This window comes from Amia ocellicauda, chromosome 12, assembly GCF_036373705.1.
Source record: "Amia ocellicauda isolate fAmiCal2 chromosome 12, fAmiCal2.hap1, whole genome shotgun sequence".
Taxonomy (NCBI): Eukaryota; Metazoa; Chordata; class Actinopteri; order Amiiformes; family Amiidae; genus Amia; species Amia ocellicauda.
Genome location: NC_089861.1, coordinates 32,208,497 through 32,318,785, shown reverse-complemented (window position 1 = coordinate 32,318,785; position 110,289 = coordinate 32,208,497). Strand labels below are relative to the sequence as shown.

General features: G+C 44.2%; 6 protein-coding genes across 11 annotated transcripts; 3 read left to right on the top strand and 3 right to left on the bottom strand.

Moving 5' to 3' along the window:
- Positions 1–6,957: 6,957 nt before the first annotated feature.
- cd79a (CD79a molecule, immunoglobulin-associated alpha) lies at positions 6,958–15,692 on the top strand. Its single transcript, XM_066719350.1, has 5 exons — positions 6,958–7,098; positions 12,745–13,164; positions 13,258–13,373; positions 13,639–13,704; positions 13,886–15,692. The coding sequence occupies exons 1-5, from the start codon at positions 7,059–7,061 to the stop codon at positions 14,000–14,002; spliced, it is 759 nt and encodes a 252-aa protein (XP_066575447.1). The 5' UTR covers positions 6,958–7,058; the 3' UTR covers positions 14,003–15,692.
- Positions 15,693–16,480: 788 nt separating this feature from the next.
- On the top strand, positions 16,481–30,998 carry lipeb (lipase, hormone-sensitive b). Of its 3 annotated transcripts, none has more exons than XM_066719346.1 (14): positions 16,481–16,584; positions 21,333–21,586; positions 21,763–22,065; positions 22,279–22,369; positions 22,520–22,546; positions 22,830–22,975; positions 23,087–23,272; positions 24,584–24,730; positions 24,978–25,122; positions 25,248–25,475; positions 25,583–25,726; positions 28,263–28,438; positions 28,554–28,865; positions 28,966–30,998. In XM_066719346.1, the coding sequence occupies exons 1-14, from the start codon at positions 16,494–16,496 to the stop codon at positions 29,335–29,337; spliced, it is 2,622 nt and encodes an 873-aa protein (XP_066575443.1). In that variant the 5' UTR covers positions 16,481–16,493; the 3' UTR covers positions 29,338–30,998. The 3 variants fall into 3 exon arrangements, with proteins under 3 accessions (XP_066575443.1, XP_066575444.1, XP_066575445.1); XM_066719348.1 differs by lacking the exon at positions 16,481–16,584 and adding an exon at positions 19,335–19,425; XM_066719347.1 differs by lacking the exon at positions 22,520–22,546.
- Positions 30,999–31,252: 254 nt separating this feature from the next.
- Positions 31,253–44,117, top strand: tmem145 (transmembrane protein 145). The gene is made up of 15 exons (XM_066719349.1): positions 31,253–31,657; positions 33,522–33,596; positions 33,719–33,796; positions 33,930–34,016; positions 34,123–34,218; positions 34,412–34,496; positions 34,589–34,660; positions 38,452–38,520; positions 38,630–38,710; positions 38,812–38,890; positions 39,070–39,163; positions 39,312–39,484; positions 39,686–39,806; positions 43,098–43,268; positions 43,392–44,117. The coding sequence occupies exons 1-15, from the start codon at positions 31,538–31,540 to the stop codon at positions 43,776–43,778; spliced, it is 1,788 nt and encodes a 595-aa protein (XP_066575446.1). The 5' UTR covers positions 31,253–31,537; the 3' UTR covers positions 43,779–44,117.
- Positions 44,118–73,691: 29,574 nt separating this feature from the next.
- Positions 73,692–78,941, bottom strand: tomm40 (translocase of outer mitochondrial membrane 40 homolog (yeast)). Of its 4 annotated transcripts, none has more exons than XM_066719341.1 (10): positions 78,784–78,941; positions 77,414–77,784; positions 77,189–77,256; positions 76,893–76,985; positions 76,551–76,652; positions 76,340–76,445; positions 76,103–76,225; positions 75,844–75,920; positions 75,583–75,685; positions 73,692–75,329 (listed from the first exon to the last, which is right to left on the bottom strand). In XM_066719341.1, the coding sequence occupies exons 2-10, from the start codon at positions 77,643–77,645 to the stop codon at positions 75,190–75,192; spliced, it is 1,044 nt and encodes a 347-aa protein (XP_066575438.1). In that variant the 5' UTR covers positions 77,646–77,784; positions 78,784–78,941; the 3' UTR covers positions 73,692–75,189. The 4 variants fall into 4 exon arrangements, with proteins under 4 accessions (XP_066575438.1, XP_066575439.1, XP_066575440.1 ...); XM_066719342.1 differs by having other exon boundaries at positions 77,414–77,781; positions 78,784–78,869; XM_066719343.1 differs by having other exon boundaries at positions 78,800–78,854.
- A 2,403-nt stretch (positions 78,942–81,344) lies between these two features.
- ddx61 (DEAD (Asp-Glu-Ala-Asp) box helicase 61) lies at positions 81,345–89,285 on the bottom strand. The gene is made up of 14 exons (XM_066719340.1): positions 89,089–89,285; positions 86,672–87,953; positions 86,356–86,419; positions 86,145–86,249; positions 85,872–86,001; positions 85,523–85,669; positions 85,317–85,411; positions 85,105–85,227; positions 84,822–84,950; positions 84,528–84,644; positions 84,301–84,364; positions 84,093–84,194; positions 83,708–83,963; positions 81,345–83,617 (listed from the first exon to the last, which is right to left on the bottom strand). The coding sequence occupies exons 2-13, from the start codon at positions 86,863–86,865 to the stop codon at positions 83,710–83,712; spliced, it is 1,524 nt and encodes a 507-aa protein (XP_066575437.1). The 5' UTR covers positions 86,866–87,953; positions 89,089–89,285; the 3' UTR covers positions 81,345–83,617; positions 83,708–83,709.
- An 878-nt stretch (positions 89,286–90,163) lies between these two features.
- On the bottom strand, positions 90,164–107,625 carry bcl3 (BCL3 transcription coactivator). The gene is made up of 9 exons (XM_066719339.1): positions 106,064–107,625; positions 104,122–104,263; positions 98,464–98,572; positions 94,229–94,430; positions 93,689–93,777; positions 93,444–93,521; positions 93,187–93,354; positions 92,831–92,951; positions 90,164–91,256 (listed from the first exon to the last, which is right to left on the bottom strand). Exons 1-9 carry the CDS (start codon positions 106,800–106,802, stop codon positions 90,670–90,672), a joined length of 2,235 nt encoding a protein of 744 aa, XP_066575436.1. The 5' UTR covers positions 106,803–107,625; the 3' UTR covers positions 90,164–90,669.
- Positions 107,626–110,289: the final 2,664 nt, after the last annotated feature.

Here is a 110,289-nt window from a genome sequence, read left to right as displayed (position 1 = left end):
AATTTAATTTGTCTCCACCCGTGAGATGGACACAATAGGTCTCCATCTTGACACATATACTGGGAAAGGATGGATGTTTCGAACTCTTACTGGCACTCATCCTTGTTGAGTTATGGCTAGGGTTCTGCCAACTTCAAACTGTAGATCTTCAGCCACTGGTTCTGGCAATACACAACAAGACTGACCAGTTCTTTCCCGGGGACTCTTACCCAGATGATCTGTTCACTATGGTGGGTGATAAGTACTGGTTGACGACTGGTCAAGCAACTAAGGCCCAAATTCCCATCTTTTAGAGTCGTTTCAGCAATCCGGTGACACACGGAGACCACCTGCTCCCACTCAGCCTTCTCTTCTGGGCTATCCACTGGTGCTGAGGCACATCCTCCTAGAAAGACTTAATTCCAACATGCAGACAACACATTAATCCCCAAAAGTCCTATTCCAGCCCCCAAACACTCATCCTTAACTATGAGTGCTCCCTTCCTTGGCACTCACACTCCCCCCACTACAAAGTCAAGGACTAAGTACCCCACGCAAGGAATCTTTAGACCATTTGCTGCATGTAGGGTTAGCCATTGTATATCTGTAGTGTCTCCCAAACAAGGTCACTTGAGATCCTGTGTCCACCACACATGGCACTTTCCGTCCATTAACCTCTATCTTTACACTAGGACAGACTCCAATAATCAAGGGCCTCCTCCACTCTGAGTGGGCTCCCCAGTCACTTGCCCTACAGTGGCCGGGGCTCGTTATTTAAAGCCTACTGTGGTCTTGGTGTCCTGGCGCAATATCTTCCAATGTGGCCACTGGTGTTACACAAGGCTGTCCTTGAGTATCCCATTGCCATCTTGGTGCCGTCAGTGGTGGGGGTGGGGCCCTTACCTGACTTAATGCAGGAGGAGGTGGTCTAAAGTGACTAATTGTGTCTGTGTCTGCGAGTGTGGGTGTGTGTGTGTGTCAGTGTGTTTGTGTGTGTATCAGTTTCAGTTTCAGTTATCAGTTTCTGCTCCAGTGATGCTCTAAGCTGCACTGACACTGTGTTTGACAACAACCACATTCTGCTTTTCTTGCATAACTGTTGTTATTATTATTATTATTATTATTATTATTATTTGGTATTATTCAGTTGAGATATCCACTGACTCCTGCCTGCTTCCCTACCAGATATGATCAATAATTGTTGATTCATAATCCACACAGCACTCAATCATACATTTGATAGCCAATCAACCAAATAGTAAAAACATAATAAGTGTAGTGTGGTATAAACAGTAAAGCATAGTGTGGTGTACTGTAGTATAAACACATTAAGGTGTAGTGTGGTATAAATACAGTAAAGTGTAGTGTGATGTACTTCAGACTCTCTCTCTCTGCTTCAGATCCACAGTAACAGCAGAGTCTGTACTAACATTAAACTGCAACAACACAAAGTGACTGGTGGCAAATGCCTTTATTATGAACTGTGATGGTATAAGAGTGATGTGACACAGTGGACACACAGCACCTCTGTAATGAGCAGCTCATCCTCCCCTGCATCTCCTGATATAGCACGGCTTCCAGCACCTCACACAGAGACATGGGGTCAGGGCAGCAACAGCAATGCCCTACACCCTTCCCTATGACACGCCCCTGTCCCCCTTGACATGCCCTTATCCCCTACGACATGCCAGGTCCCCTTTGACACACTCTGGTCCACTTTGACATGTCCCTGTCTCCTACAACACACCTCTGTCTCTTCAGACATTTCAATGACTGAATGCTTGATACACTCTCAGACTAACCTACACACACTGCTGGTACTTAACGACACATTGTAGTATGACTGCTTCTGAATCCATACGCACTGATGTCTGAGTATCACCGACACCAGCCTGCATTCCAGCACACACACTAACACATGTCCAGTAATATATTGTGCTGTACTGTATTGTGACCTGCAGATAAAGTATGTTTGGGGTCTTCTCTAATTCTGTCATGTTTCTCCATTAATACTGTATTAATGCACTGCAATGTCCAGTCAGTCAGTGTATATTATAGATACTGCACTATATTTACCAGACCAAATAATTGTTTTGCAAGTCAGACTCAAGTCTCAAGTCTTAACCTAAACCTTAGAGTCTTGAGTCAAGTCCCAAGTAGTGATGTCAAGTCCAAGGTACATCAAGTCAAGTCCTGAATTGAGTCTTCGAGTATTACTAATAAAGTATAAATATATCATTTTTAAGTTTAATTTTTATAGATTTATATACTCGAATATAAAACAATTATTTAGTTGATTTTCAATATGTGTGCATACGAATTCTCCCTGAGTCAAAGTGGGTATTGACCTAAGAGCACGGAGTACATCTTGAACTTTGAACGTGAATTAGAAAGCCTGCACAGCTCCAGGTAAAGCTATATGACCTTATTCTATCTCTCTTTTTATCAATGTAACTGTAATTAAATGTTTATTTTGTCTGCATTTTGTTTACAGTGATCAATACAGAAGCACAATTTTATACCTCCATATGCAGTGTAACTCAGCACTTGCAAAACAACACAGAAGCCCCCCCCAAAAACAAAGCACAGATACAAATCTTACCTCAATTGCCTTTCCTTTCCTCATGCATTATAACCTGTATGAGCCATGTTTGAAGGTTGTTTCACAATGACTTGTGTCTAAATCAGATGACAGCTGATACTAACGCTAAATGTTCAACAAGCATCTTATTATAATATTCTACACTTATATATGCATGTAGATACACTGTACACTGAATTTCTGCAATATTAATGATAATAATACATTTCGCCTTGCCTTCATTGCCCTGATCTGCCAGCACCCGAACCACGCCTGTCCGACCACCCTTTCCACGCACCGCAATTGGGTCCCCTGTTCCCGTGTCCCCTGACCCGTGACAGCAACACATTCCAAAAAAGTTGGGACAGGGACAATTTAGGACTAATAGCGATGTGACAAGTTGAAATAAGAAGGTGATGTGAAACAGGTGAGACAATCGTGTAATCATAGTATAAAAGGAGCCTCCAAAAAAGGCCTAGTCCTTCAAGAGCAAGGATGTGTCGAGGCTCACCAATCTGCCAACAGATGCATCAGCAACTAATGCAACACTTTGAGAACAACATTCCCCAAAGACAAATCGGTAGGATTTTGGGCATTTCACCTTCTACAGTGCACAATATAATTAAAAGATTCATGGAATCCGGTCAAATCTCGGTGCGTAAAGGGCAAGGCCGAAAACCACTTCTGAATGCATGTGATCTCCGATCCCTCAGACGTCACTGTCTTAAAAACCGGCATGAGTCTGTAATGGATATCCTGACATGGGTTCGGGAATACTTTGGTAAACCTTGTCAGTCAAAACCATTCACTGCTGCATCCACAGATGCAAGTTAAAGCTTTACTATGCAAAGCAGATACAGCCATACATCAACACTGTCCAGAAGCGCCGCCGACTTCTCTGGGCTCAGTCTCATCTGAGATGGACAGTAGCACAGTGGAATCGTGTTTTGTAGTCCGACGAGTCAACATTTCAAATAGTTTGTGCACAAAACAGCCATCGTGTTACCCGGGCAAAAGAGGAAAAGGACCATCCAAGCTGTTATCAGCGTCAGGTTCAAAAGCCACTGTATGTCATGGTATGGGGGTGTGTCAGTCCCCATGGCATGTGTAACTTGCACATCTGTGAGGGCACCATTAATGTAGAAAGATATGTACACATTTTGGAGCAAAATATACTGCCATCTAGACGTTGTCTTTTCTAGGGACGTCCCTGCATTATGCAGCAGGACAACGCCAAACCACATTCTGCCTGGATTACAAGCGCATGGTTGCTAGCATGGCCTGCCTGCAGTCCTGACCTGTCTCCGATTGAGAATGTGTGGCCGATTATGAAGCTCAAAATAAGGCAACATATAGGTGGGCACGCAAGTCGAGCTACTATCTGCGGTTTCTTTTTTTAGTTTTTTGCCAGCCCGCCCCTCAATTGTCTAAACTGATTGGCACTTCAAAAAAACATAACTGCGAATATCTGCACTTCACGGTCGAGATGTCAGTGTTATGATGTTTATGCTACGGGCGGCGCTGTGGCAGCAGGAGGAAGATGACAGAACCTGTAAGTCTGTCCTGGTGTGATTCATTGTGTCAGCAATGGACGTGTGTCTTGAACATGCGGGCGGAAATCATTGTGTTTACCGTTATCTCCTGTATCAAATGACCACAATCATTCATATTTAATACTTCGACAATTTAAAAACTTCATAAAGTTGGCAAAAGAAAACTGTAAATTCTCAAAAATTAATAAATTATGCCTTTGATTTGTAGAATACATTTGTGCATACTCATACTCACGGTAGATTGATACCATTATTTTTGTCTTAAAACATAAGTGCCACACAATGGATATTAATCTACCCGTTTTAGTTACTTTACAAAATTTAAAAGCAGGATATATTACGTAAATATACATAGAAAAAAATGAAGGCACATTATTAATAATTAATTAGTGCAAATATAACACAAAACAATATGGGAGGGTTACTAATGCAGCCAAATGAACAAACCTCTACTTCTTGTGTGTAACGGCAGGGCAACCGTGGAATCTGTGGGACTTTGTTTTGGGGGTAGATTGTGATTTTAATGGGGTTTTTAAATGTACTTTACCATTATAATCCTCAAACGTAATGCGTGATTAAATGTGATTCATGCATTTTACTGCACTGTAGCAATACTGCAACATTGAAATGATGTATTCATTGTATGATGCACTTATTCTTTATTCTTTAATGTTGTGACATGCTTTGGCATGGTGTTCCACTATGCACAATTAAGATTGATTTAATTTGAATGAGGATTAAAGATTCTCATTGTGCAAAATGAAAAGGGACACATTCCAAAAATGATTGAGCTAGTGAAGTGATATTACTATTGCTTTTTATATTTGTAAATTGACAATAATCTGTAAAAAATGGAACCTGCATATTTATAATATTTTTTGGGAAGAATATGTGCCTCGCTTCATTCAGCTTCATACTCTGCAGCAGACTCCCATTAGCAGACTGGAGCTGCACTTGTTCTCCAGACTACAGAGGGATAAGGGGGTGGGGAGGTTGGCAGTAGATGCAGGTGGCGGGAGGGTGGGATTGTCCTCTCTGTCGATATTTTTTAGATTTTTCTGTATTGTGGTTTGTTTTGTTAGCATGTTTGCTTAATAACTTAATTACAACAAAAAAAAAAAAAAAAAATATATATATATATATATATATATATATATATATTGGTAAAAAAAAAAAGCCGTTTAGCCCCTGTATAAACTTTTATATCCCTATTTTATTATTGGCACACTTTGGCACTTGGCAATGTATACAAACCAGACTTTGGGCACTCCAGCCAACAATGGTTCACCATCTATTTACTTGCTAGTTGGGATGTTACATGAGGATAACTTAGTACATAATAGATGGCGCATGAGTTGTTTTCACAGAATGATAGGATATTTTCCCCCACATGTTTGAGGCTTGCCAAACAAATCGGCAACAGAAAGCAGCTAGGCAGAAACTCTGTCTGTGAATGAATTACTCATCTAAAGTCATCAGCTCAAGTCCAAGTCAGTAAGCTGGAAAGATGTCTGTGGGTTGGGTTTGGGGATTTTTTGGGGATTGGTTGTTGGGGATCAAAACAACTGGTTTTGATGTTTCAAATACAACTAGAATGATACTGATACACAGACACACACTGACAAATGCACACACACTGACATTCATATACATGGACACCACACACACTGACACTAACACACACTGAAACATTCACACACTGACACACTGGGACATTGACAGAAATTAAGTTATGGTTGATATGGTTGCACTATTTGATATTCACATTGCGTGTGTGTGTGTGTGTGTGTGTGTGTGTGTATATATACACACTTCACATACTCACACTCAAATGCACTCTGAGTGGGGAGGTCTGTCTCTCAAGGAGGAGGAAACTACCTGCTACTACCTGTTGCAGCAGTAGGTAGAGAAAGATATAGTACTAGTGATATTAGAGATTATAGTAGGAGTTGGGAGTATGAGGAACTGGGCCCTGAACTCCTCCCCATTGTTAGCTAACAAGCCTATAAGTCATGAAAGGATGGTAGAAAACAGCGCTCCCCTAGTGTCCAACTTTGGGACAGCGTATTAGGTTTTAACTTGTATTTTATTTCCTTAATTTTTAAATAATTTAGATTAAAAGAAGAAATAATCTATGCATTTTCACTCTGGCTTTTATGTATATATACACACACCACATTTAACTATACTGTGTATTTTGAGATGGGCTAGTTATAGCTGTGTTTTTCTGGGGTGATTTTTCCTGTACAAAAGTTTTTCCACCTGGTTGTGTTACAAATTTCTGACTCTTTAGTTTTTTTACTCTAAATAAACAAATAAAAGATTTTTGGAGTTTCGGCTGATCTTTCACATCCCTGCAAGGGAGAGGGAGAAGGGAGGGAGACAGAAGGAGGAAGGAGGAGAAGTAGAGAGAGAGGAGGGAGGGAGAAAGCAGGACAGAGGAGGAGAAGGAGATAGGGAGATATGAGGAAAGGAGAAATATGGAGGAAAGGAAGAAGGGGAAAGAGAAGAGATGGAGAGAGAATGAGGGGCAGAAGGGAGAAGGAGGGAGGGAAAGAAAAGTGATAGACGAGAGATGATGATGCTCCAAAAAGAACCACTCGGCAAGGAGGAGAGCATAAAAAGGGAGAGGGATGACAGAGAGAGACAAGAACCCCAACAGAGGACAGAGTGAAAGAGAGAGGGGAGGAGTAACACAAAACAACTGAAGGGAAGATGGAGAGGAATGACAAGATGAAGGAAAGTTTCTCTGCAGAAGTGAGAGACAGAGGAAGGGAGGGAGGGAGAAAGTGAGAGAGAGGGAGGGGAGGATTTGCATATGCTACAGATGTCTCAAAACCTGTTGTTGCCTTGTACTTGTCTTTTTGAGGTTCTGTTTTCTCGCTGTCGGTATCACGCCAGTTTGAAACCCCACTGACGGAGAGAGAGAAAGAGAGAGGGAGAAGATGGAGGGAAGACTGATTTTGTTCCTGAGTCTTTGGATGGGTGAGGAGAGTGGGGGATGTGGGGAGGGAGGTAGTGAAAAAGGAGGGAGTGAGAGGTGGAGGAAGGGAAGGAGTTATGTGTTCAAATTCTTTAAAAAAGTATTTGCTCTCTTCTGTATTGTTAGTTTAATGTGTGTCTGTTTGTGTGAGAGAGAGTTTATTTGGTTGTCTCCCTGTTTTTGTGACTCCTTGGGTTTTAAAGTGTATAGCAGGATGTCTGCTTAGGTGTGTGTGTGTTGTGTGTGTGTGTGTGTGTTGTGTGTGTCTGTGTGGGCGTGCGGGTGTCAGTGTGTCAGTGTGTGTCAGTTTCAGTAAGTCAGTATTTTTAGCTGCTCACTGTTCTGCTCCAGTGATGCTCACTTCCACACAGCTGCACTGACACTGAGCACCTCACACCATCTGCGTGTCTACACTTGCTTTTCTTGCAGGACTACTACTACTATTATTAATATGATTATTATTATTATTAATTTGAGACATCCACAGACTCCTGCCTGCATCCCTACCAGGTATGATCAATAATTGTTGATATATAATCTGCACAGTACTCAATCAAACACTTGATAGCAAATCAACCGAACAGTAAAAACAGGTGTTGTGTGGTGTAATGTGGTATAAACACAGTAAAGTGTAGTGTGGTGTAGTGTGGTATAAATACAGTAAAGCGTAGTGTGGTGTAGTGTGGTATAAACACAATAAAGTGTAGTGTGGTATAAACAGTAAAGTAGTGAGGTATAAACACAGTAAGTGTAATGTGGTGTAGTGTGGTATAAACAGTAAAATGTATTGAGGTATAAACACAGTAAAGTGTAGTGTGGTGTAGTGCGGTGTAAACACAATAATGTGTAGTGTGGTATAAACACAGTAAAGTGTAATGTGGGGTACTGTAGTATAAACACAATAATGTGTAGTGTGGTGTAGTCTGGTATAAATACAGTAAAGCGTAGTGTGGTATAAACACAATAAAGTGTAGTGTGTTATAAACAGTAAAGTGTAATGCGGTATAGTGTGGTATAAGCAGTAAAGTGTTTTGAGGTATAAACACAGTAAAGTGTAGTGTGGTGTAGTGCGGTATAAACACAGTAAAGTGTAGTGTGGTGTACCTCAAACTCTCTCCCTGTTTGACTGAGTGACACATATACACACCTCTCTCTCTCCCAGAGGTCTCCTACTGAGGTCTGATAGCCTAGCCTCAATAGAACCTTCCCCTGTCTAAACCATTCATTAAGACAAGGGCTCTAGAAATATAATATTGATCAAATTCAAACATTCAAAGTCCATAAATAACCTTACCTACCCAGAACCCCAGAACACGGCAGGCAGTAATTTATTAACATGTATTATAGTCCCCTGTTTGACAGTTTAGTGTGTCTCTGCTAAATAGAATACATTAGCGACAGGTCATACATGTGCGCCCCTCCTCTCAGTTAAAACAAAGACCTGCTCCTGAGAAGCCGCCTCCTAGTTCAGTAAATATTATTCCATCACAAAACGTTTGTACTGTTATTGGCAGAGTCTAATACTTTTAAATTAAAGATAAAACAGGTAGTCGAAGTATTTCCCAGCAAGATAATTGTCACCTTCATTAAACTATCCAAATATCAATTCTATTATTCAGTTCAATAAGGCTAGTTAATAGTATTTTTTGGACATTCATTTATAAACCTCTGAAACAACACACCCACTAAAGTGCACATTCCCCACGATACGTTTAATAATTTATTTAAACTTAAAAAGTCTGTGATCTCCCCTCAACTCCTGTGGCAGCCATTCTACATGCATATCATGTTCTGTACAGGTGAGGGAGAAATTATACATAACTTTATCGGAGATCGGAAACGTTTCTCCCTCACACACACACACAAACTGACTGACAAACAAACACACACACAGACAAGCGCGCACATACTGACTGACACTCACACACTGACTATTCGTTCAGTTTTCTCAGAGTGTATAATTGATCATTCATGTATTGCACTTTTGCCCACAACAGGTGTGCTATAGTATTCCTTTGCTTTCTTACAAAATCACCACAGCAAAACTTCAACCAATATAGCATAAAACAGCTCTCTTATGTTTTATGTAAACAAACCGTCTGGAACTACTATAGACATATTCATTAACCCTACAATGCATTGCACTTCAACACCCCATAGGAAATAATTAATATACTGTTTCATATGCAAAATATGCATTGTGCATAAGGAGGCAAGCGAAAAATATACAATGGCATGTATTATAATGTGCAAATAAAGCAATGTGCAAAATGATCCAACAGCTATTACAGTTTCTCAATGGCTTTGGCTTATTTTGTGAAACAGTATTAACATTCTCTAAACTGTAAGTACAATCGTCACAACTGTTTTATGGGACATCACAACTCTATTGCATGTCTGCAAAATTTAGTAACTCACCCAAAACATTTAATTCATGCTTCAAAACCTAGTTATTGTATCAGTAAATTGGCCAATGCCACCAAAATGTCATTGTATCTTTGTGTGAGCTGTACTGGTCAAAATGTTTAGATGTTTTTTCACCATGGCAGTCAACCCTGCAAATGTTTGTTATATACAAATTTCAGTTTTGTTCTACTTTTTTGTTGATGCTGACTGCTTACTGTACTATACAAGAATGTCATTTTTGTCTAGCTGAATGCTATTGTGTATCACACTGAGCTTTTTAGATACCAATTTCAACAGTAGGTAAACGTTTACTGGGAAAAGTCAATACTTTAGTACACAGAAAAAGGATATGCACATTTGTATACAGTAAATTTATTTTTGTAGCAATGTGTTACATGTAAACAGAAAATTCACATTTGTGTGTCCATTTTTACATATTTCTTAAAGTCATATATAGTGAATAGAAAATTTGACACAAAATGACATCCATGGGAAAACCTGCTCTAGTTCTGTAACAAACAATAAATTGTACCTCCTCACAGTACATAACACTACAAGTTATTGGTCTGGCCAGAGATTTTCGTCAACATCACATCTGATGTTTTCCCATTCGATGCACCGGGCGTGGCGCAACTATCCCCTGCAATGATTGCCTGTGATGTCCTCACAAGCAGCATTCATGGCTGTTATTTTTTAATAGCCTATTCTAGAATTAGACAGTTTAGTAAAGTAGAAATGTTTTCTGTTCTTATGGGTATCTACAACTTCAAGAAGTATATACAGGCATCATTGCAGTACAGTAAAACTCCCTGTACAATATACCGTGTGCCCACCAATGTTTTACCTGGACATACTGGTACCGCAGCTCCTTCACTTTGTCACTATTCCTCTCAAATGGCACTTTGTCGAGTTGTTTTGTTGTCATTTGATTTTTTTTTCAAAAGTGTCTATAGTGGTAATGCTGATATTTGCGAAGATATTGTCGTCATTTATGATTGCACTTTGGATCTCTCTTAGCCTGATGGAATTGTTGGCTATGAGCACGTTGCAGATGTCTTGTTCTTGCTGATGGCTGAATAATGCTTTGCTCACCAGCATGAGGTTGCTGTGAACTCCTATATATGACGTGTAGAATTCACAAATAGATCATGTTACAGATAGTATATTGTATTCAAATTGTGCTGTATTATTGTATAAAGTTAAGAACGAGTACATATTTACTGGTTTGCCCTACGGAATGTTTGCACAATTGATGACACAGTGGACCTGTTTACATTAGGCTGTACTCTCCGACAAGCCTCTTCCATTGTAAGACCATGGTTTATGACATGGTCCACAATTGTGGCTCTGATTTAATCAGGGACTCTTATTCTTTGCCTTCTACCTCTTCCTCTATTATGTCTTCCCCTAACACCATCACCACGCATTCTTACACATCTTCTTATTTCTCTTTCACAAGCATGTAGCTGCTGTTCAGGATTGTGATGTCCCTCCATGTTCAAAAATGGTAGTGATTGTGCTGTGGGCAAGTTCCATATATAGGCTTCCAGACTTGATTGGTTGATTGGTATGATTGTGATTCCTATTTCATTACTATGTATTACTGGCAGGTAATTTGCCAATTTAGCAGACATCACAAACATTCCATGTCATAGATATATATTGAATATACATGTATGTCTTACAGATTTTGATAATTGAATGGATAATTTTGCATGTGATGGCTCACACGATGAAAGAATATTTAGAAGTTGTGAAGAGTATGACGATTTCACTAAGAATCAACTCATCAGTTTTGATCAGCAAGCCATGTGCATGTAGTTATTGTGCAAATTCTCTGTACTCTTGCACACATGTGCCAAAACATGTGCAATCTGCTGAAATGAATAAGAAATTCAAATCTGGTGTAAACAAGAAACAAATTGTTCAGAGATTTTAACTTACTGTTTTCAAAAAAATAATTCTCATTCAAGAATTGAGCCAAAGTGATTGAGAAAAACTGTAATACCTTTCGAATAGAGACTTAACACACACATACAGGCAAAAAGACAACCTCACGGGTAAATGTGTAAAGTCCCAAAATCTTTTAATGAAATGTCCACCTGTCTCGCAAATACAAAGTTTTTAAACTTTTCAGACGAACGATTCTTCCTGGTTAACAATAACGACATCCTAAATACCATCCCAGTATACCAGTATAATAATCTCAGTCCCATACAAAAAAAAATATGAGAGGCCATTTAAATCAAAATTACAACTTTTTGGATATGCTGAAATGGCTATGATATATCATTAAACGGGTATGGTATATGCTGAAATTGGCATGGTATATGCTGAAATGGATGTTAGCTTTTTCTATGAGTATATAAGCTTTTTCTGTGTATATGAAATATTTGAAGAAGCACGTGACATTATTAGCCAATCAAAGCGAACCCATGAAGGCCACTGTGTGAGAGTTATTTCCGCTATAAGCATGGCAATGAAAACACTGAAGTAGTGTAGACAAAAATATCTGTTTATACTTTGGTAGCCTTTCAGTATATACCATATCCATTTCAGCATATCATATCAATTTCACCATATACCATAGCCATTTCACCATATGTCATATCCAAAAAGCTATAATTTGGACTTCAACAGCCTCTCATAAAACAACTTCGCAATTGAGCAAACGCCAACTCAATAACAGCTAAAAGAAGCCATATGAAGTCACTGATATAATTCTCTGTAAAGTAATCAAATGTTCATCAAACCCATTCGATGACCCGTTACTTCTTGACCCCCACCTTTTAAAGGCTCCAAGGTGGCTAGCTGGCATAAGTGATGGGCACACACACACTGAACAGGTATACTATATGGGTCAAAGATAATGCCCCTGTCCCCATCTTCCTTACGGCCCACCCTGTACCTTGACACTTCAGTGACTGAATGCCTGATACACTCTCAGACTGTAACCTACGCACACTGCTGGTACTTAATGACACACTGTCATATGACTGCTTCTGAACCCACACGCACTGATGTCTGAGTATTACTGACGTCAGCCTGCATTCCGACACACACACTAACACATGTCCAGTAACACATTGTGCTGTACTGTACTGTGCCTGCAGATATAGTATCTGTTTCTGTCATGTTTCTCCATTCATACTGTATTAATGCACTGCAATGTCCAATCAGTCAAAGTATATTATATATACTGCACTATATTTACCTGTCCCTCTCTCTTCTCTCCCTCTCAGCTGTGGATTCAAACAAATTACATTATGAATGCACCACGGCTATATGGAAGGATGTGGTCAAATTGGAGAGGGATGCCCCCAGTGTCCGGGTTGTCCTGGGCCAGACGGCCATTTTGTCATGCTGTTACAGCCCCCTAATACCAGAGTGTAACAAAACCTCTACTACCACCCCCACCTCCAACCCTTGCCCTTCAGTCCAATGGACCTGGATACGGAGGGAGACGCACAACTCTTCGTCCTGCGGGAACATGACTAACGACAACCGTTTCACCATGTGGGTGGAGTGGTTGGGGCCCAGACAGATTTGCGGAAAACTCACCATCAGACAGAGCCACTACAATGACAGCCAGCTGTACCGCTGCAAGCTAGAGGACAACAACAGCATCATTTTCAGCCACGGCACCTACCTCAGGGTGTATGGTGAGAGAGGGAGGAGAGGGAGAGGGTCGAGGTGCACAATGACATAGTGAGAGGTTTGATCATGATTTCCTCTCCTTCCTCACTCTCTCTCAGTGCCCATTCCCAGGCTGCTGTCCCTCAATGAGGACACTAAGAACAGTCTCTTGAAGGCCCAGGGGATCCTGCTGATGCTCTGTGTGTTACTGCCCGGGGCAGCACTGCTCTGCAAGGTATTGCGCTGTGCTGCGCTGCGCTACCCATGTCCCCCACCCCCCTCTTTCTCTCTGTGTCTCTCTGCTTCTCTCCATCTGAATCGCTTTCTCGCTCAAATTCAAATTCAAAGGTGCACACAAATATAAAGTCAAATATAAACCATAAACCTCCCTCTCTTTAGCTCTGTACTGCCCACCCCCTCCCTCTCTGTGCATCTCTGTAGCTCTCTTTCTCTCTCTCTCTCTCACTCTCTCTATCTGTCTCTCTCTTTCTCTCTCTCAGGCGAAGGTGCTGAATGAGCAGAGCATAGACCTGAAGAAGAGGAGAGAGGAGGAGAACATCTACGAGGTGAGGGAGCTGCAAACTCGTTCACTCATTCTTTTCACCAGTCTCAGGCAATCAGTCAGTCCGTCAGTCAGTCAATGTGTCATTCAGTGTGTCATTCATTGTGTCAGTCAGACAGACTTTTAACTTTTTCCTTCCTTCATTCCCCTCTCCCTTCCTCATCCCTCTCTCCCTCCCTCCACAGGGCCTGAATCTGGATGAGTGCTCCATGTACCATGACATCTCGCGCTCAGGGGTCAGGGGGCCGTACGAAGACGTGGGCAACCTGAGAGACTGTGACATCCAGCTGGAGAAACCCTGAGAGGGAGAGGGAGAGGGAGGGAGGGGAGATAGGTAAGGGGGGAGAATATTTTAAAACGATTCTCTCTCCCTTTTCCAGTTGCAATGTTTTCCCTTTAATTGACTTAACTGCTTTTCTGGCTGCCTGCCTACATTAATTACTAAGTGTATAGATGAACTTGAATTAATATGAACTAATTAATTTGACCAATTTTCCACAAGACATTCAGCTGACAGTAGGGTGAGGGAGATGGAGGGAGGGAGAGGGAGATGGAGGGAGGGAGAGGGAGAAATAGAGAGGTGAGGGAGTGAGTGAGAGACTCACTAGATGGAGTGGGAGTGTAGTGGCTTCTAAGTCAGATTTACTGGAAAAGTTTCAAAGCACCTTTGTCCTGTCCTGTTGTTCTTCTGTTCTTTATTCAGGATTCCATTCTTTCAGTATATCTGTGTCTTTCGTCCATTTAACATCACTTCCGTGACCAATCTGATGTGTCTAATAGTAGAAAAGTAAATAAAGAGAGCAGGAAGAGGAGTAGGAGTAGGAGGTTGAAAACTGTGTAGCTTCCAATACTGCTAGGACTGCCATTATCTACTTCTCCCAATTACTTCCTGATATGGGCTTGGCTTCCAAAAATAGTGGGCATGGGCAAGCTGTGACCCACCTCCAATAGTGAGTGTCCAGATAATAAATCAAAAGATGGGAAGTAAATTAATCTAAACTAATTAATAAATCATAATTCTTCTTAAACATAACCCTAATTACTTTTGGCTCCTACAGGGAGGGAGAGAGAAAAAAAGTACACACTCCCTTTGACACTTTAAAATTAAACTTCTCCAGTCAAATCCATCCCTACACCAGCATCAATAAAGAAAAACAATGAAAAGGCAGCATTTTAATCGTTGTGACTGTTCCCAGTGAGCCCTCCCAATCACTAACTTGATTAAACGGCAAATTCACACCACATGCCCATTAGAGAGAGGAGTTGGATCTGTCTTGACAATGTGATCGATGGACTAATAGGTTTTTTATATATTATTTTTGTTTTGTAAATGCAGTTATATAGATTGTCTGCACATTTACAATTTGGCGAATATTCAGTGGTTGTTGAACTTGTGGACAGTGGGGTTAAAAATAAATGCCCCTTTACCCATTATCAAAAAGCCTAGGTTTTAGCTAGCTTTACCTTTTCTCATGCTGATCACAGTCAATATAAAAGCAGGATTAACTTTCACGCAGATTTGATTTGATCTGATCTGTGTCTGTCATTTATTTTTGCTAATTTTCTGTTGCAGAGCAGAGCTTAAAGAGGAGAAAGGGAGAATGGAGGAAACATTAGAAAAGAGAGATGCAGGAGAGATAGGATAGGGGAGGAAAGGGAGAAAACATAAGGAGTCCCATTCAAACTTCCATCACTAATGCCACTAATCTCTTCTCCATCACTGTGCCCCCTCCCCCTTTCAGGAATCTGGAGTTACCACTGCAAGAGATGCAGGGAGAGAGAAAGGGGAGAAGGTAGAGAAATAGGCAGGGAGGAAGAGAGGAGGGAAGAGACATAGGGAGAGAGGAAGAGAAAGATGGAGAGCGAGGCATAGGGGGAGAGAGAGAGGATTGGGGTCTGTGACAAGCAGCTGATGTATTTCTGAAGGGTTTTCTTTGATGTGTTTGGTTTGTGTGTGAAATAACATGAATAAAATCAAAACCTAACTAACCACCACTGGCCTCCAAGCAGAGTGCTGTGTGACACCTGGCAGCCCCAACACTCACTGACACACTGACACCGACACAGCCAATGACTGATACACTGACTGTCTGACAGACACACTGACTGACTGATACCCTGACACTGAGTCACTGACTACACTTAATGTCTGACTGACTGATATACTGACTGTCTGACTGACTGACACACTTACTGATACATAATGCATAATTCCTGTATTTACTGTTACCATTGCCCTATTCTTGAGCACTGGACATGCCTGTCAATGCTATGGCAACACTGATGTCAATTAATCCATGCCAATAAAGCCTTTATAAATTGAATTGCATCTGTCAGTGAGGGAGTGCGTACGTGAGTAACTGAAACGGGCCGGATGCATTACACGCTTGTTCTGTACACGGCTGCGATCGCCCGAGCCAAGTCGGATACAATTAGCGTTATGAAAAGAAATTTCTATTACACCCATTGCTTTTCCAAATCAATTTGTACGCCTGTTGTGAGTTTAACGGTAAGTTGCGCTTCTACACCCAACAACACGTTTACAACTCCCTCCGGTGACGTCAGACTGTTTATGTGCGACGGAGGAAGCGGAGGAAGCGAGGCCGGGTGGTGTCCCTGGCGACGCGGCGCTGTGGGCGGGGCCGAGGCCGCTGCGGGCGTGGATTGGCGGAGGTCGACTTTGATCACCGGTGGAGGGGCGGGGATGGGTACTTCGGGGGCGGGGTTATCATTGGTGGGCGGTGACGTTGACGCCTGTGCCGGGCTGTGATTGACAGACACAAGGAGGGAAAGATGGCGACGGGGAAGGAGGCAGAGATAGTGGAGAACGGGGAGAGACCCGGCGTTTCGGGGAATCGTCGAGACAGCAGCCAGTCCCCGGCAGGTAAGAGCCGTCGTGTCTGGGCAGCCTCCTCTCGCCGGCCTGGAGCGATGTGGTCCGCTCTCTGGGCATACATTAGTCCGGTGTACTGCGACGAATCTGAACTTACTGTGACTGCTACTGCACTGTAGTGTAGTAGTGTGCTGAACTGTCGTGTATTGTAGTGTAGTGCATTATGTTGTGCACTGTGGTGCATTGTAGTGTAGTGTTCTTTGTACCGACTGGACTGTCATTTAGTGTAACGTGCTGTGTTTTGCTGTATTGTAGCTTCATGTCATGTCTACTTAATTGCAGTTCATTGTACTGGTGCACTTTACCGTGTTGTGAATTGCACTGTGTGATCATATGCTGTGTTTTTGTGTGCGGTGTGGTAATGTGCTGTTGTGTGTTAGTCAGTGATTGATCAGTATGTTTATTGATAAGGAAGCAGGTGATCAGCACAGTGGAGCTCAGAGAGGAGCTGACTGAGCATGCTGACACAAGAGAGAGGGAGAGGGAGAGAGCTCTAGGGTGCAATGTGGTGGACTATGCCAGCACTGACCTCGACCCTCACAGCATCAAAACCTATGCAATCAGCACAATAAGACCACAACCACACAGTCCACACAGTCCTCTATCTACGCACAGGCGGCGCGCCCTGCTGCAGATGGACAGCAGACAGCGGACGGCAGTACCAGAGCACCCTTAACAGTGCAGAATGAAACTGGCTACAGACCCAGTTCCTGCACAACACCTATCGCAATGACAGGACTGGAGACCTCAACCACATCTTCAAAACCCTGGCAGAATCATCAGACCACTGTTCCAAGAAACACAGTAGAATAAACCATAAAGAAAACCTGACAGAGAAAATGGTTCGACAATGACTGTAACCAATTGATAAGAAACGTCAAGCTCTTTCAAGCCAAAAACAACACAACCCTGACAATACAGCACTGTGTCAGACACACTGCCAAACCCTGGGATAACACAAGCACACTTTGGTCCAGAAAAAAGTGTGATAAAAACAAACTGAGGACTCTATTGACAAAAACAGTTTTTAGGAACTTTGGCACAACCTGAAACCCGACAAACAACTGGGTGTCCAAAGTGGAAACATCTGCAAAAACTACATCGAATCACTGTACCAGCCAATCCCAGAGGAAGACCCAAATCGCACACTTGCTCCCACATTCTCTACCCTTGCGGGGCGGAAGCACCGTGGTCGCCATCTTAAGGGGTGTCCCAGTACCTTAGGGAACGAGTGAAGGAGCCCAATTGAGCTATTATTTAAAACATTAAAAAATGTAGTGGGCTATATTGTTATGTACGTTCGTAAGATGAGGTAAAGTTTGCATTTTATTAACCAGTATCAAAGTCTTTTAAATGATCTCAAAGTGTGTGTCTCACTGAAGTGTGTCTCATTTAACGCTTTTAACTTCGACCTACACCCTACACCCTCGCTCACTCAAGTACAGACTCTGAGACGTCAGCACAATGTCGCATGAAGTAAAAACTTGTCGAAGGGTGTAGGGAGCAAGTGTGCAATTTGGGACGCAGACCTAAACTTGGAGCCAACTGAAATTCTACAGGAACTAAAAACCCTGTAGAGAGTGACTGAAGAGGCCCAAACGCCCCTGGACTCGGCCTTCATGCTACAGGAGGTCGGAGACAAACTCTGGGTCCTCCAGCCCAGGAATGCCTGCGGTCAGGACAGAGGCAGCTCCCCTGACACATGGGACACAAAGACTGAGTGAGGGGGGTGATAAGAAGAGGTGTACACCCAGAGGTTAAAGGTCAGAGACAGCCTTCAGTTCAGAGTCTGTTGTCAGCGCAGAGAGACGGTACGGTTGCTAGAGAGAGACAGCTGGACAGACTGAGAGAGAGAGAGGGACACACAGACACACACACACACAGCTGGACAGACTGGCAGAGAGAGACACAAGAGAGTCCAAGACAGAGACAGATATAGAGACACAGAGACATGCACAGACAAAAATATATAGAGAGTTAGATACAGAGACAGATTTGGGGGGAGGGCAGTGTGTCAGTGAGAGGCAGTACTGTGAGAGGTCATGTTTGTTTTTCTCTGCTCTGGGTGAGAACAGCCAATTAGGGTCAAGGTCATTGACACGCGCCACCTGGTGACACCCCTGCCTGCCAATCACAGCCAAGGTTATTGGAACACTGACAGAGAGAGAGAGAGATAAAGAAGGAAGGAAGGTCATAGAGAGAGAGAGAAAGAGAGAGAGAGAGAGAGATAGATAGATAGAGATTATTGTTATGATTATTAATAATAATAATAATAATAATAATAATCTATACTTTTTCTTCCAATACACTGTACTACTATTTTATACAACACTCCACTACAAAACAGTGCACTGGTCCTCTAGTACTTGTGTTGATGTACTGTGTTACTTAAGTGTACTGTACTGTACTGTATATGGTGTGTGGTACAGTAAAATACAATACAACAAACTGTGTTTACGTGTGTGTGTGTGTGTGTTGTGTGTGTGTGTGTGTGAGAGAGAGAGAGAGAGAGAGACAGGGAGTTGTGTTGTTTTCTTCTCTGATTGAGGAGTTAAGTGAACTCAGTGCCGAGGGAGCAATGGAATGTGTACAAAGAGGTGAGAGGGAGAGAGGGGAGGAGGGAAGGAGAGAAGAGGAAGGGAAAGGAAGGGGGTGAAGGGTTAGAGATGAAGAGGGAGAAAAGAGTGGAAGGGGGAAGAGAGAGAGAGAGAGAGTGTGATTGGACTCTCTCACTCCCTCCCTCCCTCCCACCCTGTCTTTCTCACTCTCTCTCTCCATTTAGTTCAGACTGAGAGAGAATTACAGAGGACTTAACCATGAGCTCAGAAGCAGGTACTGCCTGTTATTATTATTATTATTGTTGTTGATAATTGTTGTTGCAATTATTATTGTAGCTGTTGTAAGGTGCTGTTGAAGAGAGTTGATTGTGAAACCTTATGAGAGAGAGAGAGAGAGAGAGAGAGGTGTTATTCTTGTTGTCTCCCTCCCTCTCTCTGCTGTTGTCTACAGCCTCTTGTTTTTCAGTCTCATTTTACCAGTATGTGTGTATGTGAGAGTGTATGTGTCTCCCTTTCTCCTTCAGGGTTTCAGTCTGTCTGTGTCTGTGTCTGTGCCTGTGTCTGTGTCTGTGTCTGTGTCTGTGTCTCTCCCCCTCAGAGTTTCAGTGTGTTCTGCAGTTAGTGTTAGAAAACATTAAGAGAGAGAGAGAGAGACAGAGACATAGATGCACTGTGTACAGAGTTTAATGTGGCGAGATAGACAGACAGTCAGGGGTTAATGTGGTCAGACAGGCGGACGGACAGCACAGTGCTTGCTTGACCGGCAGTACAATGGGGAGCAGCAGCTGTGTTGGACACTGGTACTAACCCGCACCACTGTCCACACGGCACTGCCCTCATGACTGACAGGGGGGTGGGTGGGATCGGGGGAGAGTGATGAAGTAGGTAGACAGTGTATTACAGCACAGTACAGCATTGTAAAATACAGTGTAATGCAGCACAGTGTAGTACATTTGTATTACAGTACAGTGTATTATAGTGTGTTACAATTCAGTGCATTCATGTGTTACAGTGCAGTGTATTACAGTACAGTGTCTTGCTGAGTGCTATAGTGTTGTGCTGTCAGTTCAGGTTGCTGTGTGGTTCACAGTCAGACACAGGATACTGTGCAGCAGTGTAGAGTTACACTGAAGACACCAGTCAGGCCATACATTCCTGCCCCCCCCCCTCTTCCTCTCTGTCTCTCTTTCTCTCCCTCTCCCTCTTCCTCTCCCTCTTTCAATTCAAATTCCGAAAGCTTTATTGGCAGGACTAGGTGACATCAGTATTGCCAAAGCATTGACAGACAGGCCCAGTGCTCAGGAACAGAGCAACCGGGGGAAAAACCACACAGATTGTACATTTTAGACTTTACATGTATTTACAGAAATGTTTACTATCCATTACTGGCACACCTGGTCATCTGCAGATACCACCGTGTCAGGCAGTGCTGTACAGAGCCGCTCTCTCTGCTGTCTGCTGTCTGTGCTCCTCCCCCAGCAGCATGGCCGCTCTGTTGTCCCTGCTTGGTGATCTGAGGTCAGGGGTCAGGCCTGCCAGTCTGTGGGAGCAGGCGGCCCTGACGGCAGTGTGTTTGGGGCAGTGCAGCCGGAAGTGGGCCTCGTCCTCCACTTCCACCCCACACACTCTCTCCTCTCTGAGCTTCCCTGTCTGCTGGTGTCGGCCTGTCTCTCCCTCCAGACTGTGGCAGCTTAGTCTTTACTGGCTCAAGACTTGTCTCTGTTTGGGGTCCTTTACTGTGGTCCGGTCCTGAGGTGGGCTGTAGTCCCTCTGCAGGCTGATGTTGCTGTAGCGTGTTTTTGTGCTGTTTCCTGATGTATTCAGTGTTCATCTCCCGGGCAACAGTGCTGATGCTGGAGCCCAGTGTCTGTGCCCTCGGGCTGGTGTGGCTGTAGTTGCTGAGATGCTGTGCCAGGCTGCTGAGGGCGTCTCTTGGCTCTGCAGCGCTGTGTGGCAGTGTGAGTGCAGGCTGCTCTGTCTGAGGGGGGCCCAGGACCTCAGGGCTCTCTAACCTGTCTCACCTGTCTGAAGCTTATTTATTTATTATAAGAGTACATTTAAAATGCAGTGGGTCATACTCTCTTTGTTTGTGACTGACCAATACAACAATCTCATTAAATTAATTTTTACACTAAGATTTATATATACAGTATTTAACCCCTCTCTCTCTCTCTCTCTCAGTGCCTGGGGGAGGATGTACGGACAGAGCTGTGTTCTCTGCTGTGTATGAGGTCTGCGACGACAACATCACCTTCTTCTCCAGCCCCGAGGGGGGGGCCGGGATGGGCGCGGCTGGGCGGCTTGTGCATGCGTTGACACAGATACAGAGCCATGCCCACAGCCTGGAGCCGGTGGTTGGGGGGTTCTCCGCGCTGTGCCATGTCTTTGACTTCGACCCCCAGACACCCGCCAATGGGTACCGCTCCCTCCTTAAGGTGTGTGTGTGCGTGTGCGTGTGCGGCTAAATCTCTCTCTCTGCCTCCCTCCATCTCTCAGCATCCTCTCCCTCTCCCTCCCTCTCTTTCTCTATCCCACCAGCCCTCTCTCTGGGAGAGAGTGAATGATATACACAGTCATTATACATCTCTTTCTCTCTCTCTCTCTCTCTCAGGTGGTGCGCTCCTGCCTTCTCCACATTGTCCACAAGGGGCGCTACATCACCACCAACCGCCGCAGCATCTTCTACCGCGCCCAGCACAATGCGGCCGAGCTGGAGGCATACTGCACCGCGCTGTGCCAGCTGAGGGCCCTCCTGTACCTGGCGCAGCGCCTGCTGGCCGACAACACCCGGGGAAGCCTTTTCCTTGGGGGGGGCGTGGGAGGGGGGCAGGGCGGGGGTCTCAGTGAGCAGTTCATCAGGGAGTACGCCAGCATGCACAAGGGTTGCTTCTACGGGCGCTGTCTGGGCTTCCAGGTGAGGGGGAGAAAGGGGGAAGGGGTGATTTGACTGACTGACACACTTACTGACTGACTGACACATGGACTAACTGACAGACATTTTGTATAGAGTTGTTTTATACACAGTATACATGGTGTCATGGACCCAGAGTGCTGTTTGTTAGAGTGTGGCAGGCAGTGATGTATCGTGCTGCTATCTCTTCTCCCTGACCCCTCTCTCTCTCCTCAGTTCACTCCAGCGATCCGCCCATTCCTGCAAACTATCGCCATTGGCCTCGTCTCCTTTGGGGAAAATTACAGAAAACATCAGTCAGGCCTCGGTGAGACAGACAGACACTCAGACACAGCACTGACTGGCACACTGACTGTCTGTCTGACTGACTGACTGACACGCACACTGACTGATACACCGACACACTGACTGTCACTAACGGTTATTTATGTATCTTCTGCTCTCTGCTGCCCCTTAGTGGAGGGAGGTGGGATAGCGCAGTACGGTGAGTCTACTCAGGAAGACTGAGAAAAGCTTAGTGACCCCAAATTCCACTCCTCTTCTCCCTGTTCTCCTCTCTCTCTCGTTCTCTTTCTTTGTGTCTCAGTGCAGTGTTAATGTCACTCTCCCTCCCTCTCTTTTCTCACCCTCTCTCCTGCATCCTCTGCTCCCACTACCCCTGTCTCTGTCTCTCTCTCTCTCTCTCTCTCTCAGTACAGTTAATGTACTGTAGTGTCCAGTCAGTCAGTTGGCATCTCTCACCCTCTCACCCTCTCTCTCTCTCTCAGGAGTGGCAGCCAGCTCTTTCTTCACCAGTGGGAAGTACGCCATCGACCCGGAGCTGCGTGGCTCGGAGTTTGAGCGCATCACACAGAACCTGGATGTGCGATTCTGGAAAACCTTCTGGAACATCACTGAGACTGAGGTCCTTTCGGTGAGGGAGGGTAGAGAGGGTTGGGGCACACTGACTGACTGTCTGACTGAGTAGACAAACAATACATTAATGCTCCATCTCTCCCTCTCTCCCCCTCCCTCTCTTCCTCAGAGTTTGGCTAGCATTACATCAACAACAGTCAAGGTGAACCGCGCCCTAGCTGTGCCCCCTGTGACTTTTGACCTCCCGCTGGCCTCTGACCCCCGTCTGTCCGTCACCGTGACGCCACCCGTCGCCCACTCTGGCCCCGCCCCCGTCATGATGCGATTGTTGTCGTACGAATTGAGAGATGGACAGGTGAGTCTGTGTGTGTGTGTGTGTGTGTGTGTCTGGCTGGCTGGCTGGCTGGCTGGGGAGAGGGGGACCGGTATGTGAAGAGCGCCATAGGCAAAGTCACAGCAATGAAGAGAGTTGATTTCATGCACAGTCCTCCCCCGAAGTTACGTCCTAATTTGGTTCTGAGACCGGCGACATGAGTCGATGCCACACAAACCGAAACGCATATTGAAGCAGAAGCGTCTCTACTTGAAACTATGGTGACAATTCGAGTAAACCACAAACAGCTGAGGGATGATTTTGTTACAAGCACCTGTTAAATTGACAAGAGATCACTATAGTTTAACACAATTTATTTTCACCATATATTACGTGTTCTCAACACAGTAACCGCTTTGTCTCTCCCTCAATACAACAACCACAATGCGCAAGATCCTAGGAAACAGAACATACTGTAATTACACGTATACATGTATACATTAGAATACTGAACATTGAACATACCATAATTACTTGTGTAATAGCAGTATTGCAAATACTGAAAATAAAAGCACCAACCGCAGAATGAAGCTCTGGGACTGATTTTTTTATTAGGTTCACTGCTTATTTTATATAATTCTAATGCCAGATACACTCATGAAATAGACAGAAATGCCTGGCAAAGCCCCTTTGGAACCCCCACCAGGGCTTCGCCGGTGGACTCCAAAGGGGGCCTTGGCAGCCCCCATACCCCTGGCCTAGGTTGTAGCACCTTTGGTGCTCCTCTTCAGACCTTCTGATTTTCTACTCTCATGTCTGAGTGTTTAAAACAAAACTAACACGTGTGATGCCTTCTTGCAGGCATGCACGGGATAGCAAGGTTAGCTAGAACAAAAAGGCACTATTATTTTAGGTATTATTCGTTGATTGTGCTGCTGTTCACCTTATTTAATCATTAAATCTTGTCTTTTTGTATTGGGAGCTAAAGTAAATGGCAGTTGGCTACATATATGTATGTTTTCATTTAGCTACAGAGGCTCTATTTTTTATTTATTAATAATTTACTTGCACTTTATATTGAGAACGTCTATCTTGGAGCGCTGTCCCGATACCAGGACACCAGGTTAACGTAAAAACAAAGTAATGAAGGAGTTATTTGAAGTATATTCATATTGTATTGTTTTCTGGTGGACAGGTTGAGGAATGTTGCACATACACACACACAACAATTTTAAGTGTCTTTAGCTTACGCCGCTGATGTGCTACTCCATAAAAATGTCCAGGGTTGGCAGGTCTGATAGACTGACACAACAGTACAATAACCCCCCCCCCCCCCCTCTCTCTCTCTCTCAGGACAGTGAGGAGCTGCTCTCTCTCTGTCGCTCCGAGGGCCCCTCGCTTTCCCTGGGGTTCAAAGGTCGCCACAGCCCCCCTTCTTCCTGCCTCATCGTCCACTTCCACGGTGGGGGCTTCGTTGCGCAGACCTCCAAATCACACGAGGTAGAGAGGGAGAGATGGTGGGATTTTAAGACTTTAACCTGTCAATGCTCTGGTTACACTGATGTCGCTTAGTCTTGCCAATATGAATTTAAATTGAAGTGAAGTGAACTGAGCTGAGCTGAGACAAGCCAGGGTTGCATGAAGGAAAGAGGGGAGAGTCAGTTTTGTCAGTGTAGCACTCTAATCTCCATTTTCCCCCTCTCTCCTCTGTTCCCCTTCCCTCCCTATCTCCCTCTTTCTTCCTCAGCCCTACCTGAAGTCCTGGTCCCAGTGCCTCTCAGTGCCTGTGCTGTCAGTGGATTACTCGCTGGCCCCCGAGGCGCCCTTCCCCAGGGCCCTGGAGGAGTGCTTCTTCGCCTACTGCTGGGCCCTCCGACACTGCCACCTGCTGGGTACGCCTTGCCACTGCACCCTCCGCCACTCTGTGTGAATGTTTCTCTGTGCCATCTCTGGTGTTAACATCTCTCTTTTCCTCCTCTCTCTCCTCTTTCTCTCCTCTTCCCCACTGTCTCTCCAGGCTGGACCGGAGAGCGGGTGTGCCTGGCAGGGGACAGCGCGGGGGGGAACCTGTGCATCACTGTGGCGATGCGGGCAGCCTCCCTGGGGGTGCGTCCCCCCGACGGGATCATGGCGGCATACCCAGCCACTCTGCTGACCGCCACAGCCTCGCCCTCCCGCCTGCTCTCCCTGATTGACCCGCTGCTGCCTCTCAGTGTGCTGTCCAAGTGTCTCAGCGCCTACGCAGGTACACCCTGACATGGACACACACTGACACGGCTGCACACTGACGCCGCCACACACTATCTGACTGACACACTGATTGACCTATCTCACCCCGCCTTTCTCTATCAGGCACGGAGCCGCTCTCGGAGGCCTTGGTGCAGAAGGTCAGCACTCTGGCCATGGTGCGCCGGGACACCGCCCTCCTGCTCAGGGACCTGACTCAGGGTGCCAGCAACTGGATCCACTCCTTCCTGGACCCCAGCAGAACCACTGGTACCTACCCCACTGGACTGGACTCTTAAGTGGTAGAGTGTAGGAGAGTGTCTGTTGGTGTGTGAGTGTGTGTAAGAGTGAGTTCTGGACTGGACATTACTGGACTGTGTCTGTCGATCTTATATAAGTGTCCATTTCTCAAGAATGGACTGGACTAGGCTGTATGTGTCCATTTGTGTATCTCTTGACTAGATGTCCATGTCTCACAGGTAATAATCTATCTGTCTCTGTCTATCTATCTATCTCTCTCTCTCTCTCTCTCTCTCTCTCTCTCTATATATATATATATATATATATATACACTCACCTAAAGGATTATTAGGAACACCATACTAATACTGTGTTTGACCCCCTTTCGCCTTCAGAACTGCCTTAATTCTACGTGGCATTGATTCAACAAGGTGCTGAAAGCATTCTTTAGAAATGTTGGCCCATATTGATAGGATAGCATCTTGCAGTTGATGGAGATTTGTGGGATGCACATCCAGGGCACGAAGCTCCCGTTCCACCACATCCCAAAGATGCTCTATTGGGTTGAGATCTGGTGACTGTGGGGGCCAGTTTAGTACAGTGAACTCATTGTCATGTTCAAGAAACCAATTTGAAATGATTCGACCTTTGTGACATGGTGCATTATCCTGCTGGAAGTAGCCATCAGAGGATGAGTACATGGTGGTCATAAAGGGATGGACATGGTCAGAAACAATGCTCAGGTAGGCCGTGGCATTTAAACGATGCCCAATTGGCACTAAGGGGCCTAAAGTGTGCCAAGAAAACATCCCCCACACCATTACACCACCACCACCAGCCTGCACAGTGGTAACAAGGCATGATGGATCCATGTTCTCATTCTGTTTACGCCAAATTCTGACTCTACCATCTGAATTTCTCAACAGAAATCGAGACTCATCAGACCAGGCAACATTTTTCCAGTCTTCAACTGTCCAATTTTGGTGAGCTTGTGCAAATTGTAGCCTCTTTTTCCTATTTGTAGTGGAGATGAGTGGTACCCGGTGGGGTCTTCTGCTGTTGTAGCCCATCCGCCTCAAGGTTGTACGTGTTGTGGCTTCACAAATGCTTTGCTGCATACCTCGGTTGAAACGAGTGGTTATTTCAGTCAAAGTTGCTCTTCTATCAGCTTGAATCAGTCGGCCCATTCTCCTCTGACCTCTAGCATCAACAAGGCATTTTCGCCCACAGGACTGCCGCATACTGGATGTTTTTCCCTTTTCACACCATTCTTTGTAAACCCTAGAAATGGTTGTGCGTGAAAATCCCAGTAACTGAGCAGATTGTGAAATACTCAGACCGGCCCATCTGGCACCAACAACTATGCCACACTCAAAATTGCTTAAATCACCTTTCTTTCCCATTCAGACATTCAGTTTGGAGTTCAGGAGATTGTCTTGACCAGGACCACACCCCTAAATGCATTGAAGCAACTGCCATGTGATTGGTTGGTTAGATAATTGCATTAATGAGAAATTGAACAGGTGTTCCTAATAATCCTTTAGGTGAGTGTGTGTGTGTGTGTATATATATATATATATATATATATATAATACTGTAATTTCTTGCAGCAACTAAAATCTGTTGGACAATGTCAGTCAGTGTGTCAGTCAGTGTGTCGGACAGTCAGTCAGTACAGTCAGTATGTCAGTCAGTCCATCAATCAATCAGTCAGTGTATCTATATCAGACCCCCCTCTATCCCAGCGTCCCTTGCTCCTGTCTTAGCCTCTCTTGTCTCTGCAGTTTGTTGGCGCCTGTGGGCATGCCTCAGGCAACCTTTGACCTTTCTGATGCGTTTCCTCCGTCTCCCAAGCCCCACCTCTTCCTCCCAGGAGGCCTCTGGTAGGAGGGTCTCTTTAATGTCGCCTAGCAACCATCATCCACAGCCCCTCCCACTTCCCACCATCTCTCAAAAGGAATTGGCAATCGAGCTGTCAGTCAAAGTAAAATTATTGTATTTTGTGTATGTAATTTAATACTTTTTAAATATTTATATTTTTCATTCCACATTTTTCAGGTGTTAGTGAGACTGAAAGAATGAGAGGATTTGACTGACTGATACACTTACTGACGGACTAACTGATATTTTTATCCTTTTTGAAGACTTGACAAAAATTACTAAATTCATATTTTAACTGACTAATAAATGGATAAATAGATATTTTCAAATTTCCTTGATGGCAGCTGGATTCTCAGACACTCTTGTGATGTCATACAGCATGGTTACTTCCCTCGTTCATTCACAATCCTCACCCTGACCCCTTCCGCCTCCCTATGCACCGTAGCATAGCAACAGTCTCCCTGGCAACAGGTTCAAATAGCGGGTTTCTTCAATGACCCCTCTCTCTCTCTCTCCCACCCTCCCTCTCTCTCTCTTCCTCTCCCTCTCATCCTCCCTCTAGCTCTGTTTCTCTCTCTCTCTCCCTTTTGCTCTTTCTCATCCCTTCCTCCCTCCCTCTCTCTCTCTCTCTCTCTCTCTCTCTGTGGTGTTAATGTCCAGTAACTCACCAGTAACTCTCTCTCAGATTCTGTGAGGAAGAGTGTGTCAGAGGCGGCTCTGAGCTCTCTGCACTGTGACCCCCCCGCACCCCCGCCCTCCCTGGTTCGGGGGCGGGACTCCCTGAAGAGCCAGACCTGCCAGGAATTAGGGGCCCTGAGGAACCCAGCGCCCGCCCCAGCACCAACAGAGGGCCAACGCTCGGTACTGCAGCCCACCCACCCACACTGTCACTGTGTCTTGTGTGTCACTGTGTCTGTCTTTGAGTGCATGTGTGTGTGTCTATAGGCAGTATAGTAACTCTCTCTCTCTCTCTCAGTGTGAGGACGTCAGCTTCTTCCTAACTGAGGATGACTCCTCTGACAGGGCCCCTTCAGGGGGGCTCCTTGTCTCCCCCTCGCATCCTCCTCCCTCCTTTCACACCGCTGTCAACGCCACAGGCACCCACCCCCCCAGCCCCTCCTCCTCTCCGCCCTTCTTCCCAGAATTCCCTGAGGGCTTTGAGCCCCTGCGCACGGAGCAGCTAGCAGAGATGACAGTGCAGACATCACCAATTGTCAGGAACCCCTACATGTCGCCCCTGTTGGCGCCTGACAGCATGCTGAGAGGACTGCCCCCTTTACACATAGTGGTGAGAGACACTGACGCACTGACCCACCAACTGACTGATTGACTTGACATACTGACTGACTGACTGACACAATAGTACATTATGCTTCTCTCTCTCTCAGGCCTGTGCTCTGGACCCCATGCTCGATGACTCAGTGATGTTCGCCAAGAGGCTGCGTGCCGTCGACCAACCGGTGAGCCTCTGCGTGGTGGAGGACCTCCCTCACGGCTTCCTCAGCCTATCGCAGCTCTCCAGGGAGACCCGGGAGGCGGCCAATATCTGCGTGGATCGAATCAGGGACATCTTCAACCAGAAGGTCCTGCCCCCTATCCGCAAGCACAGGAAGCTGGAGAGGACGCAGGCCAATCTCCCAGATTCTGGGGGAGGGGCCCAGGGCGGGGACATCAGGGGAGATAGGACCAATAGTGGGGCGGAGCCAGAGGAAGGAGTGGAGTCTCACAGCAATGCAGCCAGCAGAGAGATAGGAGCCTGAGAGAGAGAGAGAGTGGGAGAGAGAAAGAGGAGCCAATAGAGAGGGGGAAAACAAGACCATGAGAGAGGTTGTAGGTGGAGAGAGAGGGGGCCCATAGAGAGTGGGTAAGAGGGTATAGAGAGAGTGAGAGAATGCGTAATGGAGAGGGGAGAGACTGAAATGGCAGAGGGGAACGAGAAAGAGGGGCAGAGAAGAGAGGCTGGGAGGAAGTGAGGACAGAAGAGAGGGAGCCAGAGAGATAGAGCAAAAGAGTGATAGGAAGTGTTGTTGAGAGTGTAGGGGGGACTTGATTATATCGCACAATTTTGCCTTCTACCTGTTAATGGAGGGGTTTGTTGAGGAGGTGGGAGCTGCAATACTGTAATAAGCTACTGCTTTAAAGTGACCAGAGAGCTCTCACCAGCACTGACACAAATACACAACACTCACTAAGACTAATACACACACTCACAAACATGCTGACATATATACACACTCACACTAATTGAGCCTCATTGCCTTTCTCTTACACTGTACTAATCACTGCAGCCAATTGCTATTAAACAGCTATGAACTATAGTTTAATTAGTTTAACTATATGATTTATACTTAAACCATTATATTGTGTATAACCATATATATATAAAACAATATATAACAGTATAATTACATTCTTATAAACATGTAGTTACATCACGATAATTAGACTATTAACTTAAGTTACTGTTATTAATTAACTTGTATTATCTGGAGCTGCATTATTGTTATTAGACTGTTTAATTTACTTTACTAATCAGTGCAATTATTAACCATAGCTACATGGGGTAGTGTTTCTATTCTCACATTACTGATATTACCAGGTGCTGCATCATTAGTCAGTGTAATTACACATCTATTAACACTCTACAGCAGACTGTGTAATTATTATGTTATTACATGATTTTATGGTGTACAGAGTAACATCACTAACTGCAGATTATGTGTAATAACATCAGATTTTATTTAATTGTTTGTACTGTAACTGTAATGACTGTAATGAAGCTGTGTGTCTGTGTGTTCTCCACACTATGATGTTTACAACAAAATTAACCTTATTGATTGGAGCTTACAGACGCACTGTGACTCTGGGAGGGCACTGTCTGTCTGTGTTTGTCTATCTGTTTATCTGTCTTTTTATCATACTCTCTTCTCTCCTCTCTCTGTCTTCCTGTCACTCTGCCAGTCTGTCCCTGTCTCACTATCTGTGTATCTTACTTTTTGCTCTCTCCCCCCCCACCGTCTCCATCCCTGGCACATGTGTGAGCGTGTGCTGTGTTGTCATTTTGTGCTGTGCTGTGTTGAGTGCTGACCTCAAAGCACATTATCCCATGAGCCTCTACTGCAGCCACTTAATTGTGTATTTGACCATTAATTGCATAATTGGCCAAGTTTTTAATTACTAAATTAGCACTGGAACCTTATTCTCTCTATTTGATTTTTTAGTATTTATTCTATTTTTTTCCTTCCTTCTTCTTTGGTCCCCGTTTTTCAGTTTCTTCTCCTCCTCCCAGGACATGTAAAACAAGCACATTTAAAAAATTGATTTTTTTTTAAGCCTAAAGTGCAACCAACCACTCCTTAACTCATTCTGTAGAGAATATTTTTACTATCATTCATAATTATAAATATTGTTATTATTGCTATTTTCATTGGTTGTTGTTTTGCATAAAACTACAATGGTCTTGGTGTTTATCTATGAAATATATATATATATATATATATATATATATGTATGAATTTATATATAGATAACTCTCTGAAGTGAAACCGCCTGGTTTTTGATTTTTAAAGGAATAAATATGAAAATGATATTAATACATCTGTGTGTTGTTCAACCTGCTATTCCACATAAAGAAAGTGTGTGTGAGAGATTGTGTGTATGTGTGTGTGTGTCTGTGTATATAATTAATACGGGGAATTGAGGTCGCTGTGTCCGTGTGTCGCAATCCGGAACACGGGGACGCGCCGAGCACGGGTAGAAGGGGCGGCGGGCATGCGGATCGTCGCGGGGGCGCGCATGTGTAACAGAATACAGAGTGGGGAGAGGCGGGCGCGCGCATTTCCTCTCTCGGTGAAGCATCCTCGCTCCCGACACTTTGCATTCTGAACTCTTGGGAGAGAAGAAGGGAAGACAATTATTGCCAGAAACGACAGGGATAAGTAACGAGAGGGGGAGCGGAGAATGGACCTGGCCGGGCTGAAGCGGGCCCAGGAGCGGTTCTGGCTGGTGGTGCTGTCGTATATTCTTTGCGCCGACCCGGTTCGGTCGAAGTACGTCAAAGGTACCGTGAACACGAAAGAGGTGAGGCTCTGTGTGCGTCTCTCTGTCTGTCTGCCTTTAGCGTGTAGTGCAGCGCCTATGTGCGTTTGTCTGCGTTGGCGTGTGTGTGTGTGTGTGTGTGTGCGTGCGTGCATGATTTATTTTTAAAAAAACGTCAATAATAAAGCATGTTATGGAGCATCGAGTTGTAAAACGTATGCAGTTCGTGTGTGTGTGTCTGCGTGTCGATGGTTCCCTCCCGTTGTCTCGTAGCAACGCTGCAAGCTGGGTTCGAATTTCAGACGCGTCCCCAGCCGCGCGCTGCCCGAGCCACACGCCGCGCTGCGACCCGTGTGTCAGTGTGTGTACATACATGCGGTACACGACACGATTCCGTCTGTTTTCACAATGGCACATACAACAACCACAACAACAACATCAATCACGTGTGTTTTCCTCGCCGTCACGTTTAACCCAGCTCGGCGGCGTGCTTCTCTCACGCTGTGGAATAGGCGAGAGTGTCCGCATGGCCACAGCACCTGTTCAATGCGCTATTGCTGCTCCCGCGGGCTCGCAGTGTGCTGGTGCTGTGTCGTGTACTGCATGGTGGTGCAGTGCATTGTATTGTACTGTAGGGCAGTGTGATATACTGCATTGTTGTGTTTTAGTGTTGTATGCTATTTCATAATGAAAGGCTCCTTTGCAATTGTGAGTGTAGTGTATCCGTGAAATAACACTGGTATGTAGTGTATGTATATAGTGTGTGTAGTCTGTAGTTTATCAGTGTTGGTTTGTGTATGGCAGCTGGCTGATTAATTACGCTGTGGAGCCCCCAACAGCTAATTATAGGGTTAATTAATTCTTAACATTCTTTACAAGAGCTCAAGAATTCAGGAGAAAGGATGTGAGTCAGGGTCTGTCCATCCATCCATTCTCCCAGGGTTTAAAGAGATTGATACCAGGGATCTTGTAAAGAGGGGGAGAGAGAGAGAGATGAAGGTAGAGTGAGAGGGATTTGGAAGGAGAGGAAGCTTTAATGAACTTTACTCCAGTTGGCTGTACTGTAAAAGTCAGTAACTCTACAGCAGTCCAGTCCAGTCAGTGACTGCAGCAGTCCAGACCAGTCCAGTCAGTGACTCTTCAGCAGTCCAGTCCAGTCAGTGACTCTGCAGCAGTCCAGTACAGTCACTCTCTTATTATTATATCATTGAGTGCCTTTGGATAAAAGCTATAATGAGAAATTATTATTTTTAGGTAATTCTTATTTTTGGTAACTGGGCTAGTATATTAGCAGTGCACTAAGACAGAGGAGCTCTATCTCGCTCACTCGCTTTCTCACTCTCGCTCCCCCCCCCCCTCTATACATTTCCCAGATTTCCACCCACCCCTCTGTTCCAGTGCCACTACTCTTAATTACAGTGTTAATAATTTAGGACCCCTTCTACCTGCCCCTTTCCACTGCCTGAATAAATAACTACCTGGGTCACTGAGCACATCCTGCTACCTCCTCTCCCTCTCAGAACCATTTTAATGTAATGTCAGTCAGTGTTACTGTACTGTAGTGTCCAGTCAGTCAGTCAGTCATTAGCAGAGAGGTTAATACAGATACACTCACTGACTGGACCCTAACTGATACTTTAACACTGACAGAGAGTGAGAGGGGAAGAAGGGGCCTCTCAGTTTCCATGACAACTATAAAGCTGGGCACGCATGGGGTTGCCGTGACAACTGGGACTTACTGCCACTTACTTCTTGTCGGAGTGTTTGTGTGCATGAGTGTATTGCTTGTTTGTGCATTGTGGTATGTTAGTTTTGCTGTGTGCTTGAATCAAAACAAAATGCAGTATGACACAGTACACTACCCAGTACATCTCTCTCTCTCTCTCTCTCTTTCTCTCTCTCTCAGGACTGGGTTTTTCTCACTAGGTTTTGTTTCCTGACGGATTTTGGACGTCTGGACTTCAAGTTTCGCTACCCTAAGGTGACTGACTGATGCATTGACTGACACACTGACTGACTGACTCTCTGACTGTGACATTCACTGACTGACTGACTGACACACTGACTGACTGAATTCTGTATTAACCTCTCCCTGTCTCTCAGGCTCGCTGCTGTCAGAATATCCTGTTGTATTTTGATGACAGCTCCCAATGGCCAGCAGTCTACAAGAACCAAGACAAGGTCTGCCCATCTGTCTGTCTATTAGTGACAGTGTCTCCCCTTGTGTGTATTATTGTCTCTGTGTATGTCCATTAGTGTGTGTCAGTAACAATGTGTAGTGACAGTGTATTATTGTGTTGTTGCTGTTGTGCAGGACTGTTACCAGAAGGAGGCGGTGTTGCGCCCAGAGAACAACCAGGTCATCAACCTCACAACACACTACAGCTGGTCAGGCTGTGTGGTGAGACCCCCGCTTTCTCTCTTGTGTTACTGCACTGTAGTGTCTAGTCAGTACTGTATTAACCCTTCTCTCTCTCTCTCTTTCTCTCTCTCTCTCTCTCTTGTAGGTGGAGGAGGGCGGGGCGGTGCTGAGCTGTGTGGGGGGGCGCAGTTTCCGCTCGGTCAGAGAGAGGTGGTGGTACATCGCCCTGAGCAAGTGTGGGGTGAGGGAGTCGCCATGGCTACTGCATCCCAGACAGAGAGACGGACACAGACCAATAGAGAGATGCAGAGCGCACTCATTTACACAGACAGACACAGTCCCAGACTGTCTGTACTGACTCTCTCCCCTCTCTTTCCCCCACTCTCTCTCTCTCTCTCTCTCCCTCCCTCCCTCCCTTCCTTCCTCTCCCTCAGGGTGATGGCCTCGAACTGCAGTATGAGATGAGGCTGACCAATGGACAGTCCTTCTGGACACGGCACTTCTCTGCTGACGAGTTTGGTGAGAGAGAGATAGGGAGAGGAGTGAGGAGAGGGGGAGGAAAGGAGCGAGCGGAGAGGGATGGAGGACTTAATTGTTCTTTTTCTCCACAGGAATCCTGGAGACGGACATCACCTTTCTCTTCATTTTCACACTAGTCTTCCTCCTCTCCTGCTACTTTGCACGTGAGTCCCTTCATCAGTCCATTCCTTTCTCCATCTGCGCAATGCTAGTGTCCAGTCAGTCAGTCAGTTGTGACTGATGTGACGGAGCTGACAGAAATCCGCATCCGTCAAATGTGGATTTTAAAGCATTACATCCGTGCGGATGCATATGCGGATGTAGTTGTAGGTTGAGAAGTGTTTTGTATGTGCCAGTATTACTGTTAAATCAGTTTGCTACAGTTTTTACTTTAAAAAACATTTAAATATTTCACTGAAAATGTGAAATAGATCTGAAATAAACATCCACTCATTGTCCTAAAATTGAATGTAATGGAGTACTTTTATTACTTTTATTTCACTTTTCAAACTATAACAATTGCATAAGTCTTCAGACAGTTTGAATTAAATGTCCAGAGATGCGAAAGGTATTATCACGTCTCTATCATGGTACTATGATAGACATCATGGTTTCTTAAGTTCTTAACAAGCATCTAATTCCACTATTACTAGTCACTGTATTACACAGTACATGTAATTTAGTAGTTGTACATTTGTATTTCAAAAACACAACCTGCTCTGCTTTGTTAGACAGTAGCTGCTGCAATGATCACCAGGGGGAGTTTACATGCAGTGGCTTTAACTACTGTAGTGATGATGTGCGGGCACATGGCACATGTGGCATCAGTTTTGCAGACAAGAAAACGGTCCCAGAGAAGGACAGGGTCAATGCCAAATACTCTAGTAAATTAGGAAAAACCTAAAAAGCACACCCATTCCACATGTAAACAGCATTAAGTCATATATATATAAACTTTAATGACCGAATTATAGAGGTGCAAGATTTCAAGATAAAGTTGCTGATAGACGTTTCATGGTTAGCAATGGTGCATTTTGTATTTTTTAAGGATAAACTAGAACGTACCTTTTTGTAGCTTGGATTTCTGCAGATCTGGGTGGCTCCACCAATGGGATCGGTGAAATTCTGCAGATCTGCGCATATCTGCAGAAATCTGCGCTATAAGAAAGCGACCAATGGCTTCCTCACAAAGAAGTTCTGCATGGAAATACTTTGACGAAGTAAATAGAAACACTGTTCAGTGTATAATATGTGCAGTGCAATTACCTCAAATGTACAGGTGGTATGTTAACCCACCTAAAAGCCAAACACCCTTCTGTGAAACTAGCTATGACGGAAAAGGAAAGAGGAGCAACAAACTAATATTATTAAGCTACACACACAGCCAGTTATCGCTAATTATTTTGTATTCACTGAACCCAAACACACCGGTATGTTTCCGAATGCAGACCGATAGTCTGTATGTTGAGTGTGGTTTGGAAACGTGGAAAGGTAAATCATTAAATAGATTGTATAAATTAGCTAGACAGATAGTCTAATACATTTTGTATTTCGCTGTTATGACCGGAACATATTGCCACAAGGACGCTAATGTTAAGGCATTTTCGTTGCTGCTTACATTGCTAAACTATTAGTGAATGAAAATTTAATAAATAAAATGAAAGGAAAACAGTTTGGTTGGTCAGTTACAGCTGTAATTGTAAAATATTCCTTTTTAAACAAATAGTCACAACCTTTATAGTTAATTCGAAATTGTGATAAAAAGTCGTGACAATAACAGAAAACAATAATACAAGAGTCTGACACGAGATACGTGAGAGTTGGCAGGTTTGCTTATTGCTGCTGTTATTATGCCATTTCCATACGTCTTCTAATAGGAAGGTATTTTTACATAGGCTAATGTTTATGTAACAAAGTTGTTGTATTAGATAAGTATTTTAAAATAAAATTCAGAACTTTTTGCAATTGCAAAAATTGTCACATTGCATTAGTTTGGATTTAATATACGCTCACCTAAAGGATTATTAGGAACACCTGTTCAATTTCTCATTAATGCAATTATCTAACCAACCAATCACATGGCAGTTGCTTCAATGCATTTAGGGGTGTGGTCCTGGTCAAGACAATCTCCTGAACTCCAAACTGAATGTCTGAATGGGAAAGAAAGGTGATTTAAGCAATTTTGAGCATGGCATGGTTGTTGGTGCCAGACGGGCCGGTCTGAGTATTTCACAATCTGCTCAGTTACTGGGATTTACACGCACAACCATTTCTAGGGTTTACAAAGAATGGTGTGAAAAGGGAAGAACATCCAATATGCGGCAGTCCTGTGGGCGAAAATGCCTTGTTGATGCTAGAGGTCAGAGGGGAATGGGCCGACTGATTCAAGCTGATAGAAGAGCAACTTTGACTGAAATAACCACTCGTTTCAACCGAGGTATGCAGCAAAGCATTTGTGAAGCCACAACACGTACAACCTTGAGGCGGATGGGCTACAACAGCAGAAGACCCCACCGGGTACCACACATCTCCACTACAAATAGGAAAAAGAGGCTACAATTTGCACAAGCTCACCAAAATTGGACAGTTGAAGACTGGAAAAATGTTGCCTGGTCTGATGAGTCTCGATTTCTGTTGAGAAATTCAGATGGTAGAGTCAGAATTTGGCGTAAACAGAATGAGAACATGGATCCATCATGCCTTGTTACCACTGTGCAGGCTGGTGGTGGTGGTGTAATGGTGTGGGGGATGTTTTCTTGGCACACTTTAGGCCCCTTAGTGCCAATTGGGCATCGTTTAAATGCCACGGCCTACCTGAGCATTGTTTCTGACCATGTCCATCCCTTTATGACCACCATGTACCCATCCTCTGATGGCTACTTCCAGCAGGATAATGCACCATGTCACAAAGGTCGAATCATTTCAAATTGGTTTCTTGACCATGACAATGAGTTCACTCTACTAAACTGGCCCCCACAGTCACCAGATCTCAACCCAATAGAGCATCTTTGGGATGTGGTGGAACGGGAGCTTCGTGCCCTGGATGTGCATCCCACAAATCTCCATCAACTGCAAGATGCTATCCTATCAATATGGGCCAACATTTCTAAAGAATGCTTTCAGCACCTTGTTGAATCAATGCCACGTAGAATTAAGGCAGTTCTGAAGGCGAAAGGGGGTCAAACACAGTATTAGTATGGTGTTCCTAATAATCCTTTAGGTGAGTGTATGTCGCATTATGAATGGGTGGGTGGCGACTATTTGAATAGTCGTGGACAACGATGTCTCCTCAAACCGGACCGATGCATTGCAGGCGTTGCATTGCAAAGCAGATCTTTTATGTTTATTATGAGAATAAACAAATATTTGAGTTTGTTGAATACTAAACCAGAGTTCAGAACTACTAAACATGTGCAAAGTTTGACATCTGTTAATGCGGATTCAAACTTTGTCACAACCCTCAGTCAATGTGTCAATTTAGATGGTGCTTTATTAGTATTAGTCTGCATCATATGCCTAATTTATGTGTGGGGAGCATATTTTCAATTGTTCTCAGATCCATTCATTGATTTTTCTGTCTCTTCCTGTTGTTGTTCACACTTCTTTAGAAAGTGCGAAAGGCACTCGAGTTGTTTTCAGGACAATATTGCTGTTTGCCCCCCCCCATCAGAATCGCTCTTTCTCAGCACTTATAGCTGCAAATACCCGACGCAGGAATATTTGCGGATCAAGGGAGGGTTTTATAATTATATTTGTGAATGTTCTGACATCAGTCATGGTGTTTTGCATTCATTTAAAATAAAAATTAACAAAATTAACTTATTTTATTTTTATTTGAACCCCCTGTTGTATATCCTAATTTAATTGAATGCTGTGCCCGTTTTTTAAACATACATCCTGCCCCTAGTCTGCATTAACCCCTCTCCCTCTCTCTCTCTCTCTCTCTCCCTCTCAGACACTCTGAAGGGACGACAGCTCCTCCACACCACCTACAAGATGTTCATGACGGCAGCCGGAGTGGAGGGTGAGGGAGAGGGACAGAGAGAGGGGAAGGGATGTGTCAGTCAATCAGTGTATCAGTGAGTGTGTATTAACCACACCTCTCTCTCTCTCTCTCTCTCTCTCTCACACAGTTCTCAGTCTGCTGTTCTTCTGTATATACTGGGGTCACTATGCTACTGATGGAGTGGGGAACCCCAGCCTTAAAATGATGGGTACTGTCTGTCTGTCTGTCTGTCTGTCTTTGAGTCAGTCAGTCTGTGAGTATGTATTAACCATCTGTCTCTCTCTCTCTCTCTCTCTCTCTCTCTCTCAGGGAAGTTGCTGTTTTCTGTAAGTTTCTTGGTTTTCCTGCTCATGCTGATCCTGCTGGGGAAGGGCTTCACTGTGACCAGGTGAGCAATTACACTCACAATGTAATTATGTTAATTTACTGACTCTTGGAGCCCTTCCACTTTCCCACATTGTGTAAACTCAGATTCTGACTAAGACCAACTGAGTGACTATGTGTCTGTATTAATCTCTCTCTCTCTCTCTCTCTCTCTCTCTCTCTCTCTCTCTCTCTCACTCTCAGGGGCAGGATCAGTCACAGTGGCTCAGTGAAGTTGTCAGTCTATATGACTCTGTACACCATCACCTACATAATACTGTTCATCTACGAGGCTGAGGTACGGCACTGACTCACACACAATCCCTCTCTCATACACACTCACTCTCACTCACTGGCGCCCATACTCACTGACACACATTCACTCACTGACACACACACTCACAACCCAAGCACTAAAGCTGTACTCTGCCTCTCTCCCCTCCCAGTTCTTTGACCCAGGACTGGTTCTGTACGGGTACGACTCCCCAGCCGGCTACGGGCTGATGGCGTTGCAGGCGCTGGCCTATGTGTGGTTTTGCTACGCGGTGCTGATCTCCCTGAAGCAGCACCCCCACACTCAGGCCTTCTACCTGCCCTTCTTCACTGCCTACACACTGTGGTGAGCAAGCAGGCCAGTCGCAGGGAAGCGAGATTCAAAAAGATCCAGAAGAATCCAGAAGACCTCCCCACCTCCTCTCATGCTGCGCAGCTTACAGGCTCATATCGGTCCAAATCAATGGCATCCACTACTGCATTCGTATAGTTCTGGTTTCTCACTCTTCTCTCCATCCATCAGCCTCTCTCTCTCTCTCCCCCTCAGGTTTTTTGCGGTGCCAGTCACCGCCCTGATTGCGAATTTTGGGATCCCACGTTGGGCGAGAGAGAAGATAGTCAATGGCATCCAGCTGGGCATTCACCTGTACGCCCACACCGTGTTCCTGGTAAGAGAGAGGAAGGGTGAGAGGGAGGGGGGAGAGAGATTATTTATTTAGACATTTACTTAATCTTACTCATTGCTTGACTATTTATGTTAATTATTATTACTTATCCATTATTATTGTATATTTATGATTTATTTATTTAATTGCCTGTATCACACATGTTTGGTTAATACAAAAGACAGGTCAAGCCAATAAAGCAAAATTTTGAATTTACATTTGAGAGAGAGGAGGGGGAGAGGAGAGCCCTGATATAATGATTATCATGTTGCTGCTCTCTATTAGACAGTCATACCCCGTTACCATTAGGTGCACCTCCACATGGCTGTACAGATAAACTTTGCTGCCAGTGTTTTAATTCATCGTCATGAGGTACAGCTGCCCTAGGAAGTGACTGTGAGACACCAAAGGTCAAAACCCATTCTGGGACACTCGGAATTCTGGGATTTGGCATTCAAAAACTGGATGCTGAAATACTTTAAACATTAAAGTGCAATGAAGTTTGGACTGAAATGTTTTTGCGATATCTAACGCATAGTCTTATAGCGTGACCAGATATTCAAAAGTAGAAACTGGGACATATTGAAAACCTATTTTTCAAACAAATTATGTCAATTAAAAATATGATATTTGTTAGAAGAGTAAAAGAAGTGTTAATTTCCACGTATCTGCTCTTGGTTAATCATTCAATTGTTTTGAGCAGTGTATTCACACAAAAAAAATAATAGGGTGTATGACTTCTGCCTGTATCATGATCTGATTAACACTGACAATATAACTTCATATACCCCAGATGTTTTCTTTTATTATTTCTCTGCGGGGGAGTTAAACTGCATTGCATTATTCATTAAAGTGCACGTTTGTGTTGTTTAAATCTGTGCCACTTAGCATATCAATATAAAATATAGTCGCAGCCTTGACGGAACTGATTCATAAGAACAATACATTTATATAAGAATATGGCTACCACACTTACTCAAAATGTTTTTCACAAATTCAGTGTAGTTTTTTTTTCCTGGATAACCTCCACATAAGCTTAATCAATTACAATAAGTTTCGCTAAATGAATGAATCACACATTTAACATTGTGTGCGGCAGTGTTGTAGTACTCGAGACTGGTCTCAAGACCACTTTTTGAATCAACCGCATTTTTACTCGGTCTTGTCTTGGTCTCGGACAAAGAGGACTCTTCAATTTTATTTCAAGACCGGTCAAGACCGCAACTGCAGGAATATCACTAAATTGCCTGTGCATTGTTTAATTTATTTGTTAATATAATTTCTGTGATTGGATGTAAAACATCACGCTTCAAATGCAACCAATGACTTCACTCATTTCTAATTTGAAATTTCCCATCACCCCTCCCCACACCCCAAAAGTGAATGAGGGAGATAGGGTGAAGCAGTGGCTGTCTGGAAGATGTCGGCCAAATCAGCTATAAATAGATTTGGTTACCTGAACCACAAAGAGTTTACAATAGCGTCCAAAAGAAAACACACAGCAGTGTGTAAATTCTGCAATGAGACGTTCACTGAGACGGCTGGGACTACATCGAACTTTTACCGGCATTTAGAAAGAAAATATATAAAAAAGGTAAGCTAAGTGTAAGTGACGCTAGCAAAGCTAGCTACCCAACTTTTGTAATCTGCCTCTGTACCAAAACTCTTCAGAAATCTCGTTCCCCTTTACCCAAAGAGATTTAGCGAGTATTAGCTACCTATGTAACATTATATACTGTATGTTTCACGGCGCTAGTTTCAGTTGCTTGCCAGCTTTTGTTTGTGATAAACAATGATGAGCCAGGCCACATAAAGCTATGTAGCTAATTATGAATATAAGTTACGTTACATCAACGTTAACTAATGCCAGCTGCATACCTCTCCCGACTTAAGTTAAACGCTGTGGTACCACACTCCTTTGCTTGGGTCAGAGAGCTAGAGATGTGAAAGCAGAGACAGAGAACCATGACAGATTCCCACAACTCCACAGTTTGGCACTGAAGGTGCTGTCAGTCCCTGCCTCCTCGGCACCAGTGCAGAGGGTTTTTAGTAGAGGGGGCATTATAATGAGACCCCATCGTTCACGTTTAGGTCACAGAATGTTGCAATCTCTCATGTTTCTAAAATGCAACCAAACTCTACTTTAAACTTAGCAACTACCCCTTCATTACCTTTGGTGGTGAGCTTGGATTTATGAAGTGTTTTGCCACTGCAGTTGTTCAGGTTTGGCATATGATGTCATCATTTTTTAAACTGCTCCCAATGACATTTCTTTTCTAATTTTATGACTGAAACACCTGCAATTAGGCCACTGAAACTTTGACCTCTTTGGAACTCTATTATGTATCTTATATGTTGCTTTGAAAACATATAAAAGTGGAGATCGTCATATCTCTTTTGAAGCTGACACATTCATTTAAAAGCAAACTTAAATCTGTAAAACAGAGAACTCTTGATGATTGTTCCTGAGCATCAATATTTCACATATAATTACTATATTACTTCTATTAATATTTCTATTAATATTCATAGAAAACGGAAAATCACACACATAAAATTCATCTTTGCAATGCCTTTTGATTATTTTATCATAACATTTCTCATGGTACACGTATGTATACACACACATATACATTATATATATATGTATGTGTGGCAATAAAAGAGGTGAATGCTTTTTGTGGGTGTTTTTATAGGAATGTGGATCTTTCCGCTCAATTTGAGATGTGCCTATGTTTGCATGTTCCACGTTTTATCTTAAGTGTGTCATGCAGTGTGGGACTTGGGCACTGGTCTGGTCTTGACCCGGTCTCGCCCTGCCTTGGTCTTGGGCTTGACTCGGTCTCGACCCCTCAAAATCTTTGTCTTGTCTTGGTCTCAATACACTCTGGTCTTGGTCATGACTTGGTCTCGGTTTAGGTGGTCTTGACTACAACACTGGTGTGCGGCATCAACTTTTATTTTGTGTGGGATTCCTTTAAAAAATACCTTGTTCTGAAGTTGTCAATGGATCAGGTAGTGGTTGTATTAATCGCTAATTTTTCATGGTAGTGATTTTTTTTTAGTTTTACTCTGTAAATGTATACAAATAGTTTCTGGTAATGGGGGTTTACCAATATTATTAAAATGTTCGCTTCTTCATATGACCGATCACACAAAAACATTCCTCTGAACTTCAATGTGGCTAGTAGAAACGGGGCATCAGCATCTGTAATATTCTATTTTATCCTCCTGTCGTTCTCTGTTCTCCTCTCTCTCTCTTTTTCTCTCTCTCTCTCTCTCTCTCTCCTTTAGATCCTTACTCGTCCCTCTGCAGCCAATAAAAATTTCCCATACCACGTCCGGACATCTCAGATCGGCATCATGGGTAGCCCTGTCCCCTCCTCACCCCCCCATGGCTACGGCAATGCCAGCTATATCAGCCACTCTGTCCCCAACTTCACTGAGCTCTTCTCCATCAACAAAGTGAGGATCTGACTGACACACTGATACACTGACATACTGACACACTGACACAATGACTGACTGGACACTACACTACATTTTCTGATTCTTTCCCTCTTTCTCCCTTCCTCTCTCCTTCTGCAGGGCACGAAGCCCACAGAGGAGACGGTGGCCTCAAAGGGACAGTTCTCCCAAAGTGAGCGAGATGGGAAGGGCAAACTCATCACCACTACCAGCTCCTCCTCCCTCGGCCCCGCCCCCACCGCCCCCACTCTGCCAACCTATGATGACCTCTTGCCCCCACCCCTTCCCCCCCGGCCCCCTCTCACCCTGGCCCCGCCTCCTCCACCTCCCCGCCACCCCTCTGCCACCCCGCCCTCCTACACAGAATATTTTAGTATGCAGGGGGGGGGCAGCAATAGCAGTAACAGCCACAACAACAACAACAATGGACTGAGAGAGAAGGGGAGGGGTGGAGAGTTTGAAATGGAGGGTTGGAGAGGGAAAGGGGAAGGAGATCTAGAGGTATAGAGGGGGTGGTGGGGAGAGAGGGAGAAGGGAGGAAGTGGGGGGGGCAGTCAGGTAGCACTTTAGAGGAGGAGACAGGGAGGGACTGAGGCAGTCAATTGAAGGGAGAGTGGAGGGAGTGGGGTGTAACACATCTGTACAGGCATTGTAAATAGGCACACATTAGAGAGAGAATATAGACATATAGACATGTTCCTATGAGAGAGGAGAAGAGGAGGGACAGGGTGGGCATTTTAAAGCACACCTGTGGTGTTCACTCTGGGAACAAACTGGACACACTGGACACTGGACACACAGGTCCGGCTGTAACAGGACTTCTACCTTAATAAAGAGGATCAGAGTATTGATAAAAAAACGTGAAGACTGTTTCCTTCTTCACCCTAATCATCATCATCATCATCATCATTATTATAATTAATATTATCATTATTATTATTATTAATAGTTGTAGTAGTCGAGGTAAGTTGGAAATGTGTCATATTTGTAGTGTTATTGGTAGAATATGGAAGCATATACAGGACTTAATTCAAATGTTAATGCAAATTTGAACATCATTATGCTATCCCACAATTGCATAATCATGTTCCATTTAATGCACACATTATTTGGGACAAAATGAAAATGAAAATTGCATTTGCATATACTAGTACACACTTTCGCAGACAATATTAAAATGTTAATGCAAAAGCCAATTGCAAATGCATTTTTAAAGAATTCCCCCGCTTTATGTTGGTGATAAAGCAATTGTGAAATGAGAGAACGGCACCCCTCTTCGCAAATGCATGTCCTAGCTCTTATGCCGTTTTCCGGACAAAATTAAAATGTAAATGTCAAATGCTATTGTAAAGGCATGTTCATGGTCTACCGACCTCTAACCTTCAACCTCCTAACTTTTACACATCAACTGGAACTAGACCAACAGACAGCCGCCCATCCCTTGTTTAAAAATGCTGTTCATGTATTACAAGGTCCTTTACATATCAGTTATAGTGGCTTTATCAATCTTACATCTCGTACAGATATTGCTGTCAAAAGTTTTAGAACACCCCCATTTTTCCAGTTTCTATTTAAATTTAAGCACAGTTTTTAAGTACAGTTTCCTACACCATCAAATGGCACTTGGAAACTCTAACAGGGAGAGGTCTAGCAGACTAAAGCCACAATAGAATCAGAAGACAAGTCTCTGAGAGTCAACAGCTTGCATGATACATAATAAAGTTTACAAACGAGAGGAGGACATTCGACCCATTGTGCTCGTTTGGTGTCCATTAATAACTGAGTGATCCAAGGATCCTATTCAGTCTGATTTTAAATGTTCAGCTTTAACCACATCGCTGGGGAGTTTGTTCCAGATTGTGACAACTCTCTGTGTGAAGAAGTGTCTCCTGTTTTCCGTCTTGAATGTTTTGAAGCCCAAGACGGCTCAACAGCTTCAAGCAAAGCTTAACACTGGTCAAAGTATGCAAGTCTTAGTTTCAACTGTGAAGAGAAGACTTTGAGCTGCAGGTTTGACAGGTCGAGTGGCAGTAAGAAAGCCATTGCTAAGATTGCAAAATAAGAAAAAGAGGCTTGCTTGAGTAGTGATATAGGGCCCTTTTGGGAAAGTGGGGCTGCAGAGGATTTGACCTTTGACCCTGAACTTGAGTTATGAAATTATAATATTAGAGGGTGGAGTTGACAGGGCACCGAAGGAATGTACAAGTGGTGGGGGGTCTTCAACTGTTTTTCAAACCCCCCAAAAGAGTTCTATTTAAGCCAGACTTTAGTAAAATAGCTATTTTTCTCTATACGAGTGAAGCGCCAAAAGAGTTATATTTATGCCCTCCTGATTATTTAGTGAAATTGATATTTTTCCCTATGCAAGTGCTGTGAGGCTGTCTCTTCAACATGGCCAAAGGGGTTACCGCTTTCAAATGGATAAGGGCTATGTCAGTGTCATGCTTTTTGAGCTAGGGGGATGGTGAGGAGATGTCTACACCTTTTGTAACATCAGGTCACTGAAGAATTAGTATATTTGTGGGTGGAGTTGACAGGGCACTGAAGAAGTAGCATACCAGGGTAGAGTTTGGGATGTCTACACCTTTTGTAACTTCGGGTCACTGAACAATTAGTATATTAGTAGTATATTAGTATATTAGTATAATAATAAATAAAGAAACAAAGAAAAGAGAAACTCTATTAAATAAGTGTTTTCTTCACACGGAGCTACTTAGTAATAATGAGAAATGAGAGATCTCAACTGTTTTAGAAGTGGTCTTCTCACCAAGAGGCTGTATAAATCATATGTGCCCACATACGCAAACATAGATGAAATTAAAATAGATGGAAAGCCAAATAAACAATATAATCTACTACTACACAGTAAAATTTATTTCCAGAGTTAGGCGATATCAAAACGTCTTATTTAAAGAAATGGTTAATGTAAAGCTTGAATAAATACAATGATCAAGTACATGTGTGTGTGTGCGTATACACCGATCAGCCATAACATTATGACCACTGACAGGTGAAGTGAATAACACTGATAATCTCATTATCATGGCACCTGTCAGTGGGTGGGATATATTAGGCAGCAAGTGAACATTTTGTCTTCAAAGTTGATGTGTTAGAAGCATTTAAAATGGGCAAGCATAAGGATCTGAGCGACTTTGACAAGGGCCAAATTGTGATGGCTAGACGACTGGGTCAGAGCATCTCCAAAACTGCAGCTCTTGTGGGGTATTCCCAGTCTGTAGTGGTCAGTACCTATCAAAAGTGGTCCAAGGAAGGAAAAGTGGTGAACCGGTAACAGGTTCATGGGCAGCCAAGGCTCATTGATGCACGTGAGGAGCGAAGGCTGGCCCGTGTGGTCCGATCCAACAGACGAGCTACTGTAGCTCAAATTGCTGAAAAAGTTAATGCTGGTTCTGATAGAAAGGTGTCAGAACACACAGTTCATTGCAGTTTGTTGCGTATGGGGCTACATAGCCACAGACCAGTCAGGGTGCCCATGCTGACCCCTGTCCACTGCCGAAAGCACCTACAATGGGCACGTGAGCATCAGAACTGGACCACGGAGCAATGGAAGAAGGTGGCCTGGTCTGATGAATCAAGGTTCAAGGTGTTGACTTGGCCTCCAAGTTCCCCAGATCGAGCATCTGTGGGATGTGCTGGACAAACAAGTCCAATCCATGGAGGCCCCACCTTGCAACTTACAGGACTTAAAGGATCTGCTGCTAATGTCTTGGTGCCAGATACCACAGCACACCTTCAGAGGTCTAGTGGAGTCCATGCCTCGACGGGTCAGGGCTGTTAGGGTGGCAAAAGGGGACCTACACAATATTAGGCAGGTGGTCAAAATGTTATGGCTAATCGGTGTATACTGGGTGCAGGCTGGAGATCACTACCCCAGGTTTCTTTTTTTTTTCTTTTTTTTTCCTTTTCAGGTCCTAGTAAGTTTCAGCGCTTCCTCCACATTGCACATATTTGTATTAGATTGCAACTTTTACTTACAGAGCTAAAGAATGATAAGTCAGTCTAAATCTTAGGTCTTAACTTTAGAAAATCCTGAAAATGCACAAAATTAAAATAAATGTAATGCAGTAAATGTAATTGAAACTTTCAGCATTCAACAATATCAGTAAATACTACTCCTACCCAAGACCAATATTTCCTGCATTGCAGAAACGTATATATATATCAAATGTATTATTTAAAGAAAAGGTAAATGTAAAGATTGAATAAATACAGTTATTAAGTTTTAAAGGTATGTGTGTGTGTGTGTAAATGAAATGTAACGTTACTAAGTTAACTTAAGAAATCCTTAAATATAGAAGAACCACAGAATATATATGTTATATAAGAAGCATAGAATATATGTGTAGAAACTGGTAAATTTCAATAAAAGCAGCATTTGTAATAATATTAGTAACAAAACATCAAATTATTTTAAATAAATATCTAATGTAATCCATTCATGCAATAAGATTAAGTAAATACACTCAATACGATTTAAGCACAGACCTATGTGTGTATGTATATTTACATACTTTACACATTACAATAGCTTTGGGGTGCAGTCTGAAGATTTTAATGGTCTTGGTTGTATTGACAGTAAGACGTTTGAACAGACTTCAGTACAACTAACTAGTAACATTCTTACAGACATAAAGAATGAAAACACAATTTTAATCATTTTTCCCCCTGACAGTAAGTAAATGAAACTAAACCATACTTATTTAACTTATTAACTTTAATAAGACATTTAAATGAGCATAGCTGTCTTTGTTAGTTAGATAACTCTCCAAGGTCAAACAAAAGCCTTATAGTAGTAACTTTCTTATAGAAATAAAGAATGAACCATGATGTTAAGAAAAAATAAAATTTAAAAATACTAAAGTAACTTTAGAAATATTAAATATGTATAAATAATTAACTATATGTCTATTAAACCAGTAGATTTAGACTCTTTCTAGATAAATAATCTCCAGTCTCAGCATCTCGGGGAGTGAGACCTACCCAGCAGCACACATAAACAGAGCACAGACAGAGGCAAGAAGGAGCAGCAACCATAGAGGCAACAGCGAAAGAAAATAGATAATGACTGAAATTTTATCACCAGAAATCCTGTACAAATCCAGAGGTCAAGCACTTCTACCCTGTCTGAGTAACGCAATTCAGTAACATCTCTAAATTATATTCTGTATAAGTTCTATGAAGTTCTTAACTGGGTGTCTGACTTGAAGTCTTCCATTTTACGGTTTTACACTTTTGCAAATAAGTGACTCTTGTAGTACAAGTGTGAGAAACACTTCTAATTTTCCAATTCTTCAAAAGACCCTTTTCAATCCTTCAAATAAAGAGTTAAAAATGTCTCTGTTAATCATGCACAGTAAACAGAAGCAGGGGTGAAATTGCACAGATATGCGAGACACCAGCTGTATTTCACTTCAAATGTTTAGTTTTGCAAACTGCTTTATAAGTCTATATCTAAGTAATTTACAGTTTTGTTGAAACATTCACAGTGCACTGAAATACATGACATTATATCGATGTCACATTATATAGATATGACTATTTCACTACAAATGTAAAAATTTGGGAAATGCTTTATAAAATGTATTTTCTATATCCAAGACAATTCCAGTTGTAACAAAACATACACAGCAAACAGAAATGGGGCCTACGTTATATTAATATTTCACAATCCTTCATGAATTGTGTAAAATACTTTGTGGGCTTATTGCGTATATCAGAGTCATTTTATTACTCATCGGTCTCCTCAAGAGGAGTTTAAGTGGCTCTATATGGGTTGAGCTCAGGCATCTCCAGAAGCCTCTTAATGCCCTTCTCTGTTTCAAGTTTAGCCATTTGTTCTACCTTTTTAACAGTTTGCAGTCTGTTGATAACATAAAGCTGTTTTTTTTTTAAACAAATAGTGAAGGTGCTGACAGACACAGCTTCACCCTGAACAAATCTGTCAAATCAACAGTTAGGACATAACAGCATATAGCAGGTCTTAGTCATCTATGGTTTAAAACTGCATCACAGATTCTCATTCACCCTTTCAATAGTTTACTGATTATCTTTGAAACATGATCATAAACAGGATAAGCGCAGTTCAGATTTTCTATACAGTGGGCTGATATAGCATACTTTTCCTTTCTTTCCACCTTGTGCATGTTATTAACAATAAAAAGAAGCAGTTAATAAAATAGATAGATCATTCAAATAAGTAAACTGAATAGCAGGTGACCAAAGCCCGGGTGGAAGTGATCTAACAGTGTTAAAAAGTCACGAAACATGATTACGAAAACTCGGACTCATTACATAAGCCTGAATTACTATTTATTTATTTGTTTGTTTGTTTATTTGTTTGTTTGTTTGTTTGTTTGTTTTCTTTACAGTTTTCTTTTTGGTTTAGCATCCTGAAAAAGAACTGTACATACATATCAGATCAGGGGTTTGATATGAGAGAGCTCTGAACACAGCGATCGGTAATAAGCATCAGTCACAGGCTAGGGGCCCCATCCCGGGGTGTAGGTGCTTATCAAAACCCCTTCAGGGGCAGAGCAGGACGCCTCTAAGAGCACTTCTGGTTTGTAGCACAGACCACTGCCCTAGGTAGTAGGGGTGCTTTTTGTTTAGTTGCATTATTTACTATATACGTAATTTAAAATATTGTTACACTCACATCCATAAAATAAAAAGAGAAATAGTTATAATAGAGGAAAGTCAGACAGTAGAATTAATTGTAACATTTAGAATTGCACTATAGGCGGTATGTATGAGATGGATTATAGCCTTAAATACATCAAATGAAAACAACATATATATGTTTATATTCCCATGTATTGTATATGTAAAAATGTCCCATTCTTAAACTTGACCTTTTTATTGCCATATTTTATACATGGAGTGTCTTTAAACATTTGGCATATCTTACTGGCTTTGTATTTAAATGGAATTAGTATTTTGTACATTATTATTTCACAGGGATCTGGTGTGATGTGAGTCTACAAGGCTGTTTGTGTTGTCTTTCTACCTCTATACAAAGAAAACATGTATTTAGTTATTTCACCAACAGGTGGTCTAGCTTCAAACACCTGAAATATGTTTATGTATTTCAACAATCATGTTTATATCGAGGTATCCACAGAGAGATCTAGCCTAGGCACTTTTATTTTTGAACCCATCAACAGGTTCTGAAAACGAATAACACCATACGATGTATTCTGATGCTTCTGGATTTTAACCCAGTGCACCATCTACGTAAAAACATTTTAATTCTTTAACATTAATAAATACACCCAATTTGACAGGATAAGACCATTTACATGTTTATTAACCAACAAAACATGTAATTTGTATTTTATATTGGGGGATGAGTCTTCGGGGGTCCGCAGGTGTAAGGGTTTTCAGGCATGTATTAAAGTCCGGATCGTAGGCCCTGGTGGCCGCCTCAGTTTTTGGACACATTTTCTTTGTCTTCTAAACCAAGTCACGCCCCACATTGCTCATAGAAGAAGGTGTGACCGTAGACGTCTACATGCCGACAACCGCCTTTACATCTCCAGCGACCTTCACTGCGGAAGCACAGTCTCTTTTTAACAGATTCCAACTCCATGCATTTCTTCAAGGTCTCAAAACCTAATTTATTTCACTTTCTCTTTCAACGCCGGCCAATCTGGACTGTCATATTATCATAACCTGTGTTATTTCCTCCCCCATTTCTTCAAACATAGGCTCCCCTTCGCTATAACAGGCAACAGGTTGTGTAATCCGGGTCCTCTTAAATACAATTAGGTTGTCATTAGACAAAGACTCATCACTGCTCTTCCAAACCTCTGAAGTAGCACGCTATCCCAGTCGTAAATTTCAAATTTCATTATTATTATTATTATTATTATTATTATTATTATTATTATTTCTTGGCCTTATCCAGGGCGATTTACAACATAAGTGCAAACAAAGTGCAAAAATACAGAGAAGTACAAGGCATCAATCATTACAAATTTAATTTGGCTAAAACAGCAATTCAAAATACATTTTACAAATTCCAATTTACAATTTACACAAGTACAGTAAGTGACTTCCTACATCCTGGACGGTGAAAGCTAAGTGCTGTCAAGATGTAGGGTCACAGACAAGGGCTACGGGAAAGGGAGCAAGGAGGAAAACAATCAAGAACGCGAGAAGCAAATAAAACTGTGAAGTGCTATCTAGCAGTGATAGAGGACTGATATTACAAGTACTGTCGGAAAAGATGCGTCTTGAGTAAGCGCCGGAATGAGGTCAAGGACAGGTCGTTCCACCATTTAGGGGCCAGGGATGAGAAGGAGCGGGCTCTGGAGGAAGGAGAGTGGAGAGGAGGCAGAGTTAGCCTTCTGGCACTGGAGGAGCACAGTAGTCTGGAGGGCATGTATGGAGAGACGAGTGTCTGAAAGTAACTTGGTGCAGTGTGGTCAAGACAGCGGTAGGTGAGGGTCAAAGTCTTGAACTGAATGCGTGCCGCTATCGTGTATGGTGTAGCGTGTGCGAATCGTGGCAGAGAGAATACCAGTCGAGCCGCAGAGTTCTGGATGAGCTGGAGTGGGCGGGTAGTAGATGCAGGCAGGCCGGCCAGGAGGGAGTTGCAGTAGTCCAGACAGGAGAGGACCAGTGACTGGACAAGTAGCTGAGTCGAGTAGTCGGTGAGGAAGGGATGGATCCGGCGTATGTTGCTCAGGAAGAATCTGCAGGTGCGTGTCAGCGTGGTGATGTGCTGGGAGTAGGAGAGTGCAGGATCGAGGGTGACTCCTAGATTTTTAGCGGAAGAAGAAGGAGAGAGTGTGGTGGATTCCAAGGGGATCGAGATGGGGAGGTCAGCAGAAGGTGAGGAAGAGTGGGGGAAACAGATGAGATCCGATTTGGAGAGGTTGAGCTTGAGGTGGTGCGAGTGCATCCAGGCGGAGATAGCAGACAAGCAGGAAGAGATGCGTTAGGGGATGAGAGGGTCAGAAGAGGGAAAAGACAGGAAGATCTGGGCATCATCAGCGTAGAAGTGGTAGGAGATGGGAAGCGATGAGGGGGCCCAGGGAGCGAGTGTAGAGAGAGAACAGGAGCGGGCCCAGGACGGAGCCTTGGGGAACGCCTTTGAGGAGAGGTTGGGGGGTGGATGAGGAGCCTCGCCATGTCACTTGATAGGACCGGTCACTGAGGTAGGAGGAGAACCAGGTGAGAGCAGTCCCAGAGATCCCAAGGTCAGCGAGGCAGGAGAGGAGGATGGAGTGATCAACGGTGTCAAATGCTGCGGAGAGGTCAAGGAGGATGAGGACTGAGGAGAGGGAGGCCGCCCGAGCACAGCTAAGAGAGTCAGTGACAGCCAGGAGAGCCGTCTCAGTGGAGTGAGCGTTTCACTTTTTCCACATTTTTTTATGTTACAGCCTTATTCCAAAATGGATTAAATTCATTATTTTCCTCAAAATTCTGGGGAAGGGTACAGAAAATGTTTTGCAGCATTGAAGGTCCCAATGAGCACAGTGGCCTCCATCATCCGTAAAGAAGTTTGGAACCACCAGGACTCTTCCTAGAGCTGGCTGCCCAGCCAAACTGAGTGATCGGGGGAGAAGGGCCTTAGTCAGGGAGGTGACCAAGAACCCAATTATCACTCTGACAGAGCTCCAGCGTGTCTCTGTGGAGATAGGAGAACCTTCCAGAAGAACAACCATCTCTGCAGCACTCCACCAATCAGGCCTGTATGGTAGAGTGGCCAAATGGAAGCCTCTCCTCAGTAAAGGCACATGACAGCCCGCCTGCAGTTTGCCAAAAGGCACCAGAAAGACTCTCAGACCATGAGAAACAAAATTCTCTGGTCTGATGAAACAAAGATTGAACTCTTTGGCCTGAATGGCAAGCGTCATATCTGGAGGAAACTAGGCACCGCTCATCACCTGGCCAATACCATCCCTACAGTAAAATATGGTGGTGGCAGCATCATGCTGTGGGGATGTTTTTCAGTGGCAGTATCTGGGAGACTAGTCAGGATCGAGGAAAAGATGAATGCAGCAATGTACAGAGACATCCTTGATGAAAACCTGCTCCAGAGCGCTCTGGACCTCAGACTGGGGTGAAGGTTCATCTTCCAGCAGGACAATGACCCTAAGCACACAGCCAAGATAAAAAAGGAGTGGCTACAGGACAACTCTGTGAATGTCCTTGAGTGGCCCAGCCAGAGCCCAGACTTGAACCCGATTTAATATCTCTGGAGAGATCTGAAAATTGTTGTGCACCGACGCTCCCCATCCAACTTGATGGAGCTTGAGAGGTCCTGTAAAGAAGAATGGGAGAAACTGCCCACAAATAGGTGTGCCAAACTTGTAGCATCATACTCAAAAAGACTTGAGGCTGTAATTGGTGCCAAAGGTGCTTCAACAGAATTGAGCAAAGGCTGTGAATACTTATGTACTGTGCTTTTTTTGTTTTTTATTTTTAATAAATTTGCAAAGATTTCGAACAAACTTCTTTCACGTTGTCATTATGGGGTATTGTTTGTAGAATTTTGAGGAATATAATGAATTTAATCCATTTTGGAATAAGGCTGTAACATAACATAATGTGGAAAAAGTGAAGCGCTGTGAATACTTTCCGGATGCACTGTATCCACTAAAAATGCTACATTGGACATTAACTTTTTGTCTTCCACAAAGGCAAGGTGGTCAGCTGCTGCCCTAATCTTGCTCAATCTAAGGAACGCCTTGATCTCATCCAGTAGCACACAGAAGCGGTCCAACACTTTGCCTTTGCTTAGCAGCAGGTCATCGTGGGTGGACGCTTCTGACTCAGCCACAAGTTGTCTGAAAAGGCAATGATAGGTGCGTGATGCACTCCTGACAAAATTAATGACACACATCACTTTATCCATAACTTCCTTTAGCTCACCACTGAGCCTGGCGCAAAGGACACTCTGGTGGATGAGGCAATGCAGTCCATGCATTTGTGGGGCGAGCTCCTTCAATCTGTGGTGTGCCCTTCTAATGGAATATGAGACAACAGCTCTTCCCTGAACTCCTTTCCGTCAAAATATCTAACATAGACACACATCTGGGTTACATCTTTGCTGTCAGTGCTCTCGTCAATGGCTAGGGAAAAGTAATTGTGGGCACATATGTTTTTACATATGTTGTTATTTCTTATTATTTTAACATTTTATATTTGACCAGTTGAGATCTGGGTCTTTGGACATTCCTAATACATTCTGTTTGGGGAAAATTACTTGTTCCTCTTAAACTACCCACAGCCCCCACCGCTTCTACAAAGCGATATCTCTCGACACATTCCCCTGTAAATGGTCCCTGTAACATCACCTCAAATGTAAACAGACCCGTGTTCTTAAATTCAACATCAATAAATGCCCTGAAACTCTGCCTTCCGGTACGCTATTTCTTCAGTGCCCTGTCAACTCCACCCACAAATATAATAATTCTTCAGTGACCCGATGTTACAAAAGGCATAGACATCTCCTCACCATCCCCCTAGCTCAAAAAGCATGACACCGACATAGCCCTTGTCCATTTGAAAGCAGTAACCCATGTTGAAGTATCTATTTTACTAAATAATCAGGAGGTCATAAATAGAACTCTTTTGGCGCTTCACTCGTATAGAGAAAAATAGCTATTTTACTAAAGAATCAGGAGGGCATAATAGATTTCTTTTGGAGCTTCACTGGTATAGAGAAAAAGAGCTATTTTACTAAAGTCTGGCTTAAATAGAACTCTTTTGTGGGGGGTTGAAAAACAGTTGAAGACCCCCCACCACCCTGTACATTCCTTCGGTGCCCTGTCAACTCCACCTTCTAATATTATAATTTCAGTGCCCTGTTAACTCCGCCCTCTATATATGCTAATTATTCACCGACGTGGGATACGCCCCCTAGGAAGGGGCCCTCAAAGTTCAAGTTCAAGGTCAAAGGTCAAATCCCCCGCAGCCCCCCTTTCCCAAAAGCGCCCTAGATCACTACTAGTGTGGATGAAGAACCACACCAGGTAGGAGTAGAACCAGGCAAGAGCAGTTCCAGAGATTCCAAGGTCAGTGAGGCAGGAGAGGAGGAGAGCAGTTTCAATGGTGTGAGCTGTGCTGAAGCCGGATTTGCAGAAGATCAAGGAGAGGGTGATGGGCAGGGGTGGACTGGCAATCGGCAAGTGTGGGCTAATCCCCGGTGGGCCAGTCTGTTTGGACCTGTATGGTCCGCTGGTCTATGTTTGATTTACATGCTGAGAATTACACACTGCTATTAACTGGGCATTCTCGCTCTCTCTTGCTCACAGATCATCACTCCAATCATCGCTTGGGTAAATCCATCCATCCATCCATCCATTTTCAAAACCACTTATCCTGGTGAGGGTTGCGAGGACGCCGGAGCTCCAGGTCCTTTGGGACCAAGACTACTGGGGAGGTCCAGGGGCTGTCCGAGGGCTCAGTGATGCCAACAGCCTCCATCTCCTTTAGTGCCTGGACAGCGGCAGCTTGATGGGGGGCAGGGATCCGGCCGGGCCATTGTATGATTGGGTGGGTGTCCCCTGTATCAATGTGATGCTGGATGATGTGAGTTCTGCCTGCGTAAACTGTGGTCGCGGCGAAACTGTGGTGAAACTCATGCAGCTGGGCCCATAACTGTTCACCTTGCTCTTCTTGCAGGCCTTCTTGGTTTGCAGCCCACACCTGTCTCGTGACCTTGGTGGCAGTGGCCTCGTCAGTAGGTGGAGGTCCCAGAGGGGGCGTTGTGGGGGCTGCCTGGGCCCTCTGCTTGGATCCCGGCATGGTCGAGGTGTGGGCCCCCAGATTGGAGAGGGAGGACCAGTCCCTCTCCAAAGCTTGCTGCAAAAAGTCTAATCCCAGGATAAAGGGCTCTTGGAGGGTGGCGACTCATACTTTGTGGAGAAAGGTAATCCGGGCCCAGTCGTGCTTGATGGCCTGTGCAACGCTCGCAGTGGTGAGGGCAGCCCGCGCTGGTTGTCATCGCTTGCCTTCTCTCAGTAGGCTGGGCTTGATGAGGGTGACGACGTCCGTGGCTTGGTCTTCCTGTACTGCCGGAGGGAATTCGTCTGCAGCATACTGGCCGTTATGGTTCTCCGGGGCTGCATAAGCGTGTTGGCACAGGAGAAGAGCATGTTCAGTCCCCCCAAAGCGGTAGTTTAAAGCCTGACTGATTGCCTCATAGTTGAGCTGCTTGTCTTCGTCAATGTCCAGTAATATCTGCAGGGCCTCCGGACTCCAGGCATTGGCCCTAGCCACCATTTCGAATTTGGCCTTGTAGGCCTCCCAGGAGGCCTTTCTGTCATAACGCCCCGTCTTCAGCTCCTTCCGGCCTGGCCGTCGGTGTGGTGCAACCCGGGGATGGGGCCTGTGGTGTAGGCTGTGGTGCCGGGGTTTGAGCGGCATCTCATGCAGCCTGGGGCAGGGCAGTTTCCTGGCCTATCTCCCCACCGCTATCGGAGTGGTGCCTATGTCAAGGCTTATCTACCCCCGCCGCTAAGACACATAAACATTGCTGTACAGTCTCACAACTCACAGACCCAGTTTCTAACAGCGGTTGTATCAGCGCAAACTCGGGTAGGCTCAGTCTCTTGACCAGCTGCAAGAGCTGCATATCGGCAGTCCATGCACTTTGTTCCACATAAAGCACTCCCATGGGCTTACCAGCTGATATGTCTTCGGCATAGGCCTCATTGTTTTGCTGCTCATACTGCAGCCCAAGATGGCCACTCTTCTGGTCTGCCACTTCCGCTGGCGGCCTCCTGGCCAGTCTCCTCTCTCCAGCATTGCACTGTGTGTCGCTCTCTTTTCTTCCCTACTTCCCACTGAATCTCCTCTAATATCTTCCTTATGCTCTCTCCCTCTGGGTGCCTCCTCGGCATGGCTCCCAGAAGCCGCTCCTTCCTGGTCGATGGTGCAGCAATTCTTCTTTTCTCCCATACGTGTGGTTCGTATCCCACAGCTACCACCAAATGTAGCAACCTTGCCTTTTTGATGTTGGTGATTGAATAAAGAAAAAATAAAACAAAGATTGCAAACAAACTGAGGCTTTATTTAAGCAAACCAGGAGTTACCTCCACTTTCCCTCCATGCCGTTTCTTACAACACTAGCACTCAGGTGTTCACTCTATCCTGTTCCATGAGTGGCACGTCACCGCCCTCTAATATACCCCCCAGGTCACATGACTCCCACCTGCCAATCACCGCTCCCCAGCTATACCACCCCAGAGACGGGGGAAGCCACATGATCCTTTCACCCGCGAACATCCCTCCCTAACCCAACACAATAACACCCCAGACATACACATACATTACATATACATAGATACACACACAGACAGACAGGGTCCCCAAAATGACACACCCACCCTCCATGCACATTTTTACAACCCCCCCCATTCCTTAGGCTTCCCTACTGGCACACACACACACTTGCTCTCACAGACACCCGCCAGGATCGCTACAATACTTTGTACTGGGGAAATTATTTTGGTTATGCTCATTTTAGAAACCTTTAAGTTTGTTTTTGCCTTGTGTCAGTGCTGAATGACACTCCTCCCCTGAGAAGGTATCAGTGTCTCTTTCTCGCTTTGTTGCTGTTGTTCTACCAGTATGATTATTGATTTGTGAATCTGAAAAACATATTCTATTGATCTATCTTTGTAGTAATGTAATTTTAATTAAATACATGTTTACTCCCTGTATTTCGTGTACAATGATCAATTAAATACACATAAGCACAGTTATTATTATTATTCTCTCTTTTGGTTGCAATTGTGCTTATTGCTGTGCAGGTCTGAAAAATAATGGCTTATTCTATCATATTCAAGTATTTTTATTGTAATAAATAAATGTTTATTTTGTGTAATTTACATTGATCATTTCAATACACATAAGCACAATTATATTATATACATGTATGCTTGTAGAACCGCTATACACAAACATTTGAGTAGTCTTAATACATTAAGAAATGTTAAGCAACTGAAGAAAAATTAAAAACTCACTCAATATCGCAGGAGAGGAGGGAGGAGGTGTTTAGAACTCACGCGCGAAGAGTGTACAGTGCGGGCACACACATGGCACTGATATGCAGATAAATTAATGTGCACAGAAAGAGTAATTGTCAGCATATCATCAAATACATGCCTAGAGTGGTCATTCGCGTCTTGAAATTATGGAAAATTCCCTGCCGTTTACGTTTGGCATGACTCGACAGCGCAGACTCTACCATAGTAAAAACTTGAATCTCATTCTTGCAGACCTTGCAATATGCTGTCCATGGATTTGGACCTTGTGTTACACGTAGCACATATTGAATGTTTTCGAGTCACCTTCAAAATGGCTGCCTCCCGGCATATTTCCACATTGGGCGATGATGCCGTGCCGAATCTCTTTCCCTTGATTCAGCAGCTCACACTCGCAGCCCATCACAACAAACCGACATGACAGATCAAACAGGAGTCGTACTGGCCATGGCATGAATCAATCAACTGGCTCTAGCTATAGTCTACAATTTAGAAATATGTTTTGCCCTAACAATGTAAAAATTTTTGTTTTGTTTTACCAATACTTCATCATGCCGGCGTGCTGCATGCGCTGACTTCATTATTTTTCCGGTATGTTGATTTTGGCATAAATGTAGGCCGGTTGACTTGAACTTCCCAGGCCGATTTTTTGTCCCAGTCTGCCCCTGGTGATGGGATAGAAATGCAGGGAGCTGATGGAGAACTGCCTGCTCCAGTGTTTTACTCAAGGTGGAATCACAAGCTTGTTTGAAAGCAGAGGGGAAACGGACAGAGCGGAACAATCGCCTGGAGGATGTGAGTGGGAAGGGCGTCATGGTGGGTTTGTGGGAGACCCGGAGGAAGCAGATGCTTGAGTAGGGAGATGTGGAGGAGAAGGGGGGTGTTGAAGAGTTTGTGAATTGCATTGATTTTAAAGGAGGAAAAGGAAGCAAATTAATCTGCAGAGATAGAAGTAGTAGGAGTAGCAATATCTCATATTAAAAATGTCTCTCTGCTGTGTCGTCTTTATCCAGTACAAATTAACCAAACCCCCAAACTTGCCTTTGTGTCACGTGACCATTTTGATATTAAATGAATTGACCTTTGAAGTAAATTAACCTTTTAGAAATTAACTGTGGCCAATGTGGGTTGGGCTGAGGGCTAACTGTAATGATCTTTGCTTCAAATGAACCACCTGAAATGGAAAATATGTTAAGTGTTCAGTGTTGTGTTGTTCTAGTCATGTGTGTATTACTCAGAGTAGTTTTAAATCTAGATATTGAGATGGTTAGTATTTTATAAATTGTCAATTTTAAATGTAGGGTTGGTGTTAATTATACTTCAATTACTCGTCTTTTATAATTAAACCATCTCTTATATCAGTGAGCTGTTTGCTTTTATAATAATCTTATATTTAAATCAGGTACAGTCTATCATAATGGAACCACTTAATATTTAATTGAGTCAATGGGCTTTTATAATGTAATCATATATTTAAATTAGCTATAGGCTTCCATAATTTAACCACTTTATATTTAAATGCGCTATAAGGCTTTTATAATTGAATCATCACATATACAAATGAGCTATATGATTTTATAATGAACCCACTTTATATTTAAATGAGCTATAGGCTTCCATTTTTCTCTTAAAAATGAACTATGGCAAATTCTATGGAAGCTTTCTAGTGCAAAAATACAAACCAATACATATGATGAAATAGAAAAATTATCGAGGTATTGCATTACAGGATGTTGCAAAATTGTCGTTCCATTATGAAATACAATACACAGGTTGTTAAACAATACAAGCTTATCATAGTATTTTAATGCCACAATTAAATGTAATAATTATGCTTTACATTGTTTAAGCAGAACAATGGTAGTGACTGAATTAAATGTAAGACACACATTGCATTACAATGTGTTGGTGTTATGTTTTACGCGATGGCCCAGCATGAAGAGTGCCAAAATTAAATACAATGTAGGGGCGGAGATTGGATCCGATTTAAATTCTGGGGCGGAATTATAGGTTGACACCGTAATTTCAGCACTCACACAAAACCATCAAAATTAGGTTTTCAGGGCATCTATAAAAAATAATTTGTACTTCTAAATGCAGGTACAAATCGCATATTTGTGAGTTATCACTCGTATAGTTATGAATTGGATAGAGCATTAAATCACTGTCAAAAATATGTCACAAATGTCACAGTCTGATATTGTGGATTGTGGAACAATCGATGAGGCTTTAACAGCGCATGCATACGGAACTCCAGTGTTGTGACATGTGAATGCTCAAGCGAAATGCCGATGCTAATACTTTTTTATTTGGCTTTTTCTCTCTTAATACATCAATGCCAATCTTGTCAAAATGTAAATGCTATATTATTGTAAAAACTATGCATGTGCAGGGCTTCCAAACCAGGGACTGAGTAAAACCCGGAACACCAGAACAGTGAAAAGATTTACAAAGATGTCCAAAACTGAAAAATACTTATTCTGGGCTTTCAGAGACTTGTGTTTTAATTGAAAATATTGTATTACATAGTGTAAATAATATGAATAATAACAACAATGATCATGTATACACATTTTCTACAATTTGTTAAACTGAACAGAATTTGTCATAGTAATAGTAATAGTGTCATTAAGGTACAGTAGTGCTACAATAGTTTCATGCAGGGAAACTATTTCTGGAACTGGGAATAGACCCCCAAACTGGTGCACCCCATGCCAAAATGTCGTATTTTTAAGTGCATTGTGAGCATTCTGAGGCTTGCTTTCTCAGATTTAGAAGAAAGTGCCTCAAACCATTTTAGGTCCTATTGATGGTAGAAAGGGTCCCCTTTTCAAGTAAAATAGTTTCATGCTGGGGACCAATTTGTGGATCTGGGAATAGGCACCCAAACAGCTGTCTCGTGCCTCGATATAGTGTCTTGCATTGGAATTTGAGTGTTCCCAGGCTGTCTTTTTATTAATTAAAAGAAAGTTCCCAGAACCATTTTCGGTCCTATTGATAGTAGAAAGGGTCCCCTTTAACTGTACACCAGTTTAATGCTGGGGCTGTTCTGAGGTGGGGGGCAGTGCCCCCGTGACAGCAAGCTTGGCCACCCATGTGGCCCCCCTAACTATCAAAACACCGTCAGCACTGCACCCCACTCTAGTGTCACCACCTAGTGGGTTGTTAGGTGCAACATGTTGCGTGACCACGCCACCTCCTTTGATCATGAGAGAGGACCTCATGTACCCACTCAAGTTCTCCCCAGAACACCACCACACAGAAGGCAAGTTCCAAAGGTTCCAAATGACAATTTATTTATTTTGGACACAGCTAGGACAGGGTACAAAGACTGTACGCTAGTGGGAATGGGGATAAATGGGAATATTAAACAATTAATAAATATATAAAACCTACTCTAAAATGCCTTTAATAAAACAGGGCAATAAAACTAGTAAAAAAAAAAAAACCTACCCAAATAAACTAAGAAAATAATAAAATAAGTAAGTAAGAATAATAAAACCCTATTTCCCCTAGTCTAAAATAATAGAAAATGTAGCAGCAACCAAGAGACTATTATATTCAATAGAGTATAAAGCAATCTTTCACTGGCACGTCTCCCTTCCTCTAATTGGGATTTCACTCTCTCTTCCAGCACAACGTCAGGACCCCAATGAGCTGCAGGTAAAAAGGACTGTTAATTGATCTGCCAAATTGCACAATGCCAAATAATAGTCACTAACTATCTCATTGTTCTTGTTAACAGGTTCCGCACCACTTCACGGCTGTTTGGAGGGAAAGCAGGCGGCTTCAGAGACCCAAACCAGAGCCCGTCTCTGTCCAGGTAAACCCCAGGAAGGATATGGAAATGAGCTGCAGGCAGCCCACCAAACCCTGGTGCCTCTATTCCAGGTACACCCCCCACCTACCTCTAGGTCCTGGGGTGCAAGAACAGGTACTGGGATATTAAGTTGTGCAAGCAGGGGAAAGGCCCACCACGCCTCCTTTGGTTCTATACTGCCCGGGGTCTCTAGAGGGACATTTCCCTCATCCAACTCCTCCCAAGCCCGACCTTAGGTGACACAGATTAATCGTCCGAATAGGACCCTCTGGGTGTAGCCGATACACCTGGCCCCCGTCCCTCAAACACGACACTACTACAAAGGGGACGGGAGCCCAGTGTGGAGCCAACTTTCCCTGGGCCCTGTGATGGAAATTACGAATAAAGACCCTTACTCCCGGCAAAAAGGGGGTACTCACTGCTCCCCAGTTACGCCGGTGCCCGTCCTGCTCTTGCCGTCATCCAGCCTTCTTAGCTGCATGCAAATATGTGGCACTCAATCGTCGATGAGTTGGCTACCCACCCCTCCAACGTCTGTGGTGTCATTGATGGTAAGGCCCCAGTTGTCACATCCACAGAGACCCTGTTGCCTACATTCATACATACATACCCTAATGAACTACATTATTATAGGCGTAGAATAGCTTGGGGAGTTGGTCAGGCCACTTGTTCTGCTCAGCCTCTGCCATCCATTCACAGGCCCCATTGCCCTGGGGATGGTAGGGAGTGGTCCTACTCTTCCGTATGCCATTCTGTATGTTCGCTAGGTTGGCCATCAATTTGGACTCAAAACTAGCCCCTCTATTGCTATGCAACCACTCTGGGCAACTATACAGCTGTATGACAGCTTTCTACAAGGCTTTAACAGTGGTGGGGGCTGTCTGATCCTACACAGGCACAGCCCACGCAAAGAACAAATTCACCATCACTAGCACTTAAGGGTAAAAATCATCAGGGTGCCCTAAAGACAGATGATCAAGGGCTACTACCCTTAACAAGTTTTTGCCCAGGAGCACCGAGGGCACTCCCCCGCCCAGCGCTTCAAATCTTCACCCATACCATGGCAAAAAAATCACTCCCGTAGTACTGAGAGTGTGCAAGCACTGCTCGCATAACCGATGGCCCTGTGGTACTGGACCCACACGTTCCTACCCCATGCTCGTGGTACCACAATTTGTAGCACTTCCCCCATTACCGAACCCATTCGTTGATGCACTAACACCGTCATATATCTGCAACTGCAGTCATTCATCATGTAACAGGCCTCCATAAGCTACCCACAGGAGACCTTCTGCAGGGGGGACTGCCTTTTCCCTACCCATGCTCGCACTTCCTGTAGCGACGGGTCCTCTTGCTGCCACTGGGCCCAGGGGAACTCTTCATCAGACGTCGACTCACCCGTCACGTCTTCGAGATCACCTGGCCCCGCCACGGGTCCGTCCCCAACCACAGCCCGCACCTAGTTTGGACCATCCGCACTCCCTTCCCCTGGAAGTCGAGACAGGATATCTGCATTCTGATTACTCTTGCCCAGCCTGTACTTAATGTCAAATGTGAAATTTGCTAGCTGAGCTGCCCATCGTTGTTCAACCGCCCTCAGGTTAGCCGTGCTCAAATGGACAAGAGGATTATTGTCGGTAAAAGCCATACAAGTCATCCCCCATAAATAACCCTTAAACTTTTCCATAATGGCCTACTTCAAGGCAAGTAACTCCAGCTTAAAAGAACTGTAATTCTGATAATTTTTCTCGGCTGGATGTAAGCTATGGCTATTGGATCCAATCTCCGAGCCTCCACTGTATTCTGAGGAAAGGATGGTAAATATGAGCTCCCAACTTGAAAATATAATTCATGTCAGCTTCAAGGTCAACAATCCTACTCGTGAACTCGGACTTTGGAGATATACCCTGATTTCTCCCACTTCAAAGATTCTGACGTCATGAAGCAAACAACCCATGGCATCCAATTCGAGTGTAAAGTGTAATAAAATGCAAATCATTATGTCTTCAATGATTTTTACCTACTTAAGTACATGGACATTCAAATCATGTTTTTAAACTGCTTTTTTCACCTGTGATAAATTTGAAGATAAGTATTACGGAGCACAAAAGGTCTGCGGAAAACCTTAATCTTGGCGTTTGAATGTGTCCACCCAAGGTCATTGTGTGAACACTCTCAAATTGTTGCCGTGACAAAGTAAGTGGTTTCTACCATAATTCCCACATGACTTGAACGCAGAGTAGTTTTGGCACTATTCATGCTGGACCGTCACATAAAACAAAACACTGACGCATTACAATGTAATGTGTTACATTTAATTCAGTCACTATCATCTTGCTGCTTTTAGCAATGTAAAGCATTAGTAGCCTATTCCATTTAATTGTAGTATTAAAATATTATGATGCTGAAAAGCAATTCAGCAGGGATAAAACAAAACAAAAATAACAAACTTATATTGTTTAACAATCTGTGTATTGTATTTCATTATGGCAGTTAAAGACAATTACAGTGCTGTGTGTTATGAGGTCACAGTAACTGCTGTGTGCTGTGGGGTCTTAGCTACAGTGTTGTGTGCTGTGGGGTCACAGTTACAGTGCTGTGTGATGTGAGGTCACAGTTACAGTGCTTGTGTGCTGTGAGGTCACAGTTACAGTGCTTGTGTGCTGTGGGGTCACAGTTATAGTGCTCTGTACTGTGAGGTCACAGTTACAGCGATGTGTGCTGTGAGGTCACAGTTACAGTGTTGTGTGCTGTGGAGTCACAGTTACAGTGCTGTGTACTGTGAGGTCATGGCTACAGTGCTGTGGGGTCACAGTTAAAGTGCAGAGTGTTGCAATGCTGTGAGGTCAGTTACAGTGCTATGTGTTGTGAGGTCTCGGTTACATTGCTGTGTGCTGTAGGGTTTCTGGTACAGCTCTGTGTAGTCACAGTCACATCCTGTAATGCAATACCCCAATAATCTTTCTATTTCAACATGTATTGGTTTGTATTTTTGCACTAGAAGGCTTCTATACAATTCAGGGACAGAGTTAGTTTTATAAACTATAGTCTTCCATAATTAAACTACTTTATATTTAAATTAGCAACATGTTAACATGTTAAATTAAAATGAACTGTAATCTCATATTAACAATCCTTTTTTAAATATCTATTTTAATGTACTAATCATTTCACATTTGAGATCAGATTGTAATTATGGTTAATTATTAAAAGACTGTATACTTAATTTAACCTTAAGACTACATTAGCATTACATTATTCAACAGTATTAACTTTCAATGTAAGTCTATCTCTTATTTAATTGTAAAATGCTTAATCATTTCCAATAAATAGGTGATTTATGTGAACTCTAAATCTTTATTTAATTAATTTAAGGTAACCCCACATGCTGGGTCGATTAATATGAAAAAACAAACAAAAGATCCTGTCAGTCAGTAGTTCATTGAAATATAAGCCAGTCTAGTAATCTTACGGACCAAGGGTCAGGTGTTATCAACCAGGGAACATGTAGGACCAGATAGACAGTTCTCCAGAAGAAAGTAATTTAATTAAGTTTTTTTTATCGTACACAAAAAAAAAAAAAATAGCTGGACAGAACGATGGAAGAAAATCTATCCCTTCACAAGAGAACAGAAAAACTCATGAGAGTAGGGAAAACAAGAGCTACCCTCTATACTGGCCACCTTGGAGGAGGAACCCAACCTTCCAACTCAACCTTGCAGTTCTCACACTCCCTCTTTATACCCCAAGGCCTAGAACTCCTCCCCCAAGAACAGACCATTAATAAAATATAAATATCTCAATATCTAAAAGTATAAACCCAAATACAGTACATTACCCATTCTCGTGATATAAATAAACAAAATTAGTTATATCTAATACCATAAAGAAAACAAACCAACATTAGTACAAAAATTAAAATAAAACACATTATTGCAAACACCCCTTTCCTACAACCCCTTGAACCTTTCCCTTGTGGCCCGAGAATTAAGAGTGGCTACCTTACAATAAATATGGTAATGGCCAAACATATATTGCACTTCTCCATCATGGCCTCTGTAACCACTTTTACCCTTCACGAACATGGCCACCCACACACCAACCCCAACAACTCCAGCCCAGCTCCCCCTCTCCCTTCACAACAGGTAAGTTAATAAGAGTTATTAATACCAACCATGCCCCTTTTTTTCTTTTTAAATGTTTTTTTAATACAATAAATTACCACCATTAATAACTTTTAAAAACCAGGTTTAACTACAACACACTAAACCAGTGATGCGTAGTATGGTTGTATTGGAGATGGGTTCACTCCATCACACCTAAATACGTGTTAGATAATAAAAGGTTGTATGAATAGAATATAAACTGATTTATTTTTAAATCCTAACTTAACCCTATTTAAGTTGATCTTATATACATGCACACAACAGTCCCTTGAGTCTTTGATGTCTAAAAGCTGTTAAATAGATCCTAAAATGAAAGAGTATTTCATTAATGTGAACTCCAACCCTGTCTTTATTATAAATTATATGTCTACAAAAATAAATAAAAAATCAGTAAACCCTCAACTTACCTGTAAAACGCAGGAAGGTTTTATGACAGAAGGAGGGTGAGTGCAATAAAAAAAACTGCATTGTGTGTGAATGGAAGATATTTGAATTAAAGATCTATTATACATACAATATTATTATCATCCTTCACAGAAAGTGGTAACACTGTCAGCTGGTGACTGTATTAGACTCCTTTCCTGTGAATACTCCTGGACTGGAGTATCCTAGTTTTTGAAGTACCACTCCTTAAACACTGCCATTAGAAAAGACTCCAGCTGCTGGAAATTATTCCTAACCTTGAGTTATACACCATTCACAGAGAAACATATGCTTCCATTTTGTTGCCGGCAATGTCTGTGTGAAAGTGTTGATTCGGTGTTAACTGGCGTTTGTGCACGTTCACGTGAAAGGGATGCGTTTGGCAGCGAATGGTCAGTTTGTGCACAGTGTCTGTGCGCCGGACTGTCCTCGGAATAATGCAGCTGATAATGTCAGGATATGAGAAGTTTAAAGAAAGTGGCTCAATCTAACACTGTGGCGGCCAAAATTGTTGGCAGTGCATTGCCGACAGAGTAAATTCATATGTTCTTGTCATATGTTCTCTATTTTGTCTTACGGCCTCTTATTTGTAGTATGATTCAGATGTAAAGACACGTAAAATAATCTATCTAAATATGTGAAAACAATTAGGATAATTCAATTATAGCCTACACATGGGCTACATCTGTGAAATGGACCCGTTACTCACTGTTAATGAATTAAGATCTACTCCCTAAAGCACCCAGGCTGTAGGGCTGGCTGTATGAATTGAATGCTATTGTGTTCAGAATAACTTAATTCTAACAATAATTTCAGCTGCAGCCCCAGTGGAAAGCCCACCTGCAACAAGTCCGGATTAAATATAAAAATATTCTGTCAAGTGGTGTGTATTAATACTTTTCATCATTAATACACAGTACAGATGTGGTGTGTAGCCTACACTTATAATAGCCTATTCATGTGTTCACAGCAAACAGAAAAAAGGCAGAGATAGTGAAAACTGGAGGAGGGCCACCACCTGCTACATTTTCACAGGCAGAGGAGTTGGCACTGGTGAACAATAGAGGAAGGCCCATAATGGAGGGGTTCGAGGGGGCAGTCAGTTCTGACCCTGGTGGCAGCTCGATGTCCACCCTTTATATACAGGGTAATATCATATCAGTTCTTTTGATTGCCCAGTTTAAAATAATTGTATGTAGTTCACATCCTTTCTTATGTACAGTTCAGGGGGATACTATTGATCTGCTCCAGCCACCAGCATGTCCCTCATCTGAGTCTCAGGTAGAGGTAAGTGTGGAAATAATTGAGGAGTTCTGTGAATTCTGATATGCTGATACAATTTAACAGCTTTTCTCTTTAATTTATTTTCAGCACAAAAAGTATCACATTCAAAAAAACTAATTGTAAACAAAACAAAAAAAAATTAGGAAAAATTTATATTGAGATAAAAAATAAAAAAATCGAATGCAAAATGTATAGAATTGTAAACAAAAAAAATGTATTGAAAGCAAAAAATTAAAACCTTGAAAGCAAAAAATGTTAAATCGAGAGCAAAACTCTGACGCGCTCTCCTGCAGTCCCTGTCTTTCCTTATGATGCGGCACCGCCAGTTTCTTTGCTTTCGTTAATTTTTTTTCGTTTACAAGTTTTGGAGCTGTTTTGGAGTGAGGGCGGGATTTACAGGGAGGCGTGGATCATGGGTCTCCATTGGTACAGCAGGTTTGAGTGACGGTTCCAACTAACCCAATCAGTGAGCAGGTGGGCTGCTCTGACAGTCACTCTGCAACACATCTGACTTCACCACTGACTGACCCAGACTGAGTGGGTGCAACTACATGGCTTTGGAATTTAATTATAAACAAATCATGTTTTTAATAAAAGCTTTGTACATATTACATGTTTATCTTATACAGCCTTCTTCTCCGAAATACTTCCGGTACCACGTGCCAGGCCAGGGAGACAGGCAGAGATTAGAAAGTTTAACACATGGTTGAAATCTTGGTGTAGGGAAGAGGGGTTTAGGTTTATGGAGCATTGGTCTTTCTTCTGGGATAGATGGGACCTGTACCTGTACAAATGCATTGGGAGAGCGTATGGGCAGATAAATTGAGAATCATTTAAACTAGGGACCAGGGGAGCAGGGAGCTCTAAAAATGGGAGATGTTCCTCTAAGGAAAGAAAACAAAGGGAACCCGCTAGTAGGAAAGTCCTGAAATGTTTGTACCTGAATGCCAGGAGTATAAGGAACAAGATGTTGGATTAGAAGCCACAGTGCTGGCATGTGACTATGATGTTGTAGGAGTGACGGAAACATGGCTTACAGAAAACGATGGGGATGAATACAAGTTAGAGGGATACACACAGTTTAGGAGAGACAGGTAAAATCGAAGAGGTGGTGGGGTAGCATTATATGTGAAAAATGGCATTGAGGCAGAAGAACTAAAATTAGATCCCAGTAACAGAACAGAATCTTTGTGGGTGAAACTTTTGGACAAGAGATCTGGAGGATTAGTGGTAGGAGTGTGTTACAAACCACCCAACTCAGATATTCAGCAAGATGTTGCATTGTACAGTGTAATCAGGACTGCATGTTGCAAGGATGTGGATGTTATAATGGGCAATTTCAATTTCCCAAACATAGACTGGGGAAGCCCGGTTGGGACTACAGAAGCAGAAATAGAAATGGTTGAGATGGTAAATGACTGCTTTCTAACTCAATTTATCAGGGAACCAACCAGAGAGAGTGCATGCATTGACTGGATATTTTCAAATGAGTCGGGGGGACAGTAGTTAGAGAACCAATGGCAAATTGTGATCACAATATGGTTAGCTTTGAGGCATTCTTTCAATAAACAAGGCCCAAGTCTAAAACAATGGTCTACAATTTAACAAAAGAAAACCTTAAAGGTATGAGGCGACACTGTAGCACACTGGATTCAGTTGAAAATGGATGGTTATATTTTAAGAATATACTACTTGAGGCTCAGGAGAAATTTGTACCAAAACTTAGGAAACTGAGGACCAAAAAACTGTCGCCAAAATGGTTTAATAGGAGTGTACAAAAAAATATCAAGAGGAAGAAAATGTATGTATAGAGCATACAAAAGGGATGGAGACATACCAAAATACATAGAATATGTTGAGCTGCAAAGAGATCTTAAGAAAGGGATCAGGAAAGCAAAGAAGGAAATGGAAAGAAACATAGCTCTTAGAGCTAAAACTAATGCAAAGAGCTTTTTCAATACTACAACAGCAAGAGGACAATAAGGGAGGAAGTCAAACAGATAAAAGGCAAAAATTGAAGTATCTTGGAAAACGAACAAGATGCAGCAAGTGTTCTAAATGAGTGTTTCACAGAGGTTTTTACAAAAGAAAAGACAGAAAACATGCCACAGGTTAACAATCAGTCCAGTCAAATCCTAAGAGAGATCAGGATAAATGAGGAGGAGGTACTAAAGGGACTAGCAGAATTAAAAACAAACAAATCACCTGCGTCAGATTTCCAACAGTACTTAAAGAAATTAGGGAAATTATTTATAAGTCAAATATTCCAAATGACACATAGAACAGGGGATGTGCCAACTGACTGGAAGACAGCAAATGTCATACCAATCCACAAGAAAGGGGACAAAACTGAGCCAGGAAATTACAGACCAATCAGTCTCACCTGCATCACCTGTAAAATGTTGGAAAAAATTATTACATGCAACTGCAGCTGCAGATTATGTGAAAGCATATGATATGATATACTTAGATTTTCAGAAAGCTTTTGATAAGGTTCCACACCAAAGACTGATCCTCAAATTGGAAGCTGTAGGCATTCAGGGTAATGTAAGTAGATTAACTGGTTGATGTCTAGGAAACAGAGGGTGTCGATTAGAGGAGTTGCTTCTAACTGGAGTGAGGTTGTTAGTGGAGTTCCACAGGGATCAGTACTAGGGCCTTTGCTCTTTCTAATCTATATTAATGATCTGGACTCTGGGATAATTAGCAAACTTGTCAAATTTGCAGATGATACTAAAATAGGTGGCTCAGCAGATACAATCTCGGCAGCACAGGCTATTCAAAGGGACTTGGATAACATTCAGTTGTGGGCCGACACCTGGCAGATGAAATTCAATGTGGACAAGTGCAAGGTAATACATGCAGGTAACAAAAATGTCCACTATAATTACACTATGGGAGGAATAGAACTAGATGAAGTATCGCAAGAGAAAGACCTAGGAGTCTATGTGGACTCCTCACTTTCTCCATCCAAACAATGTGGGTAAGCAATAAAAAAGGCAAACAGAATGTTAGGGTATATTGTCAAAAGTGTAGAATTTAAAACAAGGGAAGTAATGTTAAGACTGTACAATGCGCTAGTTAGACCTCATCTGGATACTGTGGACAGTTCTGGGCTCCACACTTCAAGAAAGATATCGCTGCTCTAGAGGAAGTTCAGAGGAGAGCAACCAGACTTATTCCAGGTCTGAAGGGAATGTCCTACTGAGAGACTGAGGGAACTGAACCTTTTCACTACGTGGGGACTTGATCCAAGTCTTCAAAATCATGAAGGGCATCGACCACATCAAACCAGAGGAGCTTTTCCAGACCAGCAGGGACATATGCACCCGGGGACACAAATGGAAATTGGGCTATTCAAAACAGAAAACAAGAGACACTTCTTCAAACAGAGAGTTGTCACAATCTGGAACAAACTCCCCAGCAATGTGGTAGATGCTGAAAAGTTGGGAACATTTAAAAATAGACTGGATAGGATCTTTGGATCACTTAGTTATTAATGGACACCAAACGAGCACGATGGGTCGAATGGCCTCCTCTCGTTTGTAAACTTTCTTATGTTCTTATGTTCTTTATTCGCATCTTCATCAATGGCACCAGTAATTTTGTAGGTGACTGTGCATATATATATATATATATATATATAGTGTGCATGTGTGTATGTATGTATGTATGTGTGTGTGTGTGTGTGCGTTTCTTACCTAAACATAAACTGGGACATCACATGCTCTTAATGAATACGATGCCCCTCCATTTGCCTCTAAATGACGTGATCTACATCAGCCTGGCGCTGTGTTATCTGAGCAGTTGAATTGAAGTGCTCTGCAGGTTACATTAATATGAACATGATATTAAACATGTTACTGTGCACGTAGCAGGTGAATCCTGTGTTTTGTTTCAGTGCTGTATGTATGGGCTCAAATGGCGGTGGGATCCAGTGATTGTGCAGCTCTTGACTGCAGGTCTCTGCACACACAGGATGTTTAATGTGTCGCTGAATCGGCGCTGCTGTTGAAACCGAGACTGTCGATACCATCCCACCTGCTCACTGATTGGGTTAGGAAGAACCGTCACTCAAACCTGCTGGACCAATGGAGACCCATGATCCACGCTTCCCTGTAAATCCGGCAAAACAGCGCCAAACTCGTCAAAGAAAAATAAATAAATCGAAAGCAAAGAAACTAGCGGCGAAAGCAAAAATTGCAGCATCGCAAGCAAAGATAGGGACTGCAGGCGCGTCAGAGTTTTGCTCTCGATTTAACATTTTTTGATTTCATTTTTTTTTTCTTTAATACTTTTTTTTTTTGTTTGTTTACAATTCTATACATTTGGGGTGCTGTGGAGTTTTCTCCCGTGAGAGCGGGAGCCCTGGGCCCCAGGCAATTGCCTAGGATGCCTACCCCCTTGCAACGCCCCTGCATACATGAAGTGTCCGCTGGCAAAATACCGCACAGCAAGACACACTGTATGCTCAACAGTGAGGGCATCACTCCGGCGAGTGGCATTGAGACGTCTGGCCCTAGAAGCCGGCAAAGACACTGAATTCCCTCAGATGAGAATCGATACCTTTCATAGAGAGCATCATCGGGGTAATTAGAGGAGTTGCATGGTCTCTACACACCCTCGCCCTGCGGAGTGAGCCTCTCACAACCCGTGCCCAATGTCGATTAGGATAACACCGAGTTAACCATGAACATACCCTGCTCGGAGCAGTTTAGACATGCAGCCTATATTGCCATGACTGCACACCTCGGGTTAAACTTATCCACCTTTCGTAGTACAGGTTAACCGGGAAGTTACACCCAATATCACAAAGTTACTCCTGAAGTTACCTGGATAAGCCAGTTACCTCACTTCGTAGTACAGCCCCCTGGTGTTTGTTGTGCAGGTGTACAAACAGTTGAAATGTCAACAGAAAAGTGAGAGGCTGCGACCTTGTCTCATCCAAAAACAGATTTATATGCATCTGCTCAGACTGCAGTGCAAATAAAATAGAAGTGAATAACAATTATATCACCTACACCACATACAGATATCATACAGTTAACATTGTAGAATCCCATACCGATATCTATTGTTCTACTATGCAACAATTTACCCGTGTGGTTACAGAGCTGTCTCTGCAAGCTTAACAGGTTGTATTGTATCATGTAGAAAATTCGACTTAAAATAGTCTTAAAACAAAAGTCTTGTTTACATTTACGCTGTACACAACCATGTGTGACGCCATATTTGTGTGACGTCATACAACCACCTCTCTGTGAAGTCGGGTCTCCTGTTCCGCACGAGTTTGCTAGTTGGAACTCCAACATCGTGTGGCGTTCCAGTGCAATTTTCCTAGAAGCAAGTTGGAAAATCCAACTTTCCAAGTTGTCCGGAACACATCATAAATGCCAGCATTTTTCCTGTAACGTGTCTGTTTGAATGGAGCGCGAAAACGAATGCTGGCAAATGACAAGTCGCATCCTTGTGTTGTTGACACTGCGGGAGCTGACGTAACCAGTCATAATAAGGGCACATTTTCACGTTTTGACCACAACACAATCAGGTTAAGCCACCTTTGACCCAAGAACTTGTGATTGTAACAAAAATTGGTAATTCTAAGTGTTATTGAGGAACCAACAGGTTGGTGACATATGTAATGCTAACTACTGTCACACATATCTCAGAAGTTAAATCATGCAAAATATAATCTCTATAAATAGGCAGACGTGATATTAGACTTTATTAAAGTGTACACTGATGGCAGTTTGATTCAAGTTATTTAATTTTAAGCCAGTAATGTCAAACTTAAAACAAAAGAAAAAGAAAATCAGTTTTGAGCAATCAATCAATCGCAGATCTGCACACCCAGACTTCTGGTATATATAGATATACACACTATGTATTCTCATGCTTTTCCCCCCTAATTTAATTTAGTTTATTTAACTTTGTTGCAGTATATGTCAATACCCACACAATGCCTCTCGTTATGCAACCATGAACCGAGAACCAAGTCTCATACTGGCTTCACTGGTTCAAATGATCTGTGAGCACTGGGTCTTGTGCCCGCATCGCAAACACACACAACCATACAACCTGAGGAACTGGGCATAGAGTGACAACCCACCTACATTGACATATCGTTTGCTTTTCCCTCCCAACTGTCTGTCCTTTGTAGTGAGTCTGAACCACTGCCTTGCTTAGAACCAATAGCCAAGTAAATGAAGGACACTGGCAGAACTTGGAAATGATCGAACTTTTACAAACATGTCCATTCTATCAGTCTATCTGTCCCGCATCCACAGACTTCTGTAACATCTCAGTTCCATGGCTACAGCGCTATTGCCGGCATTCTGTTTTGGGTGTGAAAGGGTACAAACTGGCATTTTGCAGGCATTCAAAGCCAGAATGAATGGGGAGCAACAGGAAAAAAGCAGGCAAATGTCAGCATTTTGTTGGCATTTCTGTGTGAATCATTTTTAAAAGTTAAATGTATAAAAGGTACTTGATAAAAGCATAAAAGACAAATGAGATGCGCACACACACATACACACTCACTCCCTCTCACACACACACTTAAGAGAAAACAGAATAGACAGACCACACCCTTTTTTCTTTTCAATTTTTTTCTTCCTTTTTTAAGAAAATTCATTCATTTTGTACTTTTTGTAGATATATACAGGACTATTTATATATACGATTCACTGAGGACAGGAAGGGAGGCCAAAGAACACGGGGCAAAATTAAAACACAAAATAAAAAAATTGACAAGATTCAGAATGTCTTCTATGATTAGTCATCATCGTCCCCGCTCCCCCGCCCAACTAATCCCCAACCGTCACTGCTCGGCGTGAGCGGCCTGTGCAGAGTGGCCCAGACTGGACCATACAAAATAAAACCAGTAACAAGAAAAACAAAAAAAACATGAGAGATTTGTGGACAGGGCAGGGAGTCTGACACAGACACCCTCTCCTCCTTCTGTCCGGCCAATGGTAACGTCTGCCTGTGTGTCTGTCCATCTGTCTCATGATCATGTCTGTCTGTGTATGTGTGTGCGTGCATGTTAGTTTGTATCTCCATCCAATGATAATGTCTGTGTCTGTCTGTCTCTCTACCCAATGATGGTTGGACTCTGTCCGTGTGTCTGTCTGTCCGTCTGTCTGGCCAGTAGTAATGTCTGTCTGTCCCTCTCCGCGATGGTGATGTGGCAGTCTGTCCCTCTACCCAATGGTGATGCCAAAGCCGCACTGAAACTTGTTCTTGCGGTGGTTGAGGAACGCCCCCATGGCCAGAGACAGGGGCAGTGGCGGCAGCTTCTTCTCCAGTGTGGCCCCAACGACCCAGTTACTGTCCACCGAGCCTGAGACAGAGACAGAGACAGATTTATTATTTTAACATTCATTTTTCATTACTGGTTTTCAATGGTTCTGCTCATAATGTTTTATTATATATATTTGTAAAATCTGACTTGAGAGAGTGTGTGGACTGTGTGAGCAGGGAGTAGTGGAGTACGAGGCCCAGTTCCGGCTGCACTGCCCCAAACACTGCCATCAGGGCCGCCTGCTGCCTGCTGCCGTACAGCACTGCCTCACAGAGGGGAGTTGAATAGTTACCTTTAAAGAGCAGGTTGGCCTTGGGCAGGTCCAGCTGGTACCCGAACGACACGCTGGTCTCCTGCATCCTGGAACTGGCTTCCAGCTCCACCCCCACCTGCAGCTGAGAGAGAGAGTTAACACTAAAGACAGGACAGCACTGAGAGAGAGGAGTATGAAGATAAACCGAGATACAGGCAGGTAGAATGACAGGTATTGGCACAGAGAGGAGAGAGAGAGAGAGACAGACGGGTACAGACTGACACAGCTGTGGACAGGTACCTGGTCGTTGGCTTTGTGGTAATAGGATGCGTGTGCTCCAGCGCCCCCTAGTGTCATAGTCGCCACAAAATTACTGCCTGAGAGGAGGGGCAGAGAATTACTAAAACAACTCATAGTGAATTAAAAAAAATATTGCTGTTATCATTACCATAAATATTAACATTGTTCCTAAAGTTTCTTATTTTTTCAAATTACTGTAAGTATTATTGTTAGTATCATCATCAACTTGTGACACTGTTTGTCATGTCTGCTAAATTACCTGTGTATTTGCCGGCCAGTGACATCACTGTGCCCTCCTCCCCTGGCCGACGGTGGTACACCAGCTCCCCCCCCAGGGCGAGAGAGGGGGTGATGCTCTGTAGATAGTGAGCCACCACTATACCTGAGAGGCAGAAAGGGAGAGAGGGGGTTAATACAGACACCACTACACAGACAGACAGAGATGCAGTGAGTGGGCCTGTCCATATGTTAAAGAGCTCGATAGCGGGGTGGTCACCTGATCCAGTGAGGACGTCAGGGTTGCCGATGGTGACGGCAGCAGTGAAGTCTTCTCCACGGAACTCCAAATCGCCTTGCCAGTTCACAAACTTCGCCTGCTGAGTCTGACAACAGGACGACACAGCACCGTCAACACAACAACACAACACTGTAAAAGTAACAACACTAACACAACAACATGTACACAAACTCTCTCACTGTCTCAGTACCTGGAAGGCCAGTTTGGAGCGAAGCCGGGTGCTGAGCTGGTGAATCACCTGAGCGTTCAGACTGCCACTGTTATCCATGTCACCCACCATCACTGGGAATGCCTGGGTGGGGGAGAGAGGAGAGAGAGGGAATGAGGGAAGGAGAGAGAGAGAGGGAGCAGAGGTGGGAAACAGGTAGGATTAATACACACCAAACACTAAACTACAGGGTACAACCTGTGTGGGATATAGATGGACAGATAAACAGAGGGAGAGAAAATAAAAAAACTAACAGAAAGAGCGAAAAAGAGACACACGCACACACGCACGCACGCACACATACATTCTGGTTCAGCTAAGTACCTCCGCAGGGCCAGTCTGTTTGGTTCCTACATATGTTGCTCCGAACCGGTAACTGGAGTCTCCCAGCGTGCTCAGCGCCACCGTGTGGTTCACCTGGAAACAGCAGAGCCACCTGTCACTCGTCTGACATGCCCAACCCCCGACAATATGCACAACTGCCTCAGACTCAGCAAGGCAGGGTCTCTCATTGTTAAATATACAATTTTATTTTGCTAGTACGGGTACAACAGTATAGGTCAGGGTACAACCCAGGGAGCACACTGGGAAAGGGGTCAAGTGTCATGACCTTCACTGACCTGGAAGTGATTGCTCAGTCCCTTGTTGACAACTAACTTGACTCCCTCCATCTGCACTGGGAAAATCTCTGGGGGGGGGGGGAGAGGGAGAGAGAGAGAGAGAGGGGGGGGGGGGGGGGGGGGGGAGGGCAGGAATGTAACTAATACAGTCAGTAAAATAAAGACCAAAAAAAAAAAAAAAAAGTGTTTAGTTTGAACCACTATTACACAGAAATCCTCTCTCACCTTTGCACTTGCGGTGACACTCCTCAAACGACCCTGGATTGGGCAGTGCTCCCTCACTCTCGCCACCCTCCTGCCCGGCACCAGCAGTGCCCAAGGAGGGGGTCATGGAAGGCATGCTGAACCCCGGAGGCACTGACATGAGTCCTGGGGAGGGAGCGGGGACGCTGCCCAGGGGAGGGGCGGGGGGAGGGGGAGGGGGAGGGGGAGCCCCTGCGGCCAAAACATTGCCCATAGCCACCCAAACACTGACACACTAACACAGAGAAAGAGGTAAGGGGGGAGAGAAGAGGGGGAGGGGGCAAATGAAAAGAGAGAGATGGGAGGGAAGAGATGTGCAGAGGGATTGCAGGTAGACTGGGACACAGTGGCTGCTGGGGAAGAGGGAGAGGGAAATATTAGTGTACAGGTTATGAATAACCAGTTAATAGTATCATAGCTGGACTGAATGGCCTCCTCTGGTTTGTAAACGTTATGTGACTGTTACACTAACTGACTGTGCCCCAGTGTCGGTCTGTGTGTGTGTCTGTGCAGTGTGTCATGGTGAGTGTGTCTCAGTGTAGTGTATTAGTGTGGGTCAGAGTGAGTTAAGTGGATCAGAGGCTCAGCTATAATCTCATCACGAGGAATAAGGAATCACACAACGGATATTGAACGGAGATTACACTCACTCACACAATGAATCTACAGCAGCAACACAGTAGTAACACTACAGCAGTACAGTGACTCCACTGCAGCACAGGACAGTTCGCTCTTAAATTAAATTATGGAAGTTTCTATGATTAATACATATATGTTAATCTGCATGTATGCATCTCATGTACAAAGATCGCAGACTACACTACAGACTAACATTGAGCGGAACAAATACCGCCGATATATTATTTAGAAACAGAAAGACAGAGAGAGGCCCTTACTTATCCAGACCTGACAGCAGCCATTTACACTTAACTATCGTACATTTTAACACACATTAGTGGAGGTGAGGGTTTAATTTCATGAGACACAGTGAAGCCATTACTTCCCCCACAGCTACACTGCACGAGTGACCGGACCGTGGTGTTCAGTGTCCTGTCCGAGTAGAGGATACACGGTTTCAGGCGCAATCATGTGGTTTCTTAAAATGTGGGTTACAGCGTAATGTTTCTTGTTTTGTTGTGTTTTAGATCCACCTCTGGTGTTACTTGTTTCAGCAGATCTCCATTGGGAGAATAATGAAGCACAATACGCTGGGGTTGTAACTGGACCTGAAAAACACACGTCGCTCATTCATCGCGATTTGCCCGAAATGCCAGCTGTCGCGCTCTTTGCCTCTAGTTGGAGGCAGCGGCGATTAAAATGTTTAAATTGCATAAAAAGAAAATGATTCAAACCTCGTGTTCCACTCACGCTGTTTTCCAGTCAGAGGACGGTTCTGCTACCGGCTGCACAAGACCAGAGACAACCTACTCTGCCTACTAGGTCTAGCCCGTCCCCCTCAAGACCTACCTCCACCGCAATTGGACGATTTTCTCCGTCCCTGTTCTCTGATTGGATGTCATCCTCTGTCCGTCACTACACAGGCAAGGTTATTAGGCCCCACATTGTGAAAGGAGGAAAAAAAAAGCGTGCGTTCACCAAGGTTGCAGCCACGCCCCTGCGAGAATCCGATTGGAGGATGGGCCATAGGTTCGACGCGCTGATTGGCAGGACGGAGACCCACAGCACCCGCCTTATAATGATAGAAAAGGACGCGATTGGCTCTCATGAGAGGAAGTAAGGAGAATAGGTCAGGGCTGATCCTAGGATTGCACCATGGGCCGCGTCTGTCAGAGCCAGGAAGGCGGGCGCTACGCTGTGATTGCACGGGGCACTGCGACAGTCCCCACTAGCAGCATCGCTGAAGGTCGCGGCTGGGGTGAACAAGGGGAAAGGTTTTTTTCTTATATGAACTTCTAACCGCAACCGCCCCTGCGTGCTGCCCCCTAGCCACCCGGAGTGCGCAACACATGTCTGAAATGTTTCCTGCACATGCATGTACACTTCCATGTTACATACCCACTCGGCCACACAGCGAGACAGGCAGACATCGCACTGCCACATCACTGATGTTTTTGAACCAGCGTGTCTCTCAACTCTGAGAACATGCCACTGAACAAAAACATATATACATTAATGAACGATATTTATGATAGGAAACTAATCATTAAATGCTTTTGCTGTAGACCAACGGGTTGTGCCCCAGCCCTTGGGAATTCAGATCCTCAATTAGCAGTTTCACTTCCTGTATTAAAACTGACTTTGAATCGGTTCAAGTGATTATTATCCTGCACTGAACCGACTTCTCTGTGGGCTGGATCCAATAAAAAGTCTGCTCCAGCCACAGACCTGCCCCTCCCTCCATCTTACATTCCCTCCCCCACACTTTCTCTCCCTCTCCCACACTGGTCTGTTCAGGGTGCTGATGTCTCCAGCTCGACTTTGTGGTCAGTTGAGCAGGGCTGCTGTCATCAATTTGAAAGTGAGTAGGTCCTATAGTCAATAGCAAGCGCCCAGAGGCAGGGGGTCTGGGGGCCCTCCCCCATCAAATTTTGAAAATTAGACTCCCAGAAATAACATTTGAAACACTTCCCGACCATGAAATTTCACTGGTTGCATTGACAAAAATGTTATATATACACTACTGTTCCAAAGTTTTAGGCAGGTGTGAAAAAAAAAAGAACTCGGCAGGTATGTTGGCCCAAACATCTTGGAGAACTAACCACAGTTCTTCTGTGGATTTAGGCAGCCTCAGTTGCTTCTCTCTCTTCATGTAATCCTAGACAGACTCGATGATGTTGAGATCAGGGCTCTGTGGGGGTCATACCATCACTTCCAGGACTCCTAGTTCTTCTTTACGCTGAAGATAGTTATTAATGACTTTTGCTGTATGTTGGGGTTATTGTTATGCTGCAGAATAAATTTGGGGACAATCAGATGCCTCCCTGATAGTATTGAATGATGGATAAGTATCTGCCTCTACTTCTCGGCATTGAGGAGACCATTAATTCTGACCAAATCCCCAACTCCATTAGCAGAGATGCAGGCCCAAACTTGCAAGGAACCTCCACCATGCTTCACTGTTGCCTGCAGACACTCATTCATGTACCGCTCTCCAGCCCTTCAGCGAACAAACTGCCTTCTGCTACAGCCAAATATTTCAAATTTTGACTCATCAGTCCATAGCACCTGCTGCCATTTTTCTGCAGCCCAGTTCCTGCATTTTCATGCATAGTTGAGTCGCTTGGCCTTGTTGCCACATCGGAGGTATGGCTTTTTGGCTGCAAGTCTTCCATGAAGGCCACTTCTGACCAGACTTCTCCAGACAGTAAGATAGGTGTACCAGGGTCCCACTGTTTTCTGCCTATTCTGAGCTGATGGCACTGCTGGACATCTTCCAATTGCTAAAGGAAGTAAACATGATGGGTCTTTCATCTGCTGCAGTAAGTTTCCTTGGCCGAGCACTGTCTACAGTCCTCAACGTTGCCCGTTTCTTTGCGTTTCTTCAAAAGAGCTTGGACAGCACATCTGGACACCCCTGATCATTAGCACCTGTTTGGTGTAATTGTTTAATCATACACCTGACTATATGCCTACAAAATCCCTGACTTTGTGCACGTGTACCTAGAATAATTGATGCGGATCACTCACTTTGCATTTAATTGATAATCTATTAACGTCTATTTTTACAGCATTTTTTCACACCTGCCTAAAACTTTTGCACAGTACTGTATATATATATATCATACTAGAAAAAGACCAAGACATGCGCCACCCTCATCTTTTCCCAGGGTGGGTCGCACAGGGCCTACTCATGACAGCAACCCTCCCAACACCCATGACTCACTCCAGAGTGTAACGAGGACTTCACCTGCCCCCCAAACCCCTCCACAAAGAAAGCTCCCAGACACCTGGATACTATTTACAATATTTACAATTTTATTCATTTTTTTTGTTTAGTTTTTTTCACAATTTTTTGGGGGAAGGAAAATCTACATTAAATGTTTTTTTTTTTTTGTTCTGTACACAGTATATACACAATGCACCCCTCCACCACATTCAACCCCACTCCTGCCCCCACTCTCACTCTCTCTCCCCTTATACAGGTTACACGGTGTTGTTGTGGGATTTATTTACAGCAGTATGACTCCAGCTCTGGTCCCTGGAGGCCATTGGTCTCTGTGGGAGGAGAGAGGAGGGCTGTGACAGGGCAAGAAGGAGGAAGGTGGTAATGAGATCCAGATTTCTACAGAGCTACCTTCTTAATTGGTTTTACTAATCTAACTCTCACTCCCTCTGCTCCCCTCTCTGTTGCTCTCTCAGTCTTACACACTCACTCACTCATTCACTCTCACACACACACACACACACACAATCTTTCACACAGTCTCATTGGAAATTTCGGCTCAACTGGACTCAAGTTGCTAAATTGGGGGCGTGTCAATTAGGATCGCTGTCCACTGTGAAGACACCACACCTTGAGGCCTTTATCAAAATAGCTAATTAGCCAGAGGTCCCACCCACTCCCACCTCTGACCTCCACCCCCCAGATTCCCACCACAAGGTACAAAAGGAACTTCAAATTCCCACAATTCCAAATACCAAAAATAAAAAATGAAAATCAAATACTGGACATGCTTCTATCCTCATCTGAACGAGCACCTTCACCTCTCTGTCTCAATTAAACAAAAAACAGAAACAGAGACAGTAGAGGATGAAGGGATTGTGTAAACAAGTCTTTGGTGGTGATGGAGAGGGGAAGGAAGTGGGGGGTGAGGGGGGCATTTCTGGTTGAATATTAGCTGCCTGTTTTTTCTCGAGATAGAGAACAGAGTTAAAACAAAAGAAAAAACGTCCAAGAGTGCATCTGTCTGTCACACTGCATCTGTCACTTGGTCATAGGCTCTCGTTCTGTCTGTCCCTCTAGACTAACTCAACAGGAATTAAAACCAAAATCTGAAAAAGCACAAGGGCGTTTGTTTTGCTGCTGGGTGTCCGTTATCATCTTTGCACATCTGTGGCTGTCTGTCAATGCGTCTCTTACGGTCTAAACTGGTCTCACTCCCTTTCTCCCCATCCAATCAGAGGACAACACTCCCGTTGGTGACAGTCAGACCAACACAACAGATCTTAGTCATTCAGGAGAGAGAGCGAGTGAACCTGGTGAACTGTAAATCAAACAACTGACCAACGGGGGAAATTAAATCAGCTCAGGGAAGAACACACAAATATTCTTCCCCCTCTCCCCAAAGGTTTTCCAGTCATGGCCAAACTTCATATCCCAGCCCCCACCCTACCCCGGTTTGTACCAATGGCAACTCCGTCTCTCTCCCTTCTGTCAGTTAGGTTCAAGTAAGGAGATTAGAAATTTAAAAAACAGACTAAGAGAAGACATATCAACCGGATTCTAAAGCTTTTAAAGCTTGGGGGAGGGTTCTGTATTTCATTATATTTTCCACCTAAAATTCTCCTTCTCCCTTGTGTTGTTTCGAGACCAGTGCTACCGTGCTATACGACAAAGCAGAGTAGAGCAGAGGGGGTAGGAGACAGTTAGAGCAGCCCTGTATGGGGGGGTAAGGCACTTATATCTGTGTATTGTTAGGAGGGAAAAGAGGAGAACGATGGGAGGGAGGGAGGGAGGGAGGAAGGAAGGAAGGAAGGAAGGAAGGAAAGAGGGGATTTAGGAGGGAAGCGGGAAGGTGCATCTGGCTGCCAGGTCTAGCTAGTTGAGATGGGTCAGTTACGGCCCTGTGGGGAGGGCTGGGCTGGGAGACCGCTTAGGCTGGTTCAGTTAATTTTGCTGGTGCGGCGCAGTGGGTCAGGCTGGTTAAACTAGTTAAGAAGCCCATAAAGGCAGTGCAGGGGTTGGTAAAGGTGCTGAGGCGCAGGGTGGGTTGGTTAATTGGATAGACAGAGGGTGAGGACCAGTGGTTTCATCAGCTGGATAGACTAGATACTGGATCGAGTCGTTGAGGTGTCTGGGCCGGGGATGGGTCAATCGGGTCCTGGAGCAAGTGGGCTGACAGGTGGGTTGGTCAGCTGTTAGTCAAGTGTCCGGGTGGAGGAAATGGAAAATAAAATGAACACAAAAGAATGGAGGGGAAAACGAAGCCAGAAAAATAAATGAAACAAAATAAAAAAGGGGAACTGTGGTCTGAGGCAGAGCCGAGTCTCACTGGAGCTGCAGACCTGCAGAGAACAGCAGGGAAAGGGTTAATGTGTCAGTCAGTTGGTCAGCATGTCGGTCAGTCATGTCGGTCGGTCGGTCGGGTGTCCCACCTCTACAGCTCCTGATGCTCAGCTCCCTCTCTGTGTGCAGCGGCAGGCGGAAGGCCGGTGGTTCCAGGGGGGCCCGGCGTGGTGGGCGGTGAGCCGGGGGGGCCCTGGCAGTGGTACTCGGCTACGTACAGGCTCTTGTCGATTGCGCCCGGGATGGGCTTGATGTCAGTGCACAGCTGCTCCTCGATGGCCTTCAGGTTGAAGCGGTCGTCCGACGTGATGAGGTTAATGGCCAGACCCAGGTGACCAAAACGACCTGCAGAGAAGGAGAAAATCGAGGGGAGAAGAAGAGTCAGTTAGACACAGAACACCAATAGAGACAGACAGATCCCCAGTTAAGAGGGGAGACCCACAAAGCCAGCCCCCCGTTCACTCCCTCTCGTACCGGAGCGGCCGATGCGGTGCAGGTAGGTCTCGGCATTCTTGGGGAAGTCGAAGTTGATGACTACGTTCACAGCCTGGATATCGATACCCCTGGTGAACAGGTCTGAGCAGAGAAAGGGAGATGGTTACAGTGTGTTAGAACCGTCATTACAGCAGAAAGAGAGAGAAACTGAGAGGGAGGGAAGAGAAAGGGAATGAGCTGCTCTTACCAGTGCTGACCAGGTTCCTGCAGAGTCCATTTCTGAAGTCATGAAACACACGGTTCCTGTACTCCTGCAACACAACACCACCACCGATGCAACACACATCAACATCAAGGCAACACAAACACAACCCTTCCTCTTCCCCTCTCATTAGTGCAAGTTGCCAGTCTGTAAGCATGTTTCTTATGAACCCCGCCTGCTCTGCCCCTGCGCTCTCCTCTCCCGCTCTCTACCTGCATCATCTTGGCGTGAATGTAGAAGCAGGAGTAGCCCAGCTGGGTGATCTTCTTGGCCAGCAGCTCCACGCGCTGAGTGGAGTTACAGAATATAATCGACTGGTTGATCTGAAGCTGAGGAGGAAGAAATACAGCTATTATACAAAAAAAAAAAAAAAAAAGTACAATATAGAAAAGTGGTCTCAATCTTGTGGCTAGGTGTCAACACACCATGTGTATACTGTAGTGTCTCTGTGCACAGTGTTCAGTGTGTATAGATAGTGTGCAGACAGTGTTCAGAATGACTCTTACCCTGGAGAAGAGGGTGTTGAGACAGTGCACTTTCTGTCTCTCAGTGACGTAGGCGTAATACTGTGTGATGCCCTTCAGGGTCAACTCATCCATCAGGTTAATCTCATAGGGCTTCTGCAGGTGCTTTGACTGGGGGGGAAAGAGAAGTTAAGAGTGTAGGAGCCCTCCCCTCTTCTCCCTTCCCCTTCCGGTCCCCATCCTCAGTTCGCCTCCCTCCCCCATCCTTCCCCAATCCACTCATTCCACCTCTCCCCAGTCTTCAGCCTCCTCCCGTCTCCCTCACCATGAATTTCTGAACGCTGATGGGGAAGGTGGCAGAGTAGAGCAGGATCTGTCTGTTCTTGGGCAGGAAGCTGATGATGTCCTCTATCAGAATTACAAAGTCCTGGGACAGCAGCTTGTCAGCCTGGGAGAGAGAGGGATGAGAAATGGATGAGATCCCAGAGTGTGAGGTTCTATTGGGTTCAGGCTGTGTGGGGTTGTGTTGGGTCTGACCTCATCCATCACCATCATCTGGACACGGTCCACCTTGGCCACACCCTTCTTGATCAGGTCCAGAATACGACCCGGAGTGGCAATCACCACATGGACTGAGAGATAGAGGGAGGGAGAGATTAACACACTCAACAGATATATACAGTAATATAGTACAATAAAACTACAGTAACACTACAACATGTAGCTCGGCAGCATAGGCTCACCCGTCTCATCCAGCCTCATGATGTCATCGCGCAGGTTGGTGCCACCCGTGGTGGCCATCACCTTGACCCCGCCCAGGTGCTTACTGACCTGGATACAGATCTGACTGACCTGCAGAGCCAGCTCTCGAGTGGGCACCATCACCATGGCTACAGAGAGGGAGAGAGAGAGAGAAGGTTAACAGAGGGCAACGCACAGAGAGGAAGTCTCACTCACACCGTCACACACTCGCGCAGAAGAGACCAGCTCTCTCTTACACTCATGCACGCTCTCTCACTGTGTGTGTGTGTATGTGTGTGTGTATGTGTGTGTGTGTGTGTGTCCGTGTGTGCCTCTCTCCCCCGGACTGACCCTGTATGAAGTCCTTGTTGAGGTCAATCCTCTCCAGCAGGGGGATGAGGTAGGCCCCGCTCTTGCCTGTGCCGTTCTTGGCACGAGCCAGGATGTCCCGACCCGAAAGAGCGATGGGGATACTCTCCTCCTGAAAGAGAGACAAGGGCGGGGGAAGGGGAAGAAGGAAAGCACAGTGTGTCAGTAAAATTGTATTAGCGATAGTTTGTTCAAGATCAAAAACAGAGAGACACACAGAGACACATACAGAGACGGACAAACAAAGTTCAGTACCTGAATGGGTGATGGCTTCTCCCAACCCATCTCGAAGATGCCCATCAGCAGCTCTCTCTTCAGACAGTAATCTTCAAACTCATTGCCCTTTGTCGCTGTCACATCCTGACAGGGTGAGCGAGAGAGAGAGTGGCACACACAGTCAGAGTGACAAACACAGTCAGAGTGACAAACACAGAGTAAACAATGTCCAGATAATGATTAGACTCACTGAGGTTTTGTGTCGAGTGTCTTTGGGAGGGAGCTGGAGAGACTTCTTCCAGTCATCACCAAACCTAGAGAGAGAGAGAGAGAGAGAGAGAGAGGGATAAATAGACCTATACAGAGAAAAGTGAGAAAATGAAAACAAAAACAAAATAAGATGGAACGAGAGTTTGAATCCCCTTTATCAAAAAACAAACATGGACATAGTTCTTACATGATATAACATTCAAAAACCATCAACAGCCATATTTAATATAAAAAAAAAAAAAAAACTGAACCCATTAGCCTTTTTCAGTGAGAGAGAACAGAGCCAGTGTCCTCACCTGATTCCACTGCTGTTCTGGCTGGGAGCGCCTCCATGTCTGTGAGGGCCACCCAGGCCCTTCCCCGGTTGAGGGCCCATGCCGGGTGGTCCTGAGTGAGTGCCGGCTGGCTTGGGCTGTCCTCGGAGCTGCCCGTTGGGCTTCCCCAACCCCATCACCACGGAAGCGGGGTTCTCCGTCCTGGCAGTGGCCATGACTCAATTTGAGACTAATTCAGCAATATATTCAATTAATTGATTAACTCCTCTTTATTGCTAATTACTCAAGCTTTGTTATGGCTTAGTTGTCGATTTCAAGTCTTATTTGAAGTTCAGGCAACTTGCAAAATCGCTCTTTGTACACACGCACAAAAATTGCAATGCGGTTTGTTGTGTTGTCTACGCAGGCACACACTGGACGCCGCTCTCAAAATGAGCAGATCCCAGGTGCTGCGCACAGCTTTGGAAGGAGAAGAAAAAAAAAAAAAAGGAAAAAAAAAACTCTCCCAATCGAAGAGAAATTGCTCTATAACAATAAATATAGCAACGACATATAATATATATATCTATATCTGAGCATACACACGTATATACAGAAGAGATATTTCAAGATATGTGCGTATATATATACAGTAAATAAAAAATGAACACACTGTTCTGGTGTTGAAACAGTAAGGCAATAAGAATTAGCCAATTTCTTTTAATCCTGACAAGAGTCCAATGTCTCCAGCCTCCACAGTGCTTGATCTAAAGAACTGAGATGATTTTATTCTCTATCTGAATTTTTTGTCTGTTTTGTGTGTGTGTTTGTGTCTCTGTGGCTCGCTTTCTGTAGTCCAGGACTGAATCACGAAATTCAAAAGCAAAACCAAGCAGTCTTGGAGTTCAAAGAAGTGTAAATAGCTTGAATCTTCAAAAAAAAAAAAAAAAAAACTAACTTTAGGATTATTACTTATTATTTAGTTTTCTGTTTTTAGTTTTGTTTTTTTCCTTCACAGTCTCCGTCAGGGTCTCTGGCCGCTTGTGCGTAATGACAGAAGCTAGCTTGCAACGAAGGATCCAGTACCTCTGAGCAAAGACACAACCACGGTAGAACCAGGGTAACAGTTTTGGTTCATGTGTGTGTATTTTGTGTTTGTGTCTCACTTTTTGCTGTAACAGTGTCCTCTGGAGTCAAGTGCCCTGTCTTAGTTTCTCTCTTTTTTTTTTTGTATTCCTCCGTGTGTGCTGTCCTTCTTCGAGGGGGGTATCCGTCCGGCCTGCAGTCTCTGTAGCAGAACAGAGTGTGTGAGGGCAATCGGCCCCTAAGAGAGAGAGAGGAGATGAGGGTGGGAGAATGAGGGGTAGTGCTTAAGGTTTACCATTATACAATCCAGAAGATTTTAGTTAAAAAGATCAAGACATGGGTCCATCACGGTGTTCCAGTCCCCCACCACTCTTTGTGTAAAGATACTGACAGTGAAAGGCAAACACTGACTGAAGCTCTCTCCATCACACTAAGCTGCATTGAAAACAACACAAACATCAGGATAACACTTCGCAGAGACCCACGTCAGGCATACTGAACTTTAGCTCTTTTTTGTGGCTGTGGACCCAGTGCACGATGAGTGGCAGCATCGTGGAACAAACACGCACAGACTCCGATTATTCGTGCTTCCATTAAAACGACTAAAATCGACAGATCCACGGATAATTAGCTTACACTTCTATTTGAATTATAATCATCGCTATATGTTTGTCTGACGACCTCATGAACTACGCATCCACAAATACGAGGGCTAAATCCGCACTATACACTAATCGCTCTACCGTTCACGTGTCTGCTTCCATAGATGGCGAATCCCATCCAAAATCACACCTGAAGAAATTTAAACTGTTGGTTATTTTCACGTTATTCTCAAAACGATACGGTGGACTGAAATCTTCATCGGGACTCAATATATGCCTCTCTATAGAAATACAATCTCTCTCACACACACACGAGTGATAAAATAAAGCGATCTCTTTCACACACGGATATAAAACAAATTAACCCACTCGGATCTCTAAGGCGTTTTAAACTTTTTTACCCGCACTCTCTGGCACGCAATAATGTTATTATTGTTCAACACATACAAGCGAAACCGGTTCAAACCACACCGATTTTAAAACCCCGCCGTTCAGATCCACACGGGCAGGCGGTTTACGGGTCTTCGCGACCTAAATTAATCGGTCTATTATTTAAAATGAATTAAAAGCGATGAACTTTCCCGGTTTATCGTCCTCGTCGTGGTGAAATGTAAATGTACCGTTTCCCGTTGTGAGACAGACTCACTCACTCAAAAAACAGGACCCGCATTTCCGACCGGTACAAAGTGAGAACTTTTTGTGTGTTGGGGGGAAAGAGAGAGAGAGAGAGAGAGAGAGAGAGAGAGAGAGAGAGACGGAAAAAATATGTACCTTTCTTATTTGTATTGATTTGATTGTATATTCAAGTCGAATTCCTCCAACGGCTTTTAATTCAGGTAAGCTGCTGTGTTCCTTCAGTCGTTCTTTCCGTTTTCTTCTTCTTTCTAGTCCTCTTTAATCGAATCCCTCGCTTTCTCGCACTCTCTATTGTGTGTCTCCGCTGTGTGACAATTTCGCAAAATCCAACATGGCCGCCCGCTCCCTCTCCGTCTCCCCCTCTCGCTTTGCACTCCGACCGCACGGTGACGTCATCAGCGCGCCGCGCCCAGAGCACCGACGGGAAATGTAGTCTTGTTCCAACGAATAGGTTTCACTCTATCACTGTAATCTCCTTCTCTCTTTCTTTCTATTAACACCCCCTCTCTGCCATCTTGCCTCCGTATTTATATTTATGTCTTTCCTTCTTTCCCTCCTGCAATCTTCTCTTTCTCAGGTACTGTCTGTACTGTGTTGTGTTGTGGTGCACTGTCCACTGTAGCTGTATTGTGTTGTGTAGTTGTACTGTTGTGGTACACTGTCCTGTGCTGTGTAGCTGTACTATGCTGTATTGTACTGTGTTGTGGTGCACTGTCCTGTGTTGTGTAGGTGTATTGTGTTGTGCAGTTGTACTATGCTGTACTGTGTTGTGTAGCTGTGTTGTGTAGTTGAACTATGCTGTACTGTGGTGTGTAGTTGCACTATGCTGTATTGTACTGTGTTATGTTGTACTGTCCTGTGTTGTGTAGTTGTACAGTGCTATGCTGGACTAACCAGTCACTCTCAGTGTCGAGTACAGGAGGTGCAGTTGTACACAGGGAACAGCAGAGGGCAGTAGCTCCCAGTGAGAGAGCGAGACGGACAGGAGGGAGGAGTGAGACAGTGCTGCGCTGCCAATAAAGAGCGTCCCGGTTTGAATTTGAATTTGGGAGGGAGAGAGGGAGAGACATAGAGGAAAAACTAGAAAGTAGTGTGAGAGAGAGAGGAAGGGAGGAGGAGAGGGAGAGGAGGGAGAGAGGGAAAGAATAAGAGACCAGGATACTTGCAGACTGCGGCCATTTAGGATACAGAATAAACACACCACTCACTATATTTTAACAAAAATATGTAATTTTCAGACACATCATAAAATATACACCTATTCATATAAAATCATTCAAAAATAATTACACATCTTCAAGAAAACAAACAATAATATAAAAAATAAAAAAACATTACAAATGTTAGACAGAATTAACACTGGAAAATATCATTATGAATATCCGAACACCCTCATATGATAGACAAATTAAACAGTGTCATTTAATACACAGTTCTGCACTCTAGTCTACTATAGTCGACATCCATAATATTCTCCACTATGCTACACACTATACCATTCTGTACTGCATTGTACTGCATATACTATAGTTTTTTATCATGAATAGAGCTACTCTTGGCATACCTTTCTGTTGTCCCCACCGGCATTTAAAGCTTTAATAATTTTTACCTTCGTGTGGGTGTGGTTGTGAGTGGGTGTGGGGGCTGAGACAGTGTGAGTACGCCTGTGCGGGTATGGGTGTGGGTGTGGGTGTAGGTGTGGGGTCAACACCCCTGTCAACTTTCACCTCTGACCTCGGGGGAGCCGTCCCATTGGTGGTTGCTCCCCCGGCTGGAGGGTCGTGACTGGGGGACGTGGGGAGGCAGGCTGTGATTGGCCGGGGAGCACGAAGAAGAGGAGGGCGGAGAGGAGGAGACAGAGAGTGAGGAGGAGCAGGAGGAAGGGTGGAAGGGCAGAGCAGGGTGAGGCAGGGGGTGGAGAGAGTGGAAGGGAGGGGGGTATAGCTGTTCCAGGTAATAGCCATTTTGCATGTCGACAGGGAAGGGGACGAGTGAAGGCAGCTGATGGGGGAGAGCCCTGACTCCCACTGGAATCAGCTGGAACTGCAGCCGGTGCTCGGGAGGCAGGCAGCCAATGACCTCGATGGGTGGGACTCGCCGGGCCATACCCTCTCCCGGTTGGTTCCTGTCCTGCGTCGCCCGGGGAAGCCCTGCCTCTTCTGGTGTTTGGTCGGAACTGGGTTCTTGGGGTGGGGCCAGGGAGGCCTGCTTCTGGGGCTGAGCGGGGGCGGGACTGGAGGGAGCAGGGGAAGGGGCCAATGGAGATTGGCGGGGGGCGAGGCCTGGAGAGTGAGCTGGAGTTCCTGTGAGAGAGAGAGGAAGAGGGAGAGAGAGCGTCACAGATGAGGAGGAAGACGGACTAGAGGACTAGATGGCTGATGATTGGCCGTAGATTGTCACATTTCTCACTCAAGTTTTTACTGGACTGTTTGACATAACAAATTGTCTTGGCCAATAGCAGAGAGGTTTGGCGTCACTGTGCACTAATAAAAAAGGTGTTACAATGCCCAGATGTTTTGTATTGGTTGGTCTCATGGGAGTGATTTTGTAGTGTTTATAATATGGATAATTCTCAAAATAAGGGGGATTTGAGAATGAAAATGTGGGTTTTGTTGATAATAATAGAAATGTGTGTATATACTCATCCCATAAATATATTAAATTCAGGAAGAATGAAATACTTTAACAGAGGAGTAGTCAATAGGCGGACTGCAGGCCAAATCCAGACCCCCAGACGCTTTTGAATTGACTGCGAGAATAACTGTAATTAAATGTATTATTTATGATTGATTTCTTATTGTTTTTATTTAATGTAATGTTACAGAGGTTTGTTGCACTCGATGCTTGTTACTCATACTCGTACTGGTACTTTTTACTAATCAAAAACACAGGTATTTGGTTTGTTTTCCTGATTTCTATAAATAAACAGCTAAACTGCGGATGGTTTGTTGTGTGGATATATTTCAACCTCGCCCCCAAAATATAAAATTGCATACACACAACCAGGGAGGGGGGGCATGGTGCCATAGCTTGTATTCACGTAGAAACTGCTACATCAGTGGTGGAAACAGCTTATTTCCAAGGAAGACGCATATTTCTAACAGGCACACAAATCGACAGTTGTGAATCCTCACCCGTTTCAATTACACAGCTCCACCGAAATTGATCTGTGATTGACAAGCAATAATGCCTGCATAATGTCGGTTGATATGTGATTTTTCACTGGTGATAATGGGTTGTGTGCAATGGACAATGCAAAGGAAAGTGGTAAAGACTTGAATCTAATAAGACACAAAATGCTTGAAAGTTTATATTATGTTAATCTTTATACCTACAATATTCTTTAACAAATACAAATTAAAAGTGGTCTGAACCGTTTTAATACTAATATTTACATTTATTTAAACGTTTATTTTTGTACTTTGTCAAATGAATGTACTAAATATAAGCAACGGGAGGTATATTACTAATTCACAGAATTGTGTGTATGTGATGGAAACCCAGCTACAATGTTGTGTGTTAGCAGGGGGGGCATTTGAAGTTGTGATGTCGTCGTCCTGTCCTGTCCCCCCCCTCCCCCAAGGTCTGGAAGAATTTGGGATCCTGACAAAAAATAATTGTCTACCCCTCCTTTAATGGGTTCAGTTTCAGTTTCCTGTGATAAACAGGTTTAATATGATCATTATATATTTTTAAGTACAATTAAGTAATTCACTGTTCTATAGCGGGCGCTGACAGCTGTAGTCCGGATGTGTAGTGTGTTGCCATGATGTTGCGGTTAATACAGTCACTGACTGATGCGAAACAGCAGAAAAACACCCATACCACACTCTTTGCTGGCTTTTATAGTGCACTGGTGTCTATAAAGGGGTCTCACCATTGGCATTGTGTTGGTGAGACGATGGCGAGTGGCTGTGTGGCGAGGGGGTGCCAGGGTGGGGCTCAATGGGTTTGGAGTTCAGACTACGCGTTCCTTTACCCCTCAACACATCAGTGACCTGAAGAGAGAGAGAGAGCGAGAGAGAGCGAGAGAGGGAGAAGGAGGGAGGGAGGAGAATATAGGTTACACAGACTAGTACCCACTGTGACCACAAGAGGGCACTACACACAAAGACAAAAAAGTTTCACTGTACTGTTCTGCAGTCATCCCCTCCTGTCCCTGGCAGTGCCACCCCTCCCCCTCCTTGTACCCTCCTGTCCCTGGCAATGCCACACACACACACACCCTCGTACCCTCCTGTCCTTGGCGATGCTCAGTGCCGTGTCGTTGTGGTAGTTCTTCAGGCCGCTGTCCGCCCCGTTCTTGAGCAGTAGCCGCACCGTGTCCAGCTGGCCCCGCCCACAAGCGCTGTGCAGGGCGCTGTTGCCAGAGTACGACTGTGCGTTCACACTGGCCCCTCCCTGACAGAGAGAGATAATAATCTCTAATAATTATAATAATAATAATATAATAATAATAATAATAATACAGTACAGTGTTCAGGCTGTACCTCAATCAGGAAGCTGACCATCTCCACATTGTTAATGTCCACCGCATGAATGAGAGGACTGCGACCACTCTTAATATCCTGAGAGAGACCATGAGAGAGAGAGAGGGATGACTAATACAGAAACATTGACTGATGGACACTACAGTACATTAACGTACCACTGAGAGAGGGAGAGAGAATCACACACTAACACACACACACACTCACACTCTCTCTCAAACACACACACTCACACACAGACTGACCACAGCGTCGATGTCCGCCCCACTGTCCAACAGCAGCTTGACCAGCTCACAGCTCCCAGACTGCACTGCAACATGGAGAGGAGTGAGGCCTGCAGAGAGAGAGAGACTTATGTTAATAATCCTTTTTAGAGTTGACTGACTGACACACTGACACAGTCACAACACTGACTGACTGACACAGTCACAACACTGAATGACTGACTGACACACTGACTAACTGACAGACACACTGACTGAATGACTGACACACTGACACAGTCACAACACTGACTGACTGACACACTGACTGAATGACTGACACAGTCACAACACTGAATCACTGACTGACTGACAGACACACTGACTGACTGACTGACAGACTGACTGACGCAGCAGTAGCTGGTCTCAGTGTTTAAGGGGCTTTCTGCTGGGGAAGTTTGGTGTCTCTGTACCTCTTCTGTTCCAACCACAAGCAGGAATCTGGCTCATGCTCTGTGACTGACTGACACACTGACTGACCGACTGACTGACTGTACACACGTGGGTGTGTCAGTGCTGTACCCTCATAGTTGCGCGTCTCCAGGTCCAAGGTGCGAGGCGTGTGCATGAGCAGGGTGCGCAGGCAGGCCGTGTCAGCGTGTTCACAGCACAGGTGAGCCGCTGTCTGGCCATTCCGGTCCAGTGCCCCCACGTCTGCACCCCCACTCAGGAGGGCGCCCACCAGAGGGGCATTGTGGGTAATCACTGCCAAGTGCAGGGGAGTCTGTTTAAGAGAGAAAGAGAGGAGGAGAGGCAGGGGAGAGATGAGCTGGGTTAATACACATTAATACACATTAACACTCTACTGAGCATCAGAGACAAAATAGCAAAAACAGAACAGACACACTGACTACAGAACATGTATACAGTACTGCTACACTCAAACACTCACATACACACACACACACTTCCTCCCTCATGGCCAAACCCTAGCCCTAGGCAGGCCGTGGCGAGAGAGAGAAAAAGAAAGAGAGCAAATGAACCTGAAATGAAACCTGAAACTGACAGACACCTCCCCCCCCCTCTCTGTGTGTTTCTTAGTACAGTATTGATGTGCGTCATGCAGACAGCTCTGGGATTCTTGAGAATTCTCCTGGCCCAGATGTGGCCCCAGCTGTTTCAGTACAACATGCTGACGTGACTTTAAAAACATGTATTTACTGTAACAGGTGATCTCTCTCTCTCTCTCTTTCTCTCTCCTCCATCCCTCAATTAAATTGAAAAATAAGCTTTATTTGCAGGACTAAGTTGTAGCAGTGTGGCCTGAGCACATCAGAAATGAAGAGATATTGGTTGAAATATTCACGTGCATGATCTCTCCCACTCACTCACTCAGTGAGTCTGCACACTACACTGCACTATGATACTGCATTACACAGCACTAATATACTGCACTACACTGCACTATTATACTGCACTACACTACACTGCACTGCTCTGCACTACACTACACTACACTGCACTGCACTGCACTGCAATACTGCATTACACTGCAATATGATACAGTACTATGATACTGCACTACACAGCACAGCGCTATGATAATTCACTGCACTATGATACTGCACTGCATAGCACTGCACAGCACTGCACTATGATACTACACTATAATACTGCACTGCACTGCACTGCACAGCACTGCACTATGATACTACATTATGATACTGCACTACACTGCACTGCACTATGATACTGCACTACACTGCACTGCAGTGCTGGGCTAGCCTTGACTGGACTCTGTGCCACTGCCTCAGTAATGGGAGACAGTCAGGGCTGGCCCTTTAAACACCAGCCTAGTAGGAGGGACCCTGCCAGGAAAGAGAGAGAGCGAGCGAGAGAGAGAGAGAGGCACACAACAATGGCAAGGAAAAAAGCTAGAAAAATTCCTGGTTTGCTGAGCACAGGTCAGTGTCTCACCCTTCCTGAGAAACAGCACTCCCTGTTCCCAGAATTGAGCTGACTCACTCACACACACACTGACACACCAACACACTCATTCACGCAGACACACACACTTTACACTCACTCACTCACACACACACCCAACACAATGACACACTCACGCACACACACACACACACCTACACACACATTCACTCACACACCAACACACCAATACACACACTCATACACACTGACACACACACACACACACACACCAATACACTAACCCTCTCACTCACACTGATACACACACAAATACACTCACTCAAACACAGATACACACACTTCATTCACTCACACCGATTCACACGTATACACTGTCATATACACACATAATCAATGTATACAAACACACCCACTCACACTAATACACACACACACACACACTGACACTCAGACACAAACACACTGATAAGAAGTGCAGGGTCATAATTATGCAGGAAAGAGGGAGGGAGAGAGAGAGAAAGGGAGGTAAAGGCAGATAGGCCATGTGAGGGGAATCCCCTGGTCCTCTCCCTTCCTCTCTCGCTCTAAAAACAGCAGGATGGGGAGAGAAGGAGAGGGAGTGCCAATCTAGGCTTGGCTGGGAATTGCGATCACAGAGGTGGACACAGAGATGCACTTTCTCTTGCACTGCACGTTCTCACATGGGAGACACACAGGGAGTAAACCAGCAGCCTCCCCCATGCTTCAAACACACGACTGAGCCAGAACAACTGACCGTCCTGCCGGGCTGGGACTCACAGCCCCCTAGTGGCCCATTATACATCTGCCGCCCCCAGACTTAGGGGGAGCCAAAGAGCTCCACCCACAGGGCCACAGCTGGGGAGAGGATGTCTCCACCAGTCTCACGGTAGATACAATTTCCTCCACTGTCCTGTGCATGATTGTCACTCTGATTACAGGATTATATATATTTGTGTGAAGTCATGTGTACGCATAGGTTCTTATCATTCCTGTTTCTGATGATCATTTCTATCTCCTTTGTAATTTTGTGGTAACCCATACCAGACCGATAAAGCACCTGGAGTTGAACTGAACTGAGAGAGGGAGGTTAATACTAAGATGCTGACTTACTGGCCATTCTACTACACAAACACTGAGAGAGAGAGTGCAGGAGAGCGATAGAGCGAGAGACAGAGGTTAGTTCAGAGTAGTGGAGGGAAAGTCCCTGATTCTACCCTCTGAGCCTCAGAGCAAAGCCCAGAGCATGATGGGAAACAACCGGGGGGGGGCTGTCATGTGACTTCTCGGAATGAGGATCCTGAAGTACGACGCACTGAAACACATGCACTGTAAACACACAGTGTAAACACACACACACTGACACACATGCATTGTAAACACACACACACTGACATGCTCGCACTGCAAACACACACACACACACACAGAGGCAAGCGCACTGTACACACACACACACGCGCTGTGAACACACACTCTGACACACTCGCTCATACTAACACAGCCACTGACAAACACAACACACACTCAAGCTCTCTCTGCACACACAGAAACAAATCCCTCTGCGAAGACACTCTTTCCTCTCTCTCTCTCTCTCTCTCTCTCTCTCTATCCAGCAGAACAGAAGAGCTGTTGGGCTACAGGTCACAGTGGGTGTGGGATTCAAAGGAAGCAGTGAATTACAAGTCTTGGCTGCACTGTAAACTTGAATTAGATGCAGTATAATATAGTGTACTCTCTGCACTGCACTATGATGTCCTGCGCTGATGTCAAAGCGGTCTCTTCCAGTCAAGGAAAGCAGCAAAAATCCCCCACATCCCCTCCAGCCGTCAGCAGGAGAGGGATCCTGTTTGCTGGTTATTGTCTCGTGGGGGGTGGGGGGAGGGGGGGGATTCTACAGAATTCACTCTTTGCCTGGCAGTCGACTCTGTCTTTTTACTTTCCGGTTAAAACTGCATTTTTTATCCCCCCCCCCCCTTCTCCCTCTCACCCTCTCTCCCTCTCCCTCATTGTTGCTGATTTCTTTCTGCATCTCTAGTCTAATTTGCTATTATCTTCTTCTTCTCATATATATTTGTTTGACTTTTTTTGTTTTGTTTTTACTACTGGAGGTTAATAGAAAAAAAAAAAAACATAATTTAAAAAATATATCTCTACACGGCTCTCAGGCGAAGAGCAGGATATCACACAAACAATTAGAACCAAAACCTCAAACCCTCACAGCGCCTCTGGTAAGGACGTTTGTCTTGAAAAAAGGAAAGAAACCAGAGAAAAAAACTAAAGTTCCTGGGGCTCCTGTGTGTGTGAGTGAGTTTGAGTGTGTGGTTGTGAGTGTGTGTGTGAATAGTTGTCATTACACAACCCCTTGGTGTGACAGTGGCTGTCCTCTTGGGTCAGGGGTGTCTGATCGGCCACTGGTTGAAACACTGATTCAGCCCCAGAGAGGTGACTAGACAGATCTGAGAGAAGACAGACAGACAGACAAACAGACAGACAGGCAGGCAGTCCAATAGAAACAGACAAGACAGACAGATACACAGGCAGACAGACACAGGTAGACATACACTCAGACTGACAGACAGACTGTGTGTCGGGCTGAGATTTAGACTGCCATCAGTTTTTTTTCTTTTTGAAGGACTCTACTTAGATAACTTACATTACCTATCTTCCTACTCATCAACAAACAAAGCCAGAGAGCCTGTGTCTCTCTCAGCTGTTCTGTCTGTCTCTGCCTATCTTGCCATCAATCTCTGTGCTGACTCTGAACAGTCCTCCCATAGTTTCCCCTCTCTGATGATACTGCACTCTGTGTGTCAGTGTGTCGGTGGCGGTGTGGCGGTTTGTCTGACCTGCCGCAGATTGTTGTAGGTGTCCAGGTCTCTGTTGCTCTTCTGCAGGATGTAGATCAGTCTCTGAACCAGATCCATCTTTCCCTGAACCACAGCTATATGGAGAGCCCTGAAACACACACACACACACAGTCACAACACTGACCGACACACTAATTGACTGACACACTGACACAGTCACAACACTGACTGACTCACTGACACACTGACCGACTGACATACTGATACACAAGCACACTGATACATTGACACACTGACTAACACACTGATATACAAGCACACTGATACATTGACACACTGACCGACACACTGATACATTGACACAGTGACCGATAAATAGACACATTGACTGACACACTGATACATTGATGGGAGACTAAGGGAGGAAGAGAGAGACAGACAGACAGACAGAGACGGGGAGAGGCAGATGCAGACAGGGACAGATAGAAGGGTGGGGCCAGTGAAGTGATATCTGTTGTTTGTTCTAGTGATAGATGCTTCCAGTAAAAGCACCCAGTCTGAAGTCACATCCTGTACTCTCTCTCTCTCTCTCTCTCTCTCTCTCTCTCTCTCTCTCTCTCTCTCTCTCTCTTTCTCTCAATCTTATTATTTTTACAGCTTTAGGGGATTTTTTGTTCTCTTTTTTGACATTGTGTGTGTGTGCTTTCAGTGCACAAAGGAAGTCAGACAACACACTGCACACTGCTACACAACACAGCTGCACTGCACAATGCTATACAACACACAAGGTTGCAATGCACAATTCTATACAACACACACAGTTGCACTGCACAATGCTATACAACACACACAGTCGCACTGCACACCACTACACAACAGAGAGAGAGAACCTGCATTGTGGCTTCTCTCCCTACCTATCCTGCTTCCGCCACCGCAGAGACCAAATGGCAGAGACAACAAACAAAAGACAGAGAAAATTAATAAAAAGAAAAAACAAAACAGCAGAGATGTGTTTCTAAGAAAGAGTTAACCTTGTGACGGACCCTGACAGTAAGAGCCGCACATTACTAATCCCTGAACTGAGAGCACAGGACTCTGCCTGAGAAAGAAGAACAACAACTTGCCTATTCTGTGTATGTGTGAGTGTGTGTCTGCATCTCATCTGCGTGTCTGTGAGTGTGTGTGTCTGTGTGAGTCTGTTTGGTGTTTTTCTAATAAGATCAATTTACTGTAAATTAGATAAAATCGTAAGCAATACAGACAAAAAAAAAAAAAGGAGTAATCTTTTGGGATTCTGAAGTCTGAGAAAATATCTCCTTCCAATTTTCTCCCTTCTGATCCAGTTATAAAACTAACCATGTTTAAGGAGACAGCATCAGCACTCTGCTGTTAACAAGCTCTTTCAACTCGTTAGTGGCCTAAAGAGACAAATTTCACAGTGTTTGCCTGTTCTGGTGATTCAGGACAGATGTCTTACCAGTGTGGGACTGCACAGCAAATTTAACCCCCCTGCTGTCCATCCACCATGGGTACAGTACAGATGCCCCCCCCAACCTCCCTGGAGAGACCACAAAGCCACAGACACCCCCCACTTCTCTCTCTCTCTCTCTCTCTCTCTCTCTCTCTTTCTCTCTGAACTTCATTTCCAGGAAGACAGTGAGCAAGAACTGAAACAAGAGAAATAGGGACAAAGGAGGAGAGAGAGAGAGTGAGAAAGAAGGGGGGAGAGAATAGGAAAGAGAGGAGAAGATGGGGCGAGAGAGAGAAAGGGAAGCAGGGAGGGAAAGGAGCTGGAGAGCAAGAGAGTTACAAGAAGAAAGAAAGAGAAAAATAGATGGTGGGGTCAAAGGAGGTAGGACAGGAGTCAGAGAGAGGGAGTGCAAGAGAGAGAGAGTTTGACATACAGACCGAGAGAGCGAGAGCGACAGGGAGGGGAGAGGGAGAGAGCGTGCAGTATCACTGTGGTTGGAAGGTGTTTCACAGGGGATGGTTCAGGGAGATTGTAAACACAACCTTACCAGAAATGTAATGTGATTACCAACAGATTAACCAAGAGTTTACAGCATTGCCTGGTAAACAGAATTCAGCACAGCAGACAGGTAATCACAAAAACACGACCATCTCCTGAAACACACTTGGGTCACATACTGTTGTGAGGGTATCTGGTGTGGCTGTGATCTTTAAACGAGATCACTGGATGAAAGTACGGGGCAAGGATTTGTGCTTCTGGAGTTTACAGATTTTTGGATTTAACTGTGTGATGCAAATTAACGGAAATGTGCTCAAAGAACCCATGGTTTTTTGATGGGATTAAAGCATTCTAGACGCTAATATTCTGGTACTGAAGAGATTATCAAAGGTCTACACCACCCTTTTCATTTGCATCAATATTTCTTTCGGAATGAGCTCAATCTGATTAGTCTGTTCTGATTGAGATGTTTATATAAGGGTATTGTATCGAATTATTAATTGATTATTAGGTTCCATGTAAACATACCCACTGACTGACTGAGTGACTTGACCATACTATACATTATCACTGACTGACTGGACACTACAGTACATTAACACTGACTGACTGACTGGACACTATAGTACAGTAACACTGACTGACAAACTGAACACTACAGTACAGTAACACTAACTGACTGGACACTACAGTACAGTAACACTGACTGACTGACACAACAGGACAGAAACACTGACTGACTGACTGGACACTACAGTACAGTAACACTGACTGACTGACTGGACACTACAGTACAGTAACACTGACTGACTGGACACTACAGGACAGTAACACTGACTGACTGACTGGACACTACAGTACAGTAACACTAACTGACTGACTGGACACTACAGTACAGTAACACTGACTGACTGGACACTACAGTACAGTAACACTGACTGACTGACTGGACACTACAGTACAGTAACACTAGTGGTTTAAAGCTCTGCCAGAGGGAGAGAGGGACACAGAGAGTGAATGAGAAAGCACAGAATAAAGAAAAAGAGAGGGCAGGAACGAGGCAGAGGGAGAAGGAGAGAGAAAGTGAGTGAGGAAAAAAGAGAAGGAGAGAGCAGGAAGAAGAAAGTGCGAGAGAGGGAGCAGGAGGAAGAAAGAGAGCAAGAGAGAGAGCGCGAGAGAGAGCGAGCAAAAGCGGTAAGGGAGGAAGTAAGTAGCGGATGTTTGGGTTTTTCATCTCATTCATTTAAAGACATCAAACAGAAACCAAGAGAAAGACCGAGCGAGAGAGGGACAGGGAGCGTCTGAGACACAGCGCGAGAGAGAGATAGAGACACCTGAGACAACCACAGGCACACTTCCGAACTCGATCACTCGAAGGTTTCCCGAAAGTGGTCTGAGAACAGGATAGAACGCCGCAGAGAGACACAGCGCTGACGCAGGCACTGACGCACCCAGCCTGCTGCCTGCTGCCCGTCCATGCCTCTGACTCTCTGTGCAAGCGCGTGCGTGTGTGTGTGTGTGTGTGCGTGCGTGTCTGCAGATCTGCAGATCTGCTTCTGTGATTTTGTGTGTTGATTGTGTATTTCTGTTTGTTGGCACCTGGTTTGTGTGTGTGTGTCTGTCTGTGTGTATATCTGTGAGTCTGCACTACTGTCTCTGGTGTGTGTCTGTGTCTATGTGTGTGATTGTGTGTGTGCATATGTGTGCCTATATGTGTGATTGGTTGTAGTGTAGTGTACCTAGATTGTTCCAGGAAAAACCCAGCTGTAGAAATGGGTACTTGCATGTAAAAAAAACAATGTGCTATATTATCCTGTAAGTCACCCTGCATAAGGGTGTCTGCTAAGAAATATTAAAAAATACATAAATTGTGTGTCTCTCTGGGTGACTGTCTGCATGTCTGTTGCTGTGTGAATGTATTTATATATTTACCTACAGCTTCTCTGTGGACTAGCTTTTGGGACTCACTGGGACACAGAGACACACAGACAGACAGATGCAGATGGAATCAATGTCAAAGCAAAAAGTCAGGAAGAAAGATAGAAAAAATATAGATAGCACAAAATAAATGAAGAAATGAAGAAATTCCCCCGAACAGTTTCATAGACCTGACTCATACAGCAGCACAGCACACTCCTTGCAGTACTGTGACACTGGACACACTAACACACTGTACTGTATTGACACACTGAGACACTCTACTGTACTGACACACTGTACAGCACTGACACATTGAGGCACTGTACTGTAGTGACACACTGAGACATTGTACTGACACACTACACATCCTACTCTACAATATCTAAGAGAAACAAAATCTAGAAATTTGTAGAAATGTACTAAAAGTAAAACCTGAAATAGCTTGTTTGGAAATTAACTCAGGTGTAAACAATCATACACACAGTTAAGTGGCCTCCATCTGTGTTAAATTGTAGTGATTCACATGATTTCAGGATCAATTCAGCAGTTCCTGTAGGTTCCCTCTCCTGGGTCATGCATTTCAAAGCAAAGACTCAACCATGAGCACCAAAGGAGCTATCAAAGGACCAAGTTGTTGAAAGGCAAAGATCAGGGGATGGGTATAAAAAAATCAAAGACCTTGAATATCTTCTGGAGTTGGAGCATGGTCAGGATGATTATTAAGAAGTAGAAGGTGTGTGGGAACACCAAGACCCTGCCTAGATTAGGCCATCCCTCCAATCTGGATGACCGTGCAAGAAAGGCCCTGATCAGAGAGGCTACCAAGAGGCCAATGGCCAAAGGTCAACTGGTCAAAGTGTGCATGTGACAACAATGCACCAAGTACTGCACAAATCTGGCCTCTATGGTAGGGAGGCAAGAAGGAAGCCATTACTCTAGAAAGCCTGGCTGAAGCAGGATATTCTTTAGCTAAGTGGCAAAAGGTTTTATGGTCTGACGAAACTAAAATGGAACATTTTGGTCTAAATGCAAAGTGTTATGTTTGCCACAAACCCAACACAGCACATCACCCAAAGAACACCATCTCTACTGTGAAGCATGGTGGGGCAGCATCATGCTTTGGGGATGTTTCTCTGCTACACTGGAGTCGCTAAGGAACAAAAAGTTAAATGTCTTTCAGTTGTCAGTCAGAGCCCCAACCTAAATCCGATTGAAAATGTGTGGCATAATGTAAAGGCTGCTGTCCATCAACGCTCCCCAAGGAACTTCACAGAGCTTGAACAGTTTTGTCTAGACAAATGGTCAAATATTGCCAAAAATAGGTTGGCAGAGCCCTATTCCAACATACTCACAGCTGTAATTGCTGTCAAAGGTGCTTCCACCAAGTATTAACTCAGGGGGGTGAAGACTTATCCAATTATGATATTTCAGTTTTGCTTTTTTTATATTTATTTAAAAAATTCACCATAAAAACTTTTTCCCTGATTAGTGTTAGTTAGGAAGTGGGGAAAACCCTGATTTAAATGCATGAATCTCAGTGGAACTGTCACATTTTGCTGTGTCATGAACTTCTGTCACATTTTGCTGTGTCAGTTCCTCAGATATATGTATATACACCTAGAAGACGACCACATAAAAGATGGAAAAGGTGAAATTATATACTTTTCATGCCGTGATATAGGCAGATGGTGAGGATGATGTACATACATATATATATATATATATATATATATATATATATATACTGTGTGTGTATTTTGCATTTATTCATTATTACACAGCGAGCCAATGTATATGTATCCACTCACGTGTCTCCATCATCGTCCTGCTGCGTTGCTATGGTGATGTCAGCCACCAGCTTGTCCTCCTCCATTGGGTAGACTGGGGACATGGGTGGGGCATGCAGGATGAGATTGGGGATGTAGATGGGGTAGTGGTACTGGGGAGCCACTGTGGGGTCAGGGCAGACACACTGATCAGCATTGCACAGTAATTAGCAAACACCGACTCTGCGTCTCTAAATCTGAGCTCTAAAAATGACTTAACATCAGGGGCGGCGCTACACCCTGTATTTTCTCTCAGCCCCATTAAAAATAATAAAATTATGAAGTAACGGCGCAGTCCAACAACAGTCCAACAAAACACTGTCAGCCGACCCTTGTATTTTCTGTCAGCCCCCCTAAAAATAATACAACAAAAGAATCCAAGAATGAAGAAGTGACTCCGCAAAACACCCTCAGCACCCACCCCCCACTCTGACACCTGAAAAAACACCCTCTACCCCCCTCCCCACTCTGACATTGGGATAAAAAAAACACCATCAGCACCCCAGCTTTTACACCTGAAACCCCCCAGATCCTGTACACCTTTTCGAAGCCCGCCTAAAACGCCCCTGCTTAAACTGTTTTTTGTGATAACTCTAAGTAGCCCTGGCAAAGAGGACCTCTTAGAAGAAATAGTAGTAGTAATAGTAATAATAATAATAATAATAATAATAATAATAATAATAATAATATCTTTAGGTTAAAATTAAGAAACGGGGTGACTGAGTTCTGAACTGAAACCAGGACACACCAAGCCCCCTCCACGCCAAGGGAGGTGGGCGGTAAATCAATAGGCTGACATGGTCATTTTTACCCACTGAGAGTAAGTGAGTGTGAGCAAAGTTCATCCCTATATGAATACCTGAGTACATATTGAAACTCCGTCGCTGGGGTGAGGAGTGTGTAATAAGCAGACAAGCCGTAACACACTCGCACAGATAGAGGGGTGGGTAGGGGGCTGTGTGTGTGTGTACACATCTATATATAGTGTGTTTGTGTGTGTCGCGATGTTGCCTTTATTGCGCAGGGGACAGTGTAATCACAGTCTCCAAACTCGCTCCGTTTCGCTTTGACTGGAGCGGTTTAGCGAAGCAGCGCTGACTGCGCAATAGTCGCCCCACTCGGGAATAAACACGAAAAAGACCACGCTTCCCACCCCGCCTTGACCTCGACCTTGTCCCGAAACCCCTCTTCTCTCTTTTCCTTCCAAGTGCGTGTGTAATCTCCGCTTTCGTGAATCGATGTCTGTGTATGTTTGCATAATAATTGCACAATTGGCTATACAGTGAGCGTGTAGGTAACACTATACAACGTCGAGGGGAGGTCATTTTCATTAAAATAATAGTAATATTAATAATAAAACTGAAAAGAGAGAGATGTAAGAGATCTTAGATTTATGAAGCAGACAAAAGGTTAAAAATACACTACATATTTAGGAAGAGGCGATATTATTATTATTATTATTATTATTATTATTATTATTATTATTAGTTAATGCATTTGACTGACAGTGGCTTAGTTCGACTCCTTGGCAACAATGTTAGTGCCAATGTTACCCCAGAGTAACATCCCGTGGTGAACGGTACACCCACTGACATACAGCGACAGTTAAATTAATAATTAAACAATATTGTTATTATTATTATTATTATTAGTAGTAGTAGTAGTAGTAGTAGTAGTAGTAGTAGTAGTAGTAGTAGTAGTAGTAGTAGTAGTAGTAGTAGTATCGACCAGTAAGCTAATACATTGGCTGGGCTGTTCTTACCAGCGTCTGATCAATAGGCTATACTCGATTATTAATGTTAGCATTAAACTATACATTTAGCATTTGTAATAACAATCATAATCGCCAGAAGGAAGAAAGAAAAACAGAAAGGGAGAGATAGAAAGAAAAAGAAAAATATATTTGTACAGATTTCTAACTTACTGTATTGTGGCGGAATGGGGTAGAAATGGTATCTGTCGCTGAGGGCAATGGCGGTCGTTAAATGCTCATGATTTGCCCCTTCTGGCGGGTAACTGCTTCTCTCTCCGTCTTCCCTCCTTCGCACCTTCGCGGTGGGCTGGCTCTCCCTCCTTGCCGCCTCAGTCGCCCCTTCGGCAGGGGAGAATTGTAGGAGAGACCGGGGCTTCTCCCGAGATGGAGGGGCCTCTTCGTTAGGGAACGGCCGCTTTCGGAACGGCAGTCTGGAAGCGTTTTTTCCAGTCGCTTTTGAGTCGGGCGTCGGGGTACGGGAGTTGGGGGGGGTGTCCACCTCGCATTTGGGAGAGGTGGAGGCGGGTGATGGGGTCTTCGGAATCCGTTCCACTTTGGCAGCGGGAAAAGAGAGAGACTCAGGGCTGACGGCACCTTTCCCCCGGCCTTCCCCGTTTTGTGAGACAGTCGTCCAGTGTAACTTTTCAAAATGACTGGTGTCCCTTTCACACGAGTTGGCTGAGGCACCTGAGACCAAATGCCCACGATGTGCCGGAGCAGCACGGGGGAGGTCCCCACAAGGTACTGAGTACTGAGCTTCCACGGCCGGCAGACGCTGAGGGGCCCGTCGGTCCCCGGGGTCCCTTGCAGATACAGGAGCTCCAGCGGTGGCAGCAGGGTCTTCAGAGTGGCCGTTGCAATCCGATGCACGGTTCCGACCTGTACTCCGAGAGAGATCCAAGGGCCCCATCACGCTCGGCAAGGGGTCTATGGTCGCCGACTACTGGGACCCACAAGCGACTCGCCCCGTCCTGGGAAAGAACCGCCTGAGACCAACTGCGTCAGAAACTTGTGCCACACTGCCCGAACAGCGGGGGCCTTCGTCACAATCATAGCACCGACCTTCCGCCAAAGTAGACAATCATTTGACAAAACTACAGAAAAATAACTAGAATGATTCTGATTGCAATCATAAAAAAAAAATACTGTTGAGTTTTCCCAATCAAAAGTTTGCGCCGGTGGTTGAACTATTTTCTCCCCCTCTCTCTCTTCACACCTTTTCTCCCTCTCTCTATTCGCACTAACGTTACACTCCCCTGGCACCAGCAACTACAGAAGCTCAACTCAATTATATATTAAACATTAATTCATTAATAACATTAAATCAATAATATTTTTTTTAAGTCTGTCTTGCAAACAAACTAGATCATTCTGATTGCAGGTAAAAAGCGAAAGTACTGCTTATGCATCCAGTTGCCAAAAATAAAATAAAAAATATATAATATATGCATATAATCTTAAATATATATATATAAAGCAGTAAGTATCGTGGCACTTATTACAATAAGACACTGCAGCAGTTCCCGGATCCGCTGTCTGTGACGATAAGATCGTGTCTGCCTGTGCACTGACGACTTCGGTCTGGTAATATTGCACGGAGCTGCCCGGTCACTGAGCGTTTCTGACTGGTAGTGTAGAGATTAGAGAGAGAGAGAGAAGAGAGAGAGAGAGAGAGAGAGAGAGAGAGAGAGAGAGAGAGAGAGAGAGAGAGCGAGAGCGGGGGGTTACTACAATCGTGAGTGCAATGCAATCTCTCTCTCTCTCTCTCTCTCTCTCTCTCTCTCACACACACACACACACACACAAATTAGGAAGTCATGTCGACGGCGGGACTTTCCCTTCTCTCAAGCTGAGAAATGCAATTAACCCTTTAGAGACCAGCTCGATGGGAGCAGAAAGATAAAAGTTACAACAAACGAAATAATAGAAGCAAGAACGAAAAGAAGACAAAAACACAAACAAACCAAAATGCAAGAAAGCTCTTCCTTATCCGTACTTTTTATTGCAATTATATTTCTCTTGTTCTGTTCACTCTTTTGTGTTTTATTTCCTCATTGCTGGCTTTCTTTCAGTTTGTATGTAAAGTACCATTACCTTGCACCGTTTTACTGTAACTGCTACTAAACACACATTTGACTACTACCTATTCCTTTAAATACTTCCAACGATCCTGCAACAAACTAACGCTCATGCTGCGCCTGCTGCCGCGATTAATAATAATCATATGTGTTTCATTATTGAAGCGATTATGCTTTGAAATGTGGTATTTAACCACAATTGCTTAAATCACATACATGTCTTATATTGACGATTGTCTGTATATCTGTAAATTATATGTTACAGCATCTGTGTGTGTATATGTATATGCATGTATATATAAGTATATGTGTATATATATATATATATATATATATACATATATATAGTTGTACTCACAAAGTACAATTAACGTACTCACCCCCTTGGTGTGACATAGTGTGGCTGTGCTCTGGGATTGGTGTCTCAGTCGCTGCTCATTACACTGTAACTGCTTTATCAGGGCTGTCTGTTGGTCACTGGTTGAACACTGATTCAGCCCCAGAGAGAAGACAGACAGACAGACAGACAGACAGACAGACAGACAGAAAGCAGTGTGTGTGTATGTTTGTGCACACTATGGCCTGTCACTCCATAGAAATTAATGTCTTGTGTATATCTATGTGTGTGTGTGTTTCTCTGTGTCTGTATGTGTGTGAGACAGGCTGCCAACTGCAGTATTATTATTATTATTATTATTATTATTATTATTATTATTATTATTATTATTATTATTATTATTATTGTTGTTGTTGTTGTTGTTGTTGTTATGGCTGCATGTAGGAAGTGCCATGAGAGAAAGGGACGCCCCACACACACTTTCTGTAAATAGAGCTGGGGATTCCTGTTCTCTGTCAGTTTAAGGAAGAGAGAGGAAAGCAGGAGAGGGTGGGAGGAAGAGAGAGGGAGTGGCAAGGGGGGAAGGGGAGGGAACGAGGGAGTGGGGAAGGGAGAGGGGGAGAGGGAGTGGCAAGGGGGGAAGGGGAGGGAACGAGGGAGTGGGGAAGGGAGAGGGGGAGAGGGAGTGAAAGTGAGGGAGGGAGGCAGAGAGGGTGATGGAAGGAGAGGGAGTGGTAGAGTAGAAGATAGGGAGGGATAGGGGGTGAAGGGGAGAGTTGCTCTTAGTGGAAAAGAGGGAGAAGGATAGAGGGAAGGAGAGGAGAGATGGAGGGAGAGGGGAAAAGAGGGAAGGAAAAGGTAGAGGCAGGTAGTGAGGAGAAGGAGGCAGCGAAGGGGAAAGAAGGGGATAGTGGCAAAGAGGGAGACAGATTAAGGGGTGGAGAGGAGGGGTGCAGGGGGAGGGAGGGATGGAGTGAGGGAGAGATGAAGAGCTGAAGAAAGAGAGAGGAAGGAGATGGAGTGAAGGGAGGGAGGGAGAGCAGGAGAGGGAGAGGAAGGAAGGCATGGGTGGGTGAAATATGTCCAAATAATGATTGATTGCTAAAAAGGAAGTGGTTCAAAAGTTTTAAAGCATGTTGTGAATATGAGTTAGTAAGTATATTTGTGATGCATCTATAGGTTGTTATGCATCATCAACCACTATTATTATTTTTGTGTGTGAATTTAGGAAAGCTTGTTGTGTTATCCTGCTGACCCCTAGTGGACAGAATAATAGAAGTCTACAATTTATAAACTAGTATCACAGATTTTCCTTTGCTTAATTGATTCACACTGTAATTGATTTTTAATGTGCTGTGCTGTAAGTGTGTTGTGCTGCAGTGTGCTGTGCTGTGCTGTAGTGTGATGTGCTGTGCTGTAGTGTGATGTGCTGTGCTGCAGTGTGCTGTGCTGTGCTGTGCTGTAGTGTGATGTGCTGTGCTGTAGTGTGATGTGCTGTGCTGCAGTGTGCTGTGCTGTGCTGTAGTGTGATGTGCTGTGCTGTAGTGTGCTGTGCTGTGCTGTAGTGTGATGTGCTGTGCTGCAGTGTGCTGTGCTGTGCTGTAGTGTGTTCTGCAGTTCCATTAAGTTTATAGGATGTGTTGATGTCCTGGATAACAACGGAATACCAATGTATATGAATTAACATATTCATTATTGTTCTTATGGTGCCAGTGTGGCATTTTTATTGTCTTCCCCCAGTTGAACAGCCTGGTGAACAGGAAACCCCCGTCACCCTCTCTCTCTCTCTCTCTCTCTCTCTCTCTCTCTCCCCCCCTTCCTCCCTCTTACATGTGTTCCCCTCCCATTCCTGCCATCTCTCTCTCTCCCTCTCTCTCTCTCTCTCCCTCTCTCTCTCTCTCCCTTCCTCTCTCTCCTATAGTCCTGAAGTGTACAGTCAGTCAGCCAGTGTGTCTGATTTAACTCCTCCCTCTGTGCATTTG

What these genes read in the sequence shown, in the direction of transcription:
- cd79a (XM_066719350.1), top strand. Translation starts at nt 7,059, where the DNA reads ATGGAGGGAAGACTGATTTTGTTCCTGAGTCTTTGGATGG. An exon ending in GTTCCTGAGTCTTTGGATGG is followed by an intron (nt 7,099 to 12,744) that starts GTGAGGAGAGTG and finishes TCTCCCTCTCAG; the next exon opens with CTGTGGATTCAAACAAATTA. An exon ending in AGGAGGAGAACATCTACGAG is followed by an intron (nt 13,705 to 13,885) that starts GTGAGGGAGCTG and finishes CTCCCTCCACAG; the next exon opens with GGCCTGAATCTGGATGAGTG.
- lipeb (XM_066719346.1), top strand. Translation starts at nt 16,494, where the DNA reads ATGGCGACGGGGAAGGAGGCAGAGATAGTGGAGAACGGGGAGAGACCC. An exon ending in AGACCTCCAAATCACACGAG is followed by an intron (nt 24,731 to 24,977) that starts GTAGAGAGGGAG and finishes TTTCTTCCTCAG; the next exon opens with CCCTACCTGAAGTCCTGGTC. An exon ending in GGACCCCAGCAGAACCACTG is followed by an intron (nt 25,727 to 28,262) that starts GTACCTACCCCA and finishes ACTCTCTCTCAG; the next exon opens with ATTCTGTGAGGAAGAGTGTG.
- tmem145 (XM_066719349.1), top strand. Translation starts at nt 31,538, where the DNA reads ATGGACCTGGCCGGGCTGAAGCGGGCCCAGGAGCGGTTCTGGCTGGTG. An exon ending in ACAGCTGGTCAGGCTGTGTG is followed by an intron (nt 34,017 to 34,122) that starts GTGAGACCCCCG and finishes TCTCTCTTGTAG; the next exon opens with GTGGAGGAGGGCGGGGCGGT. An exon ending in CCTCTCCTGCTACTTTGCAC is followed by an intron (nt 34,661 to 38,451) that starts GTGAGTCCCTTC and finishes TCTCCCTCTCAG; the next exon opens with ACACTCTGAAGGGACGACAG.
- tomm40 (XM_066719341.1), bottom strand. Translation starts at nt 77,645, where the DNA reads ATGGGCAATGTTTTGGCCGCAGGGGCTCCCCCTCCCCCTCCCCCTCCC. An exon ending in ACCACAAAGCCAACGACCAG is followed by an intron (nt 75,686 to 75,843) that starts GTACCTGTCCAC and finishes TCTCTCTCTCAG; the next exon opens with CTGCAGGTGGGGGTGGAGCT. An exon ending in GGCCAACCTGCTCTTTAAAG is followed by an intron (nt 75,330 to 75,582) that starts GTAACTATTCAA and finishes TCTCTGTCTCAG; the next exon opens with GCTCGGTGGACAGTAACTGG.
- ddx61 (XM_066719340.1), bottom strand. Translation starts at nt 86,865, where the DNA reads ATGGCCACTGCCAGGACGGAGAACCCCGCTTCCGTGGTGATGGGGTTG. An exon ending in CAGAACAGCAGTGGAATCAG is followed by an intron (nt 86,420 to 86,671) that starts GTGAGGACACTG and finishes CTCTCTCTCTAG; the next exon opens with GTTTGGTGATGACTGGAAGA. An exon ending in AGAAGCCATCACCCATTCAG is followed by an intron (nt 86,002 to 86,144) that starts GTACTGAACTTT and finishes TCTCTCTTTCAG; the next exon opens with GAGGAGAGTATCCCCATCGC.
- bcl3 (XM_066719339.1), bottom strand. Translation starts at nt 106,802, where the DNA reads ATGGGGCCCTTGGATCTCTCTCGGAGTACAGGTCGGAACCGTGCATCG. An exon ending in CCCCATTCCGCCACAATACA is followed by an intron (nt 104,264 to 106,063) that starts GTAAGTTAGAAA and finishes CTGACCCCACAG; the next exon opens with TGGCTCCCCAGTACCACTAC. An exon ending in TGGTCAGCTTCCTGATTGAG is followed by an intron (nt 93,355 to 93,443) that starts GTACAGCCTGAA and finishes TCTCTCTGTCAG; the next exon opens with GGAGGGGCCAGTGTGAACGC.